Genomic DNA, 144,179 nt, shown 5'->3' with positions numbered 1-144,179 from the left:
CTGTAAGTATTTTGTCCTGTTAAATACTATGGAGGGCTGGAGGGTTGGCCCAGTGGTTAGGAGTACTTGTTAGTCTTGCAGAGGACCTGGGTTCAATTCCTAGCATCCACATAGCTGCTGACAACCATATATAACTCCAGTCGCAGGAGATCTAATATACTTTTCTGACATCTACAAGCATCAGTCAGGAATGTGGTGCTCATACATGCAGGCAAACCACTCATATAAATAAAATAACAAAATAAATACACCTGAAATTTTAAAAAAGCTGTGCATTGTCAAGACTGGGCCATCAACATCCCATTATGACTAAAGGGAAGGGTGTAAGATCCCTCTCCTCCCAGAGGAGCCACAGACAATGGTTGCTAGAGGTGAGGGGGAGTCATATTCCTCAGGGCCACTGGTATGTTGTTGCCCTTACTAAAACAAACAATTCCCTCACCCTGCTCATATAAATAATGCTAATAAAGTACAAAGTAGAGGGAAAACAAAAATGACAGGGGTTGGGAGGGGGATGTTGGTGGAAGGGAGTAGAGCAGGGGAATAAGAATGGTTAATGGTGGAGGGTATGATCAAAGTACTTTACATATATGCATGCAACTGAAAGAATAATGCAAAAATACTGTGCAGAGTATATTTATTACACAATTTAGTGCCAAGAAAAAGCTGCACCTTTCTAAATAGGTGTATTCCACCCTTAAGATTGCCAGTGCTCTGTATGAGCCATTAGGAGTACATCTGATGACTGGACAGCACAGGGAGCTCGGATTAGCACCCTCACCCTGCTGTTCTGGTTGATTCTTCTTGTTCATGAGTTTGTTTCCATACTTCTTTTTTTAATTTAATATTTTAAATTCATCTCTTCAGAGCGCTCATGCTCACTGCTCCTTCCTTCCCCCTTCCTTCCTTCCCTCCTTCTTTTCTTCCTTCCTTCCTTTCCTCCTTCCTTCCCTTTTCTTCCTTCCTCCCTCCCCCTTCCTCCCTCCTTCCTTCCTCCCTCCCTCCTCCTCCCTCCCTCCCTCCCCCCCTCCTTTGTTTTCTTGAGACAAGACCCTCCTTGCTAAGCAGCTTGAGCTGTCAAACTCTCCATTCTCCTGCCACAGTCTCTGAGTGTTGGGGTCACAAGCATGCATCGTTATGGCCAGCTATATTCTTTACTGAATGCTGTGTTGCTATACAGTAGTCTCAAAGATTCAGGACCTGATAGTTCAGGACGGTCCATCCCAGCTAGTTTGAATGCTGAGGTAGGAGGATCACAAATTCAAGGCCCACTGAATAACTCAATAAGTCTTTTATCTCAAAACAAAAATCAAACAAAGTAGGCTGGGAATGTAGCTATGTGATAGAGACCTTGCAGAACATAAGGGGGTGGGGTGGTGGCTAAGGTTACTGTCCAGAGAAGAGGGAGGAAGACAGAAAGACAGAGACGGAGGGAGGGAGGGAGGAGGGAGGGATAGAGGGAGGGAGGGAGAGAGGGAGAGCTTAAAGTTGTGAAGAATAAGAACCCTCCTAAGGCAAGCACATTGGAGACATTATATCCAGCCTCTACCACAGAACAGTGCAGGGCTCATAGCCCCCAAGAAGGAATGGGAATGAGAGCCTCCGGTGTGTCAGCAATGGATATGATGAATACGCTGGACTGACACAGTTGAGCTGGAGGATGGGCACGCTCCCATGCCCCCTCCCCTGGAGTCTGAGGGAAAGTTGTCACCTAGTCACTACTTCCTGGAGCTCTAGACCCTGATCTCCACTCTTCAAGGTATGGCTTCTTCCTTCCAATAGTCCATCTCTCATGGAGAAAGGATGAAAAGAAAGGGTGATGTCTTCATTTTGTTTTGTTGCTGAGATAAATCACTCTGACCTAGAGTCATGGTGGGAGGAAAGGGTTCCTTTGATCACCACCTCCGGGTCCCAGAACACCCTTGAGAGAGGTCTGGACTGAGACATAAGCAGGAGCTTGAAGAAGAAACTACAAGGGGATACTGCTTTCTGCTTGCTTTTGGCTAGCTTTCTTAGGCAGCACGCGACCACTTTGTCTAGGAAAACTGCTTCACCCTCGGTAGGCTGGGACCTTTTAATTAGGCCAGACAATTCCATACAGACTCGTCCTCAGACCAACCGGATAAAACCACATTATGTACTCAGCTCCTTTCAGTTACTCCTAGGCTGTGTCAGGTTGACAATTGAGGCTAGAGAGGACAGGTTATATACTATTTCCTGGATGCTGGGGTCAGAATATGAGGCGTTCAGTCTCAGGAGGCATGGCAAGGATACCCTCCCACAATAGAAGGAAGCACCATTCTCATGGCTTCTGAGAGCTCCAGGTGGCTGCATTTTGTTAGTCAGCTCAAGGACTACGTCCAAGACACACACTGCTCGCTGCAGCATTGTGAAACCACCAGCGAAGACCCCATATGACAAGGAAAGCAGTCCTGAGAGGAGAAAGGGACAGATTCCCAAGTGTTCTCTGGCAAGCTGGATTCAGCCATGTCTGAAGGCATCCACCCTTGAAATTCTCAATGATCTTAGGAAAAATCAAAGTATTGTCCACTTTTTGAAGATGAGATTAGTTATACAGCGAAGAACCCCACATAACAGGGTACCAAAGTTCACTTACTAGCTCACTCAATTCAGTCAGTAGACTCTTGGGATGTGCGTAGGCCTTGGAAACAAGAGAAAGTCATCATGGATGACCATTGATGTTCGCCTTTCAAACATAGAGGTCACATTTGCTGTCCTCATCCTTAGTTCCCTTTCCACAATGGAAAGCAAGATCTTTTATTCCTCTGCTATCCCTCTGCTGGCTTCCAAGTGTTCCTTCTACCGTAGATCTTTGTCTTGGTGTGTCTGCCAGTGATGACCAAGTAAATTCAACCATCCCCAGGGGTTTAATGAGCATCATCCATACTTAAAAACAATCTTTGAGCTTGTAGGACAGGGTCCCTAGCAGAAGCTTCTCCATAGGCCCATAGTAGGACCCAGTGAACATCACCAAGGGGAAGGAAGGGCTCCCATCCTTGGGGCGCTGGAAAGGGATATAAGAAAAGGTCATAAAGGTTAGACTTTGTTGCAAGGTATCTTTGTGTTTCTGAAGGTGGCTGCTAAGTCCTGCTGGAGTGGCTGGGCTGGAAGGAGGAGTCCTGAGTTTGGCCCAAGTTCTGCCCATAGCCAGTTCACTAAGCATGAGCCAATCATCTGTGCTTCGTCAAACCAGAATGCTAGGCGCATTGGAGCTGTGCATGCTGGATCCTTGCCACGTTGGGCCTCTGTTCATTTACAGTCTTCAGATGGTACAAAGCTCAAACAGGCTCTGTTCTACCAGTTTTCCAATCCAAATTGCTCTGAAAACCAGAGTGATAAATTTCTTCTTTTTTTTTATTTTATTTTTTGGCAAGGAATACTCACTTAAGAGCCAAACCTAGCCTGAATGGGCATGAGCCTATTTATAGTCCCTATTATCCCATTTGGTGTAAGTATTTATACATTTCATCAAGAGAATATTAATGGGTTTGTTTACAGGGTGCTGGGCCAGACTCCACTGGGAATGTCTGGGAGACACAGAACAGGCAGGCACCATATTAAATCGCCTTCCTAATATTAAAAATGTCTGAATACCTCAGAACTTCGACCCACTTCTTCAGTGGTGAATAACGTTCTATGGATCTACACCAAGACAGTGTATAGCCAAGACACGCGCAAAAGTTCCCGGGAAAAATTAATGGTTCTCAAAGCCCGCCTATGTGCCATCTCATCCAAGGCTGTAAACCTCTCACTTTCAGAATCAGATTGTACCGTTATGTACTGGGTGAGGTCATTTTCGTCAGCAATGGGCATTATGTATGAAAAGGGTCCAGGATTACAATGGAGTTGAAACTCCCTATGACCTAGAGTCACCCCATAAGGTAGTGCAGTATTTGCAGCATAGCCCAACATATAGACGACTATTTAGAATTGGAGTAGGGAGTTAGCTCAGGTGTAAAGTGCATGCCATGTCCTCATGGGCTTCCATCCCCAGCACCCATGTAAAAAGGTCAGGCTGGTGACACATACCTCAGCTCCAGCCCTGGAAAGGTGACCACAAGAGGTTCACTGGGGCTCGCTAGCCACTCGCTAGCCAATGAGACCCTGTGCATTAGATGTCTTTCTTGTTGCTATGATAAAAATGTTTGAAAAGAACTCAGAAAAGAGGGTTAGTTTTGGCTCACGGTTCCAGAGTGACGTCTATCATGGTGACAGGAGCTTGAGACAGCTGTCACGTCCTATCAGCGGGCAGGAAGTAGAGAGGGATGGGGGCCCCTGCTTAGCCCACTTTGCCCTGAGAGCTCCTGGCTCATGGAAGCTGTGTTACCCATATATAGGATGGGTCTTCCTACCTCAGTTACCCTAATCTAGAAAAATCTCTCGCAAAAACACCCAGAGGTTTGTTTCCCTGGTGATTATAAATCTCATCAAGTTGTCAGTGAGAATCAATCATCATCTTCTGTCTGAAAATTTAAAGTGGAGAGTCAGAAAGATGGCTCGGTGGGTAGAGGTCCTTCCCACACAAGCTTGGTGACATGGGTTCGATTCCCTGAAGAACCCACATAAAGACAGAATGAAGGAACCAACCCCAAAGCTGTCCTTTGACCTCTGCATGCATGACATGCCCCCCCTCTCTCTCTCTCTCTCTCTCTCTCTCTCTCTCTCTCTCTCTCTCTCTCTCTCTCTCTCTCTGTCTCTCTCTCTCTCTCACACACACACACACACTATGCATGCATACACACACACACACACACCCCACCTGCATGCATACACACACACACACACATACACACACACACCCCACGTGCATGCATACACACTATTTTTTAAACAAATAAGGAGCAATTAAGACTCGTGGCATCAACCTCTGACCTCCACACATGCAAAAGTACACACATGTGCATGTACACACACACACTGTTCATATACACCCAAAGTTCAATATATACAGTCATCAATTATGTGCAATGTATAAGAGTTGATAATGACATTAAACCCCTATGTTATTAGTCTATAGATTTATGATATTGTCCTTTTTATCATTATTTTTGCTTACAAAAATTTAGTGTGAAAAAGTATGCCATGTACTAAAGCCTGGGTGTGGTTCGAATGTCTCCCCAGGGACTGTCAAGGACTGCCAGCTCCCTTCTCAGGATGGGGCCTAGTGGGTCACTGGTGTGTACCCTCAGAAACTAGTTCTCACAGGACTCCTTGGTTCTCTGGGAGTCTTGCTATAAAAGTGCTCTCTCTACGTGGATTACCCTGTGATAATCCTCCCTGCCCCCTCCACCGGGTGCCTTGCACAGTGGCATCACACCAGACCAAGTGCATCGTGATTTTTGGACTTTCAGTCTCCACATCTGTGTGCTTTCTAAAACCTCCTACTCTCCTCAGTTGCCTCGGACACTTTGTTGCAGTAATTGAAAGGTCCACACCTAACCTGACAGCCTTACACAGACATCACCATCCTGGTGCCATCTTGGTGGCAGCAGGCAGCCGTGCCATGTGACTGACCTAGACCTTTTAGGTGTGTCTCAGCATGCTCTCCCATGTTCACACATCCATGAACTCACCTGATTCTCAGCACACCTCCCTAGCCTTAAGCCTCCAATCTTTCAGCTTCTGTAAAATCCTGCCTAGCCTATGGTACCTTTATTCTAGCTGTGACTGGTCCCAGTCATATCTGTCCTTTCTGAAAACGTTCCCTTCCTTTGGGGCCCCATTCTCTGCAAAAGATTGAGCGCAGATTTAGTAACAGTCATGTGGAGAACAGATGAGAGAAAGACGTAGCTCAGTAGTACAGTGACTAACAGCCGGCACCATAAACTGTGGGTTCTGACTCCAAAGGAGATCACATAACTTGATGTAGTGGTTGCAAAAAATGTGCCAATGGTCTGAAATCCAACACACAGTGAACCCAAGGTGTTTCTGCCAGTGTGCACTTGTGCTGTACCACGTGGTTCCTTGCAGTCTCACTTCTCAATACGCGGCACACATGTGCAGTGCACACACGTGACACCGACAAGGACTGCCTGAAACACCTCAGCCGAGCTCAGGTCTCGTGTGAGCTGTGAGTTCCAGTCTTCCTACTGAGGGCAGAAAAACTTTTCTTATGGTTTAATTACAAAAAACAAAGGCTTAATGTGTTCCTCGTCCTTGCTCAACATGTAGGTATCACATTAGTATGCTGTTGGATTGCTCTGTAAAAGAACTTAATTTTTAAATTTTTATTTTTAAATTTAATTGTTTTTAGTTTTTGAGAATTTTATACATGAGTACTATATTTACATAATTTCCACATATATATGGTCACCTCTCTCTCTCCATATATGTATATGTATATATATATGTGTGTATATATATGTATGTATATATATATGTGTGTGTGTGTGTGTGTGTGTGTGTGTATCTCTCTCTTTAGTGTTGCTCATATATACATGTGTTTAAAGCTGTCCACTTGGGAATGAATAACCTATCAGAGGACTTGTCCCTAGAGAAGACTGATTCTCCTTCTCTCTAGCAGCCATTGATTGCTTGGAAGTAGCTCTCCATCTGGAGGTGGGCCCTTGTGAGGTTTTCCCCATCCACATTAGCATGTCAACTGATGTCATTGCTCAGGCCTCGTTTAGGTCACCATATCATTGGGATGTTCTGTATGCAGCTTCCCTGTCATGTATAGAAGACTATCTCACGGCAAATGTCCTGGTCCTCCAACTCTTACAATCTTTCTTCCCCCTTGTCTTCAATTTTCCCTGATTCTCAGGGTAGGGGTTCGGTTGTAGATGTGGCATTTGTAAATCCCTGTATTAGACTCCATAACAAAAAGAAGCTTTGATGAGTGTGAGGGCGACACTTATCTGGGTAGAAGGATAAGTATTTAGAGTACAGCTAGAAATTATATTGGTTTAGAAAAACGGCAGCAGCAGTAGATTCTCCTCTTGACCTTCGACTTCTCCAGCTTCGGATAGTTGGCTGATGAATTCTCCTCTACTGAGAGAGCCTTAAGTCCAATTGCCAGTTACCCCAACATAAAAATGCCACTATCACACTGCTGGGCTATCTTGCCAGGCTGGTAATTGTTGTGGTTCACAGGCTTTAGAGCTTTTTTCTCTTGGTAGCTTTCACAGCACCTTCTGATGCTATGAGAGCCAGTCAGTCCTCAGGCAGTTCCAACTGGATTTCTCCAAGACCTGTATCCAGAGTGTATAATGTCTTTAGTAGTAGGCTCTTACTTTCAAGTTCTAGAAGGCAACCAAGGTCAATGGCAATGATCTATACTGTTTGGAGAGGGTTATCGTACCACCCTGGCCAAAACTCCTGCTAGCACTGGGGTTTTTGGTAGGTAGTCTATGGAAAAATCACCATCCTATAAGGTACATCTCTGTGGGAATACTTTAAGAATTGCTCTTTGAGTTGCCTAGCTGTGTTTCATACACACACAAAAATGTTCACTGAATTGTAGCTTGGGATTAGGACAGAATTTCTAACAGCTTCTGAGATGGTCCTAAGCATACTTCTGCCATTTTGTACTACATATTTATGTGAAGTGGAAAGATGAGCATTGCTAATTATAAAATCAAAATACGAGTCAACTCTGAAAAATGGTGAAGACGTTCTACATCCCGCAGAGTCAGATTTTGCTAAAACTTCATTCATTCTTCCTTTCGTCTTGGGGTGTATATGTGTGACACACATGATTTGTGCACGTTTGTGTGAGTGCCTGAGTGAGCTCACCACAGCATACATATGGAGGTCAGAGGACAATCTCTAATGTCTGTCCTCACCTTCGACCCTGTCCAGGGTATCTTGTTGCTGCTCGCCAAGCTGCCCAACCTGAGAGCTTCCAGGAATTCTCCCCTTCGCCTCCTTTCTTGCCACAAGATTGATAGCACTACAGATGCATGCTACTGTGGGTGTCTTTTACATGGGTTCTGGGGATCTGAACTCATGACTTCATGCTTGCAGGAAGAGATCTTCCCTTCCCCCACTGAGCCATGGTCTTCAGCCAAGACTTAATGTAAAAGCAAATGACCATACTCATCTTATTTATATGCAAATGTGCTTTTGTCTTTAATAATAAAATCATATGGGTAGCAAACAATTGTTTTGGGATAAATTTGTGATTTGTTTCCAGTGTTTGGTTGTGTACTTATTTTACATGCACACATGGGTGGGAGCACACAAAAATTTCTTAAGCAGGAAATGGAGAGGAGTGGGATGGGTTTAAGCCTTCCCTAGCATGCTCAAGACCCTGGGGTTCATTCCCTGATGGAGAAACAAACAAACCGGCAACAGTATTTACTCTAGTGTCTGTCATGATGCATCTGTGTCTGTGCAAACTTAAATTCACTGTTCATGGTTTTAACTGGGATTTAACAAGCTTTCTGTAGCTACACTTGCCAATCGTACACATATCATAAAGTCGTATGGTGTTTGAGTTTTTGTATTTATTTCATTGAGCATAAGGCCATCCGTGGTCATCCGCATTGTCATGTATGACAAGATTTCTTCCCTTTATGAGTCTGACTACTATTTCTCCATATGGCTTCCCGAGGTACAACAGTCCCTTGGTTCAAGACATCCTCCATGCCCATGATGCTATGACCCACAGACAGTCAAGTCTCCTCCATCCAGGGCTGTAGTAATTGCATATGAGCAATGTGCAGCTGCCTGTGTGCTTAGTTTAGGTAATCTCTAAGTAAGTTATGGTACCCAAGGAACACAAACACCATACAATATTGTTTAAGGTGGCAGCAAACATGCCTGTACATGTTTAATATAGATGCAGTTTTTTTCTAAGGATTATCTCCTGACTTTGGGGTATGAGAGCACAGATAGGAAGGCGGAACATACTTTCTTGTCCATTCAATCACTCAGTAGTAGACACTACTACTCGGCTATCATGAATAAATCTGCTGCAAGCATGGGTGAACCAGAACAGGTGCATTTTAAACCTCTCCATGTGCCTTTCCTTATGAGTTCATTTCTCCTTCCTCTGTCTTCAGTGTCAGAGAAGAGGAGGAAGCAGTGCCAGGTGGAGAAGAGGAATGAGGGCCGAGGAAGCAGGAAACAGGGGCCGGGGCTTGCCTTTCCTCCTCTGGAACAAACCCGGAAGTGGTAGGCCTGAAGATACCAGAGGGGTAGATCTGGATGACTGGTGGGTTTGAAGTTGTGCATTGAGTTAGCGACTGCCTCCTTGGGCTTACAGAGAAACAAGCAAAGCAGAACCATTTCCCAAGTGTTGTGGACGATGGTTCAGCCCGTACAGTGTCTAGGAAGAGAATCTGAGGGGTTGCCCTTGGTGTTTTTGCGCCAAACAGCTTATATGTCTAGGAAAGGACCTAGTGAATGTGTTTCAAGGGCTGATAAGTAGAAGCCTCATGTCAGGATGAAGAGGACCCCTGGGAGAGAAGCATACCACCAGGGGTAAGTGTGCAGGCCACAGGCTGAGGCAGTGAGTATATCAAGACATCTCTAACAGACTGGATGGCCCAGACACCACAAGACAGAGCAGTGACAGTGTCTTAAGGATCGGGTGTCATCCTGCAGACCTGACAGGTATTCAGAATCTCTCCGCACTGTCACCAGAGCGCTCGTTCCTGTTCCTATCTATGCCCTGACCACCAAGAGGAGCAGAGCTGCCTCCAAGGAGATCCAGTTTCCCAGTGAACTGGACAGAAACGGGCTTGCAGGCTTGCGTATCCACACAGGACATGGGGAACTCAGTAAGTGCTGCTGGGGGCTGTGTCCAGGTCTTCTGCCCAGCCAGAAAGCCTCATTTGTAGCTGCAGGTTCACAGCAAACCTCTCAGCTGTGGGAGGATCGTTGCCTAGGAGACAAAGTCATCAAACCTGGAGTCACCTGGAAGGTTCAGAGGCCCAGCCCCCTTGCCTTTGTGGCCTGTAAGTAACCACAGTAGCACAATGGTCTAGTCTCCCCTCGTCAGAATTGTGCCCTAGAATTTACGGGGGCGGGGAGAGGCAAGAGCTGGCTACGCCTGACATTAGACTATCCATTTCCTCTCCTGTCCGTCTGCTGTCCGGGTGAGCCTGCGAGTGAATCCCGATCCCTGACTCTGCTGTTAAGAAATAAATAAACCCTGAACCCAAGACATAAATGTTTCAAGGCCTAGGCTGTGTCTCCCTATACCCCACAGGGCAGAGATGTCTAGGAAAAAGCACAGGTGGGTTTTTTGGGGTTTGTATGTTTGTTTTGACTTGTAAGTATAATGAGAGTGAATCTGGGCTTCCACTGCATTCGTTAAGGTCCCTGGGCAAAAGCAGTTTTTATGAGCAGTTGGCAGACCCTGGCTATCTACCTGAATGCCTGTTGCACGTAGGGCTGTCTGAGGGTAGTTGTACTTGTCTGTAGCACAAACCTCCCAGGAGGTTGTTTCTGACTCCCCAAGGCCAGGTTGATGGACTTAGCAGATAAAAATACAAGTTGCTTATTCTTGGGAGCCTGAGGCACAATGCTGGAACGTTTAAGGCTAGCCTGGGCTACATGCTAAGACCTGATCTCAAGAGAAAAAAAAATTAAATCAGATACACATTTAATAACTCTGCAGCATAAGTGGGAATGCTTGATGGACTTCCATTGAAAACATTAGTTGTTTAAGTAGTCTTCTTTTAATTTTGTTTACAAAGTTTTATTTGTGCACGCATGAGTGCATGCATGTGTGCGTGCGTGCATATGCATATGTGTCTCTGTACACATTCAGGTGGCTGTCCACATTGGCCAGAAGAAGGTGATGATCCCCTGGAGCTAGGGTCCAGGCAGTTATAAACTGCCCCAAATGGGTACAAGGAACCAAACTCTTAACTGCAAAATCATCTCTCCAGCCTCACAATTGGGCATATTTTAAAACTAAATATAATTATATCCTCCCAAGCCCTCCATATCCTCTCCATTAGACCTCTCCATACTTCCTCATTCTTACCCCTACTTCAGTCACAATCGAATTGATGACCTCTCATTTCTTTGATTATTGTAGGTTTGTGTCTCTTGCAACCCTCCCGCACTTGGACTCTCAGAAGCCCCCAGAGCTGCCTCTGCTTCTGACCCAATACAGCAGATGTCAGAAACCTCCCTCTGGGACTTGTTCCCGACTTGACCTTGAGCCTTCCTCTCCACAGAGCAAGGGAGCAAATCTGGGGAATCTAGATGGGAGGACACAGCTAGAGAGGCCACGGAGGCAGGACAAGGCATCCTTAGGAGTCGCTTGGGAGCCAAACACTAGTTTGGCTGTCAGCAAGTCCCTGCTCATCTGGAAAGGAGGCCTGGTGCCAGCTGGGCTCACTCCGGGAATAGAAACGGGATAAAGACTGTGGGCAAGTGAGAGATGAGAAACCAAGTTGCACTGGCAAGTTCTGGGACGTACATGGACTGAGCAATTCAGAAGTGCCTGCCTCTTCACAGCCTCTGCCACACTTTGCTTCAAAACCAACTGAGGGGTTGGTTGATTTAGGGAAATGGAGCCCGCATCAGCAAAGAGCACATCTTGACAATAAAAGACAAAGGTGGGCTATAAGCTGAAGGGTTGGGGTAGCTCCAGGACAATCTTAGCAAATGCTCCCCCAGCCCTGCTTCTGGTCCTTCAGGACTCAAGAGTTCCCACAAAGGCCAATGACTGTGGCTCTGTCCATGTCTGGGAGTAACCCCCAGCCAGGGATGTGTGGACAGAATACACTTATCCCCTTAGGTGGGACAACTCCAATCTCCCAAATGTCCTCAGGGGGCATACTGTTCAGGGAAAGAGCCTGCTTCATAGCCAGCTTCTCCATCCTGCCTCACTTTCTGACTTCCCTATTGTGTGACAGGGATCTCCCCAAATCAACTTCTCAACTTAGGAAAATGCCCTTGATATGACTAGCCCACAGGACAGCACAGTCACAGTATCACATGGGCAGAGAGCCACAGGCATTGACTTTTGTGGGAACTTGAGTCCTGAAGTGTGGGACCATAATAGCCCAAGGTTGTGGGGGGAAGGGTCGAGGAGGCATCAATCTCTGATCTGATACCTCAAACATGGGGACAGAAGGAGTTGGCTACCTTCCCACTCCCAACCTGGTGCCACGAAGCCAGCTTCCCACTATCAACCCTAGTAAGAATTGAATACCCTGACAATTATCAGGCTTCACTCCTTGTTTGACCTTATAAGGTCTCCCACCCCTTACAGCCTGAGTATGTAGATGAGGAACTTCCAACACCCCTGCCCTGGCCAATGGGACATAGCCACACAAACCTTGCCCCAGAGACTCTAGCCACCTCCCCCGGGAGCATAAATACTCACCCACCCCTGCTCCCAATAAATGGACCCAGTTACCTACTGAGATCCTGCACTGCATTCACCCATGTATGACTAAGCTTTCCTCCCTCCAGTTCAACTCAGTGCTCACTGGGCCTGGCTAATGGAGACCAGGGAAGCAGACACAGGGCAGCCCTGAAGACCAGGGGCAGGGCCGGGGCAGCACTGCTAAGTTCCATCTAGTTCTGAGTCCTTGCTTTGGAGGAAAGACCTGGCTTGAGTTTCCCTGACTCTGAGTTATAGCCCACCTCTGTCCAGTTAAACCAATAGAAGTCTGGGAACTGCCTAAGGGTTAGATTCTATTGGGTTAGATTCTCAAGGGCCCAGAAGCCTAAGAAAACAGCGAACACCTCTACAGGTTAGATGCAAAATCCTATCCTAGATCCCTTTCTGGGTCACCAAGACTGAAAACAAAGATGACCCCGCCCCCCATGAAATAAATAACTCCCAGGAGACTGGATGGGTTTGGCTTCAGAAGAAGAGCCGGTACGAGACCTGTCTTTTAAACTTCTGTGGAATTCAGAGGAGTTCTCACCAACACCCAGGAAAGGATTTCTCAAAGACTGCCATCACTTTAATTGATGGCATTATCCTTGGAGTTCTTTTGCAAACTGTCAGAAGCAGTAAAGCCATTTCTGGACATCTGCAGGGTTTGTAGCTATTCGATTCAATAGGGAAGATGACCCCAGAAGCTGTCACAGGTTCAAAACCAGCCTGGGCAACACTGAGTCACAAAACAAAACAAAACAAAACAAAACAAAACAAAACAAAACAAAACCTAAACAGGAAGCTGAGGTATATCCCAGCAGTAAAATGCTTATCTAGCATATATAAAACCCTGCATTTAGTTCCTAGGTCTGGATATTTTTAAAATGTTTAAAGAAGCTTGCCCAACTATGTGTTGATGCACCTCTTTAGAAGTGAACTTGCCTTTCCTAGCCTGGGCAGTCTGCCTCTTTCAAGGGTCAGCCTCAAGACTAGATCTCCAGGAGGTGTAGAGCTAGAATTCCTAGTCCTACGATCTTTTTGAAAGTAGAACTGTTAGACACCTATTAAGGGTTTACTGTCAGGAGTAGGTGACAAATGCAAAAGCCAGAAGGAACTGGCAAGAGAAGACGATTAACCTGGAGGGAAAACAGTGCAGGGGCAATGGTAAGTAGGGATTTGAACTGCATCCGAGACAGGGGCTGTGCCGGGTCCTACACTCCATCTGAAGGACATCCTCTCTCTGAAAAGTTGGTCTTACTTTGGGGAAGTTTGACCAGATTTGCAGAGCTTTTTGCCAAGAAGTCCAAAATTTAAAATTTAGATTTGTGTACAAATTTCCATTTCATTTTTTTGTTTACTTGCTTGCTTGAGACAAAGCCTTGCTATGTAACCCAGGCTGGCTTCAAATTCCCCCAAGTACCCCTGCCTCAGCCTTCCAAGTACTGGGACTATAAGATACCACCATGCTTGCCTCCACTTTCTGGTGAACAGGGGGTGTTTATTTTGCTTTGCTCTGAGACATAGTCTTATGTAGCCCAGGCTGGCCTCTTGAACTTCCTATGTAGCTAAGGATGGACTTGAGTCCCTGGTTTTCTGCCTCTGTCTCCAAAGTACTAGAATTAAAGTATGTGTTGTCTTTTTTTTTTCTTTTTTGAGACAAAATCTTGTTATGTAGACACACCTTGCCTTGAGCTGGCCTCAGACTGAGATGATCCTTCTCTTCCAGCTGTCTGAGTGCTGGAATTATCAATATGTACCACTATGCCTGCCTCAAGTTGCCAAATTTTAACTGTTGTCCAATAACTTACATATTTGTAACACAAATCCAACAAAATAAATCTATACCACCAGTTTTCTGCTGCTGCTGCTGCAGACTTTGCTTCCAGAGGAAGTGACGTCATTTGTACTCATAAATGCAATGGACATCAGACATTCAGTTACTGTAGTCTGGGTGACTCAGGTTAAGAGTGCTTTCAGGCAAGTCCCATCTCCTAAGAAACCTTCACTATGGATTGGTGGTTTCCTCTTAAACTTTGGATGAAGCTACTTTGGGATAATTTTGCTCTTTCAAGAGAAGCTGTCTACTAAGAGGTAACCACCATTCTCATCTCTTCCTCCGTGTTCCTCAGTGAGATGCTCATCCTAGTGGTCCTGCCCTGATGACTGAGTTTCCAGACCTGGTTCCACATGCCATACTCAGCAGGTTCCAGTTCTTTCAGAGTCCTTTGAGCTCTGGTGTCATCTGGATGTCTTTCCAAGGCTCAGGTGGGACAAGCGTTCAGAAGGGACTCCACTCAGGTCTCATCCACTGCATGGAATTTGGGTAGAGTCATCTGGGAGGGACTGAGGGCACATCTATGGTACCTGTGCTCCTGTATAGGAAAGAACTGAGAGAGCCCTTTGCACGTCTTGTGCCCCTAGCCATCTCACCTGCACAGTGGATGCTGCTTGATTCACACTGGGCATCAATGTGAGACAGAAGCCACACCAAGACACTGGTGGACAAGTAGCTGGTTTGCTGCTCACTGCCTGGACACCTTGAACTTGACACACACACACACCTTCAACCTCTATTCTAGCTGCCACCAAAGAAGTCCCTATTCTAGAAGGGCTAGGACTGTTGCTATTTCAGAGTCAGCTGAACACCCCCATCAGAAACGCATTCTAGCCAGCTTGCTAGATAAGGGAACAGGGCTAAAGAGTTTAATAGCATACTTAAGGTTATATACTTGGTTAGAAGTCACAGCTTGATTTCTCTGTTCAGAAAATTACTTGTGATTTGAACAACCAAACAATGGCTTTTCCCCCCCTCCCTGTGTGGTCCAGGATCAAGCTTATGCCAGGTCACTGAATAGCCCATTGGAAGGGCCCAGGCTCAGTGGGATTCCAGGACTCCATTACCAAAGCTGCCCATATAAGCACACCATAGGTTCTGTAGTAGAAAACAGGAAGTTCTGTGCTCTGGAAGCATAACTCCCCCTCAGTTCCCACCCCCTGCCTGGCATAGTGTGTGGCTCATGGCACTGACTCTCACCGCTCCGGCTAAGCACGAGCTGGCTTAGCTTCACAGTGACGTCATGTTAATGGTTGGCTGGTTGTGTTTTCCTAAGACTAGACCCACGGAGCCTTCCACACCTTTCACCTGCTTTCTCTGGCTTACAGCAGTAGGGGGTGGATTCCAGGCTAGACCAAGGTTCTCTGAGTACCCACTGCCCCTCACAGGGTCCACATTGGAGCTTGTGAGCAGTTACGCAAGGTGTGAGGGTGTGAGCAGGCACCCTCCAGACAGAAGAAAGGGGAAGGGTGGTAGGGATGGGAGAGTTCCTGATAGAGCAAGGAGATGCTTATACACAGAACGAGGCACGGTCCATCACAGCGCATGGGAACAATCCCAGATATAACTAGTCACGTGACTTGACCAAGTCACTTGCCCACTTTTTCTTGGCCTTGGTTTCGTCTATAAGATGGATATCACACATAGCAACTCTAACGTATTCTGAGTTTCATTCATGTTCCTGGCTTACAATTTCTTCTTCAAAGGTCCAGAGAAAGTACCATCCTCCAGACCTTTATTTGCTCATAGAGACATTCTCCAGCCCACCTCCCCCCAGAGCAGTCTAAGCCTTCCTCATTCCAATGATCTCTGCCCACCCCTAGAGGAAGGAACACTACTGAGAGATGCCTTGGGGGATCTGACAGATCCTTTACTGGGTTCCCTGCCCAGCCCATTAGTGTTGATTGGGACCTACTTTTTCCAATCGCCTCTGCACATGGCTGTGTATGCCTCAGTTGTGCCCGAGTAACAATGTCTCCAGAAAAAGATAAAATCCAAAAATATATGGGTGGGCTTCAGTAGGACTCCAGACAGTTCAGCACTGGGAGGGCAGGGCCTCAGAGAGGGACAGAGGCTCAGAATCCTTGCCTGCCCTAGCAGCCTTTCCTCTGTGTCCCTAGAAATACTTTGCATAAGAAGCAAGGAACTTGTTTTCCTTAGTTTTGAGGGCCTCTTGGGGATGGCACATCTCTAGGTAAGCCACATCTGCAGTGCCTTGGATTAGAACCCCAGCTGCTAACCTCTGTTTCAGCACTGGTGGCTGTTGTGAGAAGCCCTCCCACCTCTTTGGGTCACAGATACCCTGAAAGCAGGGGAAACCCAGGCAATTTGCTACTGGTGGAATTAGATTAATAATCCTTCAACTGCCTCCTATCTTCCCTCAACTCTTGAGGATCCAGGCTATTCCTGTTTATTTAAGGCTCTGATAAGTCCCGTGGAACAAAAGAGCTGATAATTTGGGAGACCAAATCACTACCACCTAGACATTCTCAACTGCCCTTTAAGGAACACTAATTAACATTCCTTGAACCAGGATGCTGGGGATGGGGCATGTCTTGGCTAACTTTTAGGGTTTTTTTTCTTCCTAGAGTTTAATTTAAGGACCCCTCTGAGGTTGTCCTATGGTTTTGGAGGTCTGATTTGCTGTGGGCTCTCTGGAGCTTACAAAGCCCCTGTCTGCTCTCTAATCTCCCAGTCAACAGGGTCAACCATACCAGCTCTCATGACTAACTGGGGTGAGGAGGTGTTTGTTTGTTTGTTTTGTTATATTAGTTGGTTTGGTATTTTTTAATTTTGGGGGGGGTGCTTTTCAATAACTCTTCTTCTTTTCCAGTAAGGGGAAAAAAGATCCTTTTCTGATATTTCATGTGGCTTGGAAGGGACCAACCCACCATTTGGTTTCAAAGAGTCACAGTGATCCAGGCTGGCCACGAAAGAGCACATCCACTTCCCCATAGTAACTTGTGTACATAGATGTGTTGCTCTAGCTGGGCCAACCAGAGAATTCTGGGACTTCTGATGGGGTTGCTCAGAACACAGGGGCAGGCATCTCTTCTATGGGGGATCCTTAGGGGAGGAAGAGGGTATCTAACATCCTTCTCAACCTTGACTTGAGGGCTTGAAATAGTGCCAAAGGCCTAATATGCTCCAATCAATTTCTCCTTTCCTCCTCCTCCTCCTCTTCTTCTTCCTCCGCTTTAGCACTGAAGATTCAACTAGGGCCTCACAAATGCTAGACAAACACTGCCTCACTGAACTTTCTCTACCTTTTTTTAAAAGCTTGAGTCAGAGTTCAAGTTGCCCAGGCTAGCCTCTAGCTGTACACATAGTGCAGACAGCTCTTGAATTTATGATTTTCCTGCCTTGACCTCCTAGGCCCCTGCAGTTGCAGGGCTGTATCACAACAACCAGAAAAATGCTTTAAACTGCAGATAACCCTAACTTAGGTGTTTACATCTTGATATGCACACTGTAACTTGAAATTGCATTTAAGAACCTTACTTACTGAACATCTTGCCTTAGTGTACCTTAGTCACATTCAAACATATTAGCACAAAGTTGGGCCAAACTAGAAGAAAATTTCAGTGAGGAATATCTCAAGTGTGCTATTGAGTGCAGGATCCTGTACAATCTCTGGTTGAGTCTCATGATTGCATGTGAGTCTCATGATTGCATGTGAGTTTCATGATTACATATGAACAGGTGGCTGACTGAAGCTGAAGCTCATGACCCTTATCCAGCATCTCAAAAAATGACTGGATCCCATGTCATCATCCTAGGAAGAAGTCGTGATTCAGAGTTCTAGGTGCGGTTTCTACTGCGTCCATGTTGCCTTCACATCACCACCAAGATGGTCGATGGCACTTGCTGCTCTTGCAGAGGACCCTGGTTTGAATCCCAGCACCCTAATGGTGCCTCACAGCCAGCTGTAACTCCAGTTCCAGTGGATCTGGTGCCTTCTGGGCTCGGTGGGCACTCGGCATTCGTGTGGTACACATATGTGCATGCAGGCAAAAATTCTTATAAAAAATTTTAAGCGTTTTTAAAAAGATTGAAATATCATACTTCAGACCATCGTATGTCAGAGACTATGTGCAGTTTGAATTTCGTTTCTAATCCTATAACTGTGAAAGCCTCACTCACCAATTTTACAGGGGAGGGGGCATGATGCAAACCAAATGTTAAAGAAAAGAAGGAATGTATGGCCATATGTGGGATGTGGGATTATGGGTTTTGTTTTGTTTTTTAACATTTCCTGAGAAGACGTGAACGAAGATGTATTTACCTCTGATAAATGAGTTTAATTGATTACTTGTATATATATTTAATATATAATCGATTATATATGTATATCTATATATCTTTTTTTTTAAAGAATGAAATCTTGGGCTCCACCCAGACCCAGCAGATCTGGATTTAAGAGGCCCCCAGAAGCTGGAGGACAATGTGGACTCTATCTGTAGTACCCATGGTTGCCTACAAAGGTGGTTCCCTCAGAATCTGTCCTCTTGCTATATGCTTTCTGCCCACCCAAGAAAAGAAGAACTTCCCTCCCCCATTCATCTTGGCTTGCTCCACAGCTTGGCTTGATCAATGTGTGTGATGAAAACAACGGGTATCTTCTACTTTCTCCCTCAGACGCTAACTGTCACATTAAAATATGATAACCCCCTCCTGATAACCATGCTGTGAGGAAACCCAAGTTACCTCCAAGGGAATGCTACCAGGAGGGACCGGAAGCCTCAGGCATGTGAGTGAGGCCTTCATGGGCCACCTGGTTCAGCTTCTGCTATGGCTGAACGCAGTTAAGTGAACCTCACCGATATCACACCAAGACGAGCGACTGGTTTCTGAGCCATAGAATTAGAAGAAATAAGTAACCTTGGCTGCACCAAGCTACCTGCTGGGGTAGCCCAGTAAGGGTCCGGAAGGGCTGACCATCTCCCATCACTACAGCGTAGCTGCCTGCAGCATGCTCATCAGCTTAGAGAGGATTCTGGGTGAGCACGTGTCCTCTCAGGCACTGTCCCAGGCATGGGGTGGCAGGTGCGAAGACAGCGCCCACGCTCTGGGGGGAAATGAAACTCTTGGGAACTGAAACTCTTGGGGGATGCCAGTAAATGAGACAAAACAGAGATGATGGTTTCAGAAAGATGAACAATGAGTTGTAGTGGGGTTGGACACAGGTAAACGAGGGCCTTCCTTCTAAGGGGAGACCTCTTCTGAATCCTCCTAGCGAACTGTGGCCAAGAAAGGAGACCCTGAGATGACCTGGAAAACAGTACCAGCTGGGAGAGCAACACAGCAAAATCCAGAGTGTAGACGGCCTGGGAGTGGATGGAGAGAGAGAGAGAGAATTGGAGAGGGAGGGGCTGAGGTCAGAGATGACATCACAGAAGCGGGAGGGAGTTAGAGTTACCCTGTCCAGCTCATTAGTTAGTTGTAGCCAAGAATAGCAGTGTGATCTACATTAAAATTTTAAATGTAGTTCTCCAGCCCCAGTAGACACATTTTAAAGGCTCCATGACCTCAAAGGGCCTAGTGGCTGCCCTGCTGGTTGGCACAAGCAGAGAACAGGCCTATCACTGAAAAAAGTTCTATTGACAGTGCTGGCTATCGGATACATCAGACACAAACTCAGATTTGCGTTCAAGAGGTCTGATCACGTGCTCTGGGGATTGGTCCCCCATTAATTTTCTAAAGGTTCTGTTTTCTTTTAGTTAAATAAGGTTCTTCAAGTTCAATAGTGGAGAACAGTTAAAGCCACCAACAGTCAAGGCCAGCAACAGTGGCCCTACGTTCCACACACTGACTGGAGTCTGCCTTCACATTAGTAGCACTAGAAGTCTATTCACTGACTTCTCTGCAGCCTCATTTCTGCCACCAATTTGGGGCTCCCTGGTGTGAAAAAAAGCACAGGGCATGGCTACTATTTCAGGGTGGCACACAGAAGGGAAATTGCCACAATTAGACAAGGCTCATTTTCATTAGCATATTTCCCTCCTCAGCCCAGAACATCTGTTGGTGTGGAAATACTTGCTTTATGCCATCCCATCAAAAGGAAACATCTAGGCCCTGAAACAGGCAGTCTATAGAGAAGCTGCCACCATCTTGGACAAAGCCTACAAAGGGCTTAAAAATGGAATCCAGGAAAAAAGATTAAGATTGACATGGTACTGTACAACTGTGACCCCAGTCCTAGGGAGGTAGAGGCGGGTGGACCACTATATAGTCTAGGTTATATAAGACCCTGACTCAAAAAAAATGTGCAAACAAAAACAAAAAACAAACACCCCTAACAAACAACCAAAAAGGAGGAGGAGGAGGAGGAGGAAGGAGGAAGAAAGAGGAGAAAGAGAGGGGGAGGGGGAGAGAGAGAGAGAGAGAGAGAGAGAGAGAGAGAGAGAGAGAGAGAGAGAGAGAGAGAGAGAGAGAGAAATGTGATTAGGAAATACTATTTGTGCAGGCTAGGAAAGTTGCTGCAAGTGGAAATGCAGGAGCTCCTTGCCATGAACAAGACATGCGTTGCTACTGAATGCTTGTGACGTCTTCTCGAGTTACTTTAACTTTGGGCCAGCAACATAACCATTGCCGTCTGTGAAACGGGGACACTGATGCTCTTGAGCCCAAAGCCAGCCATAGCTATAATCTTGTGCTTTTTGAGAAAAAGGTCTCATGTAGCCCAGACTGGCCTGGAACTGATGCAGCCGCCGACGACTCTGAACCGCTGGCCCTCTTCCCTCTACCACCTGAGTGCTGGGCTCACAAGCATGGTGTCCCATTATGCCTGGCACCATAATCGAGTTGATAGGAGTTTTGTAAGAAAAATGGAAGAGCTTGAGTGTTGACTAATGCCCAGGCCTAGTTCCCTCTTTTCATCTGCTCAATGTGTAATAGCCATGTGTTGGTCCTATGGGCTTTGGATAACTGGGGTAGCCAGCTTATGCTGCTGTTACCCCATGGCGCACCCAGCAGGTAGGTGTAATTGATCTCTAGTGTCCCTTCCAGCTCTGCCACACACACACAGACTCCACCATTGTTATGGAGACTCCCCAACCCCAGCCATGCTGACAGAAGGCCAGGTTTGTCTCTGAGTTCATGCTTCAATGTCCAGAGCACTCTTACTGGGGGCAGTTAGAACAGAGACCTACGCATTTCAGGCTACGCTCTCTCGCTAGGTGCATACCCAGTACAGAACACAGTGCAAAGCCCCTCTGCTCATTTGTTTCGAGTATGAGAATCTCCTCATTTCTCAGATCGGTGCTGGGAATGAAGTGCAGTAACAGGAACTGATGGTGTGGCATGTACTCTGCACCATGCCCGCTCCCTCCTTCCTCCGTGCCCATCACGAGCCCCTCTTAGCCAGGTAGCACAAAGCTACCTGCAGGGAAGAATGTGCTTGGCCAATAGCTGCTTGTGGCCTCAGTGAGAGCTGGGGAATAGACTCCAGACGGTTTAGCACCTGCAAATGTAGCTTCTCGGCCACATGGATCCCTCAAGAGCATGGGTGACCTTCACCTAGGTGCCGGCTGGAGTCCCACCTCCTCCAGGTGGTTAGCCTGCATGCAGGAAGAGGCTCAGAAGGAGATAGGTATGCCACAACTGTGTCAACATCCCCAAGAAGAGTTTGGGCTCATTCCTACATATTCCTGGCTACCAGTTGGGCCCATTCTGTCCTCACCTAGTGTGACACAGAGCTCTCTAAGGCAGCTGTTGGCTGTGTCCTGGTCCTGGGGGCTGGGAACAAAGTATCAGTACTCACCAGGTTCAGTCGGTCAGGAAGCAGCAGGCTCCTTACTGTGGATCTGTGGTAAGCTCGGTGTGGACAGTAATCTATATGCTGAGCCCTTGGGATAAATCAGTCCCAAGACCTGAATGGGTCACATTGTGATGTCATACTACTGAGATAGCCCTTCTGTGGCGGCTTGGTATAACCGGACAGGGTGGGACAGGAGGGGCTGAGGAGTAATGAGATGTATCTACCTTGTAGAGGTCAGCCTGTGAGACCAGGTATGACACCACCTCTGCTGCTTGTCATTCTAATCCTTGACCACGCCTACTCAACTAAGCCAACCCCATCTTTGTTAAGGTTGCCCTCACCAGCTGACTAATATGCACCCTCAACTTGTCACACTCTCCCTGACTCATTTAAAATTCCAGGGCAGCCTTTTTATTTCCTTCCTTCTTACTGCCCCCCACCCCACTCACTGCAATATGCAGACTCTCCCCTTCCTTGTCCACCTCGTGTGGCCTCAGAACATGCAAAATAATTTAAACATTAGCTCAGGAAACAGGGAAACAAATCCTCCGTGAAATCCTGCACAGTTGTCCTTTGAGTTATCTTCTACTGTGGTATCTGGCTTTGTGCCATGGTTGGTAACCAATAATTAGGAATACTTTATAATTAATAGTACTGAAAAGCAAAGAGTTCATCAGAGGGGGTGGAATAAAACCATTTCCTGAGGTCTCAGCCCTCTTTTCTGCTGGTGCTTAGGGAGTCTATCATGAGGAGAGCATTCCAAATGGATTCATCAACTGACAGGGGTACAACTGCTTGTTGCCAAGCTCGATAACCTGAGTTTGATCCCCAGTGTATTTACACACACACACACACACACACACACACACACACACACACACACACACACACACACACTCCATTTTGGAAACTGTTGAGTTATTCTCAAATTTAGAATCTGAACAGTAGATCTCAAGTGCAGATCCCACCAGAAGGATCTTGGCTCAGTAGGTCTGGGGTGGAAGCCACAAGTGTACATTTTTAGCAAGTGGGCCGATGAATCTGGTACTGTGGGTCCAGGAACGACAATGTACTGTTCAAGTGAGGGGTGCTGGCCTCCTGGGTTTGATCTTAAAATAGTCCCAGCCGATTGATGGCAGTGTTTTGAGGTTTCTGGAGAACAAACAGGAGCTGTGCCTTTGAGGCCAAAGCTAGCAGAGCCCGTACTTTGTTGAAGATCTGTTCATTGGCCAGCCTGAGCCCATGATGGGGCCCTCCCTATCGGTGGTGTCATGCGTCCTGCCCACAGCCTCCTGGCTGTTCTAGCTCAGCAGGAAGGCAGCCTGGCCTCCAGTTGCTATGCCTATATCTCTGCTCTGGAGCTTCCAAAGCTGCTAGAGCACACCTTGCCCACCACGGGTAGTGACCATTGTCACAAACGGTCACTCATCCCAGTTGAACACCCTTGACCAGTGGTGAATCCTTAATGGAAATGGCAAAGGGCCACCTAGGACTGAATCCTTCATGCCCTCAGCAGGAATGGCTTGATAACTCACCTCTTTCTGCTCCCTCTTTTATCTCAGCTCTGCCACTTCTGTCCAGTACCCCCTAGGGATAAACCCCAGACTAATGCTTCCCGAGTCCTTGGCTCGGGGGAAATCAACCTAAGACATGAATGAGAAGTACTGTACATCCTTGAGAGGGTCACATTTATTTTTTTTTTGAAAGGGTCTCTTATAATCTACTCTGACTTTGAATTTACTGTGTAGCAGAGGATGACTTTGAACTCCTGATCCTGCCCCCTCTACCTCCTGGGAGTGTTGGGATTACAGGTATGTATCACACCACACCTGGCTCAGACCCTCCTTTGTCCTGGCTTTTTTAAGTGCCAAGGAATGAAACCTGGGGTTTTGCACATGCTAGACAGATGCTGTCCTGAGCCACATCCCAAGCCCACAAAGGGCACAGTTAGAAAGAGAAACACAAGAGCTCTCTTAGAATATTGTGGAAGGTCTGGAAATAGCAGGTAAGAGGAAGGTCCTGGAGCAGATGGAAGTGTTCTGCTGGTTGCCCTTGGGAGCTCAGTCAGGGCTACCTTAAGGAAACACGCCAGTGGCTATGCTCAGGAGGAGGCCTGGAAACCCGGTCTGAAGGCTTTTTCTCCCATGCAGGGAGACTCTCGCATTACCCATGCGAGTTAATGGGCTCTGCACATTTCTTCTGTGTTCGTCTTCCCTGCTTGGAGCAAGAATGTGCAGGTCGGGCTCATACCATGTGAGGCAAAGCTCTTGCTCAAATGTTTGGGCAGTGGTAGAGGCTTGGAGAGTGGTTGAGAAGGGTCTGTGCTGGGCGACAGAATTAGTATGGTCTCCGGCCACCCTGCACAATGCTGTGAGTCTGCTCAGCCTTCCATGTGCATCAAAGTAGGATCAATCCAACTCCCTCATTGGCTTTGCAGTAGACCTCAGTTCCCACCCCAGCTCCTCTCCTGGTGTCCTCTCTCACCATGAGTGTCCCCTCTGGAGCTCCTCCCGATCCACACACAACTCCACAGAAATGTATATGGCAAGGACATACGCCTCAGACTCCCCCATTTCCTCCAACCAGATGCTCCATGTGGGGGAATGCTGGAAGAGCTGCTGTTGGCCACCTTGGGTGGGTCATTTGGAGGGACCAAGCCCTCCAGAGTTTCTCTTTTTTCCATTTTCACTTGGCTCAAGACAGCGTGACACCTATGGCACCAGAACACTATGCCAGGAGCGCTGTCAGCTCTTCATTCCTAGCCAGAAATCTAAAGGAAGTTGGCAGGTGTGTAATCAAAGCACTCGGCAAACTGAGGGTGGAGGCCAATAGGTTCAAGGCCAGTGCAGACAACACGGTAAGACCCTGTCCCCAAAGAGAGGAGGGAGGGGATAATGCATGTTGTTGTTGTTGTTTTATGGCAAACAACACCAAGTCTTTGTGTGTGTTTGGTGAACAGTCTATCCCTACCTCCATTCCAACTCATGAAAATGCTTACAACCAATCATTTCATGCCCATGATTAATGCAGGGAAAATAATCCAAAATACGCAAAATACACATATTACACATTTGAATATATAAACCTAAAACATACAGGGAAGTTTATGACTAAAATGCTAACATTGGTGCAGTTTAGAATTATGAGAAATTGGAAATGATTTAAATGTCTAATAGAAGGGTAATTAAGTAAATTGCAAAGAATTCTCTTGTTAGACTATTAGGAGTCATTAATATAGTGATTATGAAGACTGTGGGTAATAGAGGAACACTAAGTATGAACTTAAACAGCTGAGGGTACAGTCACAATTACAAAAACACTTGTTTATAAAAAAAATTTGTCGCCCTCACCAGGGAAATACATATTAAAGCCAACACGTCCTCACCAGAATGGCTAAAGTAAGAGAGTAGCCATACTAAGTGCTGACAGGAATGCTAGTCAGCCATAACCTTCATTCTCACGTTGGAAAATTGGTGGCTTCCTGTAAAGTTAAACATACACACTTATTCTACGGATCCACATTACTCCTGGGCGTCTCCCAACGATAAAGGCAACACATTCACAAGAAGTTGCACAGAGTGATCACGGCATCTTTTATGCACGGTAGCTCTACTCCAGAAGCAATCTAGAAGTCCATTAATAGATGACGAGATAAACCAATTCTGGAGAACTTTTTTTTTTTTTTTTTTTTTTTGGTTCTTTTTTTCGGAGCTGGGGACTGAACCCAGGGCCTTGCGCTTGCTAGGCAAGCGCTCTACCACTGAGCTAAATCCCCAACCCCTCTGGAGAATTTTTCTATTGGAATGTATGTCAGCAATAAAACTGGAGAAATTATTGATGCTTATAGGATCGCATGATAAATCTCAAAAACGTCCTGTTGAACAATAGAGGCTAGCAGGAAAAGAGTACACACATAATTCCATGAACACAAACTCCCAGAACAGGCAAACACGCCTGAGGCTAGAGAAGTGAGTTCAGGGGTCACCTGGAATGGGAGGCTGAGGAAGGTAGGTCAAAGGGTCAAGTCAGGCTTGTGAGGCAAAGGAATATTCTAGATCTTTATCTGATAAGGATTGAAATGCACTTACCCAAATTTATAGGTTCCCACTTTTTTTTTTTTTTTTTGAGAGGCACTGGGGATGCCAGAGAGCTTCTCTACCAACCGAGCCCTGATTTGCACTTCCAATGTGCATGGTTTGGACTGGTGAGATGGGTCACTTGCCTCCAAATCTAGTGACCTCGATTCCTTCCCTAGGACCGAGGGGGCAGAAAGAGAAAACTACTTAATGGCTCAGGTTGTCCTCTGACCTCCCCTTTCACACTGGGCACATGTGTGTACACCCATACACGAATTTTTTAAGGAACTAAAAACTAATACATAAATTTTAAAACACATAATTTATATCCCAAGAAGGCAAATGCCTATGAGTAACGTGTGTACGTGTGGTGTATGCAATGTGTGTATAACACATATATACATACATATCGCCTGACTAGAGGACAAAAGAAAGAAATATACCACAAATGTGATAGGGATTGTGTGTTCCATGGGTGATATTTTAGATGATTAGTTTCTTCTCTTTTAGATTTACCAAGGTTTTACCTGTGCAATTCTCTTTTTTTTTCTATAGTATAATAAAGCGCTCCCATTTTTAAACTGTAAGTTACCGATGGCAAGCCCTTATAATGGTCTATAATACACTAGATTTTTAGTGTGATGGGCCCCTGGAGATGCTTTTTTGTGTGTATCTATCCCTGTAAGCCTTAATGCAGCTCTAATCTCCAGTTCCTAGTAAACTAGCCACAAATATCCTTGAGAGAAACAAATACCTACATTTATTTATATCGTCTACTATTTTTCTATGTACTGTTTCTTCTTTTATTCCTTCAGACAGAATCTTATGTGGCCCACACTGGACTCTATAAGTAACAGAGGCTGGCTTTGAACTCTCGATTCTTCTGCTTGTATCTCCCAAGTGTTGGGACTACAAATGTGTACTGTCACACCCAGCTACATTGTCTCTTGTTAACTACAGCATTTCACTTGCTCACTGAGGACTAGGATTCACTCTGTCTTTATCACTTAGTACCTGCTTGCCTAACCTATTGTCTCAGTTAGGGTTTCTATTACCACTACAAACCACCATGACCTAAAAGCAAACTGGGGAGGAAAGTGTTTATTTAGCTTACACTTTCAGATTATAATCCATCTTTGGAGGAAGTCAGGACAGGATCTCAAGCAGGGTTGGAACCTAGAGGGAAGAGCTGATATAGAGGCTGTGGAGAGGTGTTGCTTACTGGCTTGCTTCACATGGCTTGCTCAGCCTGCTTTCTTATAAAACCCAGGACCACCAGCCCAGGGATGGCACTACCCACAAGAGGCTGAGCTCTCCCGCATTGATCACTAACTGAGAAAAATGCCTTATAGCTGGATCTCATGGAGGCATTTTCTCAACTAGTCTCCGTCCTCTCTAATGATCCTAGGACATGTCAAGTTGACACACAAAACCAGCCAATATTCCTATCTCCTAACTAGGCTGGGAATATCGTCAGACCACTGAGCTCCAATCCCAGTCCAAGTGATAAATCTTTGTTCTTTATATCACCACCAACCCTTAGCCTAGGAAAAAAAGAAAACCACATAAATACAAAGAAAATTCCAAGGTCATACAGAACCACTAGGTTTGGTGGTACAGGCTGCCTATTGAATAATCTCCAAGCATGGATACAAACGGGCCCTCTTGTAATGTGAGTGGTGTTCTCGGTGTTGTGCCAACAGCTCTTGGTCATTGTCCTTGTCCCACCACCTCCTCTCCTAGCTTTGTGATCTTGAAGAAACTCTCTAATGCTTATTTCCTTGCCTGTATAATGGGGCTGTTGGGATTAGTAAACTGATATTAGTGTATGCTAAAACGGGCCATAAAGTACGACACACACTACATGGAGGTATTCATATACCAGACCTAGAGCCTAAGCTCCTCTAATTTTTATTTTTATTTATGAATATGTGCCTGTGTGCCTATGCCAACATGTGTGAGGATGGATGCCTTTGGAGTCTGGAGGAGGGTGTCAAATCCCCTGCAGCTGGAGTTACAGGGGGTTGTGAGCCTCCTAGCATGGGTGCTGGGAACCAGACGTGGGTCCTCTGGAAGAGCCTGGAGCACTCTTAACTTCTGGGCTGTCTCTCCAGTGCCTGACTCTCTTTGTCTCTCTTTTACCCATGTCGTTAGCAGCTTGCACTCTGTTCCCTGAGATTGTGACGTATCTTCTAGCCTCTGGGCCTTTGCACAAACTGCGTCCTGCCTTTTGCTGTGCCCGTTTCCTTCAGATGACCTAGGTTTCATCTCTCAAAGCACTCGAAGCCTCACGCTAAAATAGCCCCTTCCCCCACTCCCCCTTTCTGTCACTTTAATCAGCTTTAGGGCTAGAGCCGCCTGCCATATCTAGGGTGGCTATTTCTCAGTTCTGTAATACCAGAGATACTCCGTCCTTCTGTGTGTCCCACCCAGAGATCTCCTCTGCATTACTGCCCTGGAGCTTTGGGCTGTTATTAAGTAACACGGGTGCTGTTTGAACACATGCAGCATGATACTCACGAGCCCAGAAACCCACCTCTCGAAACTACTAAGCGCCTAATGGGCAGGTAGCATATACCGCACAGAAACGCTGGACCAAGAGGCATTTCCTACTTGTGAGAGTTCATCCCGCTGCTCCGATGACCATGCACATCACAACACAGGGGTTATTTACTTCTGAAAATTTTCATCGAAATGCTTTGCACCTCAGTTGAAGACAATGGAAGAGAAGCCTGCAGGCCAGAGGAGGCGACGGTTAGAGAGAGCTCTTGCTTGCTTCGCGCAGCTCCTCTACTCCCATCCAGACCTTCAGCAGAGAGCTCATGTCTGTTAAGCACACTTACTTCAGTGTCAGCCCTGGAGCACAGCAGATGTTAAAAAAATCATGCACGAAGTCAGGCATGGTGGTGCATGCTGCCATCCCAGCACGCCGGTGCACGATGCAGGAAGACATTACGTTTGAGGTCTGCTTGGGCTATATGGTGAGCTGCTGCCTCAACAAACAAGAAACAAACAGGTCACACACTGGGTGAAGAAACGTTTACTGACACTGGGCTATACACACTGTGTCTATTCTCAGTCTTCTGACTGTTTCTGCATAAGGAGACACTGTGGGACAAACACTGCTTGTTTCCATCCAGTAGCCAAAGGAATCCGCTCAAGAGCCTGTTGGCCTCAGGTCTGATGTTTGCCATGGCAGCAAGGCTCCACAGTGGCCAGTCGGCAGTGAGGACTGGGGAATAAGGAGGGCATTGTCCTGCCTGCAGGCATGGCTGTGCTCAGAGAGGAGCTGGGGAAGACACCTCTGCCAGCCAGGTATGGAGCTTGAGTGCTCTGCCCTCCCTGCTCCCTCAGAGATGAGGGCTACAAGGCCCTGGCGTGGGGCATGAATCTTCCCAAAACCACCGTGAAGTTTTCTAAAACACACAGAGGTGGATCTCACTCGTTTTCATGTCTGAAGGAAAGCAAACAAGCGCTTCTTAGGGAGCTGCTGTTTGCTCTGCTGAAGCAGTGCCAGGAAGACCAGGTTTGTGGGTGGGTCATTCTGGAAAATGCCAGCTCACTGCCACGTGTGCTGCCTACCAGTGACAGCCACCACCACCGTCTTAAGTAACTTGGACAGAGCAGGAAGGCGCCCTTCTCCTCTTCCAGCGACCTCTCAGTACATTTCCAGAACACTCTCTCTCTGCCTGTTCCCTCCTCTTCTGAATGCCCAGGTTCCTGGAGGGGCTTCCCCCAGGCTCCACTTTTCCTACTGGAAGACACTTTGGGTCAATTCCCTAGACGTTGACTAATGCAGTCGGGTATGCCATCGGAACCTTTACACAGTAGCCAGTCTTTTAAACGGTTTGTATTTAGACAATGAGTTTTCATAAAAAGAAAACAGTGTACAAGGAAAAGATTAAAACATCACACCAGAAAGTTGGAGTTTCATGTATTTTTCTTTTGTTATTTCTCTTTGTATACATGTGTTTGTATGTGTGCACATGTAGTTATTATATATGAATGCCTGTTCACTTCTGTGCAAGTGTACACATATGTATGTGCGAAGGCCAGAAGTCAGCTACGGGTATCAATTTTTTTTTCAGCCATCATTTTTTGAGACTGGTTCTCTCTATGGGACCTGGGGCTTGCCAATTAGTCTGGGCCAGCAAACCCCAGGGACCCTCCTCTCTCTGCCTTCCCAGCACCGGGCTTATGAGCATGTGCCTCTATGCCCGGTGTTTTTACTTGGCTACTGGGGATAGAACTCGTGCCCTTATGCTTGCCAGGGAAGCACTTCGCTCACTGAGCCAGCTCTCCAGGCCCCTTCCGTACTTTTCCTGGTAGAGTCTTCTCTACTATCTGAATTCACTCATATTGATTCTATGCCAGATAAATTGCAAGGAAGCTGGGGCTGGGGAGATGGCTCAGAGGGTAAGAGAGCTTGCAGCACAGCATAACGACCTGAGTTTCAACACCAGCACTCACGTAAAAAAGTCAGACATGACTTTGCATTCCTGTGAGTCCAGCATTGTGATGGATGGAGACAGGAAGACCACTGGGTATACTGATTATCAGCCTAGCCTGGACTCGGTGAGAGGAATAAAGTGGAGAGGGTAAGCAGGATGCCTGATAACTTCCTGTAGTCCCTTCACACGCATGTCCAGAATCACGTTCATACTCACACACATACAAGGATTAACCAAAAGCCCCAAATTGTGGCAAAAAAAATGTTCCTTTTGACAGTACTTGCCTACTTGACTTTCTGGTTGTATTTTGGAGAACCTAGAGACCACACGAGTGTTTGTGATGGTCAGTGGCCACTGACTAGATTCAGAATCACTCTGGACGGAGGCGCAGCTCTGGATGTGTCTGTGAGGGTGTTTCAGAGGTGATTAACCAAGAGGGAAAGAAAAACCATCCAGAATGTGGCAGGCCCTCTCCCGAGGGCTGGGAGTTCAGGTGGAAAGAAGGAAAAGGAGAAAGTAAGTGGAAGGCCAGCATTCACCCTTGCTTGTTTGCATCCACGGCCAAAGTGAGAGCAAGGAGCCTCAAGCTCTAAAGCCGCATCACGGGTCACACGCTGTTGCCATGCCTTCTGATTGTCTTTTCTTGGCCTCTTCAGTCCTTTCACCACACCTGGCTCTAACATCGGCCTGGAAAGGATGATTTTACAACCAAGGTCCCCCAATCTCAGTGTCCCCCTTTACTCACCCTTGGAGATAATCTGGTCAAGATATTTGAAAAGTACTGCAAAGTACGTCACAGAAACTGTAGTATACTACTAAGCGAGTCTTACATCTTCTCCCCCTCATTCCTCGCACCCAGACAAATGTGCAGACCCACAGATGCCCCCCGGAGCTCCACGGACATCCGTGGACACCTGAGGAAAGGACCCGGGGGGAAGAAACGAAATCTGACCAAATCTAAGTCGCTTTGCCAAGTTCAGCCCAGACCTGGCCTTCCCTGATGCGGATGACTCTCAGAAGGGTTAAGAGAGAGGGCTGCTGCCACGAAGGCTAAGCCCTGTCACTTCTCAATCGGACTCCCCCAGTTGCAATTGAAATGGGTTGTGGGGAGGGCTATGCTGAGCTGGGATGGTGCTGTATCAGCTGGTGGCAGCGCCTGCCAGGCTGAGACACAGACAGAGCTCAGTTCCCCTCCTGGGCCCTTTTTAGAATTTTGCTTCTGGCTTAAGGATCTTCTTCAAAAACTCTCACTAATGATTAAAAAATAAAAAACGAATAGGCTGATTAGCAGAGTTTGAGGAGAGCCACACAGTGATGAAGTGGGGAAGAAGGGCTGGGGAGCTGCAGTTTTTAAGTCTGGAAGGATAAACCTGGACGAGGAGATGCGATAATAAGGTTTAAGTGCCAGGCACTTACTAATCAACAACGACCCGCGTCGTGATCCCTTAGCAGAGGCCCAGCATGGAGCAGGGGGCCTCAGCTCTGCCAAAAAGCCACAAAGAATAAGACTAGAAGAAATAAGCAGACAGCCAGGGCACAGTGGTTTAAGATAGACATAAGAAAGGACTTCCTAGAGCTATGAGAGGCTTGCTTATTGTAGAACTAAAAACAAAGGGAATCCAAGAGGGGAAAAAAAAGAATAAATCCAGCCTTTTAAGCATTATTGTTGCTGAAGTGTGGCTTCCTGGACACAGAGTCTCCTCATAAATCCGGTGTGTCGGCCTTCAAGGGGATCCAGGACAGGTAAAAGTATGTAGCGCTGTTCTATGGGTTTCTTAAGCACAGAACACAACCCAACTCAAGTTCAAACTCAAAAACACCTCCAAGAAGGTGTTTGGAAAACGCAAACCTCCTTACATAATAAATGACCAACGGCAGGGCTTGAAAGATGAGAAGATGGGGAATGACCTTGTGGGGTGGGGCTGTCTGAGGCCCTCCGTGTTCACAGGAGGGAAGATGGGCAGCTTGGTGGAAGGAGATAGGTCTATGAAAGTCAGGCAAGAAACTGGCCCTGGTGAGGATCATTGTAAGCTTCTGCGAGGGAGGATAAACAAGCTAGGAGTGGAGGCTTTATGGGTCAAGCTTGCGGAAGGATAGACTGGAAAGAGAAGGGGGATGGAAACCAGTTCAGGTTGCCATAGTTCCTTCACAGTCCTTATCCTGTGCACTAACAGTAGAGGCTATCCCACAGTTAAAACTTAATCTACTCCCTAAACCAATTGCCTGCTGCCACCTGCCACTAAGACTGTGCATGTCGCCCTTTCTGTCGAAGTCTTAGCTACTACTGGTAAGAGACTACTGTATCCCAGGGTACCCTACATGGTTTTTTGAGTGAATAAATAGTAAATGAATGATTGAATGATTGAATGAATGAATCAAATAAACAATGACTGATGGAATTCTGCATGACAGCTCTTCACCTCTGGGAATCCTTTTGCTTTTCCTTATTTTGTGGTGCAGGTGACTGACTAACGACACTTGTGTACATGCTAGACAAGCTCTTTACCACTAAGCCAAGTCCCTTCTTCTGGTAATAATAATGAAGGGGCACGATGTTTGTCAAGCTAAGTCGCTTCAGCATACTTTCTGCTCAGGGATAGAACAATAAAGGTTTGCTGTACCTTCCAAATCAATTACCCTTTGTTTTTCAATTGTCCATGATGTTCAATGTGTGGTATTCAGTCAAACTGTTCTTTGGAATTGGTACTTCCCTTTATCTGAGAATACTGGGTATGATTCTGTAGATCCTAGGAAATCATGGCTAAACAGCACAACCAGACAGGGTCTTTGAGCAAGTAAACTTTCTTTTTTAAAGACAGTCTTGTTAATGTAGCCCAGGCTGTCCTCACACTTGGGATCTATCCTCTGCAACTTCCTCGATTCTGGGGTTCCAGGTGTGTGCCACTACACCCAGCTTCAATTAAAACCCCTTGGCCAGCTTTCTGCCTGCCCATTACTATCCAAAGGATGGTCTGGTGAAAGGAAAAACAGGTAGATCATTGTATCTCCTTTTAGACTATGAGAGCAACAAGTCTCAAATATTTTAAGTTGATATGGATTATTATATAATCGATAGAAATTTAAAATTATTTCGACTCTTGCTTAATGTATGGTACACATGCAACTCATAAAATGTAATGTAAAATTCTGGTCTTAGGAAAGCTACTATTGCAAACTGTTTACGATAATTAGAAATACGAGTTAATAGTCACCTATAAATGATCTTGTAGTTTTGTTAGGTACTAGTTTAGTTAATTACAGAAATAAGGTTTATTGACTCTCTTGTATATGTTTTCAAAATTAAACATAAAAAATAGCCAAATATAAGAATGTTTGCTTACTCGGATGTACTATAGGTAGATAGATGGTCTTCAAACATTTCAGAGATTTACAGAACATGGCATTTAAGATATTTTAGTAATAAAAGGCTTTTCTGACAGACACATCTGCTCCTGGCAGTACCCCCAATCTACTTCAAAGAAGATGATGGGCATTGAAGAACCTCCTCATGGAGTTTGCTTCAAACATGGCAAAGGTAGCCCCTGGGCAGAAAGTTGCTCTTACCTCAACAGCTGACAACAGGCTGTCCAAGCTGTGGACAAGCAAGACACTGGAAAGTCGACTGTCCAACTTTGCAGAGATAAGGTAGGCCAGTCCTTTAAAATTCCTGCTTCATAGAAAGGTCTCTCAGATATTCTGGGCCTGTAGGCCAAAGATGGATGCCCCAAGGATACAGTGGAACCTTGAGTGACTGTCCAGGCAACCAGCATTCTCTGTCCTTTCTATAGTTTTGGAAGCTGGTTACTCTCATTTTCTGTTTACTCAGGTAATATTTATCCTTCTCAGGTCTCTGATGGAGTTGAAGACTAGATCGTAATAATCTTACAGTTTTTCTTACTAAAGATTAAAGACAAAAGCTTAAGTTGTTTAGGATCTATGAAAATGTTTAGAGTCTAAAAAGATGTTTTTTAGATTGATAAATTCAAGTTATGATAAGAAAGTGGTTTAGGTACAGAACTTTGGACTCACCAGAAGATAGATAGTGGAGTACTATCTCCAAGTTTGCCAAATACAAATGGACTGGACATTGTGGATATAATTCTTACCCAATAGTTCTCATAATTGTTCTTGTTGTATAGAGTTTATTGATGTTAGAGAAAAGCCAGTTTTTGGACTAAGAGAGGGAAATGTAGTGAGAAGTGTAGAGAGGGAATTTTGGTTTCTTAAAAAAAAGTTAAGTTATGTGAATATTTTTTGTTTTAATCCCAGGTGTGGGATATTGAGCTGCTTCAGATTGTCCATAGCCACTAAGTATGATTGTATCATACTCTAGGAGGGCCCTGTATGAATTTCACCAGCTTCAGATAGTTTATACTTGGGATTCTGGGGACTCTTGAGAGGGTATAGATGGGAGATCCCTGAGAGGGCCTGGGGCATGGCTGCTGTTCCTCCTGCTGCTGTCTTTATTGCTACTGTTCCTGTTGCTGTGGTTTGTCCAGTGCCCATGAGCAAAGAGATGAGAAGAAAACATTGGAGATCCTGCCAACAAAGATTGGACTTGCCCCAAAGAATCCAACTCCCCTAAATAGCATGCAGTAGTCTAAAGAGATCTACACTCCTTTCCTCTCTAGCCTTTTCAAGCTAGTGTTGGAAGGTTGGAAGGTGTTAGGGTGGAATAAGGGTTGGAAGGGTGATCAATATAAGAACCCAGTAAAGTAGCCCCTCCTCCCCCAATACACCCATATCCTGGAGCCTGAAAGAGGGGTTAGAAATGAAAAAGGTTTCATTAACTCATGAAAGGTCTGTTGAACACGTTCATTTCTCCATTGGTGGATCCTTGGAGGAGGTGAAGAGATGTACCCTGGAAACATGCTGGTCTTCAGACATTGGATTTGTCAAAAGATGACTTTGTCATTTGTAAGTAGGAAGGCTCGGACGAGCCACCGAACTTCTCTGAAACTGAGGTTCTTGTCCCTAACCTGAAGATAACAGTCAGGACACTTCCCTGTCATGACCAGTGAAGGATAATTTGCAAAGCATTGCAGAAAACACCAAGCATCATATTGGTGATATTCATCTATTGTTTTGTTTTTTTCCTATTTACTCTGGGAACTTAAAGCCAGCCTTTGGACCAAGTATTGACATTTGCAAAAGGCCTCTTCGTTCACTCACTCCCAACCTTACACAACACAACAAACCAAATATTCTAAGCTAAGTTAGTTACCTTTCAACACCACTAACAACTACATATGTTGGTAATTTGGTTCAACTTTCTATCTAGTTTATTTTGTCTTTATCTTTTTTAAAACAGTATCGTGGGGTTGGGGATTTAATCAGTGGTAGAGCGCTTGCCTAGGAAGCGCAAGGCCCTGGGTTGGTCCCCAGCTCCGAAAAAAAGAAAAAAAAAAAAAAAAAGAAAAAAAAAGAAAAAAAAAGAAATGAAAAACAGTATCGTCTAGAGATTTTTTTTTGCCTTCTGTGTATATAATATTACTCTGGTTTTGAGGAGTACAGCTGCAGAATTTAATTATCTAAGAGATCACACAAGTGATCTAGATCACTCTAGATCTTGCAAGAGTATAGCAGGCAGATGCTGACTGAGGAATAGAAGGATACTCACTATGTTTTTAAGCTTTTAAATTCTAAATTCAGGTATAAAGGGCCCTGTCTCCATTCATTCATTTGTTAATTCATTCAAGAACTGTTCCTGAGTTATGAAGCAAACTTTGTTAGTGCCTTGCCCACATCCCGTCTGTCATCTCTATGCCCATGATTACAAACATAGGCTACCTTCTTCTAAGTGCTTTCTCTGGTATGTGGGCTGGAAATTCCAGTGAGTTAATGCTTACTGGCATAGTTTTTAAGCCAGGGATAGACAGACACTGGAGAGTGAGGACTCCTTTCCTGGGTTGTTGAGACAGTTCAGAAAGTTAAGGTGCTTGGTGCCAGGCCTGAGGACCTATAATCAATCCCAGGTCCCACATGGTGGAAGGAACTGAGTCCAACAGATTTTCTTTTGCCTTTCACATGTGTGCACAGTCCTGTGTGGACACACACTGAATGCATTTAATTTAAATTTGTTTCTAAAGCTTCCTCCTTGCATCTTACTTTGTCTCCTCCGGAGGCACATTCCACGCTGTATCTGGGGTTCCTGCCTTGGTGGCCTGCAGCAGCACTTCTCTGAGGTGCTCTGTACTGGTGTTCTCCCACTCTCTCGTGCTCCTGCTCTTCCAGTGCATGTTCCTCTCAGCATCTTCCAGATAAACTCCTAGGATTTGAGTCTTTCCCTCGGGGTCTTTTTCTGCAATGATACCTTGCCTAGAGACACACTGACCTCAGTGGGCTGGAGATGTCAACCCACACATGTGTGATATACGATTTTTCTTGTCTTCTACATAGATTTTTTTGAGATATAACTTCATTCTATAGCCCATGATATCCTGGATTTCACCATGTATTCTAGGCTGGCTTTAAATTTATAGCAATTTTCCTGTCTCAGCCTTCTGACTACTGTAACTACAGACATAACCCAACATGCCTAGTGTCATTCTTCTTCTTGATTATATTTTGGGATTGGGAGATTGAGATACAGCCTTAGTATGTCACCCAGGACGGCTACAAATGCATGGCCCTCCTCCCTAAACCTCCTCATGCTGACATAAAAGGTGTACGTACACTACCTTACCTGATTTAGTATTTCATTGTTTCTAATATTTCAAAATCCCGTTCCATTCACCAAACACACACACACACACACACACACACACACACACACACACACACACACACACACACTACTGTGGTCTGGATGATGTAATGGACCTAGTTCACTTATGAGAGCTGATTGCTACATTTGGGAGAATTTTTTAGGAATTTATTAAACACAAACATTATTAAAAATTAAATCATCTAAAATTTGCCATGATGTGGATTTTAAAAACAAAGATAATACGTACTGCTCTTGTTCTCTCTTGCTCTTACCCTCTTACCCCTTTGTCCCTTCTCTTCCCATTCCCCTCCTCCCTTTTTCTCCACATACTCATGGACGACCTCTACTCTTCTCTATTTCTCTATTTCTCTATTTCTCTATTTCTCTATTTCTCTATTTCTCTATTTCTCTATTTCTATTTCTCTCTCTCTCTCTCTCTCTCTCTCTCTCTCTCTCTCTCTCTCTGCCCCTACTACCTTCTTAACACCCCTCCCCATGCCCTGAATAAACTCTATTGTATTCTAAAAAAATGATAAGTACTAAATATCATTGTTTTGCTCCTATCTCCATAGAGATAGTTTACAATGGCACACGACTGCAGAATTCTCCCTACCTTTGACTTGAACACAATGGGATCTGAAGCAAAAGTTTACACCACAGGAATGGCAAATGCTATAAACAAGGGAGCCCTCATTCATAAAAGCCAGTGGTTAAATATTTACTACCACAGCATCAACCATACCTGGCCTGGGATCTTGCTCCAGCTCCTCATGTCCCCATCGTCTGTTACACCATACAGTCTCTTCTGCTTATTTCAACATTTATAATGTGGCCCTTAGAAATATGACAATGCAGATCACTGTAGATCAATAAAGACTGCCTTCTCCTGTGGAAAACTCCTCTGGATTCCTCTTCCTCTTATCATACCCCTAGGCATTTTCTCCATATCTTCCTGCCATGCTTTTCCTTCCTCCCTAAGCTCTAGCCAAGTGGCCAGCCTTCCTACTGTTCCCTGACCCTCTGTCTGAGCTTTCCTCTGCCCCAAGATTTGGTACTTTATCATCTTCATCTTGAGACAAGATCTGTGTCTTATGCAGTCTCAACTCACCCCCACCCAACAGACACACACACACACACACACACACACACACACACACACACACACACACACACGGTTGGGAGGGGGCTTTTTCTGCTCATCTTTATAGTGTAGCACCCCCATTTCCAAATCCTTGAGCCTATTGCCTTCTTTGTGGCTTCTTGTTCCACTTGGACTCATCTTGCTTGTTGGTTTGCCTTCTCTATGGTCTCTCCCCCCATTGTTCTGTGAGTGTGCTCATGGAAGGGAACCCTTTACCTTACTCAAGGATATGTTCCCAGACCCTAGAGAGTGATGGATATACAATGGTACCCATGAGATATATCTGTGAGATGAAGGGATAGAATGGCTTCTCCATTCATTCCTTAGCTCCTTTTCAATCTGGAGCCTGCTTCACCATTCCAGGTTATACTGAAACTGCTTATTCCTCTCCACTCCTTGAAACCTCTGGCTCTGTCCTCTGTAGCACTCCAAGCTCAGGTTGATTCATTCCACGGCCGCTGCTGTTCTTGGTGATCATTCCATGCTACTGGCACCTCCAATATACTGGGGTCTTCTGCTGCAACTAGCCTCTCATAGGCTCTCTTCATGGTGCCAAGCCTCAGTACCTTTGCATGACACTTTCAGTCCTGGGTCATTAACTGCAACTGAGTCTTTACCTTCTCCAATGGCCTTTCTTGGCCTCTCACAGTGCCCAGCCTCAGCTGCTCTTCATGACCCCTTCATGCCTTCAAAACCAGTACCAACTGGGTGACTCTTACACATTACCCAAGTACAGCTGCAGTGTGAGGTACAACCTCTCCAGAACACAGCTTCTTTGATCTCTCAGAAAACACTTCCCAGAAGATTTCACCTAGTGATGCTGGTCTTTTCTTAGCTCTAGCTAACCAACACAATTGTCCCAGTAGTCCCTCCCATTCTGGACTCTAAAGCCAGAGCCACGTGACCAAAGCTGCCAAGTTCTTCTGCTTGCTGGGACTGGAACATAATCCCCCTTATTACCAGCTTTCTGTTTTCAGACCTCCCTCACTCCCTACCTTGGCTGTCCTGGAAGTTGCTCTGTAGATTGATCTTGAACTTAGATCTACACGGCTCTGTCTGCTGGGGTTAAAAGCATGTACCACCATGCCTGGACTTGGGCTTTTCTTCACCTAGAACTTGCTCTGTCCCAGGCTGGCCTAGAACTCAAGAGATCTGCTTGCCTCAGTCTCCTGGGATTAAAGGTATGTAATGTACTATCTTGCCTGTACCTGAGCTTTTCATGGCCACTGTTCCTCAAGATCTGAATCACAAGCCTTCCATTTCTGGATTGTAGTCCATCCCCATTAAAAGTCCAAAAACTATTCCTTGTTCAACTGCAAATGCAATCAGTAAACTTAGTTGGGTAGGATCTTGCTCTGAGATCAACACTCCCTTAATCTCTTTATCTTTCTGAACACAGGACTCAGCTCTATGTTACTTCTTGGTGCCCCTTTAATACTTGAACCATATATTTTACATGTTTTCTTTCTCAGCTTGCTCTTTTTCACTAAAACATTCTTCATAAGAGTGAACTTTAGTAACCACACAAAAGAATTTCTACCAGGCTATTTTGAGACTTCCTTTTTCAAAGCAATTAGTCTCTCTTCACCTTAGCCTCAAGTAGACTCTTCAGATAATGGCAAAAAGCAGCCATTCTTTACCTAAACACCACAAAATTAGTCTTTACATCACATACTGAAATTCTTTCCCACTGAAACCTCTTGGGCCAGGTCTGCACAGTTCAAGTCACTCTCAGTAACAAAATCTTCCATATTCCTACTAGGATAGCCCGTTAAGATTCCACTGCTTCCCAAATCCACATTCTTCCAAACAAAAGCATGGCCAGACCTATCACAGCAACACCTCGGTCCCTGGTTCCAACTTCTGTCTTAGTTTGGGTTTGTGAACAGACACCGTGACCAAGGCAACTCTTATAAACAACAACATTTAATTGGGGCTGCCTCACAGGTTCAGAGGTTCGGTCCATTATCATCAAGGCAGGAGTATGGCAGCATCCAGGCAGGCATGGTACAGCAGGAGCTGAGAATTCTACAGCTTCATCCAAAGGCAAACAGGAAAAAGACTAGCTTCCATGTACCTAGGAAGAGGGTCTTAAAGCCCATGCCCACCTATTCCAAATAGTAGCACTCCCTGGGCCAAACAAATTCAAACCACTACAACTGGCATTCTTAGACTTCCAAACTCTGCCTCAGACCCTAAACGTCAGCTCCACAGAAACAATAGTTCAATGACACACATTGGTTCATATACGAGATGGACCATAAGTGAAGCATTACCTGTTGTACCTCCCTCAGGACCTCCCTCGGGAGCCTTTAATTGAACACCATGTATACTGTGCTAAGTATCCTGTCCCAGAAGTGACATCACATGGCCCTATCTCTCAGGCTAGAAAGCCTAGCTCAAAGATGACTCCTATTTCTCCTTCCCTGGCCTGGGTTCACCAACCCTTATTTCCATCACCTTCTAAACACATGACTACCACCCAATCCTACCCTTCCAAGATATCATGTTACTTCTTAGTTGAATTATTATGATGGGTCCTCTCCCAACACAGAGGGTCCCCAACCTGGCTGGGTTTCAGTTTTTCTAAGAGCATGTTGAGAGAATGATCATAGATGTCATGCACTAACCTTTTGTTGAGTGGCTACCACCAGAACAGACTCGCTTCTTCCCAGAGGCACAGGGCACCTTCCAGTGTGCAGTCTTTATATATATATATATATATATGTATGTATGTATATATATATATATATATATATATATATATATATATATATGCTCTGCAGCCAATCATTGCTTGCCTGACAATGCCTTGGGACAATGGGTAGGTTACTCACCCTCTCAAAGCCTCAGTTTTCTCATCTTTAAAATGGAGATAGTTATAGAACTTCCTTTGTAGGGCCATTCTGAAGGTTAGATGACTTTACATGTTTGTAGGGTGTTTAAAACAATGCATAGCTCACCATAAGCCCTAAAAGTTATTGTCTATTTTACCCTGCATTTTTTTTTTGAAAAATTGAAGATTCATTTATTTGTTTATTTCCTGTGTATGAGTGTTTTGCCTGGTGTGTATATATGAGGACCACCTGCATTCCTGGTGCCTCCAGAGGTCAGGAGAGGATGCTGGATCCCCTGGGACTGGAGTTACAGATAGTCGTGAGTCACACACGAGTTCTGGGAATCAAACTCAGATCCTCTGCGAGAGCAACCAGTGCTCTAAACCTCAAAGCCATCTCTCCAGTCCTGTGTGTCTTCTTTTAAAATAGGGGGTTTTTTTTGTTTCATATGTCATCTTTCTACAGCTGTTGACAAAGCAAAACCACCTTTAAAACTGTAATATATCTTTATCTCCCTGCCCTACTCTTAAAACCAACAATTTAGTAATCAAAAATCAAAACATCATCATGAATTAACAGATCATGCTCAGTAATTAGTCTTAGCCATTTATTTTTTTTCCTAATAAGAAAGCTTCATTTGTTGTACATATGCAACTAAAACCTAATATATCCTCTTTTGGGGGTCTGGTTGATGAGTGTATTTGCTTACAAACCAAGTTTTAGCCTTTTGAAGAGTGTTCCGTTTGGCGAATATTGCTACAGTTGTGTAACCAGCACTCCATCAGGATCTGGAGCTTGTACCTCTCTCCTGCTGTCCTGTGGTCAGTGGTGCAGCCCACCTCTTCCTCCTTTTTCTCTCCCTGGTCAGTCTTGCCTCGTCTCATCCTTGGGCATCCCAGTCTCTGACCAGCTAGCCTTTGACCATGTTGCTCTTCATCAGGTGCGTACTTCTTAGCCTAGGTACCTTCCACATTTTCTTTGAGCTTCTGCTCATCTCCCGTGTCTGGGTTAACTCCTTGCCTGGCATTTCTACCCTACCCCAGGCCTCTCTGACTACACTGCCATTCTGTGTTGAAATCCCCTAACCACGTCTGAATTCTACATGGTAGACTGCCATCTGTGGACAGCAGGAACCTGTTTCCTAGGCTTCAGCCTGGAGTCTGCTGAGCAGATGGCATCGAGAGGCTGGACAGTGACGTGGGATCTTCCTCATGAGGCTGGGGTAACATGGGATTTAGCTGACTGGGGCCTGTGTTGGAAGTCCTTAACTCTAGAATGCCTCACTCCCCTCAATGGCTTCTTCTTCTACTCTTCTTCTATTCATCTACTCTGGAGGTAACTGTTTCTCATGCTAATTCTTTTTTTCTTAAATATTTTTTAAGATTTATTTATTAGATATGAATACACCGTAGCTGTCTTCAGACACACCGAAAGAGGGCATCAGATTTCATTACAGATGGTTGTGAGCCATCATGTGGTTGCTGGGATTTGAACACAGGACCTCTGAAAGAGCAGTCAGTGCTCTTAACCACTGAGCCATCTCTCCAGCCCTCTCATGCTAATTCTTAGGTAGTCACCTTCAAACCTGGAAAAGGGGAGCTGGGGACAGGAGTTCTCACAGCACAACTAGAGGGTGACAGAGGATGAACATGCAGGGGCAGAGCGAAGGCAGAGCTCGCACCATGCCACACTATTCCAGCCTGAGATAAATATTGTGATTGAACTAAATTATTGAACTAGGGGAAGGAACAGAGGGAGAGAGAGAAAGAGAGAGAGAGACCTTTTTGTAAACACTTCTCACCACTGGGGACTCTGTGATCCTATTGCCCAACGGATAATATTTGCAGAACCTATATTTGCCAGCCCCTCCTCTGTGCAGGCGCTGTGCCAGGTGCAGGTTCCTGTGGAGAGGGTGGAATAGTGGCCCCCGCCACACCCTCTGTCACTCAGGAGCCTGCTAAGAGCTTCTTGGTGCTATGCTTTCTCTACTGATGGAGATGTGGGGTGAGTTAAATTCTCCCCCTGCTGAAGAGCCTTTTAGCCCACAAGTACAAAGAATGGGTAATGAATAACCAACCACGTCTTCATCCTCTTGAGGAGAATCTCTGGGGTGTGTTTTATAGGGCTTTGCATCCCCAGTGACACAGGCCCTGGCCGTTCCCACCCGGCAGCAGCTGCTTGCTTGATACCATGCTCTCTCTGTTGGTTCCCAGTTCGCCATCAACACTTCCCAGATCGTCTCCCAAATGAATTATAGTCAGCCCTTCAACCCACAATTCTACAGTCACAGATTTAACCAACAGAGGCTCAAAAATATTTGGGAGACATCTGCCTCTGCATTCGGCATGTGCAGGTTTCTGTCCCGTGTCCTGACTCTCTAAACAATACAGTCTCACAACTATTTATATGGCACAGCATTGCATTAAAGTCAATGTATATCACCTAGAGAGGATTTAAAGCATACGGGAGGAAGTGCAGAGGCTATACGCAAATCATTTTATATGAGACTTGCCCATCCCCAGACACCGCAACCTGGAATAGACAGTCCTGGAACTGATGTGTCAGATATTGAAGGACTACCATGTATGAACCAATTCCTCCTGCCAGGATCTGCTTCTGGGAAAACTTAAGACAAATAGCGACCAAGATAAAGAACGACCCTGCCACGGAGAAGTCTTTGGGCCCTTGGTAGATTTGTGTGTCATTTTAGACCGCGGGCAAAGCCTGGGGTTTTCCCTGGGCACTAACAAACACTAGTGAGTGGATGAATAAATGTTCTTACTTATCCCCATAAGAGAGAGTAACTGGCTTAAAGTCCATTTATGCTCAGGGAGGTAAATGCCTTGCCCATGATCAAGCCAGACTGGTTGGTAGCGACCGCTGGCCAGAAGCTGGGATCCTTCAATTTTATTTCAAGTGAGGCTCAGCTCTGGAAAATGACTGAGTATGGAGAGGTAACCCATGGTAATTCCTGCTGATTAATCACCAGTGCGCTAAGAAAGCCACTGAGATTCAAACTAGAAAGAAACGGTTTAGCTTCACCCTAACCCCACAGTCTCCTCTCCTGCAGCTGTAGAACAACAGCCTGTAGAGTAGCAATGGCCAACACAGGTGCTCACAGAGGCACTGAGGCAGGAACTCTGCAGCCACCGAGGCTGGGGCAGTCTTTGGCCTCTTAGAAAGCTACATTTTAGAGGCTACAGAGATGGCTCAGTGGGTAAAGTGCTTGCTGTTCACACGCTTCCAGGCACGAAAGGCCCTGAGTTCAATTTCCATCATGAATGTGGAAAATCCTGGTGCTACCTATACTGCCAGCACTGTAGAGATGGCAGCAAATACCCCCAGGTCAGGCAGTGGAGTTAAAGCAGTGGGTGGGCCCCAGGGTCATAGACAGACCCTGTGTCAGAGCAAGAGAGGAAGATGCCTGATACCAAACTCTGTGTGGGCTCAGGGGTTGGGGGGGGTGTTCGGGGACAGAGGAGAGGGACTGAATTTCATTTCAAAGAGGCTGGTCTTGCCTCAGGCTCAAAGGGATAAATTTAAGAGATAGCGTTAAAATGGTTATAACCTGAGCTTAAGCATGGTATTTCATGCCTCTGTTTAATCCCAGTACTCAGGACATAGGCAGGAGGAGCTCTGTGATTCTAGACCCCGCCTGTTACACAAAGCAAGTTACAGGACAGCCACATAGTGAGACCTTGAATCAAAAAAAAAAAAAAAAAAAAAGCACCTAAAGTTAAATTATTTCAACTGAATTTGGTTTTGAAGAGAGGTTTTTGGGCTGATGAGGTATCTCAGGGAAAGGACTTTTAAGTGCTTTCTATGAGAGTATGACTGAGTTCTGATCCCTACAATCCACCACGGAAGGAGAGAACTAAGCAGAGAACCAAGGTGCATGGTGGCATATGCATCCCTCCTCTAAATAGGTGGGGTTTTTTTTGGCGGGGGAGGGGGCAGGCTAATAATATTTGAAATATCACGAGTTCAATTTCCTGAATTGCCATCATTTGGTGGGGAGGAGTGGGGAGGGGGGGTCAGAACCTCATGGTCCCCATCATCTGAATGTAACTCTACTGTGTGATTTGTATAAGGGAGTGGCCTTCCCTATCAAAATCTCCACCTCTATTTCTTTTGTTCTTCCCAGGTCTTCCACCTCGATTCTTTCATTTATTCAAGGAAATTCCATCTAGGGCAGAATGCTTTCAAAGATAGATAAGGTCCCCATCCTCCCTTCTCTGACCTTTGCAGAACTCATCATTAGACCGAGAGGCTGGTGCTTTCTGTGAAGTTATTTGGGTTTAAATAAGGCATTTTCCCTGTTGTTCACGGTTTGTGCAATCCTCCTCAGGGTGACACCCATCACCACGTCTTCCGGCAGTGTGGGGGGTTGGGAGGGGAAAGAGCAGCCCGCGGCCAAGGGGATTCGAACCACAATCTATCCGCCTAGGCGGAGCCGAATCTGAATAAGCGGTGGCGTGGACAGCCGCGGCCCGGAGTGGGCGGGGCCGGCAGAGGACCTCCCTGGGTGGGCGGGGAGTTAGAGACCCGCCCCCGCGCAGAGCTGAGAGTTGCGCTGCGCGGCTCCGCCCCTCTCCGGCCCCGCCCACCGCGGTTCCCCGCAGCTCCTCCTCTCTCTCATTGGCTGAGACGTAGACCCTCCTTTTTGGCCAATGGCCGCCGCCGCGGCGCGACCGTCCGAGACCTGATTGGCTAGAGGCTCGCAGAGTGGCGGCTAGTAGGCCAATGAGGAGAGGCAACTCGATGAATGGCTGGTCCGGGTGGGGAAGGCAGGAGGCGGCGATCCCGGCGGAGGGGGCCGTTCGCCAGCTCCGAGGCAGAAAGTGCCACGACTCCACACGCGCGCACGCAGCCAGCGAGCGGCCGGAGCGGACGGCGGACGGGGCGGACGGCGCTGGGGTCGCGGTTTGTGCAGCTGCTTAGGGGCGGCTTCTCGGTGGAGGCTCGGCCGGCTCCTCTCTCGCGGTTCCGAGGCGGCGGCGGCTGCTCTTGCCCTCTCGCTCTCCCTCTCGCGTCTCCCGCTGCAGGTAAGAAACTTGGCCGGGCCCTGCAGCGGCGGCGGCGGTGGAGGCGCGCGGGCTGGGCCGTCGGGGCGCCGGGCCGGTCGCGCCGCGCCGCGAGTGACACGTCTCCTCGGCGGCCCCTCCCCGGCGGCGCCGGCCCGCCCGCCCTGGCGGTGGCCGCGGCCCCTCGGGTGGGACGGAGCTGCGTGTGCCAGGCCGAGCCCGTGCAGGGGCGTCGGCCGAGCGCGCCCCTCGGGGTGGATCCCCCGGCCCGCCGGCTAGGAGCTGCGACGGCCCCGCGGCGCGACGTGGCGACCCCTCCCTCTCGGCCCGGCCGTCGGGCCGGCCCGCGCGCTCCGAAGTTGGGCTAAGAAAGTTGGCGGCGGGGCGGGGCGGCGCACAGCTGGCGGAGGAAGGGGTTAAGTTTCGGGAAGCCACCGGATGACGTTGCCGGGCCGGAGTCCGGGACGGAGGGGGTTGGGGGGGCGGAAGGCGGTGGGCCGGCCTGGGACGAGGGCTGAGACTGGATTGGCGACGCGGGGCCCAGAGCCCTGGGCTGCGGGCTGTGGCCACTGGACACGTCGGCGGCCCCGACGGGGCGGGCGGGGGCCACAGGGCTCGCCGCGGGTGCCGTCCGGGACTGGCCGTAGCAACTTCCCTGAGTACGGGATGAGTCTCTCTGCTCCCCCTGGCGGTAGGGCCGCAGCACCGTTTCCCGGAGGGTCCTCGCGGAACCGGCACGAGGGTGCCGGACCTGGCCTGGGTTGGGGCCACCCGGGGTCCTGCCTGGCCTCTCCTTCCCGCGCCCACGATGAATGGACCCGTGGTGCCAGGCCTGGGCGGAAGCCCGCACCTCCGGCCCGGCGGGCCAAGCGTGCTGGCACTGGGCCCGCCGTCTGTCCCGGCCCGCCAGGCTCCCCAGCAATGCCCGGGGAAAGGAGGCCGGCTGGCCCGCGCCTACTGAGGGCTGTGCAGGATGCTTCAGGGACTCTTTCCCGTAGGTGTCACTCTTGGTGGACGGTTGCTAACCAAGTGGTTTCGCTCAAAGGTGTTCCATTTCCCCCTCTGATAAAACAGGGTTCCTGCTTGTCTCTGAGAGACAGCAGTGGAGACCCAGCACATGTAGGGAGTAGCCAACTGGTATTGACTGTTCTTGTGGGATGTGTGTTTAGGAACGTGGGAGACAAGGGAACAAGGTGGAGTCTGATTTGCACTGTGAACCACTGCAGAAGTCACGCACCTGGGTTTCAGCCCCTTGAACACTGGCAGGTCATGTCTCCTAACCTCTGAACCTGGATTTCCTTATCTCTAGCCTGAAGACAGTACCACCCACTCACCACTGGGGTCAGGGGAACTGAGCAGGAAGTGTGAGATCTTGTGCAAAACAGAGGGCAATTTGGCAATAATTCCTGAGGTCAGAGGTCAGGACTGGGAAACACCAAGGAAATGAAACTTGGAAGGATCCCTAGAGCCTCCCACGGCTCTATTTGCTAAGCTAGCTGTTCATTTGCTTAAAGCCCAATGGTGGGGGTTGGGGTCCTGGCGGAATTGTGAGTAGAGGCTCATACTGTAGGCCGAAGAACTGCACATCGGACACGGCCCTTCACAGTTGAGTATTCTCTCACAGTCCACACCACTTCCTTCCATTTTTTTCTGACTGTTCTTGTTTGTCTTAACTTCCTGAACTTAGAGAAATTTCTGGGATTTGCTGGGAGTTGTTTTAATGTAATGTTACTGAACTTTGTAAGGTCAGCCCACTCTGGTCTGCCAACTTGTTTCTCTTTAGAAGCAGCTTCCTGTTCTGAGGGCCTGGAGATGCCACTTCCCTTCTGTACAGAAGGAAAGGCACTAAGCGCTCGGCACAGACCTGTTGGTTTTCCATCTAAATGCCAGGGCAAGTCTGGATTGCTCGCCTCCTGGCCTAGTTGAGGCCTACAGAAGACCAAGATTAGGGGATGAGGGCCAGAAGAGATCTTGAGGTTTGGGATCGCGGGTTTGTGTGAAGCTGTGACATAAGCTATAGCAGAACTTTGTTTCCATATTTAGGACTTGAGCTCCAATTGTCTTCCTGTTCTAAGTAGGGTAATATTATAATGTATGGATAATTTTTGTTGACAGGAGACATTTTTCTTCTTTTTCATCTCTTCCTTCCCCCCTCTTATCCTGCTGTCTTCCCTCCCTTTTTCCTTTCTCTGCAGTTTTTCAGGACAGAGTCTTAGGTATTCTGCCTGTCCTCTATGTGGTTTGGACTGACCTTGAGTGCCTGGCTTTCTTGCCTCTACCTCCCAAGTATGGGATTACAGGTGTGCACCTGAACACTCGGCTTGATGGAGAGTTTTAAATAAATCCTGATCAAGTCACATCCGAGCAATTACGCTCTTTGCCGAATGAGCCCTAAGTCTACATGCTATGATGATTACACAGCACCAAACTCAGGCTAAATGGTTGCATGCAAATGATTTAATTGGAATATTGGATTATTGTGTATCGGGGTACCTTTAAAAGCATAGGAGTCCAGACTCTTACTCGTTCTTTGATCCCCAGAAGCTGTAACTAATAGACACATGACAAAGGGGTAGAGCCAACAGTTCTTGTGATTTTCCTTGTCTAAATCTTGCTTCCAGAAGGAAAACATCCATCGTGCTATCCCTCTATAAATTCCAGGCCTACGATGGGGAAGGCTTCTGAGTTTCTCTCTCCAATGAGCCATACAAACATGGACTGTCTGGCTCCTGGAGGAAGCCAAGATTGGGGCTCTTAGGAGTTTGAAGTCCTGGTTTCTGTAGTTCATACTGATTAGAAAGACTGCTATCTCATGGTATAAAGAGTCTGGATCCAACTTAATTTTGAAAGGCTTGCAAGTTAGAGTCAGATGCCACACTGCTGTGATTTTAGACACAGCGTGCCCAGATTTAGGGCAGGGATGGTTGTCCCCATTCAGTACATGAGAACCTAGAAGCCCAGCAGAGAAGAAAGTTTGGGAATCTGTTCCTGTTGCCAACTGCCAGGTGACATCGGTCAAGCTTTTTGAGCAGGCTGTGGGGTCACACATGTCTATCTTGCTGAGACAGTGATTACCCAAGGGAGGACACAGAACTAGAAGATCAAAATGAGTTTTAGTGACAAGGTATAGAGTCAGTAATATTTGGCAGTGCAGGAAGGCACTTGGTATTTTATTCCTTTCTGAAAAGTCTTTGTTCTGGGCTTTTAGACTCCATACATACAAATAAATGGGTGACCCCTGAATTTGTGTGAAGTTGTTCACAACAGCGTCGTCCGTATTGTTACTGCGTGAGAATTAAGTGCGGTAACCGTTGAACCGTCTGCTTCTTAGCCAGGTCACAGATGCTGAGCAGTTGGATGCAGACCTGCCTCACCCGAGTTGTCTTGGCAACCTTGACCAGGCAGCACAAGGAAAGGTTCAAGTCCCTGTTCCTCCTGATGACATGAAAACACAATAATGTTGAACTAGGCCAAGTGTCCATTTTGTCTGCCGAAACAGATGCTGATTGGAGGTTAAGCACTTGGTGATAACTTGTCACCTTTAGAAAACACTAGTCTCGGAGGCTGGAGAGTTGGCTCAGCAGTTAAAAAGCCTATGCTCTTCCTGCTGAGGACTGGGATTTGGTTCCTAGCACCTATGTGGTTGATCATAACTGCTCATTTCTCCAGCTCTGGGGAGCTGATGTATACTGCTGATCTCTGGACACTAGATACATACATGATGCATGTAAATACATGCAGGCCCTCATACATAAAATAAAGATAAATCTATAAACAAAAATCCCAGTCTCAACTCAGTGTGGATATGTGGGAAAGGGGGTAGGGCAGGAGGCCAGGGACCTTTCCCTAGAACTACAGCATGAAGATGGCCGTGTGTACCAGACAGAAAGAAGGAATAGGCATTATATAGACAGTATGCAGCTTGTGAGTGAGTAAGCCTAGGTGAGGAGGCTGCTAGCGTTGTGGAATATTAACTTGGGGACTTCCTAGGAGATTGTTTTCATAGGCAGGCAGATTCTGAATGAGTCTCCTGAAACAGGCAAGCACACACCCAAGTTTAAGTCAGACTCACTTTCTGTTTACATATTGGAAGCACACGTCTCTCAGCTCTCTGAAATGAGCAGCCGCTTTATAGAGGGTGCTGTATAAATTATGTGTCTCTTATTTTAGCAAGGCTGGAATACCTGTCTGGGCCCAGCACTTTCACAGCCCAGTAAACCGGAATCTTCCTCTCTGCCTGTTGCAAGGTATTTCCTGAGCACTGCACTGACAGCTTGCAGGTCCTGTTATACTCCATACGGCTTTGAAAGCTCGCTGGGACTTGGGAAGAATTTTTGAATTCTTTGTTGTGATCATATGTCAGTGCTCAATAGACTGACAGAAAGCCCAAGTTTAAAGGAAATATCCAGTCATGGGCAACAAGTTAATATCTTGCTGGTCAGAGAGAAGGCCCACTGAGATTGTGCCAGAAGTCAACAGCTCTTTACAATGATAACAGGCATCAGCTGACTCAGAAGCTGACTAAATGACCTTCTTGAACCCAAACCCTTAATTTTATACCCTAAGCCTGGGCAGGCTGTAAGCAGACAAGGCCTATGTTAGTTATGTATAGACTCCCAACCCCTTGTTACTAACAAAACTAACCTTTTAAAAATGAAAGTTTTTTTTTTTTCATTAAAATTTAGGTTTTTAAGACTTTTACAAGAATAGCGAGGATTTGGTCTGATTTCTTCGTGGTGTTTGTAAGCCTGTGGTCCTTTAGCAGCAGTAGATCTACCCTGGTGCATGTGCTGTGCCTATGCCTGGCTGTCCCTAACAATCTGTGGAGCTGCAGTAGGGCATGCTGTGGCTTAGGGTGCTATGAGCAGCCCCGGGGTGGTGTTCGAATCCCAGGAACAAGGAGTATGACCTTTCCTACTTGGGCTTTAGTGTCCCTCTTGTAACCTGGAAACAGACCGGATGGCTATAACCAGGGCCACCATTGGGCCCTGTTTATCTGTAACCATTGCTCTCCTTGCAAATTCCGTCAGCTCAGCTATCTAAGGGAGAACCTGTTTGGCCCTTCTCATACTCTCTGCTGGTTCCACTCCATCCCTCTGTCACTGTCACCTCCAGCCTGTTTTAACACTAACTAGTCTTTGAGACGGTCTCCCAGTTCTGACTTCACCCATCTGCTACACTGTTCCTCTGTGTCTGGTCATTGGTCTATCTTGCCAGTGACCTCGTGGGCCCCATTATCCTTGTGTTTCTCTCCTGCCACACTGACCACCTCTGCAGGCCTCAGGCTTGTGTTCGCAGCAGGGCTTTGGGATGTGTTGCTTTTACCTGGGGAGCTTTTCCCAGAAGACACGCAGTTGCTTCCTGCCCTGCTTCAGATCTGTTGATCATCTTGTTTAAAGTTGACAGATAGCCTTCCATCCTGCCCAACCTGTGCATAGCTCTCTCCTCACTCCTATTTGATATGTGTCCTGTATTTGTCCTGCCTATCATTGTCTCCACTGGAGCACAAACTCTGTCAATACAGGAACATTATCTGATTCATTTTCCCAGGTGTCCCAGGGTCTAGAACAGTTATGGCACCTAGTAGCTGTCCCTGCTTGCTGGGCTAATGGAGAGGCTTTTCCTGTGCAAGTCTATAATCATTTAGCTCAGAGTAGTCTGGATTCCTGGAGTATCAAATATAAATACAAAACACCCCAGAGCCAAATGGGAGTGAGTTTTGGATCACCTCCAGTCTGGCTCCCGTTGAGTGGCCCTGTCTAGCTTCATCGGCCCTTTGCTGCCCTTAGAGGCCAGAGGTGTAAATGATCCTTGGGGCAGGGAGGTGGGCTGGGGGGCTGGCTCTGTCCTGGGCTCCTGAGTCTACAGGACGGTCTCATAGCCTTGGACTGACCAAGCATGTATCTTCACTGCTGCTCCGGTCCCAGGAGGAATATTAACAGGGATCACCCACATTTCCCAGGATACAGCAGGGCCTGGGTCAGGCCTGCAGAGGAACTGACCAGTCTGTCTAGGAAACAAAACATGTTTAGTTTGAACAGTGTGGTGGCTTTTTCTAAAAAGCTTTGAATTCTATGCTTGAGAATAAAAGTGTGCTGCCGCAGTAGGAGGGAGGATTTCTTCTTGTAGCTGGCATGGTGTTTTCCCTTCCCTTGGTCAGACTGAGGAGTTTGTCAGGCTGAGGAGTGAGGAGTTGATGAGATTGCATCCTTGCTTCCCCTCATGGCAGTCATGGCAGTGTCTCTTGAGGAACTTTGCATGGAGAGTAGCTGAGGTGAGGAAATGGCCGAGGCGAGGCTATCTGGTTGGTAAGATCAGATTCCAGACCCTCTCCTTCTTTTCTCTTCCACTCTCCTACTGTTGGCAAAGAAATGGCAAAAGCTTCTGGAGTCCCTGTCCTTTGTGGTGGGAACATGTAAATGACTCATTTGATAACAGAAGGGTAAAAGGCCTTGTCCATACCCATGTTTTCTAGAACTTCTCATTCAGTGCTTAAAAATACAGTTCAGCTGTATTGAGACCAACTGTGTTTCCCTGCAGACTGTTGAGTAAGAATTAGATGTAGCTTTATTTCTCTTGGCTGTATTTTTTCCTGTAGGTGGTTTGTACTGTAGTTACAAAAGTCACTTCATAGTAATCACAGTGACTGAGAAAAGGAAAGAGATGAAGGGTAAGTGAATTATTAAAACCTTTAATGAAAAGTCTTATAGTGACGTGTCAAGGGACTTCTCTAAGGCCTACTTTAGTTGTGCCTTTGAAGCCCAGCCACTCCTCACCATTACAAGTTGCTTCCCGAGTAAGTTGGGTGATCCTGGGCCACCTTTTGTACTGTTTTAATTTTTAAAGACAGTGAAGAGAACAGAGCAGTAGGCGAGGCTAATGAAAATCCCTGGGTACTCTAGGAAGGGGACACCTTCTTGACTGAGCTCCCATTAGCATCTCTCTGCAGGCAGCAATGTTCTGTACGCTTGCTAGAGCTGGAAAGGATCAGTAGCAACAGCCCTTCGTAACAGATTCTTTAGTTTCTAAAGGTGTCCCTCTTTCAGGATGCATATTTTTAATTATTTACTGAAATAAATGTGTATGTGCTTGAGCCACAGTGAAGTACTTATTTAAACTGCACACCTTGTTTAACTAGTTCTCTTTGTGTTCCTGTGTTCCTTTATAGCTTTTCTTCAAGGATACCTGCTTTCCTGTTTATACATCAGAGTCTTTGCCAGTGTTTGAACATAATGGAAGTGGATCACGTGACATGTGCTCATTTGTCTTTCCCTTGGTGTGTATGTAAGATTCATCCGAGTGGTTGAGATAGCTCTGGTCCATTCATTTGCTCTTGTTTCATCCAGTGTGTGGCTGTATCACGGTATCTGGCTCGCTTCCAGGGAGGAGCTGTTGTGGATGAATAACCCTGGCATAATTGGTCTCACCCTGACTTTTGGTTAGCATGCACACATGTTTCTATTGGGTCTGATATCTAAATCTGGAATTGTGGGCCATAAAGAGGCATATGTTCAGCTTTAGAGAAAAGTGCCAGGCTTTTCTTTGAAAGTGCTTGGAGTAATTTATACTCTTACTGCAGTATCTGAGAGCTTAGGGTATATTATAAAATGGCTGACTTTTAGAAAAGGACTTAAAGTGAAGTTTGAATCACCACTGATAATAAAAAGAGTTAATTCCCACGTGCTAAAGGTTCTCTGTCATTGGAGGTGGGACTGTGGGACCAATAAAAATGTGTTGATCAGAGTGGGCCTTTGCAGAGAACTCTGTCGAGTGGGCGGGGCTGTTGATGCTCTTCACCAGAAAGCCCAGCGGGAAAGCAGCTCCTCTGGGGCACTGAAGGAGGAAGTGAGCAGTCCTTCCCAAATGAGCCCTTCTACCTGGGGATTTTATAAAAAGTGAAGGAACAGACATTTCTGGGTTAGAGTACTGGTCTAGCTCCAGGGGTTTGTGATGGGAGTGGAGGTTGGGGGAGGGGGGATGAGAGTGGGGGAGGGGGGATCCCTGTAGGATTCCCTAATTCCTCACCCACTAATCTGCTATGGAGTACAATATTCCCCTATCTGTGAGGGATCTGTCCCTAGATCTCCATTAGATGCTAAAGTTGCAGATAATGTTGAATTCTATATGTACTTTGTTTTCTCCTTTAGATACCTAAGTCGAATTTATAAAATAGGTACTGTGAGCAATAAACAAGAACAATTAATTAATGATAAAGTTCAACAGTTGTAACAGTATACAGTAAAACAGTTATTTGACTGTCCTACAGAAATCGTAACTACACCGAACCCACATTTCTGGTAAGGAAGTGAGGTCAGCCCATGCCTCCATGGTGTAGCAAGTGAACTGCTTGGCCAGCAGTTATTGAAGCCCCCAAAAGTAAAGCCACAGATAAAGAGGGACTTGGGGGTCCAGCTCTGGATCATTTCCCTGGCCCAGCTGGCCTTTTTGCCATGTGGCAATATAATCTTTCTTTTAAATTTAGTGACAGCCATGGCAGATAGATATAATGGAAGTGGCACCAGGTTTCTAGTGATAGAGGTTGTCTAGGCCAGTCTTCTGACTGGGACAAGTTCTGAGTAAAAGATTTTAAAATGACTCCTGAAAGCATAGGTTGTCTCAGAAGCTCATAAGTAGGGTATCCAGGAGGCCAAACACAGCCCTGTAGAGCTTTTAGCAAGCTTGACAAACAGTAGTGTTTCTAGGGACAAAGGGCAGAGATCAGTGTGGGCAGCATGGTAGGAAATGATCCTAAGAGCTTCAGCCACCCAGGCCTATCGAACCTTTAGGGAGAAAACAGATTGGTGTTAAACAAATCTCTGAGTCCAGAGTGTAGCTGAATGGTTAACATTGAGGAGACCCTGGGGTCCAACCTCCGCATGGCAGAAAGAGACAGAAAACAAAAACATTTTTTCTTTTAACCCTAGGATAGGAGAAAGCAAGGCCTGAAAGTGGAAGTCACAAGTCTCTCATGTAGGTCTTAGGACATGATGAGACGTTCAAGCCTGTTTAAGATTCTGAACTTTAGAGGTGACCAGACAGTGCTTCTAGGCCAGTTCTTGATATTGAAAGATCATACTTCTTTTTTGGACTTCAAGAACCCCAAGGCATGATTGTAAGAGGAACCATGCAAAGTTCTGTAGACAAAGACCAGCAGGAATAGCCCTATGAAAACAAGGTAGCATTATTGAAAATGATTTGAGTGCTGTCACTTACTGTGCTGAAAGTAATAGGCAAGGTTTAAATAGACACAAGTAACAGAAACTGTAGAATGAGCTAGCACGTTTGAAAAGGGCCAAGTACAACCTACAGGTATAAAAAAAGTTTAATAAATTGTAGTAAAAATAAAACAGGTGGTTCCAGTGGCTGATTAGATCAGAAGAACTGAATTGGAAGGTAGAGCAGAAGAAAATTCCTAGACATCACTGGAGAGCCACCGACAGGTGGTTTATAGGAGAAATGGAGAACCAAGGGGAGCAGACTGAGCGGTGTGTCAAATTACAGCTCCAGGGGGAGAGAGTGGAACACCCAGTGTAGCTGATAATCACAGAGATGAGATACCCATCTTTTCAAAAATCTCCAAACAACCCAGAGTAAAAAAATAAAGTCTACATGGAGGTAATTCATGATGTAGCTAGAGAAACACTTGGCAGTAGGTGAGAAAGATCACTTTAAGACAGAAGCAAGACCATTCCTAGATCATCAGGAAACTCCCGGAGGAAAGTGAGGCAGGGAGGAAAGGCATGAGGGAAGGAGGGGTTAGCATGTGGACGATCCTTAGCAAATGCCAGGATGTTAGTGAATCTGAAAAACTGAGATCAAATGCAGAAAGACTGTATAGGGAAGGAATTAGTGGGACAGGATAAAAGTTTAACTTTTATGTCCCCTTAGTGTTAACTTTTTTCAAAGGTTGCCACTAAAGAATTAAAGGAATGGGTTAGTTGTATAATACTAGAAGGAGAAACAAAACATTCAGAATTAATCAACAAAGACAAAAAGTAGCCCAGGACAGAGGGCTACTAGTGTTAGGCCAAATGCAGATTTAAACCCCAGTGTATTAGCATTCATACTAAATGTCAATTACCCAAACACTCCAGTGAAAGCATAAAGATACTGTTTGTGCTGAATGTTAAAAATACAGCTATCCACTGTCACAAATGAAATAGTTACAGAAACACCACTAAAAGAAAGCCTGCATGAATGTGCTGGTGCTGTGTGCTAGCCTAGGGTAGCCTGAGCTACATAGAAAGGGCCACCCCCTCCCTTGCCCAGTCTTAAAAGAACAGAAAGAAAACTGATGTTATGTCAGTATTTTGAGAATAGACTTCAAGGCAGGAAAAAGCACGAGGTGATCATTTAGCAGCTTTTGGCTGAGATTAGGTGTCGGTTCAACAACTCACGAATTTTTACTTATAAAGCAGTTATTACTACATGTGTACCTGGTGAGAGGACGATTTGTGGGGTGAGTTCTCCTCTGGGTTCCTGCCTGCCAGGCTCGCTGCCCAGTGAGCACCTTCACCAGTGAAGCCTTTCACTGGCCCTGTTGGAGCTACTGAGTTAGTGTGATCTCAGTGTTTACAGTGAAATGGTCAGACATACGTAGGAAACGGTCTAATTTATAACCATAGTAGAGAAATTTCAGTGATCCTATAACTAATGGACAACTTTGGATGGATTAATGAAGAATGCAGTCTGTATGTGACTGTATAAAAATAAACCCACAGTCGCATAACACACTTTATAGTGTTCAGATGGCTGTGTCAAGGGCTTACAGTCACTCCAGTTAAATCAGAAATAGGAATAAAAAGATAAGTAGAAAAGCATCGTGTATTTGGAAATTTGAAAATACTTCTGTTTGTAGGTCATAAAGTAGGGAAATATAAAATGTTTTGACAGCAATAAAGAAAATGCTATGTATTAAATTTGTAGTATGTAGCTGGAATATTTTCTGACAGATTAATAACTCTAAACACATTCGAAGAGGGAAGAAGAAAATTATTGAGCAATGCATCTATCTTGATGTAATGTATGCTAACTAGGATAAAAAGTAATTTCTTTAACCTGATAAAAAAAAAGTCAGAATAAGCCTGTGTCAGTTTTGAAGTAGTAGAAGGAAGAACAGAGGAAACAGAAAACATGCAGCAGGGCCACAGCCAGGATCACAGCAGGGCCACAGCCAGGAACACAGCAGGGCCACAGCCAGGATAACAGCAGGGCCACAGCCAGGATCACAGAAGGGCCAAAGACAGGGACTCAGGCAGGGCCACAGCAGGGACTCAGGCAGGGCCAAAGACAGGGACTCAGGTAGGGCCACAGCAGGGACTCAGGCCTCTTTAGAAGAGATGATGGACATTGGCAGATGTCAAGCAAAACCATGAGCAAGGGACAAACAAGCCATGGGAAGTACATAGAATGGGTCTTCCCTATGGATACAGACGTTGAAAGGACAAGTGGTATTTATGAAGAGCACACTAACTTATTTAAATCAGTTCCATTGGTGCTTTTCTAAAATAGCCAGGTGCAATGGCGTGTGACTGTGTCCTGAGCATTTGGAAGGCTGAGGTTGAAAAGGTCTTGAGGCCAGTCAGGCTATGTAGTCTTAAACAATTTTAATAGAAAGGGAGGAAGAAAGATACATTACTCATCATTCACAGCTTGTGTTTTACAGGTTAACATGACAAAAATTTTGCATGTTGTGACAACACTGATACATTTTTAGAAAATCGAATTTATCAGTATTAAACGCAGGTGAGGGAAAACTGGATGTTCCTGTAATCAGAAGGAAATGGATCCACAAGTAATACTCATAACGAAGATACCAGGCCAAATGCTTCTACTGGTTTGCCCTACCAAGCATGTGAAGAGTTAACATTCTGTTTTTTCTCAAACTTAGGAGACTGAGGCAGCAGGGTTGGTTATAGAGCTACTCATTCTGTTATCAGCTGACCTTGTTCTCTAGGAATAGTGGAAGGGAGGAGATCACTGTTATCTCACACCTAAGAATCAAAGCCAAACCCAGCAGTGCATAAAACAACAAAATGGTGCGTATCCTGGGACTTACTTTAGTGTTGAAAAATAAGTGTATGTTCATCTTCCATTCTGACAGGTTACAAGAGTAAACTAGTGTACTCATCTTAACAGATACCAAGAAAATATATGCTAACTCATCATGGAATCATGCAGACTAGGGATACAAAGCAGCTTCTTTTTAAAATATTTATTTATTTTAGGTATATGAAACACTGTAGTTGTCCTCAGACGCACCAGAAGAAGGCATTGGATCCCATTACAGATGGTTGTGAGCCGCCATGTGGTTGCTGGGAATTGAACTCAGGACCTCTGGGAGAGCAGTCAGTGCTCTTAACCACTGAACCATCTCTCCTGCCCCCAAAGCAGCTTCTTTAACCTGAAAGGATTTCTACAGAAAGTCAGTAGGCATCGCCTCCATGAGGCACCTACAATTGTCCCTTTGATATGAGGAAAGACTGCTGTCCTCCTCTGAGGTGTTGTCCTACTCTGCAGAATTTCAGGGGACAAAAGAGCAGAACATGTCAAGATTGGAAAAAAGGAACAAACTGCTTTCTATGATTACAGATACAGAAAACTAAATAATCTAAGGTGTGTCACTAGAATTAGGCAGAATTGCTCAGGAAAACAGTAACTGCTAGAAAATCATTCACATATTTGCATGCCAGCAACAGACAGGGAACCTGAGCGACCACTCACAGGAGTAAAAACTGAAGAGCCAAAAGCATCTCTCCGTCAGGACGCAAAGCATTCTTCTCCATCAGTGCCTCTGACTTTTCTCTGTGGATTTATTGATATGAGTGCTGGTTAACAAACACCTGACAGAAGAATATTTAGTAGTCCTCCACAGCTCTATCTACTGCGGTCTGATACTGGCTAGTGCAGTGCCTTCTGGTCTCTACCGTCTGGGGATAAATGTCTACTACAGTAAGAAAACTGTGGGCCAGTTGTCTATTTTGAGGATTCTTGATCTTGTGTTGGCCTGTTGTCTTCCTTAATTAAGTGGAAGCTGGTGTCTTCTTGTAAACTCCCAGAGGACTTAGGTCTATTCAAATACCTACTTTTTCAAATACTTTTTAAAAAGGAAACACAAAAGCTTGTTAATTTTTTTAAAAAACATTTCCCCTTAGGCATAGAAATTGAATCCGAAATGGCTGATGATTAAGCAAGGCTTATATTAGAATATAGTTCTATTTTTAGTGGTTCAACTCTTTAAAATGAATGACATTGTTTCTTTAAAGTAGGAAGTTACTTTTAACACATGAAATAAATTATTTCAAAACCCTACTTCTAGTTGCTACGTTTTCTGTTTTTTGTTTTTTTAAACAGGTTATATTTAAATTTTTAGATGCCAGACCCTGATGCTTCTTTGTAAACACTAGTTAATGTTAATGGGAGTTGCACTTCTTAGGGAACAAAGAGATTGCAGGATAGTGAGGGGAGTGACTGAACCCAACCTGACCTGACTTAGGGATGTTGTTGGGTGGGGTGTGGGCAGCTGATGGAACAGGAATTTGAGATAGGAAGTGGGGACTCACACTTAACTATGCCCTGATCTTCTGAAGGGCTGTACCATCCAGGAAAGGGCAGGCAGTTTTCTAGTTATAGTAGCAAGAGGAGACAGCAGGAGACTGCTGTGTCCTGAGGTAGGGGGACAAATTTTCAGCAGTCCATGCTACATATAGCAATCAGTCCATGGCTGGTGACTCCCTTCAAGGCCTGGTTGAAGCAAGGATAAAATGATTTTTAGAGGAAAGTTGCTAAAGAATTGCCCCCAGTAAAGCCCAACAGAAAGGTAGTGAAGAACGCAGACAAACTTCTGAGTAGTTGGACAAGTGTAGCCCCTCAGAGCAACAGTAATTAGTGGAGATGCACATAGTGGGGGCAGCGAGGACTAAGGCAACAGATTTAGAGCTTTTTAGGTTCTCCTGTTGGAGCACGGGCAGGAGGGGTGGAACTGAGTCAGTATGGTCCTTAGGGAAACAGGAGTCAGGAACATTTCAGCTAGAAATGTAAAGGAGCCAGGTGTGTTGATACATCCCTCCCTTTAACCCTAGCACGGGGAGGCAGATCTCTGAGTTCGAAGCCAGCCTGGTCTACCTAGAGTGTTCCAGGCCAGCCAGGAATACATATTAAAATCGTGCCTCAACAAACAAATAAATATTAACAGGAACTCAGTTCAGAGAAGTACAATGTTTAACCCCTAAGCTATTAAGCAAGAAAGACTAGTACTTGAATAATCAAACATTTGGAAGGGGTGGGGGTGTAAGTAAAGAAATGCTGTCATCCATTGGCACCACAGGATAAAGAGAACGACTGAGTCAACTGTACAGAAATCACAATTCATGTTCGTGGACAGATCGCCACTGGGATTGAAATAAAATCCAGCTATGTGCTAGTTTTAGGAGTAACACTTAAAATATGGATACAGAAAAGTTAAATAAAGAGAAAAGTTGCAGTCTAATACTAGTCTTGCAAGAGTTGGAGAAGCTTTGAAAATAATCAGATAAACTAGAATTTAATAAAAACAAATTATTAGTATATTGAAGAGGGTTATTCTCAAATGGGAAGAGAACTAGCTACTTAACCAGGAAGATGTTTAAGTGTGATTTTATATCCTAACAAGGTGGTCTCAAATAAAATAAATCAATAGAGTCCAAGAAACAACAGAGAAGCCTGTGAGCACAGAGGAAGGGTGAGGGCTCTCAACAGCTATCGGATTAGTAAAACCTAGCAGTAAGAGAGGGAGGGATGTTAGATCACAGTTAGAAATACGGACGTTTACAGTGAAGTTAAAATTAGGATTTGTCCAAGAAAGCTGAAAAAAAAAAATTAGGATTTGTCTGTGATAATTCAATCCCTTCTGTATGTTAGAGAAGTTAAATGCATTGCCATACCAAAAGTCAAAGAAATACATGGGGATTTAGAGATTAAACAGTAATGGAAATGTTCTTTATAGTTGTAGGGTGAAGCTGTTGAGAGGGTATATATATGTTGCCTTACAAGTATTTGCTACCAAGAGAGAACCCGGAACCAGCATAAATTCATGCCAAGAGGTTGGAAAAACAGTGTAAACCAGTGGATGATGGCGGGAATAATGAGATAGAATTGGATCACAGTCATCCTCAGGTCATCTCAGTGGTTACCCCAGGGTTCCTCCTGCCTTCTCTCTCTAAGAACAGCTCGCAACCCAGCTTGACAGTAGCTCTCATTCTGTAGTCTTCTAAACTTATAGAGTTACATAAACTGTCCCAGTGCACAGGAGTGAAGGGCTGAGCCTAAGCTCATTCAGTGACAGTCTAGTGGCCTGCTACCCAGGTGACACGGTGAGAGTGACCCGATTTCTCTTCTTTTGAAGATCAAATCTAGAGACGTTATTTAAAAAGAATTTCTGTCAAATGTTTCTGTTTCAGATACCCAAAGTTAAAACATGGTCTAAAATTATTAAATGGAAAATTCTAGAAGTAATTAATCACTTTCACTTTTATGTCATTCTCATAGTGTTAAGAGCTATCCCAGGACATGAATTGTCCCATTACCTAGTGTATACACTGCCTGCCCCTGAATCTGGGTTATCAGATACACTATGGTAGAATTATATGACTAATTGTTTAATTATGGCCCTCAATGCCATCAGTGGTATTATATTATTATAATTATTTTATTGTTGTTTTTGCCTTTTAATGTAGCTAGTTTATAAGTTAAACTATCATAGGTATATGTGTCTATGAGAAAATATAGTATATACATATAGGGTTCAGTACTATGTGTTAGGATTCCCTTGGACTCTTGAAACTTAGTTTTAGCAGATAAAAGGGAGCTACCGTATTATAATTCAATATATTTTACATTAAAGGAGAAAAGTGTCAAATGATATGAGAGTTTCCCAAAGTCATACTCCTTTTTAGAATGGTGACTGAGAAGATGGCATACACCATTTAACTGGGGGAAAGGTTTTACCAAACAGTAAGACCCGAGGAGTGGGGAGGCAGGAACCTTCTGAGGAAGCTCCTGTGGCCAGCTCTGCTCAGAACTGAGGTAATGCCACACAGGAGCAAGAAATAGGACTGTATTTTTTCCCCCTTGCACAGATAGTTTTCTATCAAGAAATCAAAGCAAATCTATAAACGCTGCAATTTGACAAGAGTTTAGCATAATAAAAGCTGGGTGGATGATACATATATAAACATGAATTTACTGGTTGTGTGTAGCTGAGAGAATAGACAAAATTCACAAAATGTGCTTTTTCTCTAGGATATTACAAAAAGCAATAATTTTGACATTACAAAAACACGGAAGATGTTCATGGAGAAAAAATCATAAAAATTTCTAAAAGCTTGAAGTAAAACATTGACACTAACATAATGCTGTAGAAGAGTTGCTCGTTGATGGGAGTCCACATCACAGTGTCAGTCCTCCCCATGTTCATGTAAATTCTGCATGGTTCAAATTAAAAGCTCAGTAGAAATTCCGAAAGGGAGAGTATAGGCTAAAAACTTGACATTAATACAGGGCTTAAGGAAATAGACCAGCAGAGCACAAGAGAGAACCTGTCTGTGTCACAGAGAGGAGGAAACCAGGCAGGATGTGATGCTGGCGATAAAGCCAATGATGACTGCTGTCACTCATCTACCAAAAGAAGCACCAGTGAGTTTATCCAGTGAGCTCGGCAGGTGAGTGTGCTGCCTCTGAGTTCTGTGTGCAGCTCTCATACTGAAGTTTAGACAGAAGTAATTGTGGACTGTGACTTCTGTCACCGTGGTCACCTCTAGGAACTGACTTCGAATGGCATGATGAAAGAGGTCCTTTACTCTGCTGAACATGTCACTACAGTTCTGTGTGAGTAGCATGGAATTTAAAACAGAGGCATGTAAAGAGTATGACTGTTAGTATGTCATAGGAGCGCAAAGGATCTATCTGTGTGAGCTTCAAAACAGAGATGAGCTAAAAATTCCAGATGTCACCCTGGAAAATAACCCCCCCCCTTTTTAAAATACCCTTCACATAGCAGTTATATATGTAAAACAGTGCTGTAATTTGTTTGTAGAGATAAATATTTATATATATCGTGAGCATGAACACAAGTAATAAGTGTTCTTTTCAAGAGCGTTGGTCTTTCTGGAAGAGGTGCATGTACACAGAGTCAATCTGGAAAATGTTAGTATTTGACACACCTGACTGGTGGGTGGGGAAGTACTTTATTTTCCTTCTCACACTTCTGTGTATCTGAGTTATCAGCACTAGGTTACTGTCCTGTTTCCAAAATATTTTGACTAGAAGTGTTTCAGATGTGGGCTTTTGTTTTTGCTTATGGGATATTTTAGGGATGAACTCCAGTCCAAACGCTAACTTCATGATTCCTTTATATAGTATGCGCTCAAGGAAGTTTATCATTTTCAGGTACTTGCAAACAATGAAATTTACTTATTAGTTTTATGTGTATGTCTGTATGTTGTATGAATTTATGTGCACTGTGTGCAGAAAGGAGCTCATCAATGCAAGAAGAGGGCGTCAGTACTTTAACCCTGACTCACAGGGAGTTGTGAGCCGCCAGGTGGGTGCAAAGGACCTTGGTCCTTTGTAGGAGCACTTACTCTGAGCCACCTTTTTGGCTCCCAATTTTAACCAATGAGCCATCTCTCTAAGCCACACATTTTATATATTTTAAATGTACCTGACTTAAATTTTTATTTTTTGAAATAGGATCTTGTTCTGTAGCTCAGGCTGGTCTTGAATTCAAAATGTTCCTATATCAGCCTCCTGAGTGCCCCTGGGATTGTAGATATGTGCCCCACACTTGGCCTGTGCCTGTGTTTGACTGAGACCATTACATAAAGTTTGGTGGAGAAATTTCCATTTTTGCACCATCTCTTGCTCCCAACTTTAAGAATTAGGCAAATTTCAGACTTTTGGATTGGAGGTGCTCAATCTTTACATTAAAACATTGGGAGATACCTAACTTGATAGAGTTAAACCCATTTCGGCCTTTATTTTCCTGACAAGTCATCTTGACTCGGGAATACGTTTGGAGGCTTGTCATCTTAGCCTGTCTTCCCTGCTGGCTTTTCTGAGCTGCAGATGTTGTATACTGTAGAACAGCTAGAGAGTGGTAAGACACTTCAGACTGCTGTTGAAGGTCCTCTCCTAAAATCACCCTAGATCCCAAGTACCAAACTGGGCTGAACTGGCTTTGTCAGTTTGCATTTGAGCTAGGAGATACAGTCCACAGTCTACATCTGAAGAATTAAGAGCCTCCGTTTCCTGTTGTTCCCCAAAGCCTAAATCAAGAAGAAACAGCATTCTTCTGGGATTAAAAATGGTAGCAAGTTCCATTCAGCCAAGCCTGGGAGTGGTCCTTGGCCTTGGACAGCTTCCTGTTTACTTCCTTCTCTGGACCTTTATGGGCCAGTCTTTCACTTTGAATGTTTTAGCAATCGTAGGTACATAAAAAGTGCCTATTTCCCAGAAGTTTGTGGAAGTAACAGAATAGAAATTTCTATGGTGAAGTTGGATTAGCGTATGGGTGGGCAAACATCTGGCCTGAATCAGCCCATGTAAGCATGGAGTAGATGCACTCTGTCTCAGTACCGTGAGCAGGCTGCAAGCATGAGCTAGTGACTCCTCTATTAGGCACACTAGCCTATGGGGTTAGGAGTCTCCCAGGATGTGTTTGTGTCCTACACTCATGGGGTGGGGGTGGGGAAGGGAGAGGATTCCAACTTACAGTGATAGTTCACCATGGCAAACTCAGTTTGAAAGAAGAAGGTGATTTTTTTTTTCATTTCTATTTATTTGCTGCTTGCAGAAATACTGCCTTAGCTTTAAATGTTTTTGGTGTGTTTCTAAAGACGAGGGCTTTTCATTTTCCCATGAAAGGTTTCTTTTAAAAAAATTCTAGTTCAGGAATTAATGGTAGGGATGTAATTTCTTTTTAAAGCTGCTTGTTCTGCAAAAGTTGGGACAACACATTTATGCTGTTGTGCTCCGTGTGTGCTGCAGGGGAAAGCGTTCACCCGAGTTTGCTTACCTTGATCCTGAGCTCCCCATGGAGAATGTTGTGTGTCATGTCTGCCTGTGTGGAGTCAGATTTAAGGCTGATTTTCCAACCTTGGCTTTTCTGTCTGAGCTGAGCAGTTGGAAGGCATGAGATTGCACAGAGCTCCATAGTCCTCAGCTGAGAATAGGCCTTGCTTTGTTGATGGCCCTTCACTGTGTCAGGGGCTGGTGACTGGTGCCAACTGCATCTCCACAAGAGGCCACCCCTTGAGTGCATAGTTGTCAGGAGGCCACTTGGTGTCTATGGAGCTGTGGCCTAACGTAGGTCTGCCTCAGGAAAAGGTTGTGTTCTGGAGACTGTCGTCTGCATAGGACATCTGATTATACTCTATTTTGTGCACCTGAGCATGTCTCTGTCGGCAGAGTTCTGAGTAGCCAGCCCTGTAAGGCCTTGTAGGAGTTTTAGTCTCTACTCCTGGAAGGAAGGGGGGTCATCTGTGTCACATACTCTTCTGTGTTATATACTCTTCTCCTGCCCTCCTGTACACAAAATAGTCAGGAGTGGGCAGGTGCACGTTGTTTTGGTTTAGTTTGTTTTTTTTGTTTTATACCCAGCCTACTAGGAGTGAGTTCCTGGAAAGGCTTATTTTAACAGCCTTTCTTGACTGTCGACTGGTGGGGGTGCTAACTATGACGTTGGATCAGATGTCATTCATGGTTTAGAGCTAGAAGTCAGAATCCATTTGGAATGCAAGTGCTGCCATGCCCAGGCTTTGAAGAAACGTGTGTGTGGCCTGGCCTTAGACTCTGTTTGCTGAAGCGATGACAGGGATGGAGTATTGGGCCTTGGTCCTACACAACCACACGTGACAGTTTATGGAAGGGTGAAAGTCACAGCCACCACAGTAATCACTGTGGAGAATGCTTGCTAGCTAGCAAACCCTCAGTGTGAGCATTTCCATCCTTCCTTAAGGGTCTTGTCAGGATAACACAAAGAAAGGGGTTTGCACCGTCAGGAGAGTGTCTCAGAATATGATACTGAAGTGTTTAAACAGTACCTTTCTTTAAAATGTCCTAATGTCTGTCTGGAGTCCCATTTCCTTCCTTTTCCCCTGTTAAAGAGGAACATAAATTGCACTGGCCAACTGAGTAGAGAGCCTGGACACAGTGTCCTTACCTTTTCCCAATTATCCCTCCATCCCAACCTTTCCCTTCTACACTGGAGTTCTTTTATGTATACGAATGCACTGCTGCTGTCTTCAGACACACTAGAAGAGGAAGGACATCAGATCTCATTACAGATGGTTGTGAGCCACCATGTGGTTGCTGGGAGTTGAACTCAGAACCTCTGGAAGAGCAGTCAGTGTTCTTAACCACTGAGCCATCTCTCCAGCTCTCTACACTGGAGTTCTTGGTCAGTCTTTCTGATCCTCTTCCGAGGGGCCAGACTGTTTCTCCTCTCTAGTTCAGGGGATAGAACAGATGATGGCATTGACACGAGTTAAAAGTTTGGTGAAGTGGAACTAAGTCTGGGCTGTCAGACAGGAAGGATAAGCCCAGCTACCTCTGATCCTTTGCTCTTTGGTCATAGGCAACAAGAATGGAATACTCCATCCTCTAGGTTTGGGGGACACTGTCTGACAAAAAGCCTAGTGACACTGCCCCTTCTCCTGTGAAGTCCGAAGATGTGACATTCCGAACCTAGAATCTGATGGGCTTCACAGGACTTTGTGTTTCCCGGTATGGGGTGGTAGGCTCTGTGACAGAGGAGGTGCTGCTGCGGAAAGGGTGTTATCCTGCACCAAGTTCTTGATGACTTTTCAGGATTGCAGTCCCAAGGGTCTTTGACCCTAGTATCTTTGTGTAGGGCTCTGGTCACAAAGCAGAGTGTGGTGTGCCAGGAGCCTGCTGGGAAAGCCTGTGCATCTGTTGGTGTTGACTGGGGTTTGTGTTGGTTTGTTTAATTAAACCAGCCGGTTTTACATTGAAGAAAAACATAAAAAGTACAGATTTCAGCCCAACATGAAAAATGAGAAGTTCTCTTACTTAGCTACATGTAGTGTCTGTGGCATATGCAGCCATATTACTTAACCTTGCTGTCTTTTCCATGTTGCCACTACTCCCTGTTGTTTCACTTCTGGTCAGCACTTGTGCTCATGAGTGGTTTAAATGGGGCAGGTTCAAGGGGGCACCTTGAACTTGGGCTGTGGCCATGGGCTTTGGAGGCTACAAAACATTAGAAACTCGAGTTGTTCCCCTGTACCCCTCCATCCGCCTGTTCTTATCTCCAGCACTAAAAGAACTATTGATATACTAGGTAAAAATTACCCATTTCTGAAGGGGTCAGGTAAGAAAGTGGAGCAAACATGGCTTTGCTCCTACTCTGAATTTAGTCTGAAGACAGTGAGAAATCTTAAGTTTGGTGATAAGGGATGAAAATTGTCTAGTTTTTCCATTTCTCCAGAAAGTAATCTACTTGTATGTGTTGGCAGGTGGAAAGCAAGCCAGCCAAGATGGATATCTACGACACTCAGACCTTGGGGGTTGTGGTCTTTGGCGGGTTTATGGTTGTTTCTGCCATCGGCATCTTCCTGGTGTCAACCTTCTCCATGAAGGAGACGTCATATGAAGAAGCCCTTGCCAACCAGCGCAAGGAGATGGCGAAAACTCACCACCAGAAAGGAGAGAAGAAAAAGAAGGAGAAAACCGTGGAGAAGAAAGGAAAGACCAAGAAAAAGGAAGAGAAGCCTAATGGGAAGATACCTGAACACGACCTGGATCCCAATGTGACCATCATCCTCAAGGAACCAATGCGCGTACCAGCTGTGGCTGTGGCTCCAACTTCAGTCCATTCCTCTGTGGGCCGTACCCCTGTAGCCACTGTACCAGCCATGCCTCAGGAAAAGCTGGCTTCCTCCCCTAAGGACAAAAAGAAGAAGGAGAAAAAAGTGGCAAAGGTGGAGCCAGCAGTCAGTTCTATTGTGAATTCCATCCAGGTTCTTGCTTCAAAGTCTGCCATCTTGGAAGCCTCACCCAAAGAGGTGCCTATGGTGGCTGTGCCCCCCGTGGGCTCTAAGGCCAGTGCTCCTGCCACCAGCAGTCAGGGCAAGAAGGGGCAGGGAGCCCAGAACCAGGCCAAGAAGGGGGAGGGAGCCCAGAACCAAGCTAAGAAGGGGGAGGGGGTCCAGAACCAAGCTAAGAAAGGAGAGGGTGCCCAGAACCAGGCCAAGAAGGGGGAGGGGGCCCAGAACCAAGCTAAGAAGGGGGAGGGGACCCAGAACCAGGCCAAGAAGGGGGAGGGGGCCCAGAACCAAGCTAAGAAGGGGGAGGGACCCAGAACCAGGCTAAGAAGGGGGAGGGGACCCAGAACCAGGCCAAGAAGGGGGAGGGAGCCCAGAACCAAGCTAAGAAGGGAGAAGGGCCCAGAACCAGGCTAAGAAGGGGGACGGGGCCCAGAACCAGGTCAAGAAGGGAGAGGGGCTCAGAACCAGGCCAAGAAGGGCGAAGGGGGCCAAAACCAGGCCAAGAAGGGGGAGGGAGCCCAGAACCAAGCTAAGAAAGGTGAGGGGGTCCAGAACCAGGCCAAGAAGGGGGTAGAAGGGACCACAAAGAGCGCAAAAAGGGGGAGGCAAACCAAAACCAGGCCAAGAAGGGGGAGGGAGGCCAGAATCAAACTAAGAAGGGGGAAGGACTCCAGAACCAAGGCAAGAAGGGAGAAGCAACTCAAAAACAGGACAAAAAAATAGAAGGAGCCCAGAATCAGGGCAAGAAGCCAGAGGGAACCCCAAACCAAGGCAAGAAGGGAGAGGGGGCCCAGAACCAAGGCAAGAAGGGGGAGGGGGCCCAAAACCAAGGCAAGAAGGGGGAGGGGGCCCAGAACCAGGGCAGGCAAGAAGGGGGCCCAGAACCAAGGCAAGAAGGGGGAGGGGGCCCAGAACCAGGGCAAGAAAGGGGAGGGGGCCCAGAACCAAGGCAAGAAAGGGGAAGGGTCTCCTAACCAGAACATAAAAGTAGAGGGTATGCAAAACCAGGGCAGAAAAGCAGAAGGAACCCCAACTCAGGGCAAGAAAATGGAGGCGGCCCAGAACCAGGGTAAAAAGATGGAAGGGGCCCAGAATCAGATGAAGAAAGGGGAAGGGGCCCAAAACCAAGGCAAGAAAGGGGAGGGGCCTCAAAACCAGAGCAAAAAAGCAGAGGGGGTTCAAAGTCAGGGCAAGAAAGGGGAAGGGTCCCAGAATCAGGGCAAAAAGGGGGATGGAAATCCCAACCAAGGCAAGAAGGGGGAGGGGGCTCCCAACCAGAACAGAAAGACAGATACAGTTGCTAATCAGGGCACAAAGACAGAGGGTGTCTCAAACCAGGTGAAAAAGTCAGAGGGGTCCCCCAATCAGGGAAAAAAGGCAGAGGGAGCCCCAAATCAAGGCAAAAAGGTAGAAGGATCCCCCAACCAGGCCAAAAAGGTGGATGCAGCTGCCGGTCAGGGTAAAAAGTCGGAGATGGCTCCTGCTCAGGGTAAAAATGCAAGCATGGTCCAGAGCCAGGAGGCACCAAAGCAAGAGGCACCTGCAAAGAAGAAGTCAAAGAAAAAAGGAGAGCCTGGTGAGTGTCTGCCTGCTCTGTGAGCTTGAAGGAAAGCTGTTCTCTGTGACTGATGGGTTGGCTTTCTGGTGTTGACTTTGTCTTCACCCAGATAGGGTACTGATGGTCACTAGAGAGATACTCCACCAAGTCTGTCTTGAACTATTGAGCTCTTGGGGTTTATACAGGAGCAGGGGTGAGCGTTTACTCATAGGAGCATGCATAAGTCTAAGGGAGCTGTACACCAGCAAGAAGCATAGCCCAGTGCTGGTATTGGTTATGTAGCCTTGAGGAGGGGCCTCTGAGTCTTGGGCTTCCTGAGTTTTGTGAGCCTCCATCCTCTGCATGTGGGAGTGCTTCGTTTTGGAGGATGTAGGTACATAACATGGTCCATCTGTGTCGGTCAGCTGCTACTGTAGTAAGGCTCTATAACAAGCATCCCAGATTCTGTTACCTTACAACAGCAGTTCTCTGCTTTGCTTCCTGTCTCTATGATTAGCTAAGGTTGGCTGATTTAGAGCCTGTCTGCTGAGAGGCTCTGCCTCATGCTGTGCCTTAACTGAGTTGGCTCAGGGCTATTGACATGTGTGAGGTCATTTGGAGACATAGGCTAAAGAGTCTGTGTCTCACAGGGGCAGAGGGCTTCTCAGAGTTGTAGCAGAGGCATAAGTCATTTTGATCAGTCACATTCAAGCTACATCTCATTCTTCAGGGCAAGTCATGTGAATGGTCCCCAGACAAGGTGCAGAGCACTCACCATGTCTCCAGTGAGGGACTGCACAGTGAGATGTGAGGAACAGTCTAGGCACGGGTAGCTTGGCAAACTTTCTTGAACATCTGGCTATATCTTGTCAGTCTGTTCTGTGTTCATACTTTACCTAATGTCAACTTTATTGTTTTTAAGAAATAATGTTTCCTCCTTACTGCCCCATTCCCTTCTTCCTTAGTCATTTAATGAAGCACTATAGAACTTAATGTGGATTCTATATTATATAGACCGAAAGTAGATAGACATCACAGAACACTGATTTACTTTGGTATTTTTAGTGGGTGGTAACTGTACAGCTTTAGTCGGGGTTAAAGAGAAGTTGAATTTGTGTGACTGGTGAAAAACACTTTGGCACACTAACAGGATTTTGAGGAATTCTCCCAGGAGGTCTCCCCGAGGAAGCTGAACTGTAGCACACAGATGCTTAGTGGACTTGATGCCCCCAGACTGCCTGTGGACCCTGCATCTGGTGACCCAGGCACAGCACAGCCACCAATGTCCGTGGTGAGAGATGTTAAGACCCATGGAGACATATAGAGATGGCACAGTGTTGACACTAAGTTCAGAAAAGTAGGCTACCAAATTCTTGAAACAGTGTGATAGTGAAAGAAGCCAAAGGCATTAAATATGGGATAACACAACAAAACAACTTTAAAAAATAGACAGGCTTTCTTCACCTGTCTCCCCCTCCCTGTGAATCCCAAAATCTGCAAATGTTGTCACCTCGTAAATGACATCCTATTTGCATATAAGTAACTCCCAAAGTCCTGTATTCATTTTCCTTTAAAAAAAATGTGTTTATTATCCACCCCATATAGTGCTGGGATCAAATGGGGGCTCTGACTTGGTTAGGGAAGTTTTGTACCAATGAGCTACATTTGTAGCAATGCAGACGATGTGTAAGCAGTTGTTATGTTGTATTGTTTAAGGAATGACTTCAAAGAAAAGGTCTGCATATGTTTGCTAGAGAGGCACATTGTTTTTGGTTTTGGGGTTTTTTTTGTTGTTTTTTTGGGTTTTTTTTGGTTTTGGTTTTTTTAATGTTTTTGATCCCAGGTTGGTTGGATCTGGATGGGGGACCTGTGGAGGCAAAATGCTGGCTGTCCCACAGCTAGAGTCCAGTTGTTCTTTGACTTTTTTTTTTATGCAGTGTGCTGATATTTTATTCTTCAAAAATTGGAAGCAACCCTGAAGAAGGCATTGGCTCTTGTGGCTGTGACAGCGCCCCCTGACGTTGGAAACACCTGTGTGGAAGGCCTTCGATATCATTCTCCTTGGTGCAAGGCCACATGGGACAGAAATCCTAATGAGATGTTGCAGTAGATAATTTCTCATTAAAATTCTTATTTAATGGCCTTTTGAAATTACTGTAGGGGCATAAAATTGGGTCTTGATATATTTTATTAAATGCTGTATTCCTTATCCCCCAAAGAATAAAGCAATAATGATAACATCCAAATGCTGAGACAGTCCAGAAAGAGTCATGCAGGGCAGGGGTGTTGGGCTGCTTTTCCTTGTGTTTGGCAAACTCATTGTGTAGATCATTATATCAGGCTTCTGCAGTAGATCAGTTCCCATCGGTAACTGTTGAAGACCAGGATTGTCAAGGAGGTAGTATAGTCTTGAAGACAGGTTAGAGCTCCAGTCACAGAGAAGGAAGGGACCATGGTTTTCAAGCAGTATAAGTTCAAGGCAGGTGACGGAAAGCACTCAAGCACTTGTGAATCCTGAGATCCCAGGTACTTACTGCCCAAGTGACATGTCTATGTAGTTAGCTGCCTCTTCTAGGTTTTTTCTTTTCCAGACAGGATCTGTCACTGTAGCCCAGGCTAGCTCCAAAATAATGGCCTTCCTGTCATAGCCTATATGAACATGAGCCATCATGCTCTTAAGAGGCTTACCATCTGTTTGTCCTATAGAACCAGGAGAGTATATTATTGGTGAGGTTCCATGGTGAGCCATGGAAAACTCATAGGTCTTTGAGGGTGTGTGAAGGTCTGTGAGAATTCTTATTTTTGCTGTTCATAACTCTGTTCCCACTTAGTACCCTTAGGTAAGTGAGTCCCCATCTCACCTCTACGATATCAAGACTCCCCTCAGCTTCCTGTTACATATAGGGGACTTGCTCCTGCTTGCTGTGATGTGAGCAGGGTGAGCATGTTTTATGTGGAGGTTGTCCATTCCACTCCACGGGCAGGTTTATGGAAGATGATGGTGGAGATAAAGAATCATGTCTTCTCATCATGTCTTTTAGTGCAGTGGCCAGACCCTGTGTGGCATTGTCAGACCAAAGCAGGCAAGAACATGGTCGTGAGTTACTGTTTTCATAGGTGCACCATATATTTGGCTCTGCTCTGAGGGTTATCTGAAAATGACCCAATCAGTATGGCCCCTGATGGTTGTGGGTTATAAGGAGAGCTTGGTGTGTCCATTTATATATAGTGCTTTATCTGGTCCCTTGGGACCTGGCTGCCTTGGCTAGACCACCCATTTAGGTTTGCCTAATGGATTCTGTCACAGTCTGCTTATCCTCCAGCAAAATATATTTCCCACCCTTTCTAGTTCCTGGGCTCCAAAGATATTTCTTATTTTTGTGGCCACGATTCTCTTGATTAATGTTAGCATGGGAGGGTGACCCAGCCCCAGCCATGGCTAAGCAGCATGATGGGGAGAGTAAAGTAGGTACTCCATATAGATAGCACCTGCAGTGTCTCACCGCCTCTGTGGATGGTGGTCAGCACAGGGTGGAGATTCATGGTGGGTTCAATAAACACATGACCTTTTCCTCCATTACACTGGTGATTCTAAGTAGGACATTTATTTATCCATCCATCATCCATCCATCTATCTATGAAAACACTCAGGCCTGCTTCTCATGCATGCCTGCTCATCTGGTAACTCTCACAGCTGCTGAGCAGAGAAAACACCTGGGGAACTTGGGGCAAAGTAGAACACTCAGCCACAGACAGTGGAGAATCCTGATTTTGGCCCTCCAGTGTGAAGACCTGGGGTGGAGGTGGTGGGGATCAAGTACAAAGCCAGGTGTTAGTGGAGTACTTTGGATTACTGGATCACAGCTCCAATGGAAACTTGGACTCACTTTGTCTAGCATCCTCTTGAATGTACTACAGGCTTCACTGAAGCATGGACTATAGTAACTGAAAGTTTGGGGCATGAAATCTGACAGTATCGCACTTTCCAGAGGCTCATGGAATCATCTTAGTCTGGTACATGGAGGGGGAGTGTACTAGAATTCACCTGATCTAATATCAAACATTGCAGCTGTGAGTGTGGCCAGGCGAGCAGGCATGGATGACAAGCAGTCCTAAATGTTTTCACAAAGCTAGACCTTGTGTTCTGGCTCTTCTTGGCTGGGCTCTGGTTGGTCCCAGTTGGCCTGGCTTTAGACACCCTGCCTTTGGCCACAAATAAGTGTGTGTCTGTCCAGAGCTGCTGTACTCTGGGGACCACAAGTGCCCAAAGGAATTGTGGCCGAACTGTAGATGGGTGCTAGGCATCTGGGAGTCTAGGGCTGGGCAGATGAAGTAGCCTGAGGTAATGCTGTGAAGATCCAGGAAACGCTTACCAGGCAGGTTCTGTTATTGGTATAGAGCAGGCTAGGGAAGGGAGCTCCTCCCACAAATGCAGGAGACCTAGACTTGGGCAGGGTGTGAGGAGGGGCCCTTGGCATCATGAGGTTTTAACAACTGGCTATGGACAAATTAGGGTTGAGAGATGTGCTTTTCCACTAAGAGACATTGGTCTTCCTGACCATTTAAATTCATTTAATCAATCCAAAGTAAGTCCAAAGTTCTTTGATCATACTTAGAGCCCCTTAAAGCTCTGTCAAATGTTACAAGCGGCTGCCCTTTAGAACAGTGTAGAGATAAAACATCACCATCAGAACGTCCCATTGGACACCCATGTTCTAAGCAGCAACCATTTGGAGGGAGGTGGCCTCCTGGGTCATCTTGCAGGTATCTCTATGAAGACCTGGTTTATAGCCATGTGTATCATATACACTTACTCCCCTACGTAGGTCTAGTTGTCACTGTCCCTCATATAGCAAGGCATTAATGACATCATGGTGCAGGAGCAGTCCAGGATGCAACTGGGCTTGCATTACCAGTCGCTCTGTCCCTGGCTGGTGCAAGGCCTTTGATGACAGGTACCACAGAGGAGATGTGGGAGGTGTGGAGGCAGGCCTGGGCGTGTTTCTGTAGGCCAGCTGGAGCTCTTTTAGAGCTTGATTGGGGGCCATGCCATGGTTTCTTACTACTTGTCTGTGGCAGTGTTTGGCAATGAACACCTGATTCCTGCTCCTAAAAAATGTATTATTACATAAAAGTATGTTTCCAGCAAACAATGTAAATAGTAGAGGAGTATGGATGGGGTGGAAATCTAAAGTCTTTCTTGCTATTCTGTCCCTGTCACCATTCACTTCTGGGGGACCCTGGAGACCCTGCTATCACATGCAAGCTGTGGTAATACCCAGCTAGAAACTGCTGTTTGCTTTACAGTGTATTGGTGACATCTTGCCACATCCATGCTTGCAAAGCTGCCACATTTGGCTATGTAACATTCTGTGGTGTGAATGTATCGTGATTTATTTAAGTGACACTTAAGTTGTGTGCAGGCTCTTTTGGGTGCTAAAATTGGTGCTGCAGTGAGATACATATATTGCTGTGTGTCTCTTAAAGTAAATTCCTAGGGCTATAATTGCAAGTCAAAAGGTAGGTACATTTTTCATTTAAGAAGACTGCTTCCTCGATCTCCAAAAACAGTTGGGGATTTACAGAGGCCTGCTTGATTGTTTCAGAGCTAACCCTTGCTTATGTGGTTCTACGTTGAGCTGAGAAGGGTTTGTGTTGCAGAGGAGTGTTGTGAGCTCTTTGTAGAAGGAGGAGAAACACTGGCCTGTGAAGTAAAAAGCAGGGATTCTTTTCTGAATGTTTAGGGACTGGGAATTGGTAGAATCCTTGAGAAGTGAAAACTCCCCTGAACTGAAGTGTTTGGAGTACCACTGCTGCACTCTGGGTAGTCCAGTAGCTGTGCCAAGGATCCTTTAGGATGCTTAGGAAGCGTGGGTATGTGGTGGTGGTTTTAAAATCTATTTTTATCCTTGGATTTAATCTGCCTTCTTAATTATGCTCACCTGCCTCCCACCCTGAGCTGGGCTGCCCTGATCACTTGGAATGGCCTCTTGGTGGTGTGCTGTCAGGAGATTGCACTAGAAGTGGCTTTGGTTAGATCCTACGTGGGTCTGGATATAGGAAATAGACCGCATAGTTCCCTGGCCCGCAGATAGTATGAGTTCTAGAATGAGGCACCTGTTAACTGGAGTGAGGCCTGTTTCCTGCTAGAGGGAAGAGGAGTTGAGACCAGGATCTGATGAGGACTCTAGCACAGAGCCTGTGGCATCCCGCTTAGGGGACAGGGCCTCTGGTACTTTTGTCATACTTTGTGGATGGCCTTTTGAAGAACTCTCTCCTTCCCCTTATTCTGGGACCAGGTGACCATGATGTCATGGCCAGGAGAATCCCACCACCCTCCAAAATGTAGAAAACAGAAATAGGCTTTTTATGAGTCTCTCATGGTCTGCATGGGAGAAAGGACGCCACTGGGAGGTAGGATTGTGGGTACTTTTTTTGTATCTTTCATTTACCCTTTCACATTTTCCTAGTTTTTCTATTTGTATTAGTATTTTTTTTAAACTGGAAAAGAAACGAACTCCACTTTGGAGTTCCAGTCTGTGTGTTCCTGGAGCATCTCTGGCGGCGGAAACCTTGTTAGTCCTTTCGGGGAGTTAGAAGTTCTCAGGCCTCCCACAAGATGCCAGTGCCCACCCAGGCCCTGGCACCTGTTACCTGGTAAGTGCTTGTAAGCTGAGGTAAGATGAATGTCAAAGATGCTTCTGTGCCCTGAAGCTAGGGGTGTCCTGCGGGTGCTGGTGGAGGTTTCTGAGTTCCTGTGTGCAGCTTTGCAGGAACACCATTCTACCTGCAGAGCGGGCAGACATGTGTAATAGGACATGCAGTGTAAAAAGATCTGTAACTCGACAGGGGCATGACACAAGAGATAAAGAAGGGCGATCAGAGCTCGCAGGAAAACCTATTGAGGGCGTGCAGAGCAGCTCGTGCAGAGCAGCTCTGAGCTTTTTCTTTAAAACTAGTGTCTGGGCCGCAGGTGCTCCCTTCCCTTCCAGCCTTGCCTGTTCACCCGTGCTTCAGGTGTCTTGCCCAGACCTGGCATATCCCGCTGCTTGTCTGCAGTGTGGCATCGTCCTGTGCAGCCAGGCTCTGTCCAGGTGCTGGCTGTTGATTTTCCTGCATTTGTGCTGCTCACGGTTAGCTTTATATGGACAGCTTAGACTTGGCAGAAGTCCTGTGGCCAGCAGATGGCAGTCCAGGGTCTCCACAGCAGCCCTCCTGAGACCTTCCCATCCTTCCTACAGTTAACTCTTCACCCTTTTTTTCAGGCTGAAGCCACCAGGTGTGTACTCAGAACCAGCCTTGGTAACCTTTGTTCTTTGACGTCAACTGTGCGTCAGGGTTTGAATCTCTGAACAAAACCCTAGATGCTTTGAGCAGTATTTGCTGTCCGTGTGAGTTCTTCAAAACCCAAGCCCCTGTTTTCTCACCCTCTCCCCGCTTCTTCTCTCTTCCTCTCTTCCCTTCTACCTCCAAAAAAGAGTGTAACGAGACCCCCAGGGAAGTAAGTTAAGTATCACTGTGAGCTGCTGCCTGGCATTCTTCTGGAAACCCCCATTGAGTGACTACTTGATGTGGCTGTGCTGAGTCTGCAGACACTATCCAGGTCTCTGTGGTCAGGCCCGTGCTAATGCACGGTTTTCTCTGTAGCACTAAGGAAAATTGTGACTGCTTGCTGAAACTATTGCCTTGGCCTCACGCCATTCTGCCTGAAAGCCCAAGCAGAGAGTTTACTCAGGCTTTCCCATAGTTGTCTTAACAACTGTTGTGATGTGTGCGGTTTTGTTGTTGTTGTTGTTGTTGTTGTTTTCAGATATAAAATTGTTTCTGTTGAATTCTGGAGAAAAGAAAAATAAGTGTAAAGAGGAAAACAGTCATTTATCTGTAGGATACATTTCCAGCTTGGTTATAGATTATTCTCTCTTTATCAAGGAGGAGAGCCTTAATAAACTCTTCTCCACAGCTTCTGTGCTTGGTGCCAGGGCACTGGGAACCCCAGCTGTGTCTGACCCTTTAGGGCTCTGGCGCAGCTGTTCTTCACTGGCTGGCCTGCTCTGGGAAGGGCTGCCTGAACATGCTGCCCGGGCCGTCTTGACTGAGGATGGGAGAGCAGTGAGTAGGGGTGGGAGGAGCCAGGGTGTATTCTAATTTCTCTGAGGGCTTGTATTTTCCTGTAGACTTCTTGGCCACAGTTTATAAATGTGTGACTGGGGAGAAGACGTGGTAATGTTAGACAGTCCTTGCCGTTGGTTGGTTCCTGGATCTTTGGTTGTAAATGTACATGATCACTTGGAACTGGGCTCCCAAAAGGCTTAGAGGTCTGGGGCCTGACTCTTCTGTAGCACAGCTCAGTTTGGCTGAGGTGCTTAAGATGAACTGGTCATGGAATCTGCTAAAGGTTAGGATATGACTTCTTTCCTGTGGAGATGCTGTCCTAGGAACTCACACCGTCTATGCCATTTGCTGTGAAGGTCCAGAGGTGTGGTCTTTGCGTTTGAGGGAAAGGCCTTCAGAATGGGTTTTGGACAGTCCCTAAGAAAATGAATGTTCTTGCCATGAGTCCTCATTAGTCCCCACCTGTGCTTCTGTCAGGCCCCACTGTGAAGTGTCCCCTGGTTATGATCTGGGCTTCTCACACTTAGTCGCCTGAATACTCTCAGGCCTGAGTGCTGGCTCAGGCTCTTTCCTGTCTTCTTCAAGCCTTGTTCCTCTTGGCATTCCACACAGTGTTCCCTTTTAGTCACTGCACTTTTGTCTGTGGGGTAAAATCCAGATCTCTGGGGCCGGTGAAATTTTGTTCCTATTCCAGCCCTACCTCCCTCTACTCCTGGGAATCCGAAGTCCTGGATCCTGCAGACTTCCTGGGCTGCCCCCTTCCTTCAGACCTCTTGCTACCTCTTTACTCAGTAGTGCTTGAGGAAGCACCTGTGCTTCAGCCTCGGCTTCCATTGTATCTGCATTCTCTAGGCCCAGCATGCAGCTCTCTTGCATGACCACCCTGTGCCTGCTGTGTTGCATAGCTGTCGTCTTCCTTTCTACTTAACTTCTCCAAGCCAGGCATCTGTAGACTTCTCAGGGATACAGTGCACACACTGTTTAGAAAAAAGCTGGGCCTGCCTGTCCTGGGCAGGGCTGTTCAGGAACCTACAGTAGTACTCACCTCCATTTAGCCTCCAGCTGTCTGTAGGTGCTCACTGGGCAAGTCCTGGAGTGGGCTGATGCTCCCTGCTGGTGGAGAAAGTAGGGCTGTTGTATAGCTGACAGTGGAGGGTGGTGGCTGCTAGAGCAGGGAGCTGTAAGTCTCAGGGCCCCCTTATATTAACATCATCTTATTGCCGAGGCCGTTCACTGGGGAGTTGGTGGTTATGCAGCCAAAGAGCAAATTTTCCTAGAGGAGCCCACAGTTGACAGAGAAGAGACTCCTAAGTACCTCTTTACAAGTTTCATTTCCTAGGTGGGGAAGGTATTTCTGTAGCAAACTGTTGCACCATAGTTTTGAAGTCTAGGCACTAAGCACACTGACCACACACAGGCTTCTTGTCAGTGGAGGCATATCCTGTTCCCTCAAGCTTGTGTGCCTCAGAAGTAAGAACAGTCTGTCCTTTTTCTGAGTCTCTAAGTCAGCCTTGGCCTCAGAGAGGCCATTCTTTGAGCCTCACCCTTGCCTGAGTTCTTCCACTCCTGAGCTGGAAAGGGACAGGAGTTTGACTGTCCAAGGAGTGGGTCCTAATGGCTGGGCCTCCAGAGTTGGCCCTGCAGTTAGTTTGATTTTCAGTGCTTTCCCGGTGCCTCATTCCAAGCACAAATTAAGTTAATCTTTGCAGCCAGGCCATGAGGGAGGAACAGTTATCACTGACTTTACGGACAAGGAAACTGAGGCAGGAGGTGGTTAAGCCAGTGGTTAAAGGAGACAGTTGAAAGGGGCTGAGTTGGAAATTGGCATTTTTAGCCTAGGCCCATAGACTGGCCTTGGCTCAGAGAGATATATTTGTTTAGCCCCTGTCTGTCTTTACCTGCCTACCTGCCTGCCTGCCTACCTATCTATCTACCTACCTACCTACCTACCTACCTACCTACCTACCTACCTGCTTGCCTGCCTGCCTGCCTGCCTGCCTGCCTGCCTGCCTACCTGCCTACTTACCTACCTGCCTACCTGCCTACCTACCTACCTGCCTACCTGCCTACCTACCTATCTACCTGCCTGCCTGCCTGCCTGCCTGCCTACTTACCTTCCTACCTACCATGGAGTTAGCTTCCAACACTATGGGTCCAGTCTCTGATAGTCTACAGCTGTAAAGTTTCTGGACTGACTTCCCTTGTTAGCTGTTACCTGGAGTGGTGTATTGTGTCTCAGGTCCCTTAGGCCCCCAAAGTTCCTTTGTGGAGTGCCTCATTCCTGAATGGCCTAGTCCACGGGGAGAGTGTGGCTGTGTCCCCCACATCTGGTTGATGCCGTCTTGTAGCTACTCCTTGCTGTCTATCTGCTGTATTCTTCTCTAGACCAGAGCCATCAACCAATGTGAGCCCAGACCCAGGCTGCCAGGGCGCCATGCAGGGAGCCGACCTCTTCTAGAATTCCCTAACCCCTTGCTCTTTTTAAAGCCATGGCTAATGGATTAAATATGGAGTCTCTGGTAGGTTTATTTTAATACTTTAAGATTTCACAATACCAAGAATTACTAGGATCTTCAAGCATTTGCTAGAGGTGTGAGTGGGGTGCTGGGCATGTGCTAGGCTCCTGTGGGCATGCTGTTTGGATAGGACTCGCCCAGGGGCTCATTCTTCCTTGCTGTCAGTTTTACTGCCTCTGATTCAGAGACAGTGCTCTCCTATTTATGTATTTATTATTTGTTTAATTTGCCTAAGGGAGTTGATGAAAAATGTTTTGTGAAGTTATAGGAGAGTGTGTATGGCGAAGGTAATAGTTCTGTGGGTGGAAAAGCAGAATAGACAGAGAAGGATCAATTTTACTTACATTTCTTTGGATTGTTTCATTTGTTACAACTGTTTGTTCATTATTTATTTTAAGATAAATTAATTTATTTATTTATACTGTGTAGCATAGGAGGGAACTTCTAGACAGTGCTAGAAGCATCTTGAAGCATCCCATAGCCTTGTGCCTGAGATGATATTCAATAGCAAGACTTCCTTCAGCAGTGATAGCCAGATGTTTTCCTCCCATGGGAGGAGTTGAGCCTCGAGGGACAGGGCCTAAAGGGCAGTGTCTTTGTTTGGACTCCCCCGCCCCATTCTTCTTTGTGATAAGGCCTCATGTACCCCAGCAGGCCTTAAACTCCCTCTCTACCTCCAAGTACTGGAATTACAGGTACACACCAGCATGCCTTACTAGAAGAGTGTCCTCTGGTAGAGAATTTAAGAGGTTAGAGATTTCAATCACTTGGGGAATTCTTGAGGATAGGTGCTTCTAAGATTTTTGTCAAGGAGCACTTTAGAGGTCCATGGGGATAGAAGGGCATAGTCTAAGGAATATAGTATGACCCATAGCCTTAACTTAGTAGTCCCTCTCGCCACATTAGAATAGGCCAAAAGGAAACAGTTGAGATGAATTTTAACAGCATACTTCACCGAATTTATCCAAATTGGGTGCTCTTGATGCTCAACCAGTATTTTAGGTTACTATTTTATGCTCTTGTCTACACTGAGGCTTTGGAACCCCGTGTAAACTCTTTGCTTGAAGCACATCACAAGTTGCAGGAGTCTTGGGTTGCAAGCACAAATTATCAGAGGTGCCAGGACCATTCTGAGTCAGGAAAGGAAATGTCTCTGTAGCCTTCAGCTCCACACAGGCTTAAGAGGCTGCCCTGCCTCACCTGTGTCTTTTCAACTCTGGGCAGTGAATATCTATCTATTAAGGTTGGGGGTGTGTGTGGCAAAACACAGCAAAAAAGGTATCAGTAGGGGTTTTTCTGGAGAGTGAGTTCATTTTATTCTGTTTTGTTCTATTTTATTTTATTCTAGCTCTGCGGCACTCGGGATTATATCTAGTATGTACAAGTCCACCATTAGTTGTATGTGCATACATATTTCATTGAAATTAAGAAATGGGGTCCCCACACACCTACTCTCCCGTTTTCTTGGCAATACAAGCTCTTGGGCCTTTTAATGCTGGTGTGGTTATTTTTAAATCTACTGCACTTTCCCAAGGTAAGATGTTATAAAATAAGGTGCTCTTAGCAACCAGCCCGCCCACATCCCACCTTTCCTTTATTATGATATCACGCTAAGTGCTTCCACTTGTAATGACAATATTATGACTGTGAAGTAAAAATATTTTGACAATGCTGTAGAAGCCTTCTCCATTCCTTGTCCTCAGAAGGTAGGCTTAGCTGAGCTTCAACATGGGGGGGGGGGGCTTGTCCGGCTCTTTGAGTGCATTTGGCCATCTGTTTCAATTGTGAGACAAATTTAGATGTCAGCGGAGGAATTTTCCAGGCATTCATTTTAGGTGAGCTATCTCAGTTCACTCTTTTCTTGCCTGCAAGGCTGCTTGGGTATCAACGAGACTGGGAGTAGTGATTTTTTTTGGGGGGTGGGGTGGGGGGTAAGCAAGTGGTCTGTATCTAGAGAGTAAAGAGCTCATTCTGGGAGACCTGGCACAGCTATTTCTTTTTTGAAGCCAGTCACTACTTGAGCTCCCTCTAGGGAAACTAGCATGCTTGTCCTTGACCGTGGGGAGCAGAGTCCTGGTACCCTCCAAGCTTTTCTGTGTATGTGTGGTTCTGGACATCATTGGATTGAATGATGAGTACCCTGGATACTCATGGGCAGGCAGTGTCCATAGAGATGCTGGGGTAAATAAGGCAATCTCCCTGAACCACAGAAAATGAGATGGACCAAATGTTTCACTAGAAAAAGAAGAAATGGAGGGAAAAAAACCTGAGAAAAATGGGTTGTGCATAGTTTTGTGCAGTGCCATTTTTGTTACTTGTTTATTTACTTATTTTGAAGTATGGTCTAATGCAACTCAGAGTAGCCTCAAATTCACTGTGTAGCTGTTATGACCTTGATCTTCCTGCCTTCATTTCTGAAGTGTTGAGATTACAGGCATATGCCACCACTTGGTTTATACGTAGTGCTGAAGTTTGAACCAGCCCTATCAACAAAGCTACCTCAAATTCCTACACAGCTTCGGTCTTGATAACTTAAAAAGAGGAAGAAGGAACAGGGCAAAGGCTAGCCTTTGTCCGGCACATACTGACCCCTGAGTTTGATCCCTACTACCACTAGGAAATAAGGAGGGTGCTGCTCCTAGCCTTGGCTGGGACTTTAGGCACACAGACCATCGTTTATCAAGAAGTCTGCTATACCATACAACAGAGTGCTCCTTGTCTCTGACCAGAGCCACCTTTTCATGGATGTTGTTATATATCCACTTGTTTGGGGTAGAATGTAAGCCCCTGCTCCTTCCACTTCAGGGCCCCCAGATTGCGACAGCCCTCTCTTCCTGCCCTACAAGACACTGGTCTCCACAGTTGGAAGCATGGTGTTCAGTGAGGGCGAGGCCCAGCGGCTTATTGAGATCCTCTCTGAGAAGACTGGAGTCATTCAAGACACCTGGCATAAGGTAGGCCACTGCAGGGCTGATATAGCGGACCCCTTTCCCTAGGGATGAACGTCTTGCCTGGTTCTGCCCCTGCCCAGGAGCTGTCTTGTCAAAATGCAAAGAGAATGTTCTAGAACAATTTTCACTTCTTCCTAGAGAATCCTGCCACTGCTGTCTGTGCTTGGGCTGAATGATCACCACTGCTTGTGCTCAGTGCAGAGCAGGGCCTCTGTGCTGCTTGTGCTTCTGGGGTTAGAACAGACACCCAGTTGGGTGGGCCAACTGGGTGTCCAACACACAAGGAAAAAACCTGAACATAATGTCCCTTGAGCTACCAGGGCAAGCTCAAAAGACTTGCAAGCTCCCACTCCCTAGTGCCCCTGGCCAGTCTAGAAAGTGCAGTATGCATGGGTTTTTTCTTTAGCTGGTTGGGTTGATGGTAATTTTGCTGGTCAGTTCAGTGGCTGGAGGTGTTGGGGGATGCCATGCTTTGTATGGTCTCAGTGCTGCTGAGAGCTCTCAGCAAGTAAGTATGGGGGTGTTCCTGGGTATGAGTGTCCCAGGGTCAGGGTGACCATTGTCCCATCTTGTCTCAGACCATGGCTTTAGAGTACAGGGTCTCTGTCCTAGCTCCTACACTTCAGCAGGTAGCCAGCAGTCTGCACTCTCTGGCTTTAAGACTGACTGGAAGTACCATCACTATAAAAACTACCCCAAGCATCTGTGTGTATAAGATCTGGGAGTTCCTAAAGACTGGGTAGATTAACAGGACTATCCATTCCCATGCTGTGCTAAGATCAGATGGAACCACTTATCTTGAAGCCCATGCTACCTGCTGTGCTTTTGTTTATTGCCAGAGCCGAGGGTGGGTGTGTGTGTGGGGGGGGTGCACGGCTGTGTCTTCTTCTGTTCCCCGGTAACATGACTTTGTCAACATTTCTAGGCCACTCAGAAGGGTGACCCTGTAGCAGTTCTGAAGCGCCAACTAGAAGAGAAAGAAAAGCTGCTGGCCACAGAGCAAGAGGATGCAGCTGTCGCCAAGAGCAAACTAAGAGAACTCAACAAGGTATAGCCTAAGCTCAGAAGCAAGGCAGCCCCCCTCTCTTTCTTTGAGGATCCCCTTGCCCCAGGGCCACAGATGCCCTTTGGTCATCAGGATAGGCTCAGTGCTGCCTCTGAGACAGGTGGCTTCAGCCGGGGCTTGTCTGCCTAGCGTGTGGCTCTTCCCAAGCCCAGAATGTTTTCATTGATGTTTTACTGCTGCCTGAAGTGTGGTATTGAGAGGGTTCCTTCCCTGTGGTCCAAGAATACATGCAGTTGAGCAGAGACCAGGGTCTCAGACTGGTGGCTCCCAGGGTACCAGGGTCTTTTGAGTTAGTGTACCTAGAAAGGAGGTGCACATTTAATGCTGGTGGTTTTCCTGAGAACTGCAGCCCAGGTTGCTTTGCTGCCTTTGTCTGACATCAGTGGAATGATGTGCAGGAGAGTTCTCGGCTCTCTGAGCCAGACTAGCTGGAAGGTTTTTTAACTCTGAATGGCAGGTGGTGGTGGGCCAGGGTTGCTGTTGGGACAGGCTTGGAACATTGTTCAGGACATGCCAGGTCCTCAGTCACTGAAAACTAGTCACTGCTGAACCTACTGGAGCCTCCCTTTTGTTCTCTGCTTCTGGGAAGTGGGTCTTGGTGTCCAAGTGTCCAGTGGACATGATGAGCAGGGTAAGGGAGTCCTCATGGGCCTGGTATCCCCTAAGTTAGAAGGTCATCTCATCTGCCAGGTGCTGTGGGTTTTCTTTTGCCATTCCCTGCCTTCTCTGTCCCAAGTAGCAGACTTCAGGAGATGGCCTGGGTCAAGAAATATCTGATGATGCCGGGTGGTGGTGGTGGTGCACATGCCTTTAACTTGGGAGGCAAAGGCAGGTGGATTTCTGAGTTTGAAACCAGCCTCATGTACAAAGCGAGTTCCATGACAGTGAAGGCTACACAGAGACACCCTGTCTCAATAAAGAAAGAAAGGTCTGACACCATCTTAGACATCACCCTTTCCTTAGATACTTCCCTCTGCTTATTGGAGACAGAAATGAGGCAAGTTGACCTTATCCTTAATTCAGTGGCTATGCTTCCGAGCCAGACAGAAAAGTCTGGTTGAGGGTCAGGCTGGCGAGACCCCAACCCTTTGAATAACACTCTTTGGGAGGTCATGCTCAGGAGCAGAAAAGAAAGACTCCCAAGGTGTCCACACACGGTTACTAGAATGCAGACCTTTACCTGGCTTGACAGCAGCAGGTGTACTGTCTCCTCTTAACTATGCACACTATGTCATGTTAGGAGTTAGGCCTAGGCTACGGTAGGGCTGAGAGTATTAATACCATAGAACTTGGGAAAGCCCTCCCACTTCCTGGATCAGGTGGCTAGCACACCTTCCTGGATCAGGTGACTACCATGCCTCCCTGAATCAGAGTCTGCTTTTCTGAGAAGCAATTTTTCTGTACCTTTTACCTGGGAAAGAATTTATATTGCAGTAATAAAACACCATGACCAAACGCAACTTGAGGAGCAGAGGGTTTGTTTCATTTTATAACTCTCAGGTCACATTCCATCACCACACTCCATCACTGAGGGAGGTCAGGGCAGGAATTCAAGGCAGGAACTGAAGCAGAGGCCATGGGAAAAGCTGCTTTCTGGCTTGTTTAGTCTGCTTTCTTACACAAGCCAGGTCCACCTGCCCAGGGATAGCTTCTCTCTTTTCAAGTGAGTCTAGATTATGTCAAATTGAACAAACAAACAAACAACTCCCCCCCCCCACATACAAACCTAACTAAGACACCATCTTTCTAGACAGAAAGAGAAATTAATTTCCTTACAGAAATTTGCTTACTCCCAAAGTCAAGTACAGTGAGAGGCTACAGTAGTATTTAGATTGCTGGCAGGCTCTATGTGGCTTGGCTGGTTAGTTGGGTCTGTGCCCTTTAATTTAGAAAGGACTTAAGGCATGATGGATGAAGAGTTGCAACCTCTGATAGAGTGGGCCCTTTCCCATTCTGAAATCACATTCACCAAGGACAGGGTGGTAGGTATGAAGGAATGGCCAGCACAGGGTCACATTTGGTGCCATGCTGTCCCTTAGAGGTGGCTGTGTGACATATTTTCAAAAACCACATTGGCATCTAATTCCTAGACATATTCACTATGCCCCACCCTCCCTGGGTTGAGGCAGTAGTCTGTTCCTGGTGTGGCCTGCAGGTCTAGAAGCCTTGATTTTTGTTACCCACCTCACCAGAGTGTGGCCCTTGGCTCTGATCCAAGATACTTAATGCCAGTGTCTAGCTATGGTTCTCTATCCCCTGAGCTTAGGAGGTCCAGTACTGATCTCTCCTTACACCCCTTTGATACTTTATCACTAGCTCCAGCCTCCATCCCCAAGTCTAGTCTCTGGCATCTGGCCTTCCTTTCTTCTCTGGATGGTTGCCTGCTCCCAGTATGCCCTGCTCCTTCTTGCTCCTGAGGTTTTCCTCTACTTTCGATGGGCTAACATTTTGTCAGTATCCTGTATGGGTGTTTGGCTCTCAGCCCTCAGCACTCGAATGGAGCTCTCAGATGGAGGCGATCATTACCATTGCCACAGACCTGTATCTGGTTGCCTACAGACTGTGAGCCTTGGATCACACACACTTTGACTTGCTTGGCCCCCACCCAGCAGATGTGAGGAAATGGCTACTGAGGCCCTATGGTGGTTTGCAGTTGAGGGAGGAGTGTTTGTTCATATTTGTGTTATGTCTCCTGGCATCAAACGTTGAGTGAGAAAATTCATGTGAAAATGTTACTGACCATATGACAGTTCCTCTTACTGCATTCTCATGGGAGCCTGTGAGAGTGTAGACTGTGTCATGTCAGTCCTTTCTACGTTTCCTTTATTCCTGTGGTGACATTTTTATAGTTGGGAAGGGTCTGCTTAGAGATCTTTCTTGGAGTCGTGCCAGTCATCTGCAGAGTCTGTCACTCCAGTGGAAGGTCCTGCAGAGATGAGCGCAGTGTGAGTAGTATCTGAAGAAGCTTATGGACTTGAGCACCCTTGGGAGCTCCACCTTAGCCGTTTAAGTGTTGAGGGCCCAGGTGTGACTCTGGAGACTCTAGGACAAGGAGGGTGAAGCCTTCTGGAGAACCTTTCCAGTGTGGTCTGCCAGGCACTTCACTCTGCGCTAGACTACCGTGTGTCCACCCCAATGCCTGAACAAGAGACTCATAGACCAGGACTGAGCAGCTAAGGAGCCCAAGGCCTTCAGACACCGGCCAGACACTGTTGAGGCCTGAGGTGAAATGGCACATGGTACACTTCAGACTCAATCTGGAGGCAAATCTGTGGACACCTTCTGGGCCTAAAAGTCTATGCAGGGCCCCACTAAGCCTAGGGAATGGTGCCAGATCCCGAGGGAATATGCCAGTGGATATTCCAGAGCACCAGTGGATGCTGTGACAGGACTCATTTTCCAGCCTAGACAGACAGAACCAGTGTCCACTTAGAACCTTACCTTTTGAATGCTTTCAAGAAAATAATGTGGCCCAGTCTCTGCCTGCTTGATGAGGCCACTCACCCCACCTGTCGTTTCTTCTCAGGAGATGGCTTCAGAGAAGGCCAAGGCTGCGGCTGGGGAGGCCAAGGTGAAGAAGCAGCTGGTAGCCCGGGAACAGGAGATTGCAGCTGTGCAGGCGCGGATGCAGGCCAGCTATCAGGACCATGTGAAGGAAGTGCAGCAGCTGCAGGGCAAGGTGGGCACAGGGGAAGGGACAGGCCTGAGTGCGTCATAATGGCCCAGAGGGTGAGGCTTCAGCTGGGCCTGAGGATGTCTGCTGGGGGTTGGATTTGGTTCAATGTTTCTGGTATTAATAACCAAGAAGATTAAAAATAAATTTTAAAGAGCACTTTTTCAAAAGACCCTTGTGTCAGGTAGTGCCCTAGGCAGAGGGTTTCCATCTCCAGGTGAGTCTGGAGTGATGCTGATTATATTTTCTGTGTGTGTGGTTGGGAAGATTGCATGAACTAGGAGACCTGAACATACACTTAGCCTGGGTCTGGAGACCAACACTGGTGACTGCCTGTCTAGACTGACCCTCATTGTCAGAGTCTGACATTTATCTTCTGAAGCCTATGCTTGGCTCGTTCTGGGCATGACAGCCTCCGTGCCACATGTGCCATGGGTGCCATGTGGGCTCAGAAAAACAAGAAGTGAGCTGTTGCTCAGGTGGTTGTGCTTTGTGACCTTGTGCTTTTTTCCTCAGAATAGTACACCACCCGTGTGGCCTCAGATGTGTTATGTGCATACATCTGAAGCCCTGAGTGTAGAGAGCAGCGAGGAGAGAGATGTGTTATGTATGATGGTGAAGGAGGTCCACACTTGTCCCCGAGACCCTGACACTGGCATGCCACCGTGCATGGGCCCTTTGCTTTATAAGCATTCCTGACTTCCTTGGAAGCAGATGCAGCCTCCAGAGCTTCCACTCTGAGCTGTGTGTGACCTTGCTGATGCAGGTTCAGTCAGTTCTCTGTGTGAGTGACACCCTGATGTTCCTGTTGGCAACTTTTTCAGATCCGGACTCTTCAGGAACAGCTGGAGAATGGCCCTAACACTCAGCTGGCCCGCCTACAGCAGGAGAACTCCATCTTGAGGGATGCCTTGAATCAGGCTACCAGCCAGGTGGAAAGCAAGTAAGCCAGTGCCCCATGCAAAGACTGTGGTAGCATGTTCCCTCGGACTTAGAGCATGGGTGGACTTAGTGAGTCTTGTATAGGCTATAGCAGGTGAGATCTAGTGCCTTTCTGGGTATGGGGCTGGGTGGCAGTCATACACAGGGCTCTTGTATATAGAGCTACCTGTGAGTTTCTACTCTCCCCACATCCAGCCTCTGTTGGGTTCTGAGCACTTGAGTCTTTGGCAGGTGTCTCAGAGCTCTCACGTCTCGATGCCTTAGAAAGAGCTGATGTATGCCAGCTTGTAGCTGGCTATTGGGGTTGAGGGGAGTCTGGTGGGCAGGGGATAATATCAGGTGCCTCTCAGTCCTTGTGCCGGCATCCGGGCACCGTGGCACTTTCATGCTCATCCTTATTGCATCCCCTATTTGAGGTACAGGGCAGAGTATTAAAGCAGATTTGTTCAGGATAAGTAAGGGCCTGTTGGGGTCTCAGTCCTCCACTGGGAGGATATGGGATTGAGGAACCTCACTGTGGAATTTACTGATGCTTTTTTTCTAGAGAAAGTGCTGAAGCTTGGGGAAATGCCACCCAATTGTCAACTGCTGCCTCCCTTCAGTTCAGAAACTGCCTGGTGGGGGTGGGGTATACAGCAGCCAGGTGGATTTTACCAGTCCTGGCTCCTTCTACAAGTCCTAAGCAGTCCCGGGTTCCACACTGCCCTTACCAGGTCATTCGGAGCTCTGCACTGTACAGTGCATGAGCTAAAGACTTAAGGAGCCCCACAGCAGCTCTCAGCCAGGCTTCCGTCTGTCTCCTTGCCTTATGCTTTTCCTGAAGAAGTAGCATATGTACTAGTGACAGAAGTAGACATTTGATTAGTCTGAATTTTCCTTTCCATTAAGTTTCCTGAAATTCCAGAATAATCTTAGGTCCTGAGTCCCACTTTAAAATAACAAGCAGAAGACAGTTTTTTTAAGTGCCCTGTGCTCTAGTTTTGCATGACTTCCCAGGTCCTCTGCTAGAACACGGAGCCAAGACAAGTGCCGTCAGTGCCTTCAGGAGGCTCCCTGGGCTGGCATCACATCTGCCAGCAAACGAGACCTTGGCGTTTGTGGGCTGCTGCCCAGACACTGCCGGGAGTGAGCGGAGGTGCCGTGCACCGGTCTTGCCTTTGGGTTTCCAGTGGTATCTGGGAGAAAGAAGCCTTTTGCTCTCTCTGGTCCACATACTGTGTTGGCAACCTGTTTTTAATAAAACACCAAAAGCCACATGGTTGATGTGCAAAAATTACTTGAATACGAGTGACAAGATGTGGACACTAAAATCAGAAAAGGCAGCTATGCTAGAAGGAGGAACAGTGGCCAGGCTCTATCACTGTCCTCAATTGGGGCTGGGGACTGTCTTGCAGGCAGAACACAGAACTGGCAAAACTCCGACAGGAACTCAGCAAGGTCAACAAGGAGCTAGTGGAAAAGTCAGAGGCCTCCCGGCAGGAGGAACAACAACGGAAGGCTCTAGAAGCCAAGGCAGCCACCTTTGAGAAGCAGGTTCTACAGCTGCAGGTGAGTAGCAGTGGTAGGCACCTCAGTGCCCATTCACTGCCCACCAGAGCTGATTGCATAGCAGGGATGGTGCCTGGTCAGAGTCATCCCTTTCCAGTCATGATGGACAGCTGGGGATGTAGTCAGTGTTTGGGGCTTGAACCTTGACCTTTGCTTGTTAAGAGTCATAGCACACGAAGGGTACTATGTGCTAAGCATTGGTATAAGTACTTAGTATCAGTATGAGTCTGGTTGTAACCTACCCTGTGAGGTAGGGACTGTTGGCATCTGCCCTTTACTCACAAGGAAGCATGTGTCCCAGAGAAGTGAAACAATACTCAAAATGTGCCTGGCCAGGACGCAGCAGAATCAGCATCTGGATCTCCGTCTGGCTCCCTGAGCTACCGCAGCCTGCAGTGGCCAAGCAAACTAACTGCCTGTAGATCCTGTGGCTCGGAAGCTGGTTTCTCAAGGGGTTGCCCAGTCTCCTTCAGAAAGAGGGAGGTGTCCTCTAGCATGCTGGGTAACACTCATGGGACTCAGTCAGCCCATGGGCCTTAAGGCTTCTGCTCCTGATAGTTTGTGTCAAGCCAGATTAGCCTAGCCTGAGGCAGTCAGCACTGAGCAAGCTGAGTTTCTCTGTTTCTGGGTTTGAGAGCAGCACCTGTTCTGCCGTGGGACTTGGAGGGGGGGCTATGCGAGACTGCAGCTTACTTTTTTTGAAAGGAAAGGCCTCTTTCATTCTGTCCTTCTTTCACCTGCAACTCCTTCTCTGTGAGTCAGCCGGTTCCTTAGGGACCAGGGCAGGCAATGCCTCCAGGGTACAAAGTCTTAGATTTTTATTTCTGTGGATGAATGATTTCCTGTGGTTGTTTGTTGTTGAAACCAGTACTCTAACTAATGTTGGCTGTGAGTAGAAAAATGTGCAGTGTCCCTGCAATCTGGGTTGATTCCTTCTCGTAAGAAGTGAGACACAGACAGGCTGGCAGTGTTCTTTCATGGGTGACATTTGTGTCTGTCCTGTTCCTGTCAGTTTCCAAAGAGAGTGAGGATATTAGAGTCCAAGTAGGGAATCAGGCTCCTGTGATGGGAGGGCAGAGGAGAAGCAGGCTTTTCCTCTAGGAGGCGCTAGACCATTCTTCACTGTTGTGCCTTCCCTGTGGAGCGGAGACAACCTTCTCACTAGAATGTAGAGAAGACCTACACCCTAAGGCCTGGATATGGTGTTTGCTTTTCTACAGCTGAGGGGTCACAGCCCGTCCTCAGTAAGGGTGCTCTAGGCTGTCTTGGTGTATCTAATTAAAGTGTTTGGCCTAGCACCACCCCATGCAGACATTGCCCTTTTCAAAGAGAAGGAAAAGTGCTGTTTTCATTCTGTCAGCTCCTTAAAGGGGTTGAGGCATGATCTGGAATCTCATGTTAGCTGACTAGAGTTAAATGTTGACTGGCCCCTCTCACCTACCCAGGCCCCAGACAAACTTGAGTTCTATAGAGATCTGGCTTTTTGCAGAATTAGATTCTTCAGAAGGTCTGACAAGTCCTCCTTCCCAGGGCCCAGTGTATGGGAATGGTTGACAAGCCAGAGGAGGATTGCTTGAGATCACCATAGGTGAGAACGGCCTTTCAGCCACTGAGTGGCAACAGAGGAAGAACATCAGGCACTAAAGCTTTGTGGTTCTGAGCAAGGATGAGGCGCATCTGTGTTGACATGGAAGTCTTCAAGATTCAGACGAAAAGTAGGAGAAATGACCATTTTATGGGTCAGACATGGTTGGACACTGATGGCTTTGTATGGCTGAAGCTTTAAGTGGAAATCTACAAGTGCTCTACAAATGGGTACTTAACTGTGTGCCTTGCTCAAGTGCAGTGCTTCAAGGGAGAGGACTGTCACCGATGGGGAAACTCCCCCAGAAGGAAGGCCTCTGGCGGTTGTCCTCAGTGAAGGGGTGCTAACTGAGGGACTCCTTGTCCAGGCTCAGAACTATGTGGGAATTGTCTCTTTCTTATTGAAATTGCATTGTAGTTTCAGTTCTCCTTCAATCATGTGGGTCCCAGAGATTAAACTCAAGATCATGCTTGCGACAAGCACCTTACCTGCTGAGCCATGTCACTGGCCCTGAACTTTGTTCCTTGCCCACCACGCAGAGACTGCAGTAAATAGGACAGCCACACGAAGAGCATTGTTCTCTACAGCCCCGAAGCTTTAGGAGCCGCTGCTCCTTCTCTGCTTCTCACAGCCCTCTTCCCTCTGTTCCTCCTCAGGCATCCCACAAGGAGAGTGAGGAGGCTCTGCAGAAGCGCCTGGAGGAGGTCACCCGGGAGCTGTGCCGGGCACAGACGAGCCATGCCAACCTCCGAGCGGATGCTGAGAAGGCTCAGGAACAGCAGCAGCGAGTGGCAGGTGAGTGCAGTTCAGTAGCTCTTTCTGGGGCTGCCCAGAGGAGCCCTCTGACCTTGGGTTGCTATGGGAACCTGCATATAGTGGGCCAGGATTGTCCCCTGGGAACAGAGTAGAACCTGTAAGGGCCAAACATGAGGTGAGGACAAGGACAGTAGGGCAAGGCAGGGCTGACAAGTGAGGCTTAGGCAATGCCTGTGATGAGAATATGACAGTCACTTACTCACCATTCCTCCTGACCCCTGTCATGGGCACTGGACTAGCACCAGTGCTAGCCATGAGGACTAGTCCCAGCAGTGCCTTATGGACAGACAGTATGTGGAGGGGCAGAAGGTAACTTGACTCTCTAGATAGATAGTTTTTGTCACAACTATGACACTTGGCTGCTGGGGGCAAAGCAGCCATTGATATCCTGTGATCTGTAGTCCTGGCATTGAAACAAAACTTTATGACAGGGGTGGGAGTGAGCAGCCTTTGGGCCAACTTGCTGGCCTCTGCTCTAGAAGGCCAGGTACGCCTTTAGCTGCTGTATGCTTTCTGAAGTAGAAGGCAGGATTTGAGGCTAGGCAAGCATGGTGAAAGGGGAGGTCAGCCAGTGCAAAGCCCTGAGTGAGCTTGATGTCTGTAGACACCAGGACAAGAAGGCTGAGGAGATGGGCAGGAGCCTGGTGCTTCTCCTGTGAGTGTGAGGTGTGACAGGGCAGTGACTACTCAGTGCTGATAAAGGGGCAGAATGTCAGATGCTGGGGGCAGAGTCCTAAGCTTCAGTGAGGGGAGAGGCGAGCTAAGGCAAGAGAATAGCCAAGTTCCCACACCTGGGAACTGGGATTGAAAGTCTGCTGCTCTGTTCAAGTTCTCTTTGGATACAGTGCGAAGCAATAGCTAGGACTGAGCTGGAAGATCAGGCTTGTGGGAGAGGGAGTGTCAGAGACGCTGGACCACTTTAGTTGGGGGACTTCTGAGACCACACAAGGAAGACGGTGTCTCTCACAGAGAAGGCCCAGGGCAGGCCCTTAGGAGGACATCGTCACTGGGTGTGTCTCATTTCTGCTGAATCTCAGCTCATATCTGGCAGTATTTTCTAGAGAACAAGTTGTCCGTGGCTTCCACTGAATGTGCTCTGCTTCCTGCTAGTTCTCCACCCGGGGTTCATTTCACCTTGTGGTACTCACATGATGCTGCCACAGCATCTTCTCTCTTCACCAGTCCACAAGAAGAGTTCATGGATCAGAAGTCTGTTCTAAGGCCTCTGCACACATAGTGCAGTCCACAAAGAGGCCCATCATGCTCTGTGTGTGTTAGAGGAGGGGCCAACAGCTGAGGTGTCCAGCCAGGCGCTCCCAGACCCTTACCTCTCTCCTTGCCCTTCTGCAACAGAGTTGCACAGCAAATTACAGTCCTCGGAGGTGGAGGTAAAAAGCAAGTGTGAAGAGCTGAGTAATCTCCATGGGCAGCTCAAGGAGGCCAGGGCGGAGAACTCACAGCTCACAGAGAGGATCCGTTCTATCGAGGCCCTTCTGGAAGCAGGCCAGGCCCAAGACTCCCAGGTCAGTCACTTCTCAGGCCAGTTGGAGGAGAGGGAGGACTCCCCTGAGCAAAGGGTTTCCCATGATGTCCAACCCCTACACATAGAGCCTTGTGGAACCAAGGAGTTCTCTGTGTTTCTTTTCAGGCCAGCCGAGCTGAGGCCGACCAGCAGCAGACCCGGTAAGCTTCAAGGCAGGCTGGACGGGACTGTAGGGCTGTAGCTCCCGCTGTAGCCCAGGCTGGCCAGGGCCCCTGGAAGCTAGAGCTTTTACTGGAAGGCTTGGGTCTTTGGGGAGAACCCCTTTTAGAGCCTTTCTTACCTGCTCTGTCAGTGACTTTGAAGACAGAATACAAACTTGGGTAGGAAGCAAAGCTGTCTCCTAGGGGTTTGCATTAGTCTGTTCTCCATTGTTAGAGCAAAACGTGAGGCTGGGTCCTCTCACAAAGAAAGGGGATTTCTTAGTGCACAGATTCGGTGGTATCTGGGCTCTGGTGAGGGCCTCCTTGGCTATCACATCATGGAGGGAACACTGGCAGGAGTCCATGTAAGGAGACTGACTGCTCGTGGTGAGGCGGTGAGGTGGTGAGGTGGTGAGGAGGTGAGGTGGTGAGGAGGTGAGGTGGTGAGGAGGTGAGGTGGTGAGGAGGTGAGGTGGTGAGGTGAGTGAGGTGGTGAGGAGGTGGGGAGGTGAGGAGGTGGTGAGGTGAGTGAGGAGGTGAGGTGGTGAAGTGGGTGAGGGGGGTGAAGTGGTGGGGGGGTGGTGGTGGTGGGGCTGGAAGTCTGGGGTCAGCGAGAAGCCAGGGCAGGCTCACTGTTTACAGCGGCTTTCCCTTATAGGATGAATCCCAAGAAACCAGTGTCAGTCTCTTTAGGGTAGCAGTCCCCATGACCTCACTACCTGCCTCCCATTCGGCCTTGCCTCTTAGAGGCCCCACTCTTCCTTAACATTCCTACACTCAAGGCTTCCCAGCAAAGCATGAATGCCTGAAGGACACAACAGCGAAATTCTAGTAAACTCTTCGGTCACTCGTCAAGAGCCATTTTAGCTCTGGGAGGGAAAGACCTCTGCTAGCTCTGTGATGCAGTGTTCTCAGTGTCTGCAAGGTGAGGGATTTTTAAGGATTAGGTCAGGCAGTCATGAGGAAATGGATATGGCCCTCCCTTTCTGCTGTAATCTAGAGTACCTTGTAGGGATTGTTAACTTAGTGAGGTGACGTCCCTGCTGGCCAAACTTGTCTTCTTGCCCATGTCAGTATCCATACAGACCCACACCAGGCCATTCTCAGGACTGTTAGTTGTTGCTAAGGCCAAGTGGACCTGGGTGGACCAGCTCAAATCAGGCTCTCATCCTGGGACCAGTTCCTCTGCGGCAGAGGCCCACATTCTTGGGAGGTGAATCATGACTACTATGGTGTAGGACCCCAGAGCAGCCGTGTTGAGGAATGGTGAGGAGGGTGGTCTTCATCTCCCTGCACATTCTGAATGTGCCCTAAGCTATCAGCCAGCAAGATCCCTCATTCCGGCTGTTACTGCCAAAGAGTTGTTGCCCCATGTGCTTTGCAGCAAATGCAGCTCCCCATCCACAGCCTGACCCCTGGTGTTCAACTTGGCTTTGTAAATGGGGCACCTAGAGGGAAACCTGGAACCCACTTGAAGACCTAGAGCCAACCGTCTCCATCTCCTTTCTCAGAACACATGGATGAACCTTGTTTCTCCTGACGGTGTTTACAAGGGTAGAGAGACGGTATTCATTAAGGATTTTCTCTTGTATCTTAAGACCAGATTTTTTGAAGCCTGACATGGTAAGATACACCTGTAATTTTAACAGTTTGAAGATTGAGGCAGGAGGATTACAAGGTCAAGGCCAGCCTGACCTACAAACCTGTCTCAAAACAAACCACCTGAGATTTTTGTATCACACTAAATTACTAAGATAATTCAGTCACACTCCAAATGCCTGGTGTTGATCTGTCAAGCAAGAACTGGTTGGTTTCCTTCTGAAACAGTGTATCTGTAAGTTGCCTGGGTGTGACCATCCTGTTCTGAACTGACATATCAACCCCCACATGTTCTGAGACTGCCTAGGAGGTGAAGGTCAGCATGTCCTTGCCAGTGACCTGTATTCCCTGCTTCTTCAGGGTCTTGTTCTGGGCATGCTCTGGGGTGTTTTGCTGGTAAAGACTTTTGTGTAATGCAGTGGTAGAGGGAGAATTTGACACAATCCCACTTTGAAGGTGGAGTCAAGGTTCCATGGACCTGAAACCCATAGCCACAAAACCAACCAGTGTCTTCAAGTGTAGACCTGCTGTATTACAAAACCGGAAACTTTGCTAGACTGAGTCCATCATTAATTGTGGTCAGGATAGCCATGAATTCAGCCCATGCTGACTTTATATCATGTTGGTGTGAATGGTAGTTTTCAAAAAGGTTTTGACTATGTCCTCCCAGAAGAAACATGGGTGTGTGTTTGTCCCCTTCTGGCTGACAGTGACAGTCAGATCCCTGCATCCTTTGACTGGTGGCAGCTCTTCTCTGCCAGACTTGCCCTGGCATCTCAGAGTTGCTCAGGCTGCTGATTGAGAATGTCATTGACCACTTCTGGATTTTAGATTTTGCATAATCTGAGTCTTACCATCTGTTCTGTATTCTAGTGCAGACGTATCACATTAAGATGTCCATTTGAGGCTTGAGTATAGCTTTTATTTCTGAATGGTGAATGTCAATGAAGCTCATTGGATCTTTACATCTGGAGAGCCCTAGAAAGGTCCCATAGTGTGAGAAGTTCTCTTCAGCTTGTTCCGTAAACCTCAGTTCCAGAACTAAGAAGAAGGAGCATTTTAAGTCTCAGAAGAGTTATAAGTCAATTGAGAGCTACTAAGAGCAGTGGTGCCCAGAGTTCCAGTGTGTAATGTGACAGCACTGCCCTGAGTCCTTAGCACAGCTCTGAGGGCCAGGTGTGCATCATGGAGAGGGGTCAGCTGGCAAGCTCTGTGGTACCAAGGTAGGACTCTGCTAAAAGAAAGAAGGTCTTAAAAACACTACTTGTGTCTCTCATTTGGGTCCATGCCTTACTCTTAGCACTTAAGGTGAGTAGAGAACGAGTCTAGGCAACTAGACAGGCTTCTCTGAAAGCTTATATCCAGGCAGATGGGAGGACCTCAGTCTGGACCAGGGCATAGGCAGTAAAGAACTGAACTCTTAGAGCCCAGACTAAAACCTCATCATGTCTGCCTAGTCTCAAGGAGCTGGAATCACAGGTGTCGTGTCTGGAGAAGGAGACCAGTGAGCTCAAGGAGGCTATGGAGCAACAGAAAGGGAAGAACAATGTGAGTGGAAGGTGCCTGCACTGGGGTGGGATGAAGGGGCAGAGAGAGGAGGCTATGGGCAAAGTCTTCCACTTCCGTGCACACCACCCAGGCTCTACAGGACCTAACTTTGCCTCCAGCTTCTTTCCCATTGTTTGCACGAGGAATTCAGTGTGTGAACCTCTCTTCTGCCTCTCCATTCTCACAGTCCAGCAGCTGTCCCACAGACTGTCCAAGCATGGAGCCACTTCTGGGCTGGGAACACAGTATACCACATCTCCTGTGCTTGCCTGTCATAATCAGGGCATGCTTGTTGCCCAGTACCCTCCCACAGGGACTGGAGTTTCCTAAGGGAGTCTCCAGGCCAGGGCCGTGCCAGGGGCTAGCTTTCTGTTTTGGAAGCAGGAAACTCTTCCCTCTGAAGAGACAGGCTAGCTCCCTACTTCATCAGACCAGTGTTTCCTCCTCCTGGCCACAGTACTAGCTTCATCCTGAGCACTTCCCTGTGGGGTGATGTGCACATAGTCCGAGGAAAGAGTAGTTAGTCCCTGGCAGGTCCTGTGAAATGCCCTGGTCTGGGATAGGGAGATTCCATGGGCCCTGCTTTAGCTGACACCTGCTTGAGGCAGCTATCCTGTGGGGACCATGCTGTGACTCACTGCATGTGGGCTACTGACTTTCTCTGGTTTCCTCTAGGACCTCCGGGAAAAGAACTGGAAGGCCATGGAGGCCCTGGCCTTAGCTGAGCGGGCGTGTGAGGAAAAGCTGCGCTCCCTGACCCAGGCCAAGGTCAGAGCACCCGCCCATCCGAGTCCTTTGGTCAGGCCAAGGCTAGAATAGCAGCACCTCTCTGACTTAGTAAACACCATGAAACACACATGGACAGGATTGCCTTGGCCTTAGAGTATCTCCTGGATCCAACTCAGCATCTCCCAGGCTCCTGTGTCCTCTTCTTTCCTTCTCTTCCCTCCTTCCTTCCTTTTTACTTTTCCTTAAGATGGAGAAAAGAATCTGTGCCCTTGATTGCCTCTCCTCTGTTGAGAGGAGTGCAGACTCCGAGCAAGCCCAGGGTTATGCCACTTTTTATGCAGTTTTTATCCTGGCCTACATTGAAATTATGCCTGTCAGGGAAACGATCTTCTCATTTGGGCAGAAAAGTCCTCTAGTCTAGTGCTCTGGTTATGGAGCCAGCATGGAGTCTCATCTCTAGCAGTAGTGACCCTAAAGCCACTGCACCCTACTTATCACACATGTCCATCGAAAGGGAAAGGCTCTCCTGCCAGCATCATGTGCACAGGAATGTCTGTCTCCATAGGACCAGCCTTGCAGTGACACTCATGGCTTTCCTGGGAAGCATGGGGGTGCCAGAGGAAACCTGGCAGGCTAACGCTGGCCATACTATCCTCTTTAAAGCTGAAATTTGATTCCCTGAGTCTTAGACTTTAACCCAGAACTGACCCATGACCCAGCCCAAATTATGGGCAGATTTACCAAGTTGTGGTCTCAGCTCTTACCTGACTGGATTGTGACTACACAGGTAGACGGAGAGGACCGCCTTACCTGTCTCATGGTTCACCTTCATGTGTCAGGTGTAGGTAGTGAATGCTGTTCATAGTTGGGGTCCTTGCCATCAAAAGCCACAAGCCATGCCAACTAGTGTGGAGCTGCCAATGTCCTGCGTGTCTCAGTTTTAGACAAAACTTCCTTTTATGCCAAAGTTCCCTAAAGCCATTCCACAGATTGATGTCCTCAGGGAATGCAGCTGTCCTGGGCTTTGCTTCATGGCTCCTTTAATTCTCTGGCTCTTTTCCTGATGCTGTGCTCTCAGTGGTGGACACTTCTGGCTCCCTCTGGAGGGCCAGAGAGAGGTGTCAGGCATGGCACAATTTGGGATGAGTCAAGCTTTAGTCACCTTTACTATGTTCTCTAAGTTGGTTTAGCTCTGCCTGGTGGGAATTGGGTCCCCTTCAACAGAACAGGATAGCTAGAGATGAGCCTCCCCAGCCTCTGTCCCTGTCTTCCACTGACCCTAACCCCGGTGGCTGCTGGAGCTGCCCTGCTAGCATCCACAGTTTCCATCTGTTATGATGCCATGCACTCTCTAGCCTGCCCCATCCTGCCCTAGCTGTATCCTTGGTCTTTATATATGTGTGTATATAATACACTCAAGCTAGAAAGGAAAGTTAATGGGACCTGAGTGTCTACTGGTTTGCACAGATAATCAGGGGCACAGACCAAACAGCCTGGCCTCCTCCGACCTGTCCTCCCATGTGCTGAGAATGGGGGCAGAGGCTGAGTGCTGCCCTTCTTTCTCCCACCTTCCAGGAGGAATCAGAAAAGCAGCTACATCTGGCTGAGGCCCAGACCAAGGAGGTCCTACTGGCCTTGCTCCCGGAGCTCTCTGTCCCAGCTCACCAGGTAGGAAGGAGGATGGCTCCCTGGGTCCCTGCAATTGTCAGGAAACAACCTGGCCCTAACATGCCTGCTTCCTTTTAGAATTATGCTGACTGGCTACAGGAAGTCAAAGAGAAGGGCTCTGAGCTGCTGAAGAAGCCACCTGCTTCCGTAGAGCCCTCCTTGGTAAGTGACATTGCTGCGTACTGGCCTTTCCTGCCTAAGCCCTCTGGCCCCGAGGAATCGGGCTCAGTCTTCAGTGAGTTGTCAAGACAAAGGGCTGAGTAGACTCTGATGACCCCTTTGCCCTTAGGACATAGTCTCAAAGTTGAAGGAAGCTGAGGAGACCCAGAACTCTTTGCAGGCTGAGTGTGACCAGTACCGCACCATCCTGGCAGAGACGGTAAGCAACCAGGGCCAGCCTTGGTAGTGATTTGTGACTCCTTGGTGTTTCTAGGGCACTGCTAGGAGGGAGAGCTTGGGGTCTTTGGGGCAGGAGATGTCATGGTTCTGTGTGACCTCAAGTAGCCCTGTTGCCCTCTCTGGGCCTCATGTCTTTAGTTGGATGGTAAAGAGGATGAAGAAAGCTCTTGGGGTTTTGCTGTTTTTAAGTTGGGAATAAGTGGTTTAAGGTCTGGGGCTTGGAGAGATGGTTTCAGCAGAGAATGCCTGGGCAGGCGGGTCAGGGGAAGGACAGGTGGGCAGAGAGTAAATGGGGTTGAACCCTTTGATTCCAAGAACAGTAGGCGTTGTAGCAGCTTTATTGGGGCCACAGACCTTATTTCCTGGTACAGCTCTGCCAGGGCCGGCTTCTTCCCCTGTGACAGACACTGAGTTAAAAAGTCCACAGGGCGCAATAGCGCTGCTAAGGGTAAAGAAGATAGTGCGAGTTTATGGGGTCAAGCTAAGAAGGGAGAGAGCCTCAGTGTCCCCTCCCCTACAGGAGGGTATGCTCAAAGACCTGCAAAAGAGTGTGGAGGAGGAAGAGCGTGTGTGGAAAGCCAAGGTGGGAGCTGCCGAAGAGGAGCTCCAGAAGGTATGGCTGGGCTACATAACGGCTTCCCCAATCCCTACCTATACACGCGTGTGTGCACGCACACACACGCACGCACACACGCTTCCCACGCTTGACGAGTCTTCTCTTTTGTAGTCACGGGTTACAGTGAAACATCTAGAAGACCTTGTGGAGAAGCTAAGAGGAGAACTTGAAAGCTCAGATCAGGTATATCATTCTCTTTCCGAGGTTTCTTCTCTGTTGTGCTGTAAATTGCTGGGCATGTTCTGACCACACGAGCATTGCATGGGTCCTTGTTATTTTTTTTTCCCCCTCATGGACCACATGTCTAAGGAGGCTGTTCTCTTCTGAGCAAGGGTTTATCCTATTTGGCCTAAGTGATGGGTGGCCTGGGAGCCATGGGCGCTGGCCATGCAGTGGCTTTGGATATATACTTCAGAATTAAGAATTAGTTATGAATCAAGGGGCCTACTGCTCTTTAACCTACTGCAGCAAACTTTAGCCTTTGTAAAGGTGCCCTCCAGCCTAAGGTTTGCTCAGTGCACATCTAAGGACTGTTCTGCCCACTCCTGAGGTCTCCTTGGTAGGGCCAAGCAGGACTGGAATTTCAGTTTGCTGTTGAGTAGGGGTGGGATGGGAGATGGGGGCAGGCTCTCTTACCAGGGATGGTTTTCTTACTGACCTCGGTTTACCGGGTGGCATTCATCTTTACTTGTTTCAGGACAGCCAGACTTTGCACCTCTCATTTCCGTTGTATTGTTAGGGCCCCTGCTGATCAGTAAGAGACTGACCAGTGTTCATGTCTGTTGCTGCCCAGGTGAGGGAGCACACTTCCCATCTGGAAGCGGAGCTGGAGAAGCACATGGCAGCTGCCAGTGCAGAGTGCCAGAATTATGCCAAGGAGGTGGCAGGGGTGAGTGGATTCGTCAGTCATTCCCCAGGTCCTGGTCCTGAGTGGTCTCTGCCCCAGGAAACCTAGGTTATTCCCAGTGACTCCTTTACTGTTTGAGTGCTTGTCAACAGGAGCCTCAGGAGCTGGGTTTTCAGACTTCCACCCAACAACCCTGCAGATGTCCCTTTGGATTGACAGCTCTGGGCCTATTGGGGCAGATTTCAGAAAGCCAGCCCCAAGGCAGGGCAGGGACAGAGCCTTCCTTATGAGAGTGACCCCTCATGCTCTGGCTGGCCCATCAGCATGTGGCCTCTCTGCTTGGCTTGCTATGGTCATTTTTAGCTGAAACTGAAGTTCAATCAGTCTCTGTCTTCTTCCTGATTTCAGAAGTAGAACTCCCAACCTTCAGTCTAGTTTGGATTGAAAACCTTTGCTCTTTAACAAGAGACAATGGGCAGGTGTCTTAGGGTTCTGTTGCTGTGAAGAGACCATGACCACAGCGACTCTTATAAAGGACAACATTTAATTAGGGCGGGCTCACAGTTCAGAGGTTCAGTCGTGGTGGGAAGCATGGTGGCATGCAGGCAGACACGGTGCTGAGAGTCCTACATCTCGGTCCGCAGGCAGTAAGAGAGGAACTGAGAGCCACTAGGCTTGGTTTGAGCTTCTGAGACCTCAAACCCCACCCTCTAGTGACAAAACCTTCCTCCAGCAAAGCCACACCCACTCCAAGAGGCTCGCCTCTGATAGTGCCTCTACCCAGAGGCGCTTCTGAAAGCCTGGGTGTGCCATCCTTCCGAAATCCGCTAACAGGAAATTGTACCTGTAGAGCATCCCCGTGCAAATCCCCAGGGCTTGGATTCTCTTTCAGTGTGAAGTATGAACTCATTGGAACTTTCCCCCCTTTTACCCTTCATCTGGTTGTTTCCCCTGAAGTTGAGGCAGCTTCTGCTAGACTCTCAGTCTCAGCTGGAGGAAGCCAAGAGTGAAGCCCAGAAACAAAGCAATGAGCTTGCTCTGGTAGGTTGACTTACGTCCAGGGCAGGGGTGTATGATACAGGGTGTGCGTGTGTGGTGTGAGTTGATGGTGCTGCTTTGATATCCATGTGGTCTCTGCAGCTTAGCAGGGCATGCCATGCATCAGTCACGTAGGGTAGGCAGGCTCAGTGGGACTACGGCCGCTTGCCGAAAACTCTCAGCTGGGCTTGTAGCTGCCAGGGGCTAGGATGTCCACATTCTGTTTCCTGTCTTTGGGCAGACCTGGCTCCTTCTCAAGACCATGGGCTTGGGGACCAAGGGCTGTGGGACATGTAGGCCGTAGCAGCCTGTTTGGTCAGCTGAGCAGTCCAGGACATAGGACCCCTGACATAATAAGGGGCTTTCATAGCCTTTTGCCATTTCTGCTTTCTGCATGTTTTCCTGCTTCAATGATGGTTCAGGCCGTGCTAGTCTTCCAGTTCTACAGGATAACCCGCTCCTTCTGGCCCTCTGTCAGGCACTGACCAGATAGCCCTGGACAGACGTGAGGAGCTGCACCATGCAGGTTGCCTCCTGTAGTCCAGTCAGGTTTTCAGTTTGCAGCTGCTGTGTCTGACCCCATGTCCCAGCTGCATGGTCTCCCCTTTCACAGGAGATTGTCATCCCCAGCTCTGGCAAAGGACAGCAGCCTGTGCCACCATTGTAGCTGTGTTCTGTTTGGTCTGCATTGTCATTTGAAAACCTTGAAGTGATTGAACATGTGCTGTCCAGGAGAGCAGCTCTGGTGTGTTAGGCTGCCCGTCTCCATACTTTCTACTGCACCCAGCTCACTGGATCCAGGTTTTAGGCCTTGTTCAAACTACCATACCAGAAATAGATGCTGCCATTCTCAGCCCCCCCCTCTCACCCCGCAAGGGGTGTAGCCCAGGCAAGGCATGCACATAGTACATGCCTGCCAAAGGTTGGTTTCTGTCTCTGGGGCCTTTTGGGAAGACAGACTTGGGGTGGCTTGCTGACTGACACTTAAGTGGAGACTGTGACCACCCAGGTCTCCTAAAGAGCTTACACTTGAGTTCTGTCCCCAGGCCTTCTGACTGGGACCTTTCCCAAGCAACCTGTGACTCTGCTGTCCTTCAGATGGGAGGCCCATGGTCTAGTGGACTCCGAGAATTACAAGGCAATAATATGGTCTTACCATCTTGTCTGGGCCCCCAAAAGGCCATGAGTAGGACACCACATCCTTGAAGAATTGGAATGTGACATGTTGTCATTGCCTCTGTTCCATGTAGACTCCCTGGCTTTGTATGGTTGCTCCTGGGGGAGAGGGGTGTTGCCCCACAAGTTCACCTCAAAAAACACACATGGCTCTCATTAGCCAAGAGGCTTGTTGGCCCCAAGGCTTTTGAGGCCCTGAGTGCAGTTTATGGTCCTAGCCTATCCTTTTTTTTTTTTTTTTTTTTTTTTTTTTTTTTTTTTTCCCTGAGCTGGGGACCGAACCCAGGGCCTTGCATTTGCTAGGCAAGCGCCTACCACTGAGCTAAATCCCAACCCCACTAGCCTATCCTTATTGCACAAGGGGACTTAAATATCCATCATAGATGGCAGACCTTTACTCCTCCTCCATCTCTGAGGAGTCTCAGTGTCTGTCTGTCTGTCTGTCTCTCTCCCCTCCTCCCCCCACCTCTGGTGAGTGCATGGGTGCTTGTGTGCGCGCATGCGTGCTGTGTACCTGCATGCCACCAGTGTGTATTTGCATAAACCTGCCCCTCCCTGTTTCAGGTCAGGCAGCAGTTGAGTGACATGAGGAGCCACGTAGAGGATGGTGACGTGGCTGGGTCTCCAGCTGTCCCTCCAGCCGAGCAGGACCCTGTGAAGGTTAGGGTGATAAGCTGGTCCTCAGACGCGTTCTGACCTCAGGTGGTGCTCAGGGGTGGGCAGTCTCTGTGCTGACTAAACTGAGTGCAGGTATTCCAATCCCCCCTGCTAGCCACCCTGCTTGATCTGGGTGAGTCCCCAGAGTGGAAGGATGTACAGTCAAGGGCAGGTGACCAGGGCCTCTCACTACCGAGGAAGGGACTCCTGGACAGCTTGGGTTCGGGTCTGTAGCCACAAAGGGGGTTTGTCTTTACCTGTAGCCCTTTACTGGGGCACTGCTGGCCGGACATCTCTCTTCAGAGTTTTGACCAAAAAAACAGTTGCCAAGAGCAATTGGCAAGAGGCAGGGACCTATCATTGGGCTCCTTTTGTGGACCATGTCATGCCTCATGACTTTGGGGTCTTTCCTACCTTGTGAGTCTGTGAATGGCTCCTGAGAGTACAGTGTCCCCCAGCGTCTCTTTTCAACTTGTCTGCTTCTCTCCTGAGTCTGAGGCACTGTCTTCCCAGAAATGAGAGTGCTAAGAATGACAGTGCAGGAAAAGGCCTAGGGAGTCCTAGAAGCAGCTTGAACGGGGAGCCTACAGTTTCAGTCTGCCCCAGGGGGGCCTCTGCCAGCTCTCCAGTCACAGTTGTGGTGTCTCCATACAGTTGAAAACACAGCTGGAGCGGACAGAAGCCACCCTGGAGGATGAGCAGACACGGCGGCAGAAGCTCACAGCAGAGTTTGAGGAGGTTAGGTCCTGCCTAATGGCCCCAGCCCCTAACTGTCTTGAGAGCTTGGACATCATCTTTGTCCTTCCCAACTTTCCCACCAGGCACCTGGGCTAAGAAGCTGTGGGGCACCTGGTGCGTAGGCACTGGTGCTGGCTCTGCCCTAGGAGGAGCCTTGTAGGTTTCTGCGTCTTTTGGGGGATCCTGAAGGCCTGGATGCTTGTGGATTATCTCCAAACTTCTTGCCCATGTGGATCAACATGATGTCCTCTTAGGCTGGGGATAGCCCTCCCTTGGTGAACTTAGCCAGGTTTGACTACTAACCCAGATGTGTCCCCTCTCCGACAAGGCTCAAAGTACAGCGTGTCGGTTACAAGAAGAGCTGGAGAAGCTCCGTGCTGCTGGCCCCCTGGAGTCTTCAGGAATAGAAGAAGTTACACAGCTGAAGGTAGAGGATGGAACTGGGGTACAGTTTGGACTTGAAGGTCTTCAAGGCTTTGGTCATTGTCTTAGTCACGAGTCTATTACTGTGAAGAGACACCTGACCAAAGCAACTCTGCTAAAGTAAAGTATTTAATTGAGGGCTTACTGAGGTTTACTCCCCATCACAGCAATGCGTGTGGTGCTGGAGCAGTAGCTGAGCTACGTCCTGAGCCGCAGGTCAAAAAAGTGGGCTTTGCTTGGGGTTTGCACGCTCATATCCTAATCCCAGAGATACGCTTCCTCCAAGGCCATACCCATTTCAGTAAACCATACCTCCTAATTCTTCTCAGATAGTGCTACTCTCTGACGACCCAAGTATGCAAATCTATGAGCCTATAAAGGCCATTCTTATTCAACCCACCTTGACTCTCCCAGTCATCCTTGTTCTGGGAGAGGGGCCAATCCAGAAGGAGCAGCTTCCCTTGCCACACCTAGTGGAAGGCACTTGACCTAGAACTAAGTCATATCTCAGTTACAAGTTAGTGTCCTCATTTAAATGTAAGCTTAGTAAAGCTTGGTTCAGATACACAGGTGGTGGCCTTGACCTTGGGCAGTGCACAGTAGACAGTCAGGCCAGGAAGCTGTCTGAGAAGTAGCAGAAATTGACAGAACACAGGCAGAATCGTCAGTAAAGGCTTTCTCCCAGCCAGCACTGTCTAAGTAACCATATTCATGTATTCCTGTATTCGTGAGTCATCAGAGCTAGCTCTTCCTCCTGGTATATCATGTGAGAGCCAACTACTTTCCACCCTCTGGCCTGCAGGAGAGACTAGAAAAAGAGAAGAGGTTAACAAGTGACCTGGGACGTGCTGCTACCAAACTTCAGGAACTGTTGAAGACAACCCAGGAGCAGCTGACAAAAGAGAAGGACACAGTGAAGAAGTTGCAAGAACAGCTGGGAAAAGCAGTGAGTACTCAGTGCAGGCTGGACTACAGGGCTAGCATCCAGGCCTCCAGTGGTTTGTTCCAGGCTGTTTAGGGACCCCAGGGAAGCAGGACACTGGGGATAGAGAAGTGCAAGGGGAGCTGACATCTGCATTGCTGGCTTGTCCTCACCCTGAAGCCTGTGTGGGCCCCTCTGCCTAGTTGGAATGCCTTGCATGCAAAACCATATTTTTAGCCACACTCAATGCCTTAGATTCCTCTTATCATAGGGTTACCCCAGTTCCTACGCATGCACCCCCAGCCCCTGGAGTCAACCCTGGGCCTCTAGACTGGCAGGTTTGCTTTCTCTGAAGTGCTTGGAGATGCTTGTGGAGCTTCTCTGAGGGAGGACTTATGGGTCCTGGGCACACAGCAAGTGGTGGTGATTGGGGCGGGGGGTGCCTTGATTCCTGACCTGGTCTGGTCTCGCCTTTACATGTCTACTTTGTTTGCAGGAGGATGGTAGCAGCTCAAAGGAGGGAACCTCTGTCTGAGTCTCCTCGGCAAACTGTTCAACTTACCAAAATGCCTTACACATTCCTTACAAATAAACCAACCAACACAGCGTTATCCAGGCCCAACTTCTAGTGAAGCCATTGGAGACAAGTCTCAGAACCACAGAAATAAATCTTCCAGAACCCCAGTCTGTAAAAGAACCTTTGTCACATTTGATAAACACTATTCCCGGGAGCAGCCCTGGACCACCTCGAGCAGACGCCAAAGCCCTCCTCAATGCTGACAGACCAGGGTGTGCTGGGAGTCCAGGACGCTCGGGATCATGTCAATCAGTGCAATTGTCTGTATTTCTCAGTGGGGCCGGGTTGGGAAGCAACAGGCCAGGTGGTGAGTTCTTAGAGGCTGCTGAGCAGACTGGAGGGCCCCAGCCCAGCCCAGCCCAGCAAGGCTGCAGCCCCTCACCCCTGGAAGTTGCCAAGCAGAACTGACATGTGACTGCCTGGATGTCAATGCCATTAAAACCAACGTGTTGCCCGGCACTGGGGTCTTGTGTGATCGTCTGCTGGACCTCTCCCATCTAGCTACTAAGCCTGAGTAAAGCAAAGGATAGCGGTCCTTTCTGAAGGCCGGGACCCTGCATGAGTCATTTGGAGTCCCCTGCTTTCTGCCTGCCCCACCCTCTCTAGTCACTTCCTAAATTCCAGAGTTCCCCAGTCAGGGCAAGGACCTGGATACTAACCATGCCTCAGGGGGCTGTTCTCAGGTAGAAAGAAGCCACTCTAGATTTCCTATGACCTCAGAACTGTGAGCTCTTGGCCCAATAACCTGAAGTAGGGGAATCTTGTGCAAGTGGTAGGGGCTTGCATAGAGGGAACATGGACTTCATATAAAAAGTAGTCACAGTAGGGCGTGAACCTCCAGGAACAGAAAGTGGCTCCTCTGTGCCAGGCTCCATCCAGTCTTGTCAGACTCTTCCACAGGCAGTGGTTCCCACCCCTAACCTGTTACCCTCCAAATCCTAAGAATCTGACTGGCTGAACTTGGCTAGGGAGAGCTGGCCCTTGGATGCCGCTAAGTCCTGGGGTAAGGGCAACTGGAGGGTGAGATTTCCACACTGCTCTGCTTTGTATCACAGAGCAACCTGGGGCTCTCCTGCTGGCTGTCACAGGAATCTTGGGAACATCGGTATGCTTTACTTGTGTCCTCTTGCCACCCCCTCACACCACAGAACATAAACTACCTGAGACCACATGGCCAAGCACTCTGGCCCCAGCTCAGGAAGCACCTATGAACCAAGACATGGCTCTGCTGTGCATTAATGAACAAGGTGGGGGGGGTGCCCTGGGAGATGGTGGGTGGTTGCAGGTGAGGGAAGATGGTAAAGGTAAGGCCAAGAAAGTATTCGGTCACGTGGCTGGGCAGTACATGGCAGCAGAAGACAGTTTTTAAGGAAGGAATTCAAAACCTTCACAGAGGCCAAGGGCCTTCCGACACTTCTCCCCATGGTTTCCTACTGGGAGACTCCAGCTCTGTGCCTCTCAACATTGCTACTGCTGACTCTAGTACAGTTCATGCTGTGGTGCCCCTAAAACCATAAAATCCTCACTCTGCTTCGTAACTATAATCTTGGTAGTTCATAACACTTTGTTTTCTGATGGTCTCAGGCACAGGAGTGGGGGAGGGTGCTAACAGCATCCATGCCTAGGAAGATGACCTCTGATGCCTCCTGCCTACTTTGGTAGGTTTTCTGTTCCTGTCCTTCCTACACTGCTTCCTTGTCCAGGTGGGCCCCACTGAGGCTGCCTACAAAGCCAGCATCCTGCCTTGGGCCAGGCTTCAAGTGAGGGTCATGAGAGATGACCAGAGGAGCATGCTTATCCCAGCAGTGGTCTGCCCAGTAGTGCTTCCAGCTCTGTTGGTGGTGTGGGCCATGTGACAGTGGGCATCAAGGACACTTTGAGAGAAAAGAGACGAGTAAGGGTGGCGAGATATTGAGGTTACCTCACCAGGCTTCAGAATCTGTCCCAAAATGCAATGGCTTCTGCTTGTCTGCCAGTGGAAGCCATGTCTACCACTGACAGCCTGTAGGAGGCTAGCCTGGCACCTTATGCACACTACTTCAGCATCTCTGACTCAAAGGTGCCACCAGTCCTGACAACCTGCCCAGCAGCAGCACCTCCCAGCCAGCAGAGGGAGCCACTACAACTGCCACAGTAGTGTCCTGGATCTTACCTCAGCTAGACCCAGCTGCGCAGCTGTTCCAGAACAAGGTTGCCTCTCTCCACTGGACTGCAACTCACACTGAGCAGTGGTCTACAGAGTGTGAAAGGTTAGCAGGTGCTGCCATTGCTACCACCGTGCTCAACATGGTAGACACCATAGGGACCTTGCCCAGTCACAGCTCCTTGTCCACCAAAACTAAAGAGGTGCTCAAGCAGTCCCAGCTTCTAGTCACTTGACTGAGGAGGTGGGCACAAGTGTCATCTCCAGGACTGCCCAACCTCCTCTAGTACCGAGCTACCAAAAGCTTCTCTTTAGACATCCCACACAGCCACCAGAGGTGCCCTGCTACCTAGGCAGCTCTGTAGGAAGGCCATGATTCAACCTTTCCAAGGGACAGCTGCTTTCCAGAGACTGGTATTTTTGAAAGTAACAAACATTCTAGCCAACTCCTGATAGAATTCTGTCTGCACTGGCCTCCTAGGTGAACCCTAAGTTGGCTTCCCATATAGACATTTTAGTATGCCTACCCTTGAGAGTGTAACTATCTTCTAGAGATGGCATATGCTTAGCAGTTTTGTTCTTGACCAATGTCAACAAACATGTAAACCTTAGCTGCAACAGAACTGAAACATTTGTTAGCACAACTTGGGACTCAGACTAGGTGTCCCCTGAATCTTAGCAAAAGTCACCTACAGAAGATAAACGGCCTCCAGGAACCATTAGAATCTACCCCATTTCTGGAGGTGTTCACTTAGATTGCTTAAAAGCCTCCATGCAGCACCCCTGCCTTACATGTCTTACAAAGGACAACATTTAATTGGGGCTGGCTTACAGATTCAGAGGTTCAGTCCAGTATCATCAAGGCAGGAATATGGCAGCATCCAGGCAGGCATGGTACAGGAAATATGAGTTCTACATCTTCATCTGAAGGCTACTAGCAGAATACTGGCTTCCAGGAAGCTACGATGAGGGTCTAAAAAGCCCACACCCACAGTGATATGCCTACTCCAACAGGGCCACACCTTCTAATAGTGCCACTCCCTGGGCCAAGCATATACAAACATTACAACACACCTATGTGCCTGAAGCACAGCTGTGGTAAAGGCACGGGAGCCATACTTCACAAGCAGAAACACTTTAAATAGCCATGGGTAATACCTAGGTATTCTTGGTCTCCTACGTTATGATGCCTGCTGCAATGGCTCCTGAAAGCTATTTTGCAGAGATTCAGGATGAAGAGTGACAAGTGGCCAACTTTTTTTTTAAAGAGTCTAATGGAAGTGCAACTTACATTATGCTTGCAAACTCTTCTTGGAATAGGAAAAAGATGTCCCAACGTTTACAACTGCATTCTCACTTAAGCAGAGTGTGCTATGACCCTAATCCTATCAGAAATGCCAAAACCTGGAGGGCTTACTGCCTAGGGAAGGTATACTGGCTTGTTTCATCTTGTGTCAACTTGATAGAAGATAGAGCCATCTGAGAAAAGGGAATCTCAAGTGAGAAAATGCCCCCATTAGATTGTCCTGTAGTCTAAAGTCTTTGGAGACATTTTCTTAGTCGATGATTGACGTAGAAGGGCCCAGCCCACTGTGTGTGGTGCTACCTCTGGGCTTGTGGTCCTAGAGTGAGCCAATAGGCAGCATTCCTTCATGTCTCCTGAGTTCATGTCCTGACTTCAGGACATGATGGATTCTGGAAGTTGTAAGATGAAGTAAACTCTTTCCTCAGTTGCTTTTGGACATGATCTTTATCACGGCAATACAAGCCAAACTGAGACAGAAGGCAGATTCTTTACCTCCAACTCACACACAAATAACCACACAAAGAAAGGGTAAGTTACAAATGCTTCCTTTATTACATAAAGCCAGCACTGCTACTAAGTTCAACTGACTGTGCACCTCTACAGTGTTCGGTGTCATGCCTGTGATGTTAACAATCATTTCCAAGTGTTGTTGGGCAGTCCCCTGTGTCATCCATGGTACTGCTTCTGTCTCACACACAGCTGGTAAACTGCTCTAGGCATTTGCACCCTACCAGGCCCCAGAGGAAACATAATCAACACTCTTTCCAGTCTACTGTACCAGACGCAGCAGTTTTGAAGAAGAAATTACAGATCAAAAGCACCTTGGCTTATCAGTACACTGCCTTGTCATTTTTCATTAATAAAGTAGATTACAATGAAGCCCTAATTTGCAATGTAATTAGTTGTTACAAGACACGGAGCATTCTCCTGAGGATCACCATGATTTCTAAGACAGAAAGTCGCTCTATGCCATCTCCCAGCCCAGCGAGCCTCTTGCAGCAGGTACAGGGCGCTGACTGCACTCCAGCACCGTGCTCTGGCGCTCTGCAAGATGAGCGTGAACTTTAAGCAGACGAGAGTCTGAAACAGTCTCATGACACATCTGATAGAATTAAGACTGCCTGGCTTAGTCTTATTGCTGTTAGTATAGATTAGGTGTTGTACACATTATAAAGAAAATTATATCTCATTATTTTGTTTAAGTCAAGGAAAAATAGAGAATTTGGGTCAAAATAATACACAGATTACAATCACTTTTCTAAACAAAAGAAACTGCTGAGGTTAGCAAAGATTAGTAGTTCTCCTCACATTGCCTTGTACTGTTTTGTGAACTATGTTATTAAAAATCCTGAGCTTAACAAAATCTTTACAAGTCACTTCATGAAAATAGGCATTTGGCCAATAAGAATTTAATTCCATACCAATGAAACTTTAGAGGCTAGATTTATGTAGGGTAGTATTTGTAGACACTATAAAATTTTTAGTTTACTCTAAAAAAGATGACAAGACAAATTCCCCTCAGTGAGATCCTGGCCTAATATATTTGCTTTACTTATATAGTGAAAGGATAGTGTTAAATATGGAAGCTTTCAATTCGTGGCACTGACTGATAATCTACACAGGGGATCCTTCGAACGCTACAATTAAGGAGCCACCTAGCTTTTCAGCAATACTAGTCCGATTGAGGTCTTCTGGCCCATTTGCTTGATACTCGTGCTTTATACCTAGAGAGAAAACAGATTCTGTTTAGGATGATGCAGCAGCTTACTCGTTTCTCTAAGGTACCAAACTGATTTAAAGACCCTTGTCCTACAGAACACTATCCCACTGCGAAAATAAATAACGCAGAAGCACATGCATCAAAATACTGACCCCCTCTGCAAACGTAATGCTGACTGCAAGCAGCCAGAAACACAGTGTGCATTCTGTTATGAGTCCATTTAAGTCTAAACCAGCCCTAGCTAATGAATGCAGTCAGAAGCTAGGATACCAGTTACTACTGGGGTTCAGGAACAGGGAGAGGAATGGTACAAAGGAAAGAAGGCACTGAGGAAGGTTTTGTGGAACTAATAACTAGATAAAAACAATCATAATATTCAGTCTGCAAACACATTTTACTAAGGATGTTATACTTCAATAAAAAGACAGGCCTAGGATTGGGGATTTAGCTTGCTAGGCAAGCGCAAGGCCCTGGGTTAGGTCCCCAGCTCTGGGGGAAAAAAAAAAAAAAAGACAGGCCTAGTAATTATTTTTCCTATTTTCTAAAACAAATAAAAATACAGGGCTAGAGACATAGCTCAGTGGTTAAGAGTGCTTCTTGATCATGCAGGACCAGAGATCAGTCCCTAGCACTCACAGTGTGGCTTCCAACCACCCGTGATGATGGTGCCATGGACCAGGTGCCCTCTTCTGGACTCTGAGAGCACTCACACATGAATGAATCCATACACTGATGTTCACATATGCACATATAAAGTAGAAGGGGCGTGATGGGGGACACCTTTAATCCCAACTCTCGAAAGAGACAGGTGGATGGCCTGTCTGGTCTACAGAGAATTCAAGGACAGCCAGGACTATACAGAGAAATTTAGCCCCCAAAAAACCTAAATAAATAAATGCTTAAAAAAAAAAAAAAAAGCAAGCATGAACTTAAAACACTGTGTTACAGAAAACATAGTTCTGTGGTTGCATTCACACCACACATAAGGCTGTGGCACTGATGGGCCGTAGGACAATTCCATCAACACTACAGAGCTAGCTCACCCAGGGCTCACGCACAGCAGGTTGTCCGCACAGAACTGTTTTAAACAGTTGCACAGCTGGTCTACCAAACTCTTCTCAAAAATGTCAGTTTTTATACAACTTTTGGACTAATTTGAGAAAGCCACTGATGATTCCACAAAAAAGGTGACAGTGACTATCATTTAATATCCCTAAATCAAATCTTATGTAGCAATTCCCCTTAAGTCTTGGGTTTCATCAAACTGTTGAGCTGAGAAGTCACTGAGCTGTGAAGCATCAGTTGATATTTGGGAGCTCACTCTAGGACCTCCCAAATCAACCCAGAAGTACAAAGAACCCACTGAAGAGAGCAGCTGCAGGACTTGGGGAAGGATGTGGGAGTTCTGGTTACTTAACTCATTACAACAAGCTGGGGCGAACCGGTTCTTCTCCAGGAACACAAAAGCCAGTCACAGAAAACACACAAAACCAACACTGGGTAAACTGTGTAAGCTCTGCTCCCTCAGCTATTTGGAGATCACAGGGGAAGGGAGGTGGAAGGACACTCAGATCAAGCCTCCTGCCCCAGAGCTGAGAGAACTGAGGCCCATGAGGTTAAAGTTCTGGCCTTGGTCACACAGCAGTTAGCAAGCTCAGCCCTTGTGCAAGCCTGAGTTCATACACCATGCTCTTTCTACCATACCAATGTCTTCCAACTGGAGTCTGGCCAGAGCCACTTCATCCGGACCCCAGCAACCCAGCGGCAAGTCAACACTTGCCAGCTCAGGTGAGTGTACTGTCCTTTGGACCCAGAGGACTCAATTACCTAAAATCACACCATTCAACAGTGAAGGCTAGAGACAAGAGAATGTTTCCTGCCACGAACATTTCCTTTCTGCAGCTTTGCCAATGTCTATATCAAAAACAATGAATAACGAGCCAACCGATCCCCACCTGTCATGTGAAAAACTAGTTTAAAACCAGCTGTACAGTGTGTACAGCCAATAGGAAACAGACAGGGTCAGGAATACAGGCCAGCGCACATTGTGACCAGTCCGAGACAGATGATGCTCAGAGGGCATTTCCCCCTTTGTTACCCTTTGTTTCTAAAGCTCTACGAAGATAATAAGGTGGGTTTTAGAAACATCCGAGTCCCCATCCCGGGACCCACCATACCCATAAAAACTTCAAAGGCAACTCTAGCTCCTACCTGGGAATTTCTTCTTGATGGCGTCCTTCGAGCTTGCATAGATCATTTTACTTTTCAGAGGTGCTTGTTCTGGTGCCCTAGATAGAAGGATGCCAGAGTGAAAAAGACTGCTATAAAGTACAACCAACATCATACTAAACAATCTCCAGTGAGATGAGACAGACGGCAGAACCTAAGAGTTTTCTATTCCTCACCTCTGAAGGTTAAGGTCATCAATGGTCACATACAAAAGTCAAAGAAAAGGAATTTTAAAAAGCAAGTAAAGAAAGCATCCCCAACTTAAAAGCTCATTTAGCCAGCATACCTGTCACATAACTGTAAATTCCTCAAAGACAGGGAGGGACTTCACTAATTTTAATCATAGGGCTGTTTCCCCCCCAGGTTCTAACACTATAACTGGTGTATAGGAGAAATAAAGTTTAATGAATACTATCTTTAAGGCTTATCAATAATTACCTTTTAAATTTTTGTTTTATTTATGTCTATGTGCATGGCTACTTGTCTATATGTGTACTCTCTGTGTACAGGCGTCCACAGAGGCCGAAGAGGACATCAAACTCCCTGAAACAGGCGCAGGCAGTTGTGGGCTGCCTGAGGTTGGTGCTAGGAAACAAACCGTAACCCTCTGCAAGAGCACAACGGTAAGCTGTTTGTTCCCACACGTCTGCCCTGACCTCTCGCTTGCGGCCCTCACATCCTCACGGTTTACAGAGTATAGTAGAGCCTTGGTGGAACAGCGTGAGGGTGGCCTTCCTTCAAATCTCAATGCAGTAGATCTGCGGTCTCCACTTTTTATGCCCTGGCTGGCCTGGAAGATCACAGAGATCTCCCTACCTCTCCCTACAAGTGCTAGAATGAAAGACTTTTGTCTAAGGCTTAATGTCAAATATTTCAACACTAAAATAATCAGAAAAGGACACATAATCACCTTAAAATGCAAACTAGAAAGCACTGTTCAGCTGAATCTTTTACAACAGTGAAAATGCGTTTCTGTCAGTCATATGTGGCTACACACTGGAAATAGATATTCGTTCAAATAAACAATGATTTTAGCTAGGCATGGCAGACCATGCCTGTACTTCTAGCACTAGGAAGGGCTACTGTTGAGTTCCAGGCCAACATGGGCTAACAGGGAAACGCTGTTCCAGTGTATAGAGGTTAATTTTTAACTAATTAAAATTTAAATTAAAAATGAAATATCCCTATGCAGGTATCGGGAACCTAACTAGACACTACAGACATAGCGGAACCTCGGCAAAGGAGTACGGATGGCATCAACTTCCTCAAAAGAAACAGATGACAAGTACGTAAATGAGGAACGTGTACCCAGCAGAGCAATCAGCATGATATGCTGAAGAGGGCTCTGCTTTACCAGTAGGAACATTTAGTAGAAACAGGGAATTTGATTTAGAAACAACGACTTCTAAGAATCCACAAGATAAACTACCTAAAGTGGTGTTCCTCCAAGTACAGTGTAGCTAAACTCAATACAGCTCAGACTTTGTGAAGCCTGTAAACATTTTGACAGTGTATATGAGTAGCTTCGATACAAACGTTTTTGGGGGATCTGGGGATACAGTGCTAGAGTCCTTGCCTAATGCATGCATGGTGTCCCGGGCTCAACCCCAATACTACCAATACCATTCTGATCCCCAAACTGGTTCTCCAAGAGTGGACAGTAGAAGCCTGGCTCTCAGTTTTACAGAGGCTTCACAGTGCTCACCACAGGAAGAACATGAGCTCTTCTTTTCTGGACTCCTTGGTTTCAAAGCTGGCATCATACAAAGCGTAGCGACAATCTTTTTCAGGAAGCATTCCCACAAAATGCTTGAAAGGATCAGTTATGGTAACACCGACATCTCCAACCAAGATCTCTTTGCCTTCTTCAACGACTATGCACTTTTTGTCTGCACTGAGACAAAAAATGACAGCCTTCTTTCTTTTCTTGATTTCTTCAGGTGTGGAGCATTTCCGAACTTTCATGTCGTAGAAAATACGACATACTTCATCTGCAACTTGAACTCCTGAGGCCTACAATGAGAAGAAATGTGCAAAAGGGTTTACAACTCTTATAATTTCAAATAGAAAGCACTACCTTTTGGCTACAGATTGGTATATACTTAAAATCTCAGAGGAGTGTGAATGTTACTGATTTCCAACTTCCACATGCTGTATAAGCCATGTCCACCTTTAACTATGGGGAAACAGAACTACAACAGCCCTCCTGTCCTCAAATCTCTGAAGGCCTTCTTAAAACAGCCCTGGGTGTTGTCATTGCCCCTGACCCCAGTCTGTCTCTTTGGGACAAGGTCTCATGGAGACCAGGCTGGTGTCAATGGTTTTGAGCCAAAAATGACATCATAGTTTAAGCGTCTGGTCTTCCTCCCCCCTCCTTCCAAGTGCTGAGATTACAGGTGTCTGTCAGACACTGCGTCTGCTTAATTCTGTGCTGGAGAATGAATCCAAGGCGTCATGCATACTGGACAAGTACTCTACTGACCGAGCTACACCCTGCACCTGAATTACGTTTTTCTCACAGGTTTCTTAGAGCCTTAACCGAGATCACCTTCCTAGTCTGTGTATTAATAATATCTTGAAAACTTTTCACCTGAAGCAGAACAGATGGTTTCAGTTTCTCAGCTGGAAAAATTCCAGTCCTATAATCTCAATTATCAATATCTCCTCCCTCATATATATCTCCCCCACTCACCCACCAACTCAAAAAAAAAAAAGCATTATGTAAATACTTCAAAGCTCTGATCAATACTCAGTAACATTAATTGCTTATTTTTAAATTTAATTCACCGTGCAGAGGGAAAAGCAAGTATGCAAACCATAAGGACTTGAGTTTGAAGCCAAACAGCCATAGCAAAAGCTGGGCATGGTACTGTTCTTACAATCCCAAACACTGGGAAGACAGCACCCAGAAAACCTATCTCCTGGGGCTGTGACCTGACAGCCAAAGCTAATCCACAGCCCTAAGTGACAGACCTGGTCTCAAAAACAAGATGGACAGTTTCTGAGAAATAACACCTAAGGCTGATCTCTGGCTTCCACCCCTCTACTCACCCCCACCCCCGTCACCCACACAGACATATTTCTTCTATAAATTATTTACAAATCACTTATAAAATATTTAAATTATAAATTGAGATTAGGATAAAAATTTTACTGTTAATAATGAAGGCAACGGTTTAATTTGGGATTATACTAACCAGAAAAATAATCCTTTGTCGTGTTATTACTTATTATTCTGGATCAGGGATTTAAACAGATTCTTGATGCCAAAAGATCTTAAAGCAGTTTATAATCTTTCTGTCTTCTACTGTCCAAGTGCATGTACTATAAACGCTAACTGCAACATACATCATTCTGTATTAGCTTTTCTAAAGCAAAGATTACAAGCTTATTAATAAATAATATAAAAGTACCAATACTTAAAATTAATACCAAGTTATATAAGAGCCAGGAGTGCATAAAAAAATGAAAACCCTAAGAATGAGATTTGCAAATCATTAAAAAAAATTTTCATTCAGGATTTATTAAGAATCCTTTCAACTCAGTAATAACAACAAAAGAGAACCAGAAGGAGAGGCAAGCAGATCTCTGTGAGTTCAAGAGCAGCCTGATCTACAGACTGAGTACCAGGACAACCATGACTATGCAAAGAAACCCTGCCTTGAAAACCTGAGGGGTTTGCTGACCAGCCAATCTAGCAAAACACACGCACACACACAGTATGCACTAACAAATGTTAGTGAGTGTGGGCAAGCTATAATCTCACATTGCAGCAGCAAAATTGCAAACAGGTCAACCACTTGAGCAATTCTCAAAGAGTTAAACATGGAGTTTATCAGATCGCCTAAGAATTACAGTTCTTACATACAAAAATAAAAATATTCCCATATAAACAACCATACACAAATGTTCACAGAACCATTATTCACACAAATACAAAATGGAAACCACCCCAAAGTCCATTCTGTTAAGAGATTTTAAATGCACTACAGCTACACAAGGAAAAAAAAAAAAAAAAAGAGGAACTGACATACTATAACATAAACGAACCTCACAATACATCAGATTCAGGAAAAAAAAAAAAGCCCCAGAGGCAAATCTATAAGTAGACTAGTGGTTTCCAGGGCTCAGGGAACTGGAAAGGGACTGACTTCTAGGGGCAATTTTCTTTTGGGGGTGATGGAAATAAGTGCTCTGCAGTAAAGCTGCTCCTTAAGCATGCACTCAAGGAGCTGGCTGTGGTACTGCTGGCCTATATCCAAGCAAGCAGTTTGATGTCTAAGGCAGGAGGATCACCAGTTCAAGGCCAGCCTGGGTAACACTAGTGATTCTCAATGGCAAAAAAAAAAAAAAACAAGAGAAAAAGATGCCTGCAAGAATGTGGGGGACTGGGATATGGTGGGAGTCTAGCATTTGTTTCTAAGGTAATTTGGCATTCAACCATCGACTGTTAAGAAAGAGTGCTACGTACATAACCCTCTAATCCTGGCTACCTAGTCCACATCTTTTCACAATCTTCTCAAATATAGCTGACTAAATCCACCTTTTTCTTATAGATGCAATTGCTATAAACATCACATTTTAATATAGTGGCAGTCAGAAAATTAACAGTAGATAGAAAACAAACACCATATAATATTACTATACTCATATTCTTATTATATGTGGATGTTTATTGCATTTTTAAAAATCAAATTTAAACTTTTTACTGCTTTAATAGTATTTTCTGATCTTTGCAATTAATGGGGAAAAATGCTCAAATAATATTATCAAGGAAGAACTAGAATCACTCCAATTCCTCTCTAGTCCATAATAATGCTGATATCTAAGTATTTTTTTTTTTAACCAACAACCAAGTCTTTCTTTTAAAAATACTTTATTTAAAATTTATCATTTGGGGCTGGAGAGATGCCTCAGTGGTTAAGAGAGCACTCTGTCTGCTCTTCCAGAGGTCCTGAGTCCAATCTCCAACAACTACATAGTGGCTCACAACCATCTGTAATGGGTTCTGATGCCTGCTTCTGGCACGCAGGTGTGTACACACACACACACACACACACACACACACACACACACACACACACACACACACTCATATAATCATATATATGATAAATAAATCTTTAAAAATAAATAAAATTTATCATTTCTACGATGTGTTTGGATCAATCTACCCCTCAAACTCCTCCACTAGCCTCCCACTAATTTTACTTTCCGACTTTTTGTACTCTCTTTTTTTTAAAGAGGCCACTGAGTCCATTTAGTGCTTGCCTAATCCTTAGAAGGCAACACTGGAAAGCTTTGTATTCATTTAGTCAACTAAAACCTGAATTTATGTAAAGTGTTCAAGACTCAAACAGACCTAGAAACTGACTTAAGTAATCAATCGTGACCTGTAACTAAAAACAAAGTAAAACACATTCTGCAGATGTGTGTGGCTGGCTCTAACCTGAGCAGAGTGCACCTGTTCTATGAGACATGCTGCCTGTGCCTGGGTTTCTGGTGAGAGGTTATTTCTAAACCCGTGCTTGAGGAAATGGCCTCTGAAGACCATGAGGGAGAAGATTTTGACATCCGGACGAACAAACCATCAACTGCCATAGTGAGGTTGGTAACCAAACCCAAAGACAGAGAAATGGTGACACAGAAATGTCAGTATGGCATCAAGTCAGAGAGGGCCAGGCATCAGGGTGGCAACTGACCTACAAAAGGAGTAGGCGGAGGACAGACAGACTGGCAAGTAGAGCATGCAAGCCCGTGCTGGATGACAGCACTGGACTCACGAGCAGTCTCCTCCATCAGCAGGCAGGTTCAGGAGTTTGGAGGCATTGGTTAGATTAACAACTAACTCAGATGAGCACAGCAGTGCTTTCCACACAACAGGACAGGAACTGAAAGAGCTATGGAGGGCCATCACTGTACTAATTCCATAGTCAGGATGAGGCGACAGCAGTGCCAAGGCAGGTGTGGGGGCCACAGGGCTCAGCAGCAAGCTCGCTGACAATCCCTGGACTCAAGGTAGGAACTGGGTGTGGTGGGCATAATAACTCAGTGGTCAGGCGGAAGATTACTCACTCCCCTAAACTTCCACTGCAGTGTTTTAGAGGCTGACTACAGTATGGTTCCTCAGGACCGGACAGTAATTCTGTATTTTGCCTGTGGAAAATACTAAGAAACCCAGTAGGCAGAATATATGTTAGATTCAGTTAAATGTATTTTTGAATTGCTATATCCAGGCTCAGTATGTCAACATAGCCTTTAAAAACAGTGATATGGAAGAAATGAACAAATTAACTGTTGCCCAGACCCTTCATACTCATTTTTTTTTTTTTTTTTTTCTTTTTTTTTTTTTTTTTTTTTTTTTCCGGAGCTGGGGACCGAACCCAGGGCCTTGCGCTTCTAGGCAAGCGCTCTACCACTGAGCTAAATCCCCAACCCCAATACTCATTTTTTATAGTCAAATGCAAACCCCTTGGGCAACCAGACTGAGACAGCCAGGGCAGCTCTCTGTCCCGTCTGAAGCCTGGACTCGCTGTTCCTGTTCCCCACTGCCTCTCCCGGCTGTTCCCCCAGCACCAGCACGCCTCCTCTCAACAAGCTGAGAACTCTTACACTGTTTATCTAATTCAGATGGCTGAATTAGATAGAAACCAAGTAAAAATTGTGAGGTGGAAAAGACAATTAAACAATTAATTTTTAATTGACTTACTTTCCTAATAACTGGGAGGTCAGATTTTATTTGACTTTAATGTGAATAGGATCTATTGCTAACATTTAGCCCTAAAACTTGATAAAATATGATTAATATTTTATTTTAGTTCACTGTTGTATTTACCCCTTTAACTGCAAGTTGTAATAAAGAGTCCTTTACAAACACCAGTGGCCTAACCTATGGACACCTTCACAGCTTAAACCAAACCACACAGATGGCCACAGAAGCTGACCGCATTAAAATAGAGTTTGCCTTGGCAGTCTACGTGAGAATTCACCTGGGTTACTCCAAGACACTAGGGTGAGGAGTCTCTGGCACAAGCCTGAACACGGAGTCACGCTGTGCTTCTCTAACTTTTAAAAAAGGCCCTCCTGTCCCAGCCTGAGCCTCTTACCTCAGTAATGCCAGGTAGGGCCTCTCTGGTACCTTCAAGGAAAGGTGTGAGAGATCCTTTCCTCTCAAGCCTCACCTCACAGTAGTCAATTTAAGACTGAGAAGTTGGGGTTGGGGATTTAGCTCAGTGGTAGAGCACTTGCCTAGCAAGCGCAAGGCCCTGGGTTCGGTCCCCAGCTCCGAAAAAAAAAAGAAAAAAAAAAGACTGAGAAGTTAAGTTTAACTGCTCACAGTCTAGAAGTATAAATTTATTAAATGAAGTTAAATCATGTTCCATTTCAAAGTCAAAGTCTGCACAGCTCACACAATCCAGGCCAGACCACTGGAATCCTCTGAACCACGGGATACTAAGTTGCTGCAGAGCTGGACGGATCTGAAAGCAAAAATGGACTCCGCTACCACATGAGCTTTGGCCACCTTAAAAAGCGACAGCGTTCACAGCTGAAATCCTCCGTGCTCCATACCAAAACCATTGGAGAAGCCACACCCTACCCTGCATCACCACAACAGCCGACGATCTTGTCTCTTAAGACACTTGTCTTAAGTCTCTTCTGGTGGAGTATTTATTATAAAACTTACCAACTGAGAGATTACATCAAGATTCACACAGCACAGGGTCTTTGAACAGTCTCCAGTCACACACAGAATTATGCCACAGATATAGGAACACTGGACACAATCTTATGATTGGCAGAGCGACCAGAAAAAACAAGTCTCCCAAATCTACCATAAGGGTGAGTGGCAATTCTTGAAACGTAAACACTGAATTGTGAGGATTTAATTTTTATCAACCATTAAAGCAGTCCAATCCTAAACATGGTCATCAGTCACTAACAGCGGCCATCCTACACCAGAACATAGAAAGGGGTTCATGTTGCACTGCCACAATCAAGACCCTCACTTTGGCTTCATTCTTAAAACCCATATACTTTAATCCTAACTTACAAACAATCAAACAAACAACAACGACAAAACAACAAAAACAACAGAAACCAGAATAAAAACCATTTAGCTACCTAAAGAAAGTACTCATTTCTAAGACCCAGTTTCTCTAAGAGTCCCATATCTGAAAACTGGGACTACTGCACTGCAGACATACAATGGCAACAACAACAAACTGACAGAAAACACTCAGTGGTTCCCTTTCTACCGGCTCATCGAAGGAACTGGGGGCTTCATATTTATACCATGCCTTGCACAGGACCAACAGAAACAGGAAATAACAGCTGGGCTGCTAGCTACTGCTGATGCCTCCTAGCAATACAGACAATGCAACTTCAGCTACAGTGCTTCAGAGCTCTACTAGTAGGAGACAAATAGAAAAGACCACAATCCAATCAGGGCCAGAACAGGAATTTGGAAATTCAATGGGAAGAGTGGGGGAAATTAGTGTGATCCCTTTAGAACACACACACCACCTCCCTGTCCCTTGACTTTGGAATTCCAGAGTTCATCCCCTAGAGGGTACTGAGATCATTCCAGCCTCGTCACACTGAAGAGAGTAAGTGTACACAGAAGGAAGAAAAGGCAGACTCTAGGCTGTGGCACGGTAAGGTGTGACCCTAAATCACGACAACCCTACTCCACCAGTTTTGGGGAAATGTGTACCACAGCAGCTATACCAGCATTTGTTTGCTACTTTCAAACCACCATGGCCATCACTGCGAGCAAGAATACTAGAAATACATTTGATTTTAAGAAATTTAACAAGCACATAAAATTGACTCAGTATTAAAGTAGTTTTGGGCAAACAGTTTTCTTATTTAACCTCTTACTGCTTTTTTGTGAATTTCACATTAGCACCCCAATTCCACTCATCTCCCCGTCCCTTTGTATGCACCCTCCACCCCTGCAAGCTTCCCTTCGCCCACATCACTGCACAGCAGACAAGGGCCTACCCTCCCAGTGCTACCAACAGGTGAGGGGCAGGGCCAGTTCTACAGCTCTCAAGATGACAGGTGGGCAAAACATTTATTAAATGTATTACACAATTCCCACTCTTGGGAAAGAGGACACCGTTTTTGTTATGGCTCATGTCACTTTAAACTTGCTATATTATACTATGTAAAAAATTAATAATATATCTAAGGGCAAAGATTTCACATTTAATACTAAATCTATTTATAATTGACTATTACTGAGGGCATGGAAGCAATCTTGAGGGACACAAACTCTGTGTGTGTGTGTGTGTGTGTGTGTGTGTGTGTGTGTGTGTGTGTGTGTGGGGGGGGACAGAGAGATTATATAGCCCAGGCTAGCATCAAATTAATAACTACCTTTCTTCAGCATCAAAAGTGTTAAAATTACAGGTTGAACCACCAACCCTGCCATTGTTTTGTTTCTGAAAGATTCAAAGCAATAAAAAGTCAAAGTGCAAAATAGTTCAACTTATCTAAGCAAAGCCTTTTAAAAAAGACATTTTAGTTAATCCCTTACAGAAGAAGCAGCGACTATTGGCGAAGTAGTGAAGTAAGAACTGGAAAAATTTATGGAGGTCATGAAAAGCAACTTTGGCCCAGATCACTGACAAATCTTCAATTGAGAGAATAAGTTCTTTAAATACCTTGAGGAAAAAAAGAGAGCTGGTTACACTTGTCTCCTAAGCAGAACTGAAAATGCTTCACTTTACATCTTTCTCTGCAGAAGAGCAGTATCAACAATATCCTGCGGCATCCCCCAAGTTAGCCAGGGCTGCTCATGCTGCACTGCTAGCTCAAAACGATGGGTGGGACCACACACACCAAGTACTGGAATGCAATGCCTAGCAACACCGTTTGGTAAATGCACACTAATCATTACTATTACTATCTAGAAGATCCATTTAGATCTTCTTCAACTCTTCAGGAAACCAGGTTGCCAGTTCTCAGTAAAGCCTTGAGTTACTGGACAAGTTAAAACTTGTATCTGAAACAGGAATTCATTTATTTATAGATAAAGCAAGATGAGTTTATAAAGTACACTGCAAGGGGCAAAGGGCAGGGCAGTAACAAGAACAGCTCAAACAGAGAATCCTTCTTTGTTTCCGGTTCACTAGAACTGTGGACTTAAAAAAAAGAAAAAGAAAAAAAACTTAACATCTGGTGAGTACCACCCATCTCTTTCTTCTCATGAATATTTAGTGGTGTCATTAACAGATAAACAGACATCGAAAGTGTGATATGTATACAATGGGATTTTTATCTTGCCATGAAAAATGAAATTATAACATTTGCAAGAAAAGGACAGATCTAGAAACTATTGTATTAGGTGAGATACCCTGACCTCGGGAAAACAATATTGCCTGTTCTCGTTCATATGTGAATCTTAGCACTTAATGTTCATATATATTTATGAAATTATAAGTGAGATAATAAAAGGGAGAAAAAGTGTTGAGAGGGGGTAAGGCAACGAACACATGTGAATTGAAAGTAGAAAGGAGGTTACTGATAGTGGACAGGTACAAAAACTGGAGACACAATGGAAGGAAAGGAGCAAGGGAAATAAAGCTTGTTTGAAAGTGCCGTAATGAAACCTAATACTTGGCATGCTAAACAAACAAACAAACAAACAAGTATTAAGTGGTTAATAGCAAAGGGACCCCCAAGACTGCCAACAGGTAAAGGAGTTTGCTACCAAGTCTGACTGACCACCTGAGTTCAAGTCATGGAATTTGCATGGTGGGAGGAGAGAACTAATGCCTGCAAGCTGTGCTCTGTCCTCCATGTGTCCCATAGCGGGTAAACACAGGCAAACATGCATACACACACCAAAGAAGGAAGGAAGGAAAGAAGGAAGGAAGGAAAAGAAAATTTAATAGCACAGAACTGAAAAGATATCTTAATATTCACTACTCTAGCAGACAACACAAGTTCAGTTCCCAGGACCCACACAGAGCGGCTCATAACCGCCTAGTCCCCAGTTATGAGCCTCTTCCAACCTCCATGAGCATGTGTGTGTGTGTGTGTGTGTGTGTGTGTGTGTGTGCGCGCGCGAGCGCACGCGCGCATGCAAACCCCTCTTTTAAAAAATACCAAAGAAATGTTCAATAAAAAAGATGAGTGAAAGTTAGTATTTTAAATATACTTAATATAAATATACACACATAGTTTTAATGAACGTTTCACACCTGAGCCGATGATGCTCCCTCCAAGAGCCAAACACTACCTAACAAAACCCCCAGACATGAAAAGCCCTCTTTTGAGTTGCTGGCCAAGGCTGTCCAAAAGGCTCCCAAAACATACGGCCTAATGCTGTTGTCCTTGGCTGTTCCTCAGAGGTGGAAAGTAAGTAAGTCCCCAATTGCTGAAGATACCATGCATTTCAGAAAGAGGGTCCACCCCTGAGCTGGAAGTGACTAGAAGGCACCATTAAAACTTTCAAAAGACCCAGCTCCAAAAAAAAGAAAAGAAAAAAAAAAAAAAACTTTCAAAAGAGGGAGGCAACCAAGAGACCCACCCAGCTATAACACCTATGAACCACGCAATAAACAAAATGGCGGGATAACCCTAAGAGTACAGTAGTGGCATGTATACCTCGATAGTAACCACCAGCTCTCTAATAGGACCTAACACCCACTGAACAAGAAAGAAACCACACCTAGTACTGGAAACCCAGCTAATTCAGTGCTGGTGAATCATGGATCTTGAAGGAGAATCTATAACTGCCTCTTTATTAAACGAGAACAATCCCTAAGTACAATTTGTCCCTTCAGTCATCAGCTCTAATCTAACTCTGCATCTGCTTCTCTATGTCCTGATGAAGTCTATAATTATTTCTATTATTGTAGTATTATCTATTCAATACTGTCCTATCTGTCGGTGGATCCCCACTCTTGACTTCCCCCTAAAAGAGTAAGAGCTCTTAGTGGGTATTTTTTAAATTGTTACTTTGGTTTTTATTTATCCCTGCTAGGATCAGACCCGAGACCTGTGCATGCTAAGCAGGTATTCTATCACATGCCTACATCCCCATCCCATTAGTGTCTCTATCACTGTATTCTTTATCAATCACATATCTTTATCTATCACGTATCTTTATCAATCCTCCATCCCCAGCTAGAACTGTGATGCTACCAACCAGATGTTTAATCTATAAAAGTTTTATAGTATTTTTGTCTTTATACTTGTAAATATGTATTTTTATTTTTAAAAAACTGCCTAATATGTGAGCATTATATTTCACATAAATTTCAAGATAAATGCTACATAAGAGATATGAATGTATACACTAATCAACATTCAAGAGAACGACTGAGAAATCAATATTCTACAAAACACATTTAAAAGTTTGTGTGATCTAAGTTGTTGCTACAGGCCCATTTGATCCTGCTGAAAACACTTAAAGACATTACTTAAACAAAGGTGTCTGCTAGTTTTACCAAGTAGAGAGAATGTTTCATGGATTTGCTAATATTTGAAGGACAAAAATGATTCCCTGTAAAGTCAGGGATAAGGTAAGAACAGGCATTTTGCCATTTCTACCCAGAATGTGAAGTCTTATCCAGAGCAACATGGCAAGAGAAAGAACTAAAGGATAACCAGACAGGAGAGGAGGCAAGCATATTCTGTTTGCAAGCAACATGATTCTCTATATAAAGTCTATCAGACTGATAAAACTGGTAAGTGAATTCCGTAAGTTTCAAGATACAAGAATCAATATACAAAGGCAGTAGCATTTTTATGTAGCAACAGTGAACTAGTAGAAGAAAAAAAAAAATCAAAAAAGCAATCCCCGCTGCCAAAAACAAAAAAAAGCAAGAACAGCAGCAGCAACAAAAAACCCTTACAAGGGACTGAGGGATGTAGCTCAGAGATCCTAAGGGATACAATGTATCCTTTTCCAGATCCTTAGCTCTTACCATAAAAAGCAAAAACAAAACAAAAACCCCTTATAGGCCTACATCTAGCCAAGGGAGTACACACAATACTAATTACAAAACTTGATGAAGAACAATGAGACTACACAGCAACATGGAAAGACGTCCCAGAAAGCTTCTGGGTTCAAAGAGTTACTAAAATGTCCATACTATAAAAGCAAATTAAAAAGTCAATGCAATCTCTATCCAAATAGCAACGGTTTTCTTCACACAATAGAAAAAGGAAGATGGGAATGATGTCACATGCCTGCTATCCCAACGCTTGGGAACTGGAGGCAAGAGGATCAGAAATTCAAATATAGCCTTGGCTACACAGTGAGTGTAAAACCATCCTAGACTATACAAGGAAGGGAAGAGAAAGAAAAAAAATCCTAAAATCCATATGGAACCACAGAAACCTGGGTAGCTAAAGTAGCAAAAAGACCAAAAACGTCATAATAACTCATATCTCAAAACATACTACACAGAGAAAATAAAATAGCATGGCGCTAGCATAAAAGCACACACATCCAGACTAACAGAAGAGAGAGAACCTGGAAATAACTCCATCTCTACTGAAGAAATCACTGGCAAAAGCACCAAAAGCCTACATTAGTAGAGCAAGGACAGTCTTTATGAATGGTGCTAGGAAACTCATACACAGAACTAGACTCCTATCTCTCATCACATAAAAATCAAGTCAAGGGCTGGAGAGACGGCTCAATGGTTAAGGGTTAACTTCCAAAGAGCCTGAATTCATTGCCCAGCAACCACATGGTGGCTCAGAACCATCTATAATGAGACCTGATGCCCTCTTCTGGCCTGCAGGGATACATGCAAGCAGACTGCTTTATACAGTTAAAAAAAAAAAAAAAATCAAGTCAAAGTGGATCAAAGCCCTAAATTTAAGCCCCCAAGCCATGAAACTATTCGATGACATAAGAGTGACCAAAACGAGAGTGAATAGACAATGGCTTTGGATATGATTCTTAGAGCACAGGCAACAAAATATAAAAATATAAAAATGAGGTTTTAATCAAACCACTTAGTTTCTGTACAACAAAAGATACAGGAGAGAATAGACAACCTGCAGAATAGGAAAAGAGATTAGTAAACCATTCAACCAACAAGGGATGAGTAGGACTACCCAGAAGAAACAAGAAACCCGACAGAAAAATAACAGCAATTTAATTTAAAGGGGGAGAGGAAGTTGAACAGATCTTTCTCAAAGGATAAATGACCAATTATATTAAAAAATGGTATTAGAAGGGAAACACAAAGCAAACCATAACCAAGTACCATCTGTCACATTTCTGTTAGGGAAGGCCACCATCAAGAATCTAAATCTATCCATGCTGACAAAGACATGGAAAAAGGTGAACTGCACATATCATTGGTGGTAATGTTAATTTGTGCAACATTATGGAAAGTAACACGGAGTTTCCTCAGAACACTAAAAATACAACTTCCATAATCTAGCTATCCCACTAGTTAAATATGCAAAGGAAATCAAATCAGCCTAAAAAAGAGATGTCTGGTAAAACTGCCACGTTTATCACAACACTATTCAAAAAACAGTATGAAATCAATCAAGGTCTTCACTGTATCTGACATCGCTACTCCACTCCACCTTTTCCAGGCCTGCCTGGAATTCACAACTTCCCCCTTAGCCTCCCAAATGAGAGAAATATGGATGTGTACATCACCCCTGACATCACTTCCCCTTCTAAATTGGATCATTAGGGACTCTGCTCCTGGGTTCGTCTATTCTGAACTTGTTGGACGAAGAGTTGGCAAGCACTCTCTCCTGTTGTTCAGGTTATCAACTCACCCTGTTGTTTCTGCTGTCTAGAACATTCAGGTTTATTCTGAGTTGGTAATTTTACAAGTCAGACTCTAGTTTGAAGGAATGATGTGAAGCACAGCACTTCTTTAATTAAGAAACTTAGATAAACCAGTGCTGTCATGGGGACCACTGACTGAAACAGGAGGAAAATAGCTGAGGCAGGAGTAGGTATTTTAAGGACTGAGAAACTGAAGGCATTGTCCATGTGTGCATAGTTCAACGGCAGGCACTGGGGGATCAGTGGGAGGAAGCAGGTCAGACAGCGGCCGTTTCTCTTTCATCTCTGCTCCTGGCAGCCGCGGGGCAGGACAGATCCCCCAACCCCCACTGTACATTTCCATCATGATGCTTTTGTCCTGCCAAGGCCTAAAGCCATGGAGCCAGGCAATCATGGACACACACCATCAGCCAGAGTAAAACTTTCTTCCTGTAAACTACTAACTCTGCTATTTTTCACAGCAACAAAAGCTGACATACTAATTTTTCTCCTTTGTCTGCAGAATTTTAGCCAGACAAGCCTTTCTGTCCAGGCACAGACCAAATTCATTCTCTTCTCAAGGTTCTTTGATGAGTTCTCCTGCCTGAAATTCTCTATACACAGCTGGATCTCTCAACAAGGATTAGCTTGCCTGGGCCCAACTAGGCAGAAATCCTTTTTTTCCCCCTAAATTAAGTCGTTTTGGCTTTTTCTATGAAGCTGAGGAACAAAAACAGCAACTAACCCAAGGCCACACAGAAAGGGGCAAAGCCAGATTCCAAAGAGATGCTTACTAAGCACTTGGCAGTTGGCTCAAGAGAGGTAGTAGGTAACACCTCTAAGGTGCTCTAAGGATGGCATGAGACAAGGTAACACAATGTCTGACACATAGTTAACACTTGTAAGTTACCTTGTTCTTTCATAAGTTAGGCCTTTAAGCTCTTTTCTGTGGTTCAAGATGTCCAATAAGTAACTATCATCCAATCTCATTTCACAAAGAGTCATTCAGACTCTTACAGCAATACTGCCTCACCTATCTCTAAGGATTTTCATGAAAAGATTCCAATTGAATTATAATGTGTATACAAAGGTGAAACTCAATTGTTTCAGCATTTAAACCTCAATTTCCATAGCATTTTTAAAAAGTGAGAATAGAATTATAAAAATTAAATTATTTCATCTCTGTAGGAACTTGTCTGTCAAAATTAGGAAAACCCTCTTAATCACTTATTCATTATAATTCAGTAACATCTGTGAGCTACTATAAAAAGAGGACTGTATTATTGATTTGAACAGCCCCATCTTAAAAGAATGGTATAATCCAGATAAGTATTTTAAAAGAAACTAATTGTCTGGAGAGATGGGTCATCAATTAAGTTCTTACTTACTGTAAGCTCTTTGATTGAACCCACATGGTGGCTTTTAACTGTCACAAGGATCCAACATTCTCTTTTGGTCTTTGGATGCTTCTGCATGCATGTAGTACACATAAACTCCCACAGGCATGAGTATATATACATACACACATAAATAATAAACAGAAACTGACACTCTTCGACATGTATAGACGTGCATATAAAAATAAAAGCATTCAAACTAACTTCCCACCACAAACTGCATAAACCAATTCATAATGTTGTCCAATTCATAATGGCTTGTCCAAAAAGACCAACACTAACCAACCATATACAGTTTAGTGGTTCATTTAAATGTGGCTAAGGAATTGTATTTTTTAAGTTTTATGCCAGGATAACAATACCAAAGCCTGAGATGTGCTTTAGTGTAAAGTATGTACAGAATTTCCAATAATTAAGATGTAAAACTTACTAATTTATTTTTCTATCTGTCAAATACTAATACAGTGTTTTAGATCAGCTAGGGATGGTTTAGTAGAGTGACTGCAGGTATACACAAGGTTCTGGGCTGGCATCTAGTGCCACAAATAAGTAATTATAGTGGTTTAAAATTTCGCCTTTGTTGTTTGCCTTTTTTAAAAGAGCAATGAGAAAAAATTTAAATATGTATACATTTCTGTAACAAAACTTCACAACTTGAGAATTCCTGAAAGTTCAATGACTTTAAGATCTGCCCAAAGGAAAATGTTCAATCTTGTCAGCTCTATAACCATTTGAGAATACAAGAATTTGTATTTTATTAAAATTAAATGCTGGGGTTGGGGATTTAGCTCAGTGGTAGAGCGCTTGCCTAGCAAGCACAAGGCCCTGGGTTCGGTCCCCAGCTCCCGAAAAAAAAAAAAAAATTAAATGCTAATTACATCAATAAGCCAATAGACGAACAATCATAGAAAATTCCTTTTTTCATTTTCTGAGATAAGGTTAAAAGAGGCACAGCCTATAACATAATATACAAATGTTAAAGAGTAGTCTTCCTTCAGTGAGATCCAAAAGTCAAACAAGGTCACCAGTGTCTGTGCTGTGCTAGGAATGAAATCTCTCAGGCACTCTTTTACGTCTGTCTCTCTGTAGTGGCGGAGGGCTAGCCTTTTACACACCTTCAACTAGACACTAAATTCTTTTTATTTTTAGTATTATTAAAATGTAATTCTTAAATTTTAACGTAACACAGAAAATTAAGTAATCAAGTTAGCAACATATAAGCATGTCTAGTGGCAATGTCAGCCACTCAAAGATTAGTTTGGTATTAAGAGTTACGAATCACTCGCGATTAGACGCTGAACTCAATGCATCTATACTAGGCTGAATAAAGCTGATAAAGTTTTCTAACTATATACCTTTCACAGCAAAATGTTAAGGCCAGAAAAAAAAAATAAAAAACAAAAAACAAAACAACAACAAAAAAAAAAACACAAGAGGTACTAGCTCAGAAGGGTAATTCTAAGGAAAAGCTGTCACTGTAATGGTCTGACAAAGCAAGAGCGTAAGGAAACAATCCTAGTGTGGGATATAAACCTTTCAATATGCTTTCATGAACAATCTAAAGGGGAAGAGGCATTTTCGTAATCTCGTGTTTTATGTTCTCTGGTTTGCACATAACCATACACAAGGAGAACAGGCTGAGTCACTCAGAACAGACCAGGGCCTGGGGTTCTTTGGAACTGGGGTTATAGGGTGGTTGTGTGCTGCTCAATGAGGGTACTGGGAACTGAACCTGGGTCCTGTGCAGGCATAGCAAGTGCCCTTCATTACTGTCCCATCTGTCGTTCGTTTTTAACACTCTGGCTAAATGAACTTCCCAGGATAAAGAGACATGTATAGAATGGAGGAGACTAATCTCTGTAACCCCTGCAGCTAAGAGGAACTGTGCTGACCAGAAGCCTGAAAATGGCAGGTGATTTAGCAGCTTAAGACACAATCATGTTCGTATTGAAATCTTTGTTAGTACTAGATTGCATAGCTCTAAAGCCAGCTCAGGGTCACGGGTACTCATATGTATAAAAGCTGTTTACCATATATGTAAAAGCTGCCTAGCTGATGTGTAGCATGGGAGTTACCTTGCTTACCTATCATTCTGTGAGGCTTTCAGGTTCTATGCCCGGCCTCAATTAAGAGAAAGTGATACACACACACACACACACACACACAATCAAACATAGAAACCATTTTTGCACATCAGATAGGCAAGGGACTTAAGTTAAGGCTCATACTAGGTAAAAAGAAATATAAAGACTGACAGTTATTTCCACCAGCTGGGGATCAAGTGTTCAAACACATGAACTTATGAGGGGCAATCGCTTACTCAAGCCACCGAAAGGTTACAGATGAAACACGACGTCAAACATACCAGCAGGAAGAGAATACATATGCATAAGCATGCTCTCCACTCAAAAGTCTGTGTATTTATACCAAGACACACACAAACAGGGACAAATAATATACATGTAACGTTAAATGGAAAACAAGTATGGTAAAAAGTTTAAATAGATAAACCAACTGGAGAAATGTTAAAATATCCAGTAATAAAGGAATGAATAAGGTTGTACAGTTTTATAGTCGAACATTCAGTAGTTCAATCCAACACCCTGGGCTGCTTAAATGGCTCAGAGTAAAGATACTTATTTGCCCACAAGCCTGAGGGCCTGAGTTTATTGCCCAGAACCCACATGGTGGAAGGAAAAAACCAAGTCCACCAAGTTGTTCTGACTTCCACAAGCAGACCTCTGCAAACATGTGTAAGTAACACAATGAAGCAAGTAATATATGCCGGGTGGTGGGCAGAGGCAGATGGATCTCTGAGTTGGAGGCCAGTCTGGTCTACAGAATGAGTCCTAGGACTGCCAGGGCTATGCAGAGACACACTGTCTCCAACCCCCCTCCCCCACCCCAAAGTTAAGTAAATATAATAAAAAGCAACACTTCCTCAAAAGCACACAAAATTTTTAAAAAGCTGGAAAGAGCTAGGCAAGTACGGCGCGCGCGCGCACACACACACACACACACACACACACACACACAATGTATAATTTAGCACATTAGTGTGGCATGAATTAAGAATGCATGTACAATTAACGCATGAAAAGTAAGGGGGCTTAAGAGCCGGCCCAGTCAGTAGTTGGGAGCAGTTACTGCTCTTTGCAGAGAGCCTGTGGTCAGTCTCACATGGCAACTCATAACCATCTGTAACTTCGGTTCTAAGGTCTGATCCCCGCTTCTGACTTCCATGGGCACCGCATACACATGGCACACAGACATACATGTAGGTAAAACATCCACACACATAAAGAAAATTTTAAAAAATGTGTAAAAGTACCAAAGAATGAAATCTATCAACTATGATGACTATGGTGAACTCGACCTGATCCCTCTGGAAAGTGTTGGTGGTTGAGAAATCCAAACGCCATTCTGTGTTGTGGGAAAGAGGTCACTGGAGAGGATAGGCCTTTTAATCTCAGCACTTGGAAGGAAGAGGCAGGCATATATCTATAGGTCTGAGGCTAGACCATTTCAAATACTGAAAAGCAGAAAGAAAGATCGGGGAGGGAAGGCCCCCTGTACTTTTTCTCACAGTGAGAGGCTGTTCATATCCTTCCTCAGGACTCCCTCGGTTACCTGCCTGGGTTCTTTTCTTAGAGAAGTTTCTCCATCATGAACCTTCTTTGATTTTGCAACATCCTGAATGAAATCGTTTCCTTTAATTAGCCAATACTGTAAGATTTTTGACACTAGGGTGGGACCCTCTAGACTAGATAGGAAGATGTACACTCTGCTTTAGTGATAAAAAACACCCTCAACTGTCATTTTTCTTTTGAAAAGAGGGATCATTTTCCTGTGCGCTTTACTACTTAAAAATACTTCAAAATTGGTAATTTTAAAGATTGATGTACAAGAAGGAAAAGTGCTTTGTAAGCAGTAACCGATCCTTTCAAGCAGAGGTTCTCAACCTTCCTAATGCTTCCTTTAACACAGTTCCTCATGTTATGATGATCCACAACGATAACATTATTTTTGTTGCTACTTCAAAGCTGTAATTTTGTTACTGTTATGAATTGCAATGTAACTATCTGATATGCAACACCCCCACCCCCACCCCGGGAGAGGGTTATATGACCCAAAAGCAGTCTCAAGAAATGCTGCCTTACAATCCACTCTTTCATGTTAAATGGGCACACAAACGGTGTGCTGGCCCATGCCTTTAATCCCAGCATTTGGGAGGCACAGGCAGAGGCAGGCAGGTCTGAGTTTGAGGCCTGAGCATGGTCTCTGGCCAGGGCTACAGAGAAACCCTGTTTCGAAAACAAAGTATATCCAACCTATTTAGCTGAATTATTAAAAGTATTTTTCCTAATCATCGAGTAGCAGGCTACTTAGTTCAGCTTGTTGGAGCGGAGTCCCATCTACGTTAAGTAAATGGCTAGATTATGGCATATTCCTTAATTCTATTTCAAGGCAAAACTGAACCCCACTTTCCAGAGAGCCATAAAACTATGTTGCAAATGCATTCCTTGGCTAAAGAAAAGACTAGTCAAACCTACATGTGATGTGTCAAGCTGTACCCAACAGAACTGAGCAAATAAACCTAGGAATTTTATAGTGGGCTAGTAATCTTGCACATATGAGGAAGCTGACACACCCAGTACACACACAGAAACTTTATCTGCAAACAGAAGATACATTTCCCCCCTGTGGGAAGGAGCTTTTATAGAGACATTTACGGTGATATTTTATAGTGAGACACTTGAAAACAGGACATCTCATTTTTCTAATTTCAATTTCCTTTATTCCTACTGCTTCTAGAAGACATAATGAGTATCAGGAAGTAATTCTAATTTAAAACAAACCCATACGTAGTTAAACATTAATCTTCCCACTACCACCCCAAAAAGAGGAAGGGGAGTTAACTAAACATATTAGCTGCCACCTATAATCCCAGCACGACGGAGCCTAAGAGAGTAGAATACTAGGCCACTGTGGGCCTATACCAAGTCTCCAACGCAAAATATAAAATATAAAAATACAAAACCAGTGTAGTTCTTGACACCTGTAACCCTAGCACCTGGACTGCTTCAAGTTCAGGTCCAGCCTGGGCTTCTCAGTGAGTTCTGAATTACGGAGTGAGATCCTGCCTCAGAAAAGGAAACCATGCAGTTCACCAACAAATCTAACTGCCCCACTCCCCACCGCCCATTCTCTAATAGCTGGGCTGAATCGAGATGCTTTGTGCTTATACAACCAAACATAGTGAAGTGTGTTCTAAATTCTTAAAACATATCTAGAGCAGGAGAACTGGCTCATCAGGTGAAAGCGCTTGCCAGGCAAGTCTGACAACCTAAGTTCAATTCTTAAAGCCCACAGTGAAAGGAAAACTGGATGGGCAAAGTACCAGTACTTGGATGTAAGAATGAACCCACCTTTAGTTTTTACTTTTGTCTCCCCCAAGTACCAGGAAATACAACACTTTTTAAATTTTATTTGAATGTACACTGAACAAAGTTAAGCTTTAAAACCAAGCTTTTACACACTTAAAATGTTTCACCCTATTTTAAACATAACGTTCGAATTCTCAACTAAAAGAAAAGATGTTACATCAGCAGACTGGAGAGTAGACACCAGTCCACTTCACAGCACTTCATTACACTGAGTACTCAAGTTTATCAGAACTCAAAACATTTAGACTTAGTCTTTACTATAAATCAGCATATACATACATTTAAAATCTTAGAGGTTCAAAGGACTTCAGCTTGAAGTCCTGAAAATTTGAAATATCTGTAGCTCACAGCATTAAACCCAAACAAGACTTAATATCAAGAAAACTACCCATTTAATCTAATGAGCCAACCTGTATCTGCAAGCCAGTTGCTATATCCTAAGGAAAAACCAAAGTTGTTATTCAGTGAAAACACTCTGTAGACAGATAAGTGGGTACCAACTGCTTCCTAGCGCACAGATGTAGCAACAGGATAGTATTTCTAGCAGTGTGGCAAGGCCTTGCCAGCAAATCATTGACCAAAAATGGTAACAGTGTGCAGACTACAGTGACAAAATGTTCCACCTGATCGCCCAGTTGAGATACTGTTTTACAACCGATTTGAGTAACAGTTTAGAGGTGGAGAAGTTTGTAAATTAAGCAAAATCTCTACCATCTCAACACAACGAATGTTACTCTTTTGAAAGAGCTGGCAGGAGTAATTAAACGGGCTTCCTGAAAGTTTTTAAATTTGTATCAGGAAAGCAACATCATGTCGACGCCTCGCACCCAAAGTTGTGGTAAAGTCATGTTCTCAGGTGAAGGCAAATTTCTAACTATGGATGAACGGGCCCGGCAGGGAAGGGTTAAAAGAGCCACTGCCAAGCTTGACAAGCCCAACGAGAGTGCCACAGAAGCTGATTGCCAGATACGACAAACAAAGCCACGGCAAGGCCACCCGGTTCTTAATCACGCTCGCTAGCAATCACCCCGCCCTCTAGAGTGTTCAATAAAATCCTTCTTTTCCTTCTCAGTAAAAAGGGCTGGAAAGGTTCATGGGTCACCGAGCTGGCCTTGGGGAAAACCGCGCCCACACGGACGGTCTCAGGTTCGGCGGCCCACCCCGGGGATCTACCGACTTCGGGTTCGAAAGCAGCGAGGCCCGGCCGAAGAGGATCCCGGGCGGCGGCCTGGAGCGGTGGGCATGTTACCGCTCGGGAGCTGCCTTGGAACCGTGGGACGCGGTCCCTTCCTTGAAGCTCGCCCAAGCTGCAAGTAACTCACCATGTTCGCGGATCGGGAGGAGAGCTAGGAACCTGGCGGAAAGTCTGTGCACCCTCTTCCTCGCGGTAGCAAAAGCAGGAGAGGAAGCGCAGGGCGGACGCGGCAGCTCGAGCTTATTAAGGGCGGGCACGAGTTCCAACCAGACTGCGGCTGCGCGCGCCGTGCTCCGCCCGCCGTTGCTACGTAACAGGCCGGCCTCCCCGGACAGGCCCCACCCAGGAGGCCCTGCAGTCTCCAGACAGCAGGAAACCTTGCTCCAGTTAGAGGGAGTGCATGGGTTCCCCGCCCTGTGGAGCGCCGGGCTGCTTCTCGGTGAAGGGCGGGCACAGGACGCTCCAGGGAATCTGGCCCTGCCCTGGAGGCGGGACCACGTGATGCCCCGCCTACCGCTCGGCCTTTGCCCATACATGGAAGTCGCCACCTGGCCAGGTGTGCGCGCCGCCTGGGGCGGAGCCCCAGCGCGGGGAGGGCGGGGCGAGCGCCGGTGGGCGGGTACTCTGCTTGGAGAGCAGAACTCTCTAAACGGCTCTCAGGGACCGCGACCAGCATTTTTTTACCTACTTTGGTGCTGTTCCCACCACCCTGTCCTGATTGGTCAGCGTGGCACTTCGGGCCGTCGCGTGAGAGGGAAAAATCTGCACATTTTTCCTCCTTCCTGAGGCGACCGTGGCTGTTCAAAGTGCTGTGTGAGTCAGCGCTTATCCCAGGATTGGAAAACAGGAGTGATTTGTTTATCTACTGAGCCGGCTGGGAGGAGGCCCAGTGGCCCGCGGGGGTGCGTGGGGGACGCCGCGTGGCCCGGGGCTGTGGGCCCGTCACCTCCGCTGCGCTTGGGGGCTTCTCACTGGGGAATTGTCTTTTCCTAAAGGGCGGTTGCACGGAAATACAGCTTCCAAAGGGCCACCAGCAATCCTAGAGTTGTTTTCTTAGGATTCTTTGTGGCGAATAAAAGGAATCCGCAAGACGTGGGATGATCACCTAACTTTTAAACTGACTTTAGGCAAGGAGAACATCAGGATCTTTACAAAAAGTCTTAATTCTCTAAGAAGGCTTTTGGGCGACATGATCATTGTGTTTCTTTGTTTCTATTTTTTGGACGCTATATAAAAATCTACCCTAGGTAGCTTTTGTTCCGCCTGTGTAGCAAAATGCGGTTCCCATTAGGTTTTTTGTTTGTTTGTTTGTTTTTATTTTTTGTTTCTTTCTCAAGACAAAAGGCAAGTCGTGGCAATTCTAATCCCTTACTGCTTTGTCAAGGGGTGTTTGGCAGTCGCCAGCAGTGGCGTCAGAATCACCTGGAGAGTTTGTTCAAAGATTTCTTAGTTCTGGCTCTGTGCATCTAGAATGTAACCTAAGAATTGGCCTTTTAACAAGTCTTTGACGTTAATAATTGGGGATCACGCTGAAGAGAAAGAACCTCCCTCCAGCTGCAGCCCGAACTTTTCTGGTTTATTTTTATTTTATTTTATTTTTCTGCTCAGGACTCTGGCCCCCACTAAATGAGACTTCTAACTCTAGGGCAGAATTGAAGCCGTTCATTTAAGGACAGCTGTCTGCCTATTCAACCCCTCATTGGTGTTTCATCCTCCACAGTTATGTCCAAATACAAGAATGTAATCCTGCTGCTTACTGCATAAGATTTTCTGCCTTCTTCCAGAATCCTAAGCAAATCTCTCTGGCTCCTTGGCCTCTAGCCTCACTCCCTCTCCTTATGGATTTGCTCAGTAACTGTGTTCCTATCACCTGCCAACTTGGAATTTTTTTTTACATATATTTATTTTTTAATAGCTTACCAGGGAACCTGTTTTGTGTCTTTGCATAATTATTCACTTAATGGAATGCTGTGTCGGGGGTCGGGGGAGTACCTTTCCTGGGCTTTCACTGATTGTTTTGTGGCTATGAACTGTTTTTTGTTTTTTAAATACATTTGCCACTACTCCCAGATCAGGGGAATTCCAGAAAGACAACAGAAATTTAGGGTGCATTCTACATGAAGTGGCCAGACTGTCAATATGCTACCTGTTTAATAAACGTTTTCCTAAATAAGCTAGTATCTAAAGATGGTTTAGGATTTATCAGACAAATTAATATGTCTGTTCACTGTTGCCTCAAATGACCTCCCATTGAACTTTAACCCCCACATTTACCCCCTGTTGCTCTAGCTATTTGTATTCCTCTCACTCTAAGAAGGATCAAGTTTAAATAAAATGTTATATTGACCAAATGTTGAAACCTAATTCCCAATGTGATGATACTTGGAAGTGTCTTAATAAAGATCATCAGGTTGTGAGGTCAGAGCTTACAAGAAGGGGAGGAGATCAAAATGTATGCGTAAAGAAATGGTTCTGCTGGGCAGTGGTAGTCCTCGCCTTTGATCCCAGCACTGGGAGGTAGAGGCAGGCAGGTCTCTGGGTTTGAGGCCAGCCTCGTCTTAGTCTACACATGGTTCCGGGATAGCCAGAGCTACACACAGAAACCCTGGGAGTGGGCGGTGGGGCAGGGGTTGGTTCCTCATCAGACACTGAATCTACCGGTCCCTTGATACTGAACTTCCCAAGCTTATAAAATCATGAGAAGTTTCTGTTAAGCCATCTAGTTTATGCTATGCTAATCTATCACAGCAGCTTTGCAAGACGTAAGAGCTCAGTGACTAGGAGGTGGGTGTGTTCCGTTTGTCTCATTTAGAAGATGCTTTGGTGCTTGCCTAGCGAGCGCAAGGCCCTGGGTTCGGTCCCCAGCTTCGGAAAAAAAAAAAAAAAAAAAAAAAAAAAGAAGATGCTTTGGGTACCGAATCTTTGAACTCATTTGTATCTCATTTGAATACACTAATATGAGTAACAGGGAAGAAAAAATTATACATTAATGAGACCTTAGAGAGCTTTGGATTCATAGTCTGGAGAAAAATCCTATGCCAGGGGTTACAACTCTATTAGAACCTAAGGAAAACTATTTTGGTCTCGCTGTTATTTTTCCACCACAAATTCATCTTTCCCCTATTCCCTTCTTATTTATATCTGTAGTCTTTAAAAATAATATTAGTCACATGAGTAAAATGTATGTTCTCCCTAGGGAAGATTTGAACTGCAACAAAAGGACCCAAGGGCACTTGCTGTTCCTTCTACTCTTAAGCTCAGTGCCCTCAGAATAACCACTGGTGTGGGTGCAGCTTCTGCCTTTTTTAAATACACCCTGTGTGTGCTTGATTTGCGTTGGTATTCTGATGACTAGTTTTATGCTGGGTATAAATGTTCTGTAGCTTGCTTTATGCAACTCATGGTTGCCCCAGTGACCTTTCCTTATCATCACTTGCAACTGCTATAAGCATGACTGTCCATTTATTGAATCTTTCCACTGATAGCCATCTAAATGATTGCCAGTGTACAGTCATCACCAACAGTGTTCGGTGACCAGCCTATTACTGTTCCTTGTATATACAAGCTAGTACACATCTCAGAAAGGGCCAAATAAGGGAATCTCGTATTTGGTTTGTGGCTAGTCTAAGTCCAAACTCTACAAAGTGTATGTGGAGGGGGTTGGGGATTTAGCTCAGTGGTAGAGTGCTTGCCTAGCAAGCGCAAGGCCCTGGGTTCGGTCCCCAGCTCCGAAAAAAAGAAAAGAAAAGAAAAAAAAAGTGTATGTGGAAATAATTGTACTATTTTAGTGGTTTTCTTTTGCAATATATGAAAGATGACAACTTGGATAGATTTTCGATATATAGTATTAATGAATGAATGAATGTAGATTACTTTTTTTGTAAGTTTTATATTGCAAAGACTTCCAAAGCTAATGATGTGGCTTAATGGTGGGGCAGCTCACATTCATGAGACCCTGGGTTCGGTTCCTAGCATGTAAAAAAGGTAGTGGTGTAAGTCATTATTGAATTTTGATATGTGAAACATACTTTACATATCAAAGAAGTTCAGAGACAATTAGTTCCAACTTGGTGTTTTGATGTGTTTTGCTGAGAATGTAGATCCCTTTCCCAGAGTCACCTAATGATCCAGAAGTGTCTAGAGCACCAGCTACTACTTCCATTTTCTTGATGGAAAGGAGAAAGAAGGACGAAAAGAATGTGAGGTCACTTCTTTCGTTTTTAAAAAAAACTTCCCAGAATTTTTGCTTTCACTTTGACCAGAGTTTCATCAATGAGATGTTTCCCATGTCCCAGCCAGCAGTGTGCTGAGCTTAGAAACAGGCACAAAGGATAAATGGATGTTGGGAGATAAGTAGAAGTGGCTGCCACAGATAGATACTATTTGGGTTTACAGGGAAGGCACGGTGAAGAGAGAGTCCTTAAAAGCCCAAGACCTCAACCATCAGATGCATGAGTGATCACAGATTGACTCATCTGGTTTTTGTTTTTAACACAATGAAGTATTTGCTGGAAAAAAGACTGAAGGAAGTTGTAGAAAATATGCTGTGAATGTAAGTTATTGAGCATGAATAGATGATAGGTAGGTAGGAAGACAGACAGACAGACAATGAATGAATGGTCTGTCTTGAAGACTGGTAGTCAGTCCTAAGGCTTTGGCATCTCTTGGTCTTTATGGGACAGTAAAAGTCTCTCTTCAGTGTTAAGCATTGAACAAGATCTGTGTGTTTTTAGATAACAGTATGCTACTACCAGGAAAAAAATGGAGTGGAATGAACTCCAACAGATATGACTACTGGTTCTTAGCTTCTTGTTGGCCAGGTATCTCTCGGTGGTTTTGTTTTGTTTGGGGTTTTTATTGTTGTTGTTTTGTTTATAGTTTTCTAAGTTATTTGATCACTCAGCTGTTAATTTTCTTCCATATTGAGTGTCTGTAAATTCTGAATATGGTAGCAAGGACAAAAGTTACCAGAGTAGTCAATTTATGATCTCTCATGCCTTCCCCTCCCCACCCGCCCCCCCACCCCCCGCCATAGTTGAGATCTTGGGTTTTTAAGGACTTCTCTTGATCTTGCCTTCCCTGTAGACCCAAATAGTATGGATCTGTGGCAGTATATGGCTTGTTTGGTGATTTCTCAGCTTCATTGCACCTTCTGGGCAAACATAGACTGATATGGACCATACTTATTTCTTTGGCCCAGACTTGTTAAACTTGTCATTGTGTAAGAGGTGCTTGCTTCCTGAGCGCTGCTCTGGTGGTTGTGCTCATGGACACCGATGGTGTATTCTCAAGTCTCCACTTCCTTGTTAATTTAAAACTATTCATTAAATAAAGAAGTAGACGTCCCAGATTGAGATTAAATATATTCTACAACACTGGCCCAAGTTGGAAAGGAAAGACACAAGGGATTGTCACTACTATGATTTTTATACAAAACATTAAACCTCCCTCCACTCTATAAAGATTAATTTTTTTGTGCCAACTCTCAAAACTTGTTTATAATCCTTAGATCATCAGTTCTCAACCTGTGAGTGGGGATCTTCTGGAGGTCCAGTTCTCAACCTGTGGGTAGGGATCCTCTGCCAATCAAATGATCCTTTCACAGAGGTTGCATAAGACCATCAGACAACACAGATACTTACATTATGATTCGGAAACAGTAGCACAATTATAGTTATGAAGTAGCAACAAAAGTAACTTTATTGTTGGGGTCACCACAACTTGAGGGGCTGTATTAAAGGATCACAGCATTAGGAAGGGTGAGAACCACTGCTCTAGAGCCCATGTGCTCACTGCCCTGAAGAACAAGTTCTCAAGCTAGGGTTCCAGGGAAACTGTGAGAGGTGTTCTGAAAAGGAAGCCCTGTGTAGGCATATGAACAATCCCACAATTCCTAGACCAAATGTGGTGTCATGTTGCCCAGCCTTATAAATATAAAAACCTCCAGTGCCAGGGAGAAGACTAGGCTGACTCCATGACAGGCTTCAAACTGGCAGTTCAGGAGACTAGGCCTAAGAACTGGGCAAGTCCAGGCAAGTCAGATACTAGAAAAAACCCAGGCTTCAGGCACCTAGTCAGAAACAGCCCTGCCATCAGAAGCTGCCTCGCCACTTGGCCTGAGGCAAGGACAGTGGGTCAGCAACAGTTTCCAGCCCCACATGCCCCATAAAGGTTCTGGAATGTCCCTAGAGATGGAGCAAGATTAAAGTCACCTACCCTGGAATTCTCCTAATGTGCTTTAAACCTGGCCTGCGAGCTCACTTGGTTGTCTCCATCCTAGAATGGGAGACCCCAGCATACCAGACTTCTGCAGAATAAAACACTCTTTGCTTTTACACACTATTTGCGTTTGGCATATCGTTCTTCAGAGAATCACGGACCCTTACAGCAGGAAGTCCTAGGTTTGATTCCCAGCAGTATTGGAG

General features: G+C 45.9%; 2 protein-coding genes across 2 annotated transcripts; one reads left to right on the top strand and one right to left on the bottom strand.

The window, feature by feature from the left end:
* The first annotated feature begins 46,072 nt into the window (after positions 1–46,072).
* On the top strand, positions 46,073–108,015 carry Rrbp1 (ribosome binding protein 1). The gene is given in 29 exon segments (XM_032904322.1): positions 46,073–46,168; positions 67,660–68,497; positions 68,500–68,586; positions 68,589–68,645; positions 68,648–68,767; positions 68,770–69,058; positions 69,060–69,766; positions 83,161–83,309; positions 84,232–84,354; positions 87,899–88,051; positions 88,870–88,988; positions 90,382–90,535; positions 92,777–92,915; positions 94,290–94,459; positions 94,585–94,619; positions 97,676–97,766; positions 98,442–98,534; positions 100,071–100,163; positions 100,242–100,325; positions 100,453–100,542; positions 101,083–101,175; positions 101,290–101,361; positions 101,972–102,067; positions 102,983–103,066; positions 104,804–104,899; positions 105,551–105,634; positions 105,963–106,061; positions 106,860–107,003; positions 107,476–108,015. Coding segments are annotated over 28 exon segments (4,377 nt in total). The 5' UTR covers positions 46,073–46,168; positions 67,660–67,680; the 3' UTR covers positions 107,515–108,015.
* A 3,519-nt stretch (positions 108,016–111,534) lies between these two features.
* On the bottom strand, positions 111,535–138,048 carry Dstn (destrin, actin depolymerizing factor). Its single transcript, XM_032904321.1, has 4 exons — positions 137,882–138,048; positions 116,660–116,967; positions 114,937–115,013; positions 111,535–112,729 (listed from the first exon to the last, which is right to left on the bottom strand). The coding sequence occupies exons 1-4, from the start codon at positions 137,882–137,884 to the stop codon at positions 112,620–112,622; spliced, it is 498 nt and encodes a 165-aa protein (XP_032760212.1). The 5' UTR covers positions 137,885–138,048; the 3' UTR covers positions 111,535–112,619.
* Positions 138,049–144,179: the final 6,131 nt, after the last annotated feature.

Source organism: Rattus rattus, chromosome 5, assembly GCF_011064425.1.
Source record: "Rattus rattus isolate New Zealand chromosome 5, Rrattus_CSIRO_v1, whole genome shotgun sequence".
NCBI lineage: Eukaryota > Metazoa > Chordata > Mammalia > Rodentia > Muridae > Rattus > Rattus rattus.
The sequence above is the reverse complement of the archived record's forward strand: the minus strand, read 5'-3'. Positions and strand labels throughout refer to the sequence as shown.

Bases quoted from the DNA above. Each gene is read 5' to 3' on its own strand.
- Dstn (XM_032904321.1), bottom strand. The intron at 115,014-116,659 runs GTGAGCACTGTG...CCTTCTATCTAG, and splicing joins GAGCTCATGTTCTTCCTGTG to GGCACCAGAACAAGCACCTC. The intron at 112,730-114,936 runs GTAGGAGCTAGA...TTTTCTCTCTAG, and splicing joins CATCAAGAAGAAATTCCCAG to GTATAAAGCACGAGTATCAA.